Source organism: Dipteris shenzhenensis, chromosome 3, assembly GCF_047967505.1.
Source record: "Dipteris shenzhenensis isolate YYH24624 ecotype China chromosome 3, Dip_SZ_1.0, whole genome shotgun sequence".
NCBI lineage: Eukaryota > Viridiplantae > Streptophyta > Polypodiopsida > Gleicheniales > Dipteridaceae > Dipteris > Dipteris shenzhenensis.
Genome location: NC_141598.1, coordinates 28,097,535 through 28,241,713, shown reverse-complemented (window position 1 = coordinate 28,241,713; position 144,179 = coordinate 28,097,535). Strand labels below are relative to the sequence as shown.

General features: G+C 43.7%; 2 protein-coding genes and 1 non-coding gene across 8 annotated transcripts; 1 reads left to right on the top strand and 2 right to left on the bottom strand.

Moving 5' to 3' along the window:
- Window positions 1-14,825: 14,825 nt before the first annotated feature.
- Window positions 14,826-16,503, bottom strand: LOC147903606 (uncharacterized). Its single transcript, XM_087399256.1, has 5 exons — window positions 16,420-16,503; window positions 16,256-16,321; window positions 15,970-16,122; window positions 15,518-15,880; window positions 14,826-14,921 (listed from the first exon to the last, which is right to left on the bottom strand). The coding sequence occupies exons 1-4, from the start codon at window positions 16,481-16,483 to the stop codon at window positions 15,759-15,761; spliced, it is 405 nt and encodes a 134-aa protein (XP_087255382.1). The 5' UTR covers window positions 16,484-16,503; the 3' UTR covers window positions 14,826-14,921; window positions 15,518-15,758.
- Window positions 16,504-21,362: 4,859 nt separating this feature from the next.
- On the top strand, window positions 21,363-21,435 carry TRNAK-CUU (transfer RNA lysine (anticodon CUU)). The gene has a single exon. It is a non-coding gene; the product is annotated as a tRNA-Lys (tRNA).
- Window positions 21,436-37,783: 16,348 nt separating this feature from the next.
- LOC147903604 (uncharacterized) lies at window positions 37,784-136,755 on the bottom strand. Of its 6 annotated transcripts, XM_087372528.1 has the most exons (17): window positions 136,677-136,733; window positions 136,252-136,491; window positions 100,481-100,788; window positions 80,356-80,889; window positions 80,155-80,253; window positions 79,958-80,010; window positions 79,812-79,869; window positions 61,565-61,647; window positions 59,487-59,564; window positions 59,192-59,271; window positions 58,784-58,968; window positions 58,615-58,689; window positions 41,889-41,929; window positions 41,679-41,784; window positions 41,429-41,511; window positions 38,266-38,339; window positions 37,784-38,190 (listed from the first exon to the last, which is right to left on the bottom strand). In XM_087372528.1, exons 2-17 carry the CDS (start codon window positions 136,373-136,375, stop codon window positions 38,078-38,080), a joined length of 2,094 nt encoding a protein of 697 aa, XP_087228654.1. In that variant the 5' UTR covers window positions 136,376-136,491; window positions 136,677-136,733; the 3' UTR covers window positions 37,784-38,077. The 6 variants fall into 6 exon arrangements, 5 of the variants coding, with proteins under 5 accessions (XP_087228654.1, XP_087228657.1, XP_087228656.1 ...); XM_087372531.1 differs by lacking the exon at window positions 136,252-136,491 and having other exon boundaries at window positions 136,666-136,755; XM_087372530.1 differs by lacking the exon at window positions 136,252-136,491 and having other exon boundaries at window positions 136,677-136,740.
- Window positions 136,756-144,179: the final 7,424 nt, after the last annotated feature.

The following is a 144,179-nucleotide window of genomic DNA, read 5'->3' as shown; positions in this document are numbered from 1 at the left end:
GTGCCTTAAAGAACTTGCATATTTGTGTAAGCACTTGGATATTTTAAAAGTTATACTAATGATATTTGTGAAGGCCTCATCTTTAATTATGAATGGTTTACTCCAGTGGACCATTGTGTCATGCTTTGAAGCACATGTAGGTTTGCATAACTCAACCTATGAATCTTAAAGTTGTTTGCATTTCTATTATGTTTTCTTGATGCATCCTTATGATTATAAGCATTTTCTTGTCATTGTGAGATAACTTGTCAATGCTGTGGGTATGCTTGACATGCAAGCAATATTTAATATGATGTTTCTATTGTCTAACCTGAATATTCCAAGGCCTCTACTCTAACATATTTCAGATATTGCAAAGGAAGCTTGTTGCAACCATATTATGCTAATAAGTTTCTAGCAGTAAATTTTTGCTATGAAAGGAGCTTCTCAAATGTTTTGCAGGCTAGATTTTATGCTTCCACGTAGGAGTGTCTGCAAGAGTTCTCCACTTGCCATCGGTTGATCGATGGGAGGAATGCCATGACATGAGCTCTACAATGGATTTGCACTTGAACATACATTGGTGGATGTGAGGGATTATGGGAAAATGTCGCAGAACCTTACGAGGCACATCCAAAGTTTTGAGATCTGCTATATATCTTGCCTCTCCACAAGGAGGACACTCTCTTGCCTCCATATGTGGTCCACAAAATAGAACGCAATCATTGACGCACGCATGGATGCGCTTGTAATCCAATCCTCCAAGAGAGGTCACATGTTGCCTTGCCATATCTCTTGAGGTCGATAATTTATTCTCCCTTGGAAGCATTTTACACAGTAGCCTACACGTGAAGACCATAAATGAGTCACTTTGTATCATAGCAACCTAATCTCTCTTGAATACCATCTACTAAAATCACTAGCCTTTGATGCCTTTAAAGAGATACCAACAATCAAGCTAGCCAAAACATGTCAATACACTGCCACTAACACATTATGATGCTAGATTCACATAGAATCCTTTTTAACATTTATCAAACATAAAACCTCCACTCAAGGCTATGCTTTGATATTTGCGAACATAATTAGTGCTCTTAAATCAAGACTAAAATGCATAAGATCATATTAGCTGAAATTGATAGAACCAACCACATACATCATTGTATCTTTTGTGCATGTGTGAGAATGGCCAAATGCATTGAATCTTGGCCTTCACCTTTCTTGCAGCCTTCATTGTCACCATTTACTAATCGATGTCTGGGTTGGTAATTCACTGGCACCCATTCGAGTCATGATCATGTATACCATTTTAGAGACAAAAAGGTTCAGTATTCCTTACATGGCCATATCCCGATATGCTGTGAGCTTGTGTGTGTTCTACATTTATAATGACACCATACGTGATGCCAAATTCATCTCCGAGCTTTCATAGATCATTAATGATCACATGCTCCTTGAAAGCAAGAATTGTGGGACTGAACAAAATGTTGGAAGGTAAAAAAAATGTGCAAATGGGCCTCACAAGAGGCTGTGACATTATGGGCTCCTATGAGGCCCGTCTACTTTTTTTTCCCCTTGCAACATTGGATGAATGTCTCCCATAAGAGGGTCCTACAGTGAGAATGAGATTCCTATGGTCATGACACAAGGTCCCTATGATAAATATCTTACTTTGTCACAGACAAGGTTCCTACAGTGAGAAACTACGAGATGGTCTTGGCCCTACGTAATGGTAATGATCTACTTGATTTCCACCACTGGGAAGCTATTATCTCTAGCATTTGTGATTGTTCAAGATCTTTTGGAGAGTCATTCTCTTGTATCACTTGAACCCTTTTATGGGCAAACCATTGGTCATATTAAAGACAAAAAAACATGGCTGAGGGGGCTCAAAGGAGGTTGCAATATCGCAGCCTCCTATGATCCCCCTCTACCCTAATTTTTAATCTTTCACAAATCACAATCAATGCCCACTTCAAGGACCTTCTCTTCCCTTTAAAGTACCAACAATCTATTGGAGCCTTGTAGGACAAGCCTAGATATGGAGAGGCCACTTCAAGAAAAGCTCTTCCTAGAATGCACGTAAAACAAGAGCCCCGTGAAGGGCAAAAAAATGGGAGAAAGTGTCTCCCTTGAGACCGCGATATCGTGGCCTCTTTCCCTCAATTTTTTTTGCCTTTTAGAAGCTTGCAACTTGGGGGACTTGACTGACTTACTTGAGAACTGATGGCCTAGAGCTATTGTTAGGTGCCAAGAGGAGGAGAGGGAGCTACACTGGGAGCTGCTACCACTATAAGCCGATCATGTGGCTCCATGAGTCAAGAGAGGGAGTCAAGGGAGTCGAGCAGAGGGAGTCAAGGAGAGTAGTGGAGAGTAGTTGAGTGGTGAAGTAGTTGAGAGTGTGGAGTCAAGTAGCCGAGTAGTGGAGAGAGTAGTGAAGTAGTTGAGAGTAGTGGAGAATTGTCTTACATCTCTAAATTTAAAAAACTATTAACTAGTTCCGACTAGTGTCTAAGTACTAACTTAGTGACTAAAGTAACTAACTAACAATAAACTAAGTAGTGGACTAAAGTAACTACCTAACTAACTAAGTACTAAGTGGTGAACTAAAGTAGCTAACTGGCGAAGTACTAAGTAACTAAGTAACTAAGTAACTAAGTAGTGGAGAGGGGAGGGTAGTAACTAATTAAGTACTAAGTAGTGGACTAAAGTAGATGACTAACTAACTAAGTACTAAGTGACTTAAGTACTCCTACCCACCTACTTAGGAATGCTTGCCAATATTCCTCATGAGGTTAGTTGCAATGATAAGGAGTGTCATTGATGATATACTGATCCATATGATAAGCAGTGAAGGTGACTATCCGTGTCCACTACAAGTGTCCACTACAAGAGCACAACAAAAAAACATACACTATTTGATCTCTACGGCACCATAAATGCATTGAGTGGTGCCTTACTAAAACCTAATTCCTTCCATTTGGTCGCCATATCAATTTGGTTGCCATCATAGAATGCAACATTATTGTGAGATGTTACCATATCAGTACCTTTTCTTTTCTCCATTTCCTTTTTGTTGATTTTTCTCCTTGCCACCCTTACACTTTTTGTTGATGTTTATCCTTGCCACCCTTACCCTTTTGTTGCTCTTCTTCCCATTCCTCATCTGCTCATTGCTCATATGACAATGTTGTCCATTATGATCAAGCATGGTGCTTAGTCTTTCATCAGAGATGACACTACTTCGCAATCCCCTACTTTCAATTGCTTTGCTTCCCTTTTCCAATAGCCCTTCTCTTCCTCAACCACCAACGCCTTTCTATTGTTCTTTCTCATCAATTTCTCCTCCACCATCTCCATTCCACAAATCTTTCTTGTTGCCATCCTCACCTTTCTATTGCTCCTTCATCCTTTTTATAGAGCTCTTTTTTCCTCTCACAATGTCATCATGCATGGTTCAAAGTCATTAGATACTAGATATGATACTCCTTTTTGTGAGGGTTCTCTTGTAGAACTTACCAATGATTTCTTTGGTTTGCAAAATGACAACATTGTTCTCCATGTAAGGGCTGGACTTCAGGATGTTGGCATTGTTCATCATCCCTTGGATCTGGATGGAGGAGATCTCGGATTCAAGCTAGAGCCAACGTTGGGTTTGGTATTCTCCATCGTCATGACACAAAGGATTAAGATTTCTAAAATAACTTCAAACACTGTGTGATTGGCATTCTTGAAAAGCTACCGATTAATAGTGCTTTGCATGTTGCTTTCTTGAGTGTAACTATACAACAAGTTCCAGAGTTGCCACGATAGTATAATGGTTACATTTTTTTGACCTTCCACCACATCCTCAAGGGTCTAGAATGTTTGGGATGGATCAACTATGTGATGATAATGTATGGACCCTGTATTGAACAAGGTCTCTGGACTCTTTCCGTGGAATGGTTCGAATAAATAGATGTGCAAGCTGCTTGAGGTGGTATAATTTAGAGTGTCCTTACTTTGAGCGGACAAGACTAAATAATCAAATCATAATGGAAAGGAAAACTAAGAAAAGTATGTCTAGTGGGTTCAATTGAAAGAGAGAATGGTTCCATTGTATGCATCCATTGTGGCGAGGTACCTGTCTGTGTTACATAGTGCAATACATGTATAGATTACTACATTTCGCATGAACGTGGATATAGTACAAGATGTGCTATGCGTGTTAGATTTCATGAGCATCCACTTGAAGAGGAAACTTGTCGAGATAAAAATAAACAAGTTGATGAAATGGTTTCACAGCATGTTAGAGAGAATCATCATGTGTCATGCAAAAGCATTAAAGTTAATTTTGCAAAAGACATCGTTATGGATATGTTGATTGATGGCAAATGGCAGCCCATAGAAGAGCTGGATGAGCTTGGTTTTCAACAAGTGACACCATTATCAAAAAAAAAGAGGATTCAGAGAGCTGTGCAGTTAGCTAGGCATGGATTGAATGGGTTGGACAATGGAATTGATTCCTTACTAGATTTGAAATGCAGGTGCAAAGATCCATTTGTTCAAAGCATCCTTTTTCCAAGACAACTCTCTGATGCTCAACAACCTCATGTTTTTAATATGTCTACTATTGGTCCAGGTTTGGGGCTAGACTTAGTGAATAGGACAAACCTTGGTTGAACAATGGATTCACTTTGACCATGTCCACTAGGTTCAAGGGTGGGCTACCATGGGTGCCCATGTGTATGACCCTTTCATCAGAGAGCTATTAACAATTGCTACTTGTGAATTCAAGCTCGAAGACAATAGTGCATAGATAAAGTTTTGGGAGCTCATTAATGACCAAATGTTAAACAATGGATTTCCCTTACTAGAATTCAGAGGCTTTATGGTGGCAAATGAGGCAGGTGCAAACTAGCTTGCAATTCGATCAATCTATAATGATGGACCTAATAATGTCATGGAGGGTAAAGAGAAAGCATGTAGTTTCCATTGGTAGATGAGCATGAAAGAGCACACTAGGAAATTCATTAGGCCTCTCTTTCAAGAAGAGCATAAGCTCCTGTGCAGGAATTGGAGGAGAGCAACATTGGATGCCACTGTAGACATTTTTAAAGAGGTTCTTGAAACATGCTGGACAACCATTCATGTGAAAGATGGTGAGCTGCCTGCCTTGGAGACATGGTTGGCATGGTGGGATACACAGGTTTCTTAGTGGGGAGGACCATTCATGGAACAACATAAGGATGTTGATGGATTTGTTCCTTCTATAAATCTATTTGAAATTAAGCATTCCAGTATGAGGGTTGCTCATGGGTATGCTGAACACATAAGCCTATATGGGGCCACTGCAATAGATCTAACATTGACTATTCCTCAAAGTGCACACTACAATGCATTCATGGCCGACGGGCATTTAGGAAATGGACATAGTTAGAACAAACTACATGAGAGAATTTTGACTGATGGTTCTGGCAATGTATCAACAAAAAGGCTAGTCAATGTTGCACATAATGTTATAAAAGAAGATGGGCTTCAGACACTTGAAATGTAGAGACCATCAATGGAGCAATCTGTCCTGGCTGTGCCCAGTCATTCACACGTGGAGGGTGGAAGATTTCCGTTGAAACATCCATAAGAAAAAGAGTGGTTTTGCAAGAAGCTAGTTTTGTACTTGAGGAGGATGAAAGTTTACATGTCTAGAGACTAAACATGTAGAGGAATGTTGCGGTTATGAGTCATGTTCATCCTAGTCGAAGAGATGATCGAATAGCTATAATATACTTATCAATGGCTATGGCCATGCCACAATATATACACACATTTACATAGGTTATGGCCATAAAATAACTGACTATAGCCTTGCTATAACATACTTGTCAAGGGCTATGGCCATGCACCAACATATCATGCTTTCATAAGTTATGGCCATGCCATAATGCAGTATTCCCACTATTCATGGCCACATGATGGCAGCACATCATGATTGTACATACTTGCTATTGTATCCATATAAGAGGAGCTTGAGCAAAGACTTCAAGATAGGATTCAGAAGGCCCAGTGTCTTGAATGCAGAAGTGGTCCAAGAGAAAATAATAAGTGCTAATGAAATGCATATTTTTCATTTGCGTACTGATTTTCCATTTTTTGTTTTAGCGGATGTATACTGTAACTAAAACAATGCTTGCTAGTTTTGTAAAATAAATCAATCATGGATTACAATGAGAAAATGAACCAATGTCCTCACTCGAACACAATCACTCAAATTCTCGTAATCCCATATTTTATGAATCTCGCACACTCGTTCTTTGTAGCCTTACTCAATCAACCATATCACTAACCAAGTCTCATAGAAACCTGATGAATAGAGTGGATGAAGTGCATCATAGACTACATGTCGTAGGGCCAATGTTGTTGCTTTGCTTGTCTCATAGAAACTTGATGAATAGAGTGGATGAAGTGCATCAAAGACTAAGAGTCATAGTCTTGTAGTCCTAGGGGCTATGTTGTTGCTTTGCTTGTCTTTTGCTTTGTGTTGTGCAATAGTTAGGAGTCATTGTTGTAGCTTTCTGTTGTACTATGTAGATGTTCTTTTGTTTTGCTCCACTATTCGTTGTGTTATCAAAGTCATCCATCACTGTGTCAGTTGTTTTTGTGTTTACTAAGCCGTTGATTCCCTTCTTAGGTTAAAGTCTCTTAAGTCAAGTATTGCCCTCACCTTAATGAAGGTATATGCAATTAATATGCAAAAATTAATTTAAAAATGTTTTCTGGAATGGGAATTTTATACCCAAAAATTAAAAACAACTTGGCTTTGGTATCATGCTCATCAAAGTTCTAGATTGAAAGTTATAGGAAAGTAAGCCATTATGTTGGTTTACATGATATTTACAACTAAAGCAAGCAGCCACAACACTCAATGTATAGCAAGAGAGGCAATAACACTAGCCTAGCCAAAGAACTCAATAAGCTCATGCTAGCAATTTCTTATTCATGTGTTTGTTTGGCTGCAATTTCCAAAAAAAGCTATCTTTGTCCATCACGAATAATAAAAGCAGTACCCCAGCAAGTCCGATGGATGTTTTATCGCATCTCATCTCTAATTTTTTCCTAGTTCTTTTTCTACATTCTAGAATTATAATTCTAAGATTGTGTTTCAAAATAGGGATTATGTGCTCCATAATATAGGACATCCGATTCAATATGTGAATGTAGCAAGATGCAAGCCTATCAAGTAATACAAACAGATGAGTTTCTCATTACATGCTCCATAATAAAAAAGGATATAGAAGATTGGGTTTAGAATGATATCATTAAGAAGAAAAGCTCCATTCTTGGGGGTTCAAAAAGTGTAAATTAACTCGTCAAGGATGACATATTGACCACGATCACCATCGCAGTGGGGTAACACACCTAAGCCAAATGTAAACAGAGTACAGACAAGGCTAGTCATGTGCTACTAGCTTAATTTTTTGGACAAAGAAAAACTCTATAGAAGGGTGGTCAACCCACAATCGTGGCACAAGGCTTGAACAAAACAAACAAGGTGAATTATATTCACTGGGCCTGCCCTCATGCTTTTAATGTAAAATTAAAATGATGTGTAAACAATTGAGTGATCGGACCAATAGGCAATGTTTGTTCCATAGATAATGTTCTGTGTGTTATTATTTGTCCAAATATGGTCTATAGTGGATCCATATATAGTTGTTGTTGAACTGATTAATTGAGTCATATTTAATTGGTACATAAATTCTTTGAGCATTTTTATATGACTTGTTTGCTTATGAAAGTCTATGTTGAAGTCTCCAATGATGTATGTTTTGGTTTTGTATGTTATGTAGCTCTTGCAAGCATTTGATAATGTTTTTTGTTTGCGAATGTGGATGTTTGTAGACATTAATTATTCTTATTTTTTCATTTGTTGTTGTTTCAAAAATTGTCAATAAGCACTCAGCACCATCTTTTATTTTGTAATAAATTTCTTTTAATTCCAATTCTTTTTTGTAGTATGTTGCCATTCCATGTCCATCTTGTATATGAATATTCAAATTCTGGTAGTTGTAGTATGTGGTTTTTTGTTGTATGTGTTTCTTGAAGGCATAATATGGTTGTTGCCATGAGGCTGTTTGTTGATAATATATTTTCCTTATGTATTGCAAATGACGTTGTGTTTAGTGATTAGATATTTGCTTTTTTGTTTTTGAATGATTCCCAATTTATTTGTTTAATTTTCCATGCTGATTCTGTTTGTAGCCTTTCTATTTCTTGAAGTACATGAGTGTCGACTTTGATGTGTTTTTGTTCAATTTTGTTTAGTAAGTATAAGTTACTTGGGTCTCGCACCCTTGATAATGCAGTATACACCAATCCACGTGTTCATATGTTTGTTGGGTCAAATGCTAGGGAATCCAGTGTTAAGCCTTGCGATCGATGAATTATTCTAGCAGATGCTGGTTGTATTGGGAATTGTGTTATTGTCACTGTGTTTAGTTGATTTTTCCCCCTCTTAGAGGTCCCTTTGTATTTGTGTAATTGGTGTCCAAGTTGATGGTGTGCTTTCTTCATAAACATCTCTGTTGTTGTAGCATGTCCTTCTTCCAGTTTTGTAATCTCTAAAGAGTATCCAAAAAATAGGCTTTTTTATTGTGTTACTACATCCCATGAATAATCCATCTGCCCCATTTACTATTCCATCTAATATGTCCAGGTTACCTAAGCAAATTTCGACGATCATTCCCTCTTTCAGGCATATTTGGGAGTGAAGCCCTGCTGTGCATTTTGAATCACTTGGTATTTTTATTAATTTGTTGCATGTGTTATGTTTTATGTCTATTGCATTGAGTAAATGAGGTTTTCCTTGGAGAATGTTGAAAACTTCATTAGTGTGTTTATCTTTTAGTACATTTGTATAGTATAAGTGTGGAGTGTTTTGTTTGCTCTTTGGTTGCCGTCGTTGGTATTGGTCATTCAAAGTTGCAATATCTTGTAGTGTTTGTTTGCCCCTCCGTATTCAGTTTAGTATTTGAATGTATTCTTTATGTTCTTGTCTCATCGGTTTTCTGAGCTTGTAGTATTTGACGTGCTCTCTCCAAATGGTATTTGCTAGTGTTAACTCTCCTACTTTTTCCGAGAAAATCCAGCTATCATTGGTTGGGCTTGCCTGGCAAAGGTCCCCACAGAAGATGATGTCCATGCCTCCAAATGGCTCTGAATGGTTGTGTTTGATTTCACACATGTGCATGTCTATTGCCGTGAATGTGTTTTGCCCTACCAATGAAATCTCATCAATGACTAGTAGTTTAGTTATGGGTATAGTGTTGCTAGCACTTGCAGTTTTTCTGGAGACAAGCTTGTATACTTTATTTTATCAGTAAGGGCAGATGAAGTGCGGAGTGTATTGTAAAACCTCCAATGTTGTATGCCGCCTTGCCTGTGTATGCTAGCAATAGGCTTTGGGTTTGTCTATGTTATTTGCTTGTTTATGTGTGTAGTGTTGAAGTAGTATTTGTACTAGGAGCAATAGTACGTACATTTTTCCCGTTCCTGCGTTGCCTGAAAGAAATAGTTTGATTGGTTCTGTTGGCTTGTTATTTTCTTTAGTGCAATGTCATTAACAACTAAACGTTGTTGGCGGTTTAGTTTTCGAAATAGTTCATGGTAGTCCTTGTTTTCCATTATTTCATATGTTTTGCATGTTGTTGTAGCAGTTGTTTTCTTCTTTTGTGGTATTTGCATGTCTAATGCCAAATCGTACTGTTGGGGTGTTGGTTGTTGTATTGTTGATGATGATGATGTATCCGATTCATCCCTTGGTTTAATTCTTTCATTTAGTGGTAGTATGGTTTTGTTAAACTTTGCCTCGTTATTTTCTATTGTCGCCTTGTTTACCATGTACAAGTCCTGCTAGTTATCATCTGGTTTGCTTGGCTGGTGCTCTCTCGATGTGAATGGCAGGTACATCACACAAAGTTCTCTGTAGTGGTTTTTGGGGTCCTTATTTTGATTGTAGCTATTGAAACTTATTATCCTTGATTTTTTTTTGGTTGTCTTTTGTGTAGTCATTTTGTAGCTACTACAAAATTCTACCAAGCAGATTTCAGACATGGTGTATCGTTTGTTCTTATACTTTGCGATAATGTCATCGCAAAATACTTCGGTGTCATCTGGATTCATTTTCTCTAGTTATTTTCATCGTTTTAGTAGTAGAGTGCATTCATTGGATTCACTCGTGTTAATGTATGTGAACTCCCTTGTGCTACTTGTAAGTGGTAGGGAAAGTGCAATTTAAATTACTTGTTGTGCACTATGTGTTGTGTGTTAAGAATTGCATTTCCCATCCCTCGTACTCTTTCATTTGTAGGAGCTCCCATCTAGATGGATTGTGTCAAGGCATTGTTTACCGCAGTAGCTGTAGCCTTGTCAATTTTTGCCATGTATGACATACAATATGCTATAGCTCTGTGCAGGTTAAGTATGAATTGCACATCTGTATTTGCATTCCATAGTGTTAATATCTGTGGATTGAAGTTGTTTGTGTATATGTCTTTGGGGTGGTGGCATAAGTATACTATTGGCTATGTTATTTTACATCGCAATGTGCATATGTATTCATTCTCAATGAGCCCGAGTTGTTGTAAAAAAGCTTCGAAGTTTAGGTTTAATGTGTTAGGTTCTTGTAGAGCCTTTCCAAATTTTTAAAAGTTGGCCATGTGTTGAATATCATTGTCATCATTGGTGAGAGGTAGTAAGATATTGGTTTCTCTCATTGGTGGTTTTCGAAATCCAAAAAAGCATAGCTTATTTCTCTTTAGACATCCCTTCCTATGCCTGTGTTTTTGGATTTCCTTCTTTGGTAGATCTCGTAATGCAATATCAGTTGTTATATATGATTCTATAAGCTTTATAACTTATTCTATCGTGGAATTGGTTAAATATGGTGTGCCCCTTATCCATAACAATCCATGGTCACGTTGGCTTCCTCTATTTTGAAACTCTATTACGAAGAAGTAGTCCGTTACTTTGTCGATGATCGTGTCATCCTTTTGAAGGAGTTTTTTGAGTGCTTCAAACCGATGGACGTAGTACCATGTTGTGGTCACAGGGTTTGAGTGTATCAAGTCGCGTAACTGTGCTAGGTTTTCTAGAGTTTGCAATGTTGATATAGGGTTACGTAGATTTTTTAGGCACTCTATCAATGGATCCCATAACCTTTCTGCTGCTGACAATGTGACAAAGAATGTTGGCGCACCCAACTGACGTATCATTGTGAAGAGGTTTTTCTTCAACTTATTTTTGTAGTCCATTGATGTTCGCAAGCACACAAGGTCTTTGTACCCGATGTTTGATTGCAACATTCTCTCGATGTTTGTGTCAGCAATCGCATCTTTCATACATAGACTTCTCCCTTTTAGCTTTCCTTTTCACTTTCTCACCCATGTAGAGGACAATACTTGTCTTGTCATTATTTTCATTGCTTTAAAGAATAAGTTTTTGATTGATAGTGCAAATCTCCGGTCAATATTTTTTAATTCCCACTGTGCAATGCTTTGATATGATGTGCTCATCGAAATTTTGTATTTTCTAGGTTGTCCAAAAAACAAATTAGGAAATCCAAGCTCCTCGCAATATTTGTCTTTGAAAAAGCCCAGTGGGGAGTAACCCTTAGAAGGCACAACATTGATGACCTTATCTTCAAAATCGATTACTTGTTGGCTTGTGTGTATTCCATGGACCAAAGTGTCCGTGTCTATGTCTATGTTGGTTCATCTGCAACACCGTTGTTGTTGCTATTGGTATTTTCCCTGCTGAAATTCTTTTGCAAGTCAACAACGTGTTGCAGCCATCTTGAGTTCAACGTTACATTGTTTTTCTCATACAACGATGTCCATAATAGCTCATTCAATGCACGCATTGTTAACAACGGACATACTAGCCCGCATAGGTAGCTGTGATTGTATTCTAACTTCCGCTTTAACGAAACCATGACTATTGCGGTATCATCAATAAAATGTGGTAAAACTGTTTGTGCCCTATCAACATCCGCAAAGACATTTACAATACTTCCTTGCATTCCATACTGCCTCTCATATGATAGCTCTCATATTTGCGAGAATGGTATTCTGATTGATATAAGGCGAGCCTCAATGTTGTTTAATAATGATACATACTGAGTTTGCATGGACATACCCATGCTCGCACTATTAAATGTTGGAACTTGTTCTCTTCTAATTTGCTTCGAACAAAACTACACAAACAGTGCTTGCTATCTATTCTTACGTACGAGATGATTTGATGCAACTGTAGGAATTCCATTTTTTTGGCTATTAGTGATGTTAATTTTCTTTTGAAAGTCAGTGGGTTACAGGATACACATACATATTTGGGGTATTGTTAACTTTAATTTTATATAGCTCATTTGCGGAGTGTCTTTGCCTCAGTTTCTTTGCAGTTTCTCTCCCTTCTATGAGTGATTGTTTGGTCTGTGCTTATTCTTGACCTGATAGTAACACGTGCTTTTTCCTTTTGATTGGCCTATGCTCGGAATGTGGGTTGTTTGCATATAAATCAGCCACAATGCTTTTGAGCCTATAGATTTTATTCAGTATTGCAGCAACAGAATGGTTGGTTGATGTAGACATTGATAAGAACTTCAAAGCTATGTCCCTTGCTGAATTTTCCATGGAACTACGCACTAGTTGGTTTAAACATTGTTCATCCTCGGTCGTCCATAAGACATACTTTCTTTTCTTGCTTTTGTTAAAGAGAGGATAGATCATTGTAGGAGATACTGTTTCATCAAGTAAGATTACATGAGACTCCATGAGTGGTGACGCCCCAATCTTAAAAAGTGTCACTAGTTTTGTATCATTAGCTAGAAGTACTTCAAATTCAATTTGAAGTTTTTGTGAGAAATGAACAAGCGAATCATGAAGTAAAGAACGACAAGATGATGCAATAGTAACTAGAAAGGCAATATCATGTCGCGTAATTGAGTTGGGTTGTAGATCACGAAGAACTCTACTAAAGAGGAACCACGGAGACTTTGCCAATGTTGTTGATGTTGCAATCGATGTGCACAGGATGTCAAGCAATTATTCGTAGGTGTTGTTTGGAGCAAATTGTTGAATGCACTTAATGATGTCTTTGTTAAGTTCATTATGGTCATTAAACGTTTTAGTTTTATCAAGATCAAATCTATGCAGATGTGTTGCAAATGGTATACTCATAGTGAACGAGATATTGTGCTTGTAGATGCAATATTTTTAAAAGGAACACACCAAACACTTGGTGAAAATCAAGGGTCTTGACAAAGAAATTGTTTATGAAAGTCAATTTGAGGCACTCAAAACTTCTTTATTGCAATAACAAGGCAAAGATAAGTACATCAAAAGCTTTGCGGGTAATACAAAACAAAATGAGGGCGTGAACGCCTCCTCCACATAGTCAAAACTACCAAACTGAAAGCACAAATTTGTTTTCAATGCCGTCACTCAGCATCAAAAGCTATGATGTGTCCAGAACTATTTATGGTAAAGTAGCCGGTGGGCTTAAGCTCTAGAAGCATTGAACGGACGCATATGATGTCGTCGTCGTAGAGTGCTATGAATGGAACTTCTAGATATAGGACATCATCTCAACAGCCTCTGATTTTGTACTACAATATCTGAGCCGTCTTCCATAAGAATTCTGCCCTTCAGAGATGCTGTGCATAAAACTTCATGTGGTGAATCACATGTGAAGCAAAAAGGCCCAGCTGGATCCCTACTGACACGGCTTCCAGAGCATACAGAGCAAATATAATCTACTAGTTGGCGATTTAACGCAGTGAAATGTAAAATACCATGGACCTGGCAAGAAATTAATATGGATTAGAGTGTGAAGCAAAAGAATACATTGGTATTTAGAAAAATCAAACCAAATATTACCATTCGACCATATCCTAGTCCAGAGACTTGGTTGATGAAGACTTGTTGTAGTTCCTCCCCTTGATTGCCTTCGGGAACATCTCCCAAGATCGTGAAGTCAAAGACACATGATGAATCACGAGCATGCATATACGAGACGTTTCTGAGAGTGTGCATAGCTATGCCATTGTCATGGAATTCTTGAATAAGTTGTGCTTGAACACTCCTACGCTCGTTCACAAAGGTCAACTACTCAAAGAAACTATATTAGTGAAGTAAAGCAGCATTAATATCTTCAGGAGGAATGTAGCAAGAAAGTACACACAAGTGCCAATGAACAACTAGAAGTAGTTCAATGAACTTACGATTGCTTTATCTTCATTGTGAGGTCCATCCGCAATAATAATTTGATCATTGGAGCCATCCTTTGAGTCAACCTTGATCACAATGAATGCAATCATCCCAGCTACATTGGAAATATTGCCTGAACCAGACTTTATAGTCGATGAAGCCCAGGGGAAATATAATGCAATAGTGGTCTCCGAAAGAAAAGCAATACTACCCTCAAAAGGCTCCCCACGATCATTGTAGTGGTGGCATTGATGTGTAGAGAGTAGCTAGCTGTCCCACCCTCCCCAGTAGCACGATCGCTCCCTCAATGTGGTAGAAACAATCTAGCTCTAGGTAATCTCTATATTGTTCTATAAATGCATGAGGAACAACGAGAGTTATGGTGTCACAGTTGCAGCAATCAGTTAAATCAGCACGAATGCATACAAGGTAATTTGGGTTTCGTGCTCTGAATGTGCCATACTTAGCTAATAGCTTGCACTCAAAGGCAAAACGATGTCGTATGAACTTAGATAGAATGTCTATACATAGTGTGGGAAGTGAGTTTCCTTTCGCAACAAAGTTCTCACCTAAAGGCACAATGGGACCAGCACTAGATTGCCTACTATGTAGAGGAGATGTATTGGATAGCCTTTCTCTGATTGGTGGGGCTTGAAGTAATATCATCGTGCGTGTCTACTTTCATAGATGACCTTTTCGATGCTGGAAACACGCCAAAAAAAATACCGTAAGTAGTTGTTATCAAACTCTACTATGAAGATAATTTCTTTCAAATTGTATGATGCAATAATTAAAAAACATTTGAAGTAGTTGATTTATTTTTAAGATGGAAAAAAACAATTAAGCAACATAAGAAGAGAAATAATTACACAGCATAAAAAGTACTCGAAAGACAATTCAATAATGCAACCATTGCACAAGCGAACTTAAAGAAATGGATATTAAGTGTCACACATATTTGCTTTATTTCATAGTACTTGGAAATAGCAGTACATCATATGAGAACTACAGAAAATCGTGACTCCTTTAGGCTGTAAACCAGCATTGTATACTAAAGTTTGGTAAAGATGAGGGGTATCCTGAACGGATTACAATATTGTCAATACATGACAACAACCATTGTGCTTGGTACAGTAGGCAGATAAGCGATGATTTTTAAAAAAGTACCTGGCAGGTGGAACGTAAACTATGACTAGCCATATAAAATATTTAAAGAATAAAAGAATTGCTAGGGAAACGTGAAGAACAGAGACTTTAAGCGGACGAGCTAAAAATAAAATTAAAAGGACACCCAAAACCTTCTTCATACGCAAACTTAATAGCACTCTGGAACGATCTCTTTAATGTTTTCTTGTCCTTCTTGCTATTTCCTCACATGTGTAGACAAAGAAACTACAGTTTGGCGACCTCCAATCCCATTGACAGAGTGTGCAGTGGACGGAAGTAGTAGGGGAAGCAGTGGCAAACATGTAAATTAAAACGTAAAGTAGGTTGGGCAAGCTGTGTAAAACGCGAAGGGCTGCAAGATTTGCAACGCAACTAGGAAAAATAGAGACCTTCGATAGTTTGATTGCCACTAAAGCGAGCTCCTTCGTTGATTGGACACTTTCCCAACCACAGTTCCATACGTTTAGCCGTTGCAACAGGATCAAAGAAGGGCGCTGCATTAAATTCAATGAAATCACGACTGTGCTTCCAAGCAAAGAAATGCAAACAAACTGAGACGATCACGAGAACCAGAATAACTCACCACTATCATGAGTTTCTTGCATGACGTCGCTTAGCCTATTTCTGTTAGAGTCCTCACAATCACTGATGCAGAATTGGAAACCGTCGAATTCTTCCTTGACTGCAACCAAATTCTCGTCGACTTCTTCCTTCACTGCGACCAAGCTTGCTTCGTCTGGCAACTCAGTCACCTGAAAATCAGGATCCTCTACTTCCTGCTTCACTTCAACCAACAATTCTCCACCTGCACTTTGGACGAAATTCGTAATATTACTCGCTTGCAACTACACGGGTATCACAAATCCTACCAATTGTGTCTTCCACTTTTTCTTCACCAACCAGTATGTTACCACATTCCAAGAACTTCTCAAATTCTGCAAGCAAACAAACAGAAAGACATATCACACTCTGTATTCAAACGTTTACCTGAAGGAAGGAAGGAAGCAGAAGATGAAGTTGAAAGACAAAGTACCCTCTTCAAACTTCATGCTGTCACTGTCCATGGATTCTGAAGGGATAACTGGATCGAAGGCCATCAGAACGATACGCAACAGATTTGTGAGTAAGGGAGGCACTCCCTTTTATATCTCTGCTCGTGGAGAGGATCGTCAATTAGCTCTTCCCAAATCCAACGCACAAGTTCACCGCCATGTACCATCTGGAGTGACAAGTCATCCACGACCCTGGCACTAATGAAGTGCATATGGAGTGTTTACCAACCTATCTAGACGATGCAAGTGAAGCACATGAGCACTGATCCGTTTATAAAGGCACTGAACCTATGATTATGGAAGTCCACGTGATTGAAGACCTATAAGGTCGATTGTAACGTTGTAGTCTGTGTGCAATACATTTGATTCATTGCATTGTTGTGTCTCTGTTCTCTGATGTTCAGACTCTCTTAGTGTATCATTCTTGTCATTGGTATCAGAGCCAGGTTGCAAGCTTCAACCTACTAAGTAAAATGTCGGCCACCACGTCGAGTTCTGTGCATCGTCTAGTACCAGTTTTTGATGGAACTGGTTTCAACGCCTGGAAGCGGATGATGTCTCTGTACCTCAAGGGAGAAGGGTACTATGCTATCGTAGCTGGAACGGAGAAGAAGCCTGACGCTACAGCTGAAGCTAAAGCATGGCTGCAAGCAAGGGAGGACAAAGCCCCGGCAGCTATTGGTTTGAGCCTCAAGAAGGAAATAATTCTTGAGGCACCATGTGATACAAGCATGGATCTATGGAATTGGTTGATCCAGCGATATGAGAAGTACTCTGGAGTTGAGATTTTGCATATCTTCCACAAACTCCAGAATCTGCACTACACAGACGGTAAAGATTTACGTACCCACGTACGTACGATGAAGGAATTATTTGATCAGCTGGCGGGCTCTAGAGACGCTTACAAAGTTCCTATAGAGCAGCAAAAGCTCAAATTATATCAGTCACTTCTTGGCTCCTGCATAATGTTTGTAGCACTTTGATGACCAACAAGGATCTGACTTGGGAGCAAACTGCTGACGCACTATTCGAAATGGAGATGATGAGGATCGACATGGGCATCCAAGCGTCAAATCCGTCAAATGGGACTAGTGATCATGCGCTGATCTCTTATTCGCCACAAAGACCTGCAAATACACGTGGGCATGCTCATGATCAAGACTTGGTGTCTCACACTATGCAGAAAGCTCCAGCTGGTCATCGAACAAATTGACGCAAGGGCAAGTGCAGATACCGTGGCATCGAAGGGCATTTTGAATTTGAGTGCAAGAGGAAACTTGCTGATCTAGAGAAGCAAGTGAAAGAGCTCACAAACGGGTCATCTACACCAACAGACAAGCCTTGTATGCACAATGTTCAGGAAGTACAAGTCTCTTGCCTTCACTCTAAAGTTCAAGAAGTACAAGTCTCTTGCCTTCACTCTAAAGTTCGAATGGTGGATAATTTAATTCTTGACTCTGGAGCAAATCAACATATGACATTCCATTTTGAATGGTTTGTCTTATTCAAGCCTTGTTGTTCAAAGCAAACGGTTCAAATGGGAGATGATACTGAACATTCTATTGAAGGAGTGGGTGAAGTTCAATTTCAACTTGCTACTGGAGATGTCTTTCGTTTGTCTGGTGTGCTTTATGTACCAAATTTGAAGCGTGATCTTATCTCTATGGCCGCCAGACTAACTGATATGGGCATGAGCGTAGAATTCACAACTGAGGAATGTTTTATACGTCATGAACAAACAAAGGAGATCGTAGCCAAGGGAGTTCGCAGACAGTCTTTGTACATGTTGGCAGATGCAGTTGGGATAAAAAATGTCGTGCTTCTAGCGACCAGCGTTAGTAATGCTGATCTATGGCACAAACGCCTTGCCCACGTCAATTTCAAGGTAAAATACATGCATCATCACAATCTCGTACATGGTTTGAATTTGGTTAAGAATCCCAAGTTGGGCACGTGTGAGCCATGTGTTCTTGGCAAGCATGCACGCAGAAGTTTTCATAGGCAAGCTCCTCGTTCATCACAGCTTCTTGAATTGGTTCACTCCGACTTGTGTGGCCCAATGCCGATAGCTTCAAAGGGAGGAAGCAGATACTATATGACTTTTATTGATGATGCTAGTAGATGGACTGAGGTCTATTTCTTGTATAGAAAGTCAGAGGCCTTCCAGTGCTTTCGACAATATAAAAGTGCAGCAGAGCGGCAGGAAGGTCACAAAATGAAGGCATTGCGCTCAGATAATGGGGGAGAGTATTTGAGTCATGAGTTTCAGATGTATTGTCATGATGAAGGCATTCGGAGGCAACTTACTATTCCCTACACCCCGCAATTGAATGGAATAGCAGAAAGAAAGAACCAGACATCAAATAATGCAGCAAGAACAATGTTCGGTTCACACGGCCGTCTATGTTCAAAACCGATTGCCTACAGCTGCATTACCAGAGTCAACCCTGTATGAACAGTGGTATGGTAAAAAGCCTGATGTCTCCTTCTTGAGCTCATTGGAGAGCATGATCTGCCTGAGATCTCTGATTCACAAGATGATGATCTATCCTTACCGGCTGCATCAGAAAATGTTCCTCTAGTCCATAACAATGATAATTTGCCTGAAGAAAGTAATGAGAATTCATCTCATTCAAGTTCTACTGCCCCATCACTTGATGGTCCTGAAGGTTCTCAATGGAAGCAGGCCATGGATGAAGGATATGCCTCTTTGATTCAGAATTCTACATGGAAGCTCACTAAGTTGCCTCCTTCCCGATCACCTATTCCTTGTAAATGGGTATACAAGAGAAAATTTCATGCAGATGGTTCTTTATCTAAGTACAAGGCTCATCTCGTTGCAACAGGCTACTCTCAGATTTCTGGCCTATATTATTTTGAGACCTTCTCACCAGTTGTCAAGATAACAACTATTCGAGTTCTGCTCGCATATGCGACACAAGCTGATCTTGACATTCATCAAATGGATGTCAAAACCGCCTTCTTGCATGGAGAAATTCAAGAAGAAATTTATATGACTCAACCACCTAGCTATGAGGATTCAGCTCACCCACATCTTGTGTGTCACTTACTCAAGTCCATCTATGGTTTGAAGCAAGCATCTCGTTCGTGGTTTCAGGAAATTGACTCCTTCCTTCATGGTTATGGTTTTGTCTCCTCTACTGCAGACTCAAATCTTTATATCATGCGCTATTCAGCTGATATAATTATGCTTACATTATATGTTGATGACATTATTTTATTCGCCAATAATGTCCATGCAATGCATCAGGTGAGATCTGCCCTTAGCTCTACTTTTGACATGGTGGATCTAGGTGAGCTTGGTTACTGTTTGGGTATGGAAATACTCAGAGATCGTGTGGCAGGCACTCTTCATCTCTCACAACACAAATATGTTCGGGATTTGCTTTTCAAGTACAATATGATGGAATGCAAACCAGCAACTACTCCAATGGATCCCGGTTCCATTTCCCTTCTCTTCTCCTTCACCTGGATCTGAATCACCTTCTTTTCCTTATCGTAGTCTGGTGGGCAGCCTCATCTATACCATGGTCTGTTGCAGACCTGACATAGCTTTTCCAGTCATCTCTCTTTCACAATTCAGTTCCAAGCCATCTCCCGTTCATTGGCAGCTTCTGAAGAGTGTCACGATCTGTGACGTATTCCTTTCTCTATTTCTAGACTTATGGATGGTTTGATGAATGGACACTTGTGGAAGGGTATGCCCTTTCGACGGGACACTTCCTATGAGGCACAACTCTTGCCCTTTCGACGGGACACTTCCTATGAGGCACAACCCTTCACAAGAGACATTCTATTGAAGAGACATTCCTATTGTAATGTACTCTCTCATCAAGGGTCACACCCTTCACAAGGGGTACACACCTCTTCATGCACACACCCTTTGGAGTACACACCTTTTCATGTGTGACTCTTCACTCTCTATATAAGAGAGGCCCAATTGTATGGATGACACGACATCCACCCTACAGACATTCAAGCAATGCAATTATTCCTTGTTCTCTGCTATTTCAATCTCCTTTCTGTTCCTTAGCACATTTCTAAATATAGTAAATCTAGGATTTCTTACAGTGGTATCAGAGCAAAATTCGCTCCTGCTTCTAGGAAATGCCCTTTAATCTAGGAGCTTTGCACACTAGATCTCACAAAACTCGACAACCCAGCAAGCCTGTAAAACGTGAAGAGTAGTGTGGCAGTCTATGATGTTAGAGTCCCTTGCGAGGGGAGCCATTGATGCATTATCCAGGAGAGGAACTGGAAGCGACGGGAATGCCTTTTCATCTGAGAAAGGGCTGCCCGCAGGCTCTTCCCATACAAGTGGGTAGATGCTCTCCCGCCCTTTCAAAACACGATGCCTGCCATTGCAGGTCCTTCGATGGCTTAAGCGCTCACACACCACTGCAGGTTGTGTCCCCCCGTTGTGATACAAACAGCTTCTCAGCTGTAATCCCTGACCAAGGAATGTAGTAATAAGAAATATGAAGGCATTGCATATAAGAGATCACACAATTTATGTGTCCTATAGAGATTACACAGGCCGCATCTGCAAGAGAAAATGTTCTTCGGAACACGTGGGATAACCCACTCCACAAGAATTTCGCTCCATACCACAGATGAGCCAAAAGGAAACAGATGGCAGCTAGGTGAAAACTCTTGAGGACTGCTGTTATTGGTTGCTTCAATCAACACTTACAATCGTTGTTGGAGCCAAATCCAACTCTCTGAAATTCCGAGCTGACACTTTTGCTTGCTGCTAGTTCATCGCATAAAAGTTTAGAACACGAGCAACGGAAGAGCTGGCGCAGCAATTGGCGGTTTTGTGCCGCTAGGAAATGCTATAGCTACAAGTAGAAAGTGGAATTTAAAGAGTAAATAATTTTTTTAAGAATTTCATGTCAGTCCAGCCGGCCTAGCTCAGTTGGTAGAGCGCAAGGCTCTTAACCTTGTGGTCATGGGTTCGAGCCCCATGGCCGGCGATCTTTTAGAATTGCGAAGTTTAAAGTAGTTTTACCTTTGCGCAAGATCTTTGTAGATCTTGTCATGTCAAACTAGGTTGGGTTGGGCGCTTTTCGACTAGAGTAGTCATCAAACAGGTGAATGATAGATATAGGCCTGCTTGTATGGGTGAAATGCTAAAGAGAGCACATAAGGTCAAACAAGGTGAAAGGCTACATATTCTACGAGTGCTGCTTGTATGGGTGAAATGCTAAAGAGAGCACATAAGGTCAAACAAGGTGAAAGGCTACATATTCTACGAGTGCCAGGATGGCCTGGCCTGAGCCATTTGTATTTGACGGCACCTAGTTGAGCCTTTCTCTTTGGAGGAAGGTGAATGATAGATATAGGCATGAATGATAGGCCTGCTTGTATGGGTGAAATGCCAAAGAGAGCACATAAGGTCAAACAAGGCATCAAACAAGGTGAATCTATCATGGGTGAAATGCCAAAGAGAGCACATAAGGTCAAACAAGGCATCAAACAAGGTGAATGATAGATATAGGCATGCTTGTATGGGTTAAATGCCAAAGAGAGCGCTTAAAATTGGAGGCCAAAGGAACGGAGATTAAGAGTGCGCAAAGAGAGTAAATGAACGGACATAAGGTCAAACAAGGTGAAAGGCTACATATTCTACGAGTGCCAGGATGGCCTGGCCTGAGCCATTTGTATTTGACGGCACCTAGTTGAGCCTTTCTCTTTGGAGGAAGGTGAATGATAGATATAGGCATGAATGATAGGCCTGCTTGTATGGGTGAAATGCCAAAGAGAGCACATAAGGTCAAACAAGGCATCAAACAAGGTGAATCTATCATGGGTGAAATGCCAAAGAGAGCACATAAGGTCAAACAAGGCATCAAACAAGGTGAATGATAGATATAGGCATGCTTGTATGGGTTAAATGCCAAAGAGAGCGCTTAAAATTGGAGGCCAAAGGAACGGAGATTAAGAGTGCGCAAAGAGAGTAAATGAAAGGCTAGATATTCTACGAGTGGCAGGATGGCCCTAGGCCATTTGTATTTGACGGCACCTAGTTGAGCCTTGCTCTTTAGAGGAAGGTGGGCCATTTGTATTTGACGGCACCTAGTTGAGCCTTACTCTTTGGAGGAAGGTGAATGATAGATATAGGCATGAATGATAGGCCAAAGAGAGCACATAAGGTCAAACAAGGCATCAAACAAGGTGAATCTATCATGGGTGAAATGCCAAAGAGAAAACATAAGGTCAAACAAGGCATCAAACAAGGTGAATGATAGATATAGACATGCTTGTATGGGTGAAATGCCAAAGAGAGCGCATAAAATTGGAGGCCAAAGGGAAGGAGATTAAGAGTATGCAAAGAGAGTAAATGAGAATGGCGCCCAAAAGTCATACAACCCTACCCCAAGTCATCAATACTCTAAGGTGAATGGTAGATATAGGCTTTGCTTGTATGGGTGAAATGCCAAAGAGAGCGCATAAAATTGGAGGCCAAAGGGAAGGAGATTAAGAGTGTGCGAAGAGAGTAAATGAGAATGGCCCAAAAGTCATACAACCCTACCCCAAATCATCAATACTCTGCAAGTGCACCAACCACAAATTAACACCTAAGAGAGCATAAATAATAACAATAATTTTATTTTTCCCATCTGAAAACCGCAACCTTCACTACGGCTACCTATGACAGGCCAAAAAGCACAAACACAGAAAAAGCATAGACAATAACATGTTACAAAAAATAGAAGATCATGGCTCTTTAAATGGCTTTTTGAGTAATGGCTTTTGGAGTAGCACAATGCGCTGAGAGACGGTCACAAATTAAATATGCTTATCATCCCTTCCCTTGTTCGTCCTTGGCAACAATTAATAATAGCAACAATTGGCTTCACCACAAGAGCACAATCAATTCCAAATCTTCCCCCTGATTCCGTCACAAGATTTGGCCCAATGGGCATTGCGAAATTACTTTGTTTTATCAATTCCATTCTTCAGTTGTGTCCTCATGATTTATTGTAATTTGATTTTCTATGCATACTTTTGTGCGAATTGTGATACAAGTTGTAGGTCATAGGGCCCTCGTGGGTAGTTATCCAAAATTTTCTCTTTTGTAGCATTTTTTGCCCTCACCTTGTCAAAGTTTCTTCGATGGGCAGGGAGGGAGCGGTCCAGGTTGAGAGGGAGAGGAGAGGGAGAGGAAGGGGTGGGCTGAGAGGCAGGGAGGGGGCGGAGGAGCAGGCTGAGAGGGGGAGGAGAGGGAGCGAGGGCTGAAGGGAAGGGGGAGGAGAGGGAGAGGAGGGGGCGGGCTGAGAGGCAAGGAGGGGGCGGAGAGGCAGGGAGGGGGCGGAGGAGCAGGCAGGGAGGGGGCGAAGGAGCAGGCTGAGAGGGGGAGGAGAGGGAGCGGGCTGAAGGGGAGGAGGAGAAGGGAGGGAGGGGCTAAGGGAGAGGGAGGGGCTGAGGGCAAGGGAGAGAGGGACGGACAGGCTGAGGGAGAGGGTGCAGCAAGGGAGCGGGGAGGAGCAGCAGCTACGAGGGTTTGAGATTAGTAGCGCTCAATGGCTGCCATTCTGATGCATCTTTACGTTCGGGCGAGGATGATTTGGATGGGGGTAGCCAAGATTTTCAGTCACTTTGCCCTCTCCCTCTCCTCTCCTTGTCAGCCTGCCGCAGCCCCCTTCCTCCTTCTCCTCTCCCTCCTCTCCCTCTCCTCTCAGCCCGCCCCCTCCCTACCCCTCAGCCTGCCCCTTCCTGCCTCTCCTTCCTCTCCCTCTTCTCTCCCTAGCCTGCCCCCTCCCTCCCTCTCAGCCTGCCCCCTCCCCTTCAACCTCTCAGCCTCTCCCCTTCACCCCTCCCCTCCTCGCCCCTTCCCCCACTCCCTCCTCACCTCCCTTCCCTGTTTTCTACCCCCCATCTCCCACAGCATTTTTTGGAGTCGAAGGAGCCTCCAAATTGTTAGAGTCGGCCTCCTCACCTCGATTGGCAATGGATACTCCGTCAACCAATCCTACTCCACCTCCACCGGCTGCGAAAACTATTACCTTTTCTAAAGACGAGTTGCAGTAGCTCAAGAAGGATGTAGAGATTGAATGCTCTACCACCTTGCTAGCATGCATCTTCGGGTCTCACCCCTCCAGATCCCAAGCCAGAGACTAGATGCTTATGGCTCTCCCCCCAGACCTCACTCCACAATTGTTAGATGTTGGTCTTCTGGGACGAGGTTTTTTTTAGGTTGTTTTTGACACTCCAGAGGCTGCGAGCACTGTGCTCAAAGCTGAGTTTTTACACTGGGACACAGGAAGATCTTCTTTGAGGCCTTTAATATTGGTTTCGACCCAGTGGAGGCAGATAAGGAAATCTTTTCGCTCTTCATCAGATTTCTCGGGCTTCCCCAGGTTTACCATCGACTTCTTTCTATTATTGGGGAGCATTTTGGTGCAACTACTGAGATCCCACCCCTCCCTGGGTCGCCATTGACTGCAGCAGAGGCAACCAAGGTTGATGGGGTACCTAGAGTTAGGGTTCTCTATAAGGATCCTAACCTCAAGATGGATCATGTTATGATCCAGCGCCCAGATGGTTCCTTTTTTCGCCAGAGAGTAGAGATTTCAAGCAGACAGGACCAGTGCAGGATATGCAGGACCATTGGACACTTTGCCAGGGATTGCCCCAGGAAGAAGAAAAGGCCCAAGAAGCCCTCTGGTACAGCTACTGCCCCATGGCCTCGACAGGGGGGACAGGGGGTGGTACAGGTCCAGCACTTGCTCCTCGGCCTCGACAGAGGGGTGGTACAGGTCCAGCACCTACTCCTCGACCTTCGCATGGCGGTCCTCCTCAGGATGGTGGTGGTACAGGTCCAACACCTGCTCCTCAGCCTCGACAGGGAGGTGGTACAGGTCCATCACCGGCTCCTCGACCCCCACCTACCTCAAGGGCGCGCGATGCTCTCCAGTGGATTCCGGCACATGTGTAGATCTTTTCTTCAGTTCACGAGGGTACATTAGTGGACTCTGCTTCACCTCGAGCTGTCCCTCTAGTCTCACCTCGCACAGTCCGAGACACTGAAGCTTCGACCTCCTCCCCGGTTGTAGCTTCTTCCCTAGATCCAGCGGTGCCAGACGCTCTTCTTGAGGTAGTAGAGGTCTCCACGGCTGGGCAGACACAGGATAGATAGTAGGCCTCACTTCCTCCCTTGGATAGGGGGAAGGGGATGGTTTACACTATTGATCCTCTTCCCTCAGAAGGGATCCTTCGCACTCCGGTGTCTGGCTTGCTTCACAGGAACTCGTTTTCAGCCCTGGCAGATGGTTTAGATTTCCCAAAGGAGGAGTTTGTGCCCGCTACTTTTGGGGAGCCAGTGATTGGGTTTTCTGTTGACAGGGCTTCTTCTTCAAGTGACACGGTTCTTTCCCCTATTGATTTTCCACCACTTGGTTCCATTCCTCCCTCCTCGAGCAGGAGGTCTTCCCCTGTTGAGGGGTTTGTTTCCGCCACTAGGTCGGGTAAGGTGTTCCACTCTACATCCTCCCGTCGATGAGGATTATTAGTTGGAACATATAGGGCTTAGGTGGCATCCCACATCGCCACCATAGACAGCTGATCTAGGATCAGCTTCATCCAGGTGTTACTGGGGGTTCCATTGATATCTTATTTATTCAAGAGCACAAACTGGATTCTAGAGATTGTGCCAAGTCAGGCAAGTTGCTTTCTGGCCATACTTTTTGGTTGCCTACCTTGGGCACCAGCCTTGGGCACCAGGGGGGGCACTTCTATTTCAGTTTTGCAGTCAGTTCTCCCCTTAGTTGTTGGACACGAAGTCATTATTCCCTCTAGAGCTCAGTGGATTATTCTTTTGATTGGAGGGCGTAAGGTTGGTTTCCTTAACCTGTATGCCTCCAACATTAGAGGGGAACGTGTCCTTATGTGGAAGAATTTGCTCTCCTGGGCCCCCATTATGGATTCATGGGTGATTGGAGGTGACTTTAACATGGTCGAGTTACCGTCAGACAAAAAGGGGGGTAGAGAAGGCGGACTTCACTCTTTGGAGAGAGCAACTTGGGATGCCTTCCTTTTTCACTTCTGTGGTAGAGATACTTGGTGGGATGATGCCTTTCTTATTCAGCCACAGTCCCTCCTATTCTCTTGGTCGAACAGGAGGCAACAAATGCCTATTCATGCACGCATTGACAGATTCTATGTAGATGATTGGGCACTAGACAGAGGTGGATCGGTATGCATTGCTACTGGGGTTTCCACTTCAGACCACTTTCCTGTTGTGTTGGCTATCTCAGAGCCTCACTTGAGAGGCCGGTCTGCCAGCATCAGGATTCCAGATGCCTTTTACATAGAGGAGGACCTTACAGAGGCAGCCCTGCAGATATGGGTTTCTCATGTCCAGGGTGGGCAGCCATATCCATCACATGTAGCCGCTGCCCTTTCTGGTATTAGCGGCTTCTACTGCTCAGTTGCTTGTACCAGGAGACGAGATATTCTCAGACGTGAGATTGGTGTTCGCCAGCAGTTGGCAACTTTGCAGAGGGAAGAGCAGAAACGGCCTTCAGATGCTTGGATTTAGGAGCGCCTTGCTGCAACAAGGGCTCATCAGCAGTTATTGCTTGATCAGAGTGCTTGATCAGAGAGCAAAGTATGCCTTTCATGCATGGGAGTCCTTCTGGATTCAAATGGGTGGTAGAGTCAATAAACACTTTTTCTCTACTCTTGGCCCTAGACATAGTAGAGAGAGTGTTTTCTAGCTTATTGACTCACATGGGGTTTTACAGACAGAGCCTGATGATGTCTTATGCATAGCTTCAGATTTCTATGCCACCCTTCTTACTGTTGATCCTGAGACACATGATAGAGAGGATGCTAGACAGGCTATTTGGCAAAGCATCCCTATGTTGGTGAATCCGGGTATGCATGTTCTACTCGATGCACCTTTCACCAACACAAAGTTCAGGACTGCACTTTCAGCCCTTCACAAGGGCAAGTGCCCAGGTTCGGATGGCCTCACCCCGTCTTTTTTCATTGCATTTTGGGATATGATTGGAGACTATATTACTTCAGCCCTGCAGGCCATTTGGGACTCTGGCAAGATGCCTGGGTTGCTTACAAAGGGTCTCATCCACCTTATCCCAAAAGGAGGTTGCAGAAATTTAGTGTCCCAGTGGAGGCCTATCACACTTCTGGGGACTTGTTACAAGATTCTGGCCAAGGCTATCAGCCTCCGATTGCAGCCCCTTCTCCCTGATCTTATTCATGACACTCAGACGGGATTTGTGCATGGCAAAAGCATTTTTGATAACATTTTCTCTTTCTGGGAAGCTTCAGAGTGGGCCATGCAAAGTGGCCAAAATCTAGCCATTCTACTTATGGATTTTGAGAAAACTTATGACAGAGTAGATTGGGGTTTTTTGGAGGGCACCCTTCTATGCTTTGCCTTTACTGATGCTTGGATCAGAGGTGTTTCCTTTTTGTACAGATCAACCCACATCCAGGTACTTATTGGTGGGGTAAGGGGTGAGAGATTTCAGATTTCGAGATCAGTCCGTCAAGGATGCCCCCTTGCTCCTTTCCTTTTTTTGTTCGTGGCCGAAGCTATGAGTATCTATGAGATCTCAAGCTGACATCTTTGGGCTGAGACTTCCCATCAGAAGGGAAGAGAAGCTACTTAACAATGAGTTGGCAGATGACACAGCAGTTTACTTGGATGCCACTCCACAGATGCACTTCTTTTAGGACAGCATTGGATTTATTTTGCTTGGCGACAGGGGCGCAGATAAATTGGCATAAATCCAATGGCTTTTGGATCAGTGATGAGGACACTCTAGTTTGGGGGCTTGACATAGGATTCACTTGGGTTCAGAGGGGTGAGCCTATCAGGTATTTGGGCTGCCAGGTCGGCTTGGATATTTCTACCACGCAGCAGTTTGCTCCTGTTTTGGAGAGAATCAGGAGGAAGCTTCTTTTTTGGAGCTCAGCCAAGCTGGATCTTTCCTCTAGAGTTGTGGTGGTCAACTAGGTCCTCTTGGCCACGGCTTGCTTTGTTTGTTCATGCTGGTGCGGTTCTAGAGACTGCATCATTCAGCTCAGAAGACAGATCAGAAACTTTCTTTGGAGTGGGCTTGATGGCACAGCAGATGCCTTAGCCAGGGTGGCTTGGGAGACCCTCATCCTCCCTACACAGGAAGGGGGTCTCAATATTATTGATCCAGATTTACGGTGCAGAGCTTTACTTTGCAAGATGGTGGTGCGAGGACTTATGCCAAGGTAGGAACCGTGGAAGGACTTTCTTATTAGCAGCATACAGAAGTGCACACCTTCTTCAGGAGGAGACTGGATGAGAAGTGTTAGGTGGATCTTCACCACAGCACACCTCAGATCACCTTCATCCCCTCTCATGGTTGCCATTCTGAAAGCTTGGGCCAGTTTCAGAAGCACTCTTCGGAGGATTCCTCCTTCCTCTCGGGAAGAGATTGATAGGCAACCCATCATGTGGAATGACAGTATTTTAGATGATCATAACAAACCACTGGGTGCCTCACTCTACATGCAGTGGTCCAGGTGGGAGAGGGAACCTGCATCATCTATGGGGTCTTGGAAAGCTTTCCGCAGGCTTCTAGAGGAGACCAAATCAAGGTTGACAGGACATCTCAGAGGGAGTGCAGGGAGGATCTTGCAGATTGAGGCAGCCCTTCCAAAGGTTTGGGTAGACACAGATGATATGCCACTCACTTCCTCCACTTGGGTAGGTACTTTTACGAGAGGCGGTGTTCCGCTTGAGGTTTTGGCCTTTTGAGATACACAGGAGGATGCTTTAGTTTTTAGTGTCCAGGATGGTGGCAGATTGCTCAAGTCCACAGAGGACATCTTGCTTGAGTCTGCTTTTCAGCCTATCAGGGTTGTAAGTCTTTTGGTGCAGGGATCAGATTCAGAGTGGTTCCTAGACCCGGACCCCCAGCTACTCTCCACCAGGTCTTGGAGGCTCTGGCTCTATGGGGGAGTTCCCATTAGGTATTTGCAGTGGGCCCGAAGAGTGGGAGTGGATTGACGCAGGGCATCGAGAGAAGAGCATCCCCTTCTTTCGTTACACAGTCAATAATGCCAGGAGATATCAGCTCAGTAGTAGAGGTTGGAGACCTTCAAGAGCTCCTCATTGGGAGACATTTGATATCACTGCGAATCTGCAGAGGTGCTTCTGGAGGAGACTCTGGAAATCCCACAGGAATAGAAAGATCACTATCTTCTTTTGGCTTTCTATCCATGGTGGGATTGTAGTGAACCTTTGTAGGTCCAGGTTCGGAGCCGACCCTACTTGCCCTCGATGCCTCTCTGCTTCGGAGACTATTCAGCATTGCTTATGGGATTGCATACAGGCGAGGATGATTTGGATGGGGGTAGCCAGGATTTTCAATCACTTTGCCCACTCCCCATTTTTTATGACATGAGGCTCAGTGGCTTGGCTTTCTCTTACAGGGCCTCAGGTATTCTATGAGAGATTTGACTCCTCTCGGGCCATTTCGGTTCGACATTATCGAACTGAGTCCTGTTCGTTGGATGTGGTACCACACCTTTCTTTTACAGCTGTACATGCCTCTATGGATACTTCTTGGGAGATTCTAGTGAGCATAGCATCTTGGCATATCTAGAGAGCTAGATGCACAGAGGCTTTGGAGGGCACTCAGGTTCATCCCTCGCACACATTGGCTAGTATCTGGACAGACAGACACCGTACATACTTTGATGGCCGTATGAATGGGTATGCAGGGAGACTCCCATGCAGCCTTAGCTAGGAGGGCTTCTTTCTTTAGGGAATGGAAGGATTCTCCTTTCTTCTCTGAGACTACTACAGGGTTGAGGTGGCACTTTCAGCCTCAGCCTTGGTTGTTTTCCACCTCACTTTAAGGGGGTTTTTTATTTATCCTCATGATTTCATGATGTATTCCATTTTGAGCTTGCTCTCGCGGGTTTTTTCTCTTACTTAATAGAAGTCTCTTTCTTGAAAAAAAAAAAGTTTCTTCGATAGTTTCTCTTCCAAATGGGACACGCAATAAAGAAATCGATGAATACAATCTAGTTGGTTGTCCAAGGCAAGAGGTGAAGACCCTCCATCAACATGCTGTCAGTCGCCACATTAAATATAGTTCAGCTAGACTTTGCACCCTCTATGACCTGTGGTAAAACCAGTGCCATGGAATCAAGACTTTTTCAAATATTTCAGACATCAATTAGTGATCTAGATGCTTCAATTAACCTTTCTGCTTTAATAAGACCACCAATGACTAAATGATACATGTAAGAGCCACGATAACCACCACTGATTATTTTCATCCATCCCAAGAGTTTGTGTATTTGATGTTTCCTGCCTTGCACAAGCCAATGAAAGGTGTATGATACATAGATTAATCCATAAAAGATTCATGTCGAGTGAAGTGACGAAAAACCTTAGCTACATCTACCATGTTGTATTGCTAATAGAGAGCCACACACATTGCTAAAACTTATTGACTTTCATAAGCCATGGATCGAAGCAACATACATAGCCTTGGATGGTCAAGCTTCCCTCTTTTCAATTTCCTAAAAAATTTGTTGTGTTGATTTGCCAGCATTGCAAAGTTCCTTTGCAAGAGAAATGGTACTTAAGTGTTCTCTCCTTGCTAAGTTTCTTCCAAAGCATGAAAGCTATCCAAATTCACCCAACTCATAGAGCCTATGAATTACCCGGGTAAGTTGGGAGTGTAGCCCCTTCCTATAATATCCACCAAAACCTCATGAGTTGTTCGTTTTCCCTACCACAAATCAAAGGGCATTAATTGAAGCATTGCAAGGCGTGACACCTAGTTCAATCCCATGCTTCAAATTTTCTATAAAGAACTTCGAGAACTTTGCTAGGTCTGCCAAAAACAACTGGAGCCTATACATCTTAGCGGGATAGTAAAACCTTGGAGAGCTTGATGCTCCTCGATGATTGGGCAAAAGGCCATTGCACGGCAACACATTACCTAAATAGGAGACAAGGCTCTGGGTTCTGCACGAGGCATTTTCTTGGAACATCTATGTTGAAAGGCCCTGGCAAGCACTCATCTTGGCTTCTATAGATATCAACCAATTCTCTAACTTGACCAACAATTGCATGAATTGCCAGGGCCAATAAAAATAAAGCTGCTTGTCCATGCTCCCCTTCTCTCTCTCTCTCTCTCTCTCTCTCTCTCTCTCTCTCTCTCTCTCCATTTCGTCTTTCACCATTTTGTCTTTCATACCCAGTGCTCTCTCTCTCTCTTTCTGTCTCTCTCTCTCTCTCTCTCTCTCTCTCTCTCTCCATTTCGTCTTTCACCATTTCATCTTTCATACCTAGCATGACCTTTGCATTTATGTGCCTCTCTTTCATCTTGATAGTTCCCCATTTGCTAAATCATTCCTGAATCATTTTTCTTCAAGCGCTTCAGAGAGATCGGATCGATTGGATCTTGCATTAATCCACATAAACATCTTTCTCACAACTAAGCATTCATGTAAGATGCAAGAACAGTGCGATCAAGATTTGTCTTATTGATTATGACAAATTTGAAGTTGTAGGCTGACCGTCTAAAACTAGAGCTCCTAAACGAGCACGTAGGTAACCAAAAATAGGAGGTTCAAAAAACACAGCCATAATCTAACCAATAGGGCAATGATATCCACCTCAATAAACGAGTTGACAAACCACCAGCTCGCAACGATGTTGTAGTAAGTCATGATTGAGATGGAAGTTAAACGAATTAACTTTGCCATTCGAAAAGTCCATGGACCATGAGGTTCCTAGAGGCAAGTGAAGAGGTAGACGAAAAGGGGGTTATGTCAAGCACGGCGGTGTTGATAAAAATTGATTGAAATAGAAGTGGGAGGTAAGGCAAGAGCTTTTGTAGGGAGAGACGAGGAGGACTAATGTGACAAAAGCTAGAAATCTCTCTAAGGATAGAAATACATCATAAAATAAACACCTATGAAATCAAGTTTACAATTGTAACACGTGGCTCAATGAGAGCTCACAAAACAAAAACTTTCCTCTAGGCTGCCTACTGTAAAGACTAAGTCTTAATACTCAAACTTAATCATTGTAGTACAAATTGTACATTAGAAACACACCACATTGAAGACTTACTCTAGGTAGCTAAACTCAATCATTGTAGTACAAATTGTACATTGGAGACACATAACATTGAAGAGTTACTCTGGGTAGCTAGTTGTGGTATGGATTGTGTTGCTTGCCAAAAATATGATTGTGGAGATGTTTTTTTTTTCCCACAGAACTAGCTCACTTATATTATGGGGTGGTCAACCCCCAAAAACAAAACCAGCATACAAAGAAATGGCTAACTCAAAGGGACATTTCGCCCATTGCCTACAATGCAAAGTAGTAAAATTCGTGGCATCTATTTTGGGACTAGTGGTACGTGTATCTATCTTGATGCAGTACTTTCCCTTAAAGCTAATTCAAAATTGGCTTTACTTGGTGATGTGGCTAAGCTCCCATTTACTTTGACAGCATGTTGGCCCCTTCTTAGGGCCATGGTTTTGGTTTCAATCCGGTCTATCTGGAATAGGTTGGTGTTCTAAAACAAATTATCTTGGGATGCTTGCTCTACTGCATTGCTTGATGAGATCAAAGCTTCCTTGGTCCCCTCCATCCTTCATGCCACAGCTTCCCTTTGTCCTCTACTCCATTCTTCTTGCCTCTCCATGGTTGCTCACTTTGCCCCCACATCGTGGCACCTATGCTTCTCACCTCTCGCTCTCCTAACAACACCCTTGCCTCTTCTCATTCCTCGCACTTGTCTTCCTACTCACCTTTGCATCCCTTCCTTTGCTATCATCGACACTCAACAATATACCTTATCACCTTTGTCTCCCTCTCTCTCCTAGTAGCCACCCCCTCTACCTTTCTCTCTCTTAGTGATGCCTCCTACCTTCCTCTCCCTCACCTTCTCTCCCTCTGTTAGTCTCCTAGCCTCCCCCTTGTCTTGACACAATAAATTAAAAATGAAGGGGCAGCATGGAGGATGAACGAAATCAAAGGAGAAGTGATCGCATAGGAGAATAAAAGGGGGGAGCATGAAGCGAGCCACAAGGAGTGGGGGAGCAATCACACAAGCATCCAAAAGAAGCAAAATATTTGTTTGGCTCGGATCCAGAAGTAGCGAGAGATTTTTTCAATAGATTTTTTTCCACAAAAAGGTGCAGAAGCAGCGATAGATTTTTTCACAGAAGTAGTTTGATTTTAGGCATTAGCGTAGCTTAATTGGATCTGCTCCTCATACCTTAGCTTAATTTGTAATGCAGCCAAGTAGCTAATTAAATGAATTTTCCCCAAATGTTCTCTAGGGGGACATAACCGCTCAACTCAAATTTATTCTATTAATTTTGGCCCATGGAAGCTAATTAACCTATGTTTGTCCATGGCTTATTTTATTTATGCACAGGTTAATCTTTTAAGCCTATATCTAAGAGGGGTACATATTATGTGTGAAATTCAAGAAGGGATTTAAACCCTCTATGTTGACGGTCTGATTTGCTCACTATCCCTTTTGGTAACTTATGGATGCTTGGTGTTCTGTGCTTGTGAACCCTTAACCCAACCCTGTGTAGTGCTCGAATGAAGATGCTCACTCTTATAGTCTTTGGGTGAGCGATGCGTGCAAAGGTGCTTAGGTGTGATGCAAATAGATGTCAATAGAAATACCTTTAGAGGTCAGGGTTTCCATTGAAAGGGAAACCGTATGATGACGGGGGACTGAGCATATGAGATGAATAGAGAACAGATAATAATATAGACAAGATGGAAGTAAACCACACTTGTATTACATTAAAAAAAAACTCTATTACAATGAACCCAGCTCAACTGAACACTCAGCTAAGCAAGCTCCTAATCTAGCAAGCCAGAGAGAGGTCACACACTCATGAACAGCCAACACCTCCGCTCTGTTACATTGCCTCTACCAAGTAGTCTGACTGCAAAACCGGCTTCTATTACTAACACTTGTGGTTCGCTAGACCATTGGTCTACCACTTTTAGCATTAGGATTACTCATCGTCAAACTCTGGGTCTCTGCCTTAGCTATTTTTGTATGCTTGCCATCCACATCCCTAAAGAGAATTATAATACTATAAATGGTCCCTCCCCTCCCTCCCCCTTTGGGAAGTCCCTTTCTCTTTAATTCCCCCTTCATAAGTGGTCCCACTTCCCCCTCCCCAGTCTCACGTAGCTGCCTCTTTAATGCCCCCTACCCTCCATTGTTCTTAATTGAAATACTCCCCCCCCTTTATCCCTTAGTTTAATCATGGCCTTGCCCTCTTCCTTTTCATGCCTCTTCTTTTCTCCACAACTAATAAATAGGAATTTCCCATTTTTCAATAGGGGGAACATACTAGGAAGCAGTTTCACAAAATGTATTCTAGAGTAAAGATACATCTGTTCAATCATACTAGCATATATGTAGATCCTTCTAAATCATGAGCACTGATCTCGTGCACTGATCATGCCACTTATTTGACCACTGAAGTAGGTTACATAATTTTTGCCTTGAATTACTAAGAAATAAGACATTCCTAATACCTAATTGTAACATATTCACCCATAATTATTATTTCATTACTTTTATAGATGGTTTCACACGATTCACAATCCTCTCCTTTCTGAATGATAAAACATCTGAAATCATACTCAAAGCTTATCATTGACTTATTGAAAATCAACTAACTTTTAAGATTATGTCCCTTGAATTAAACAATGATGGGGAATACATCTCGAATTAGTTCAAAACCTACCATACTAATGCTAGCTTATATCAATGATTAACCATACCCAACAATCCTCCACAAAATGGGATTGTTGAATGACACATAGGGCCCTCATAAACCCGGCAAGGGGCATGCTCATTGATCAATCCCAAGACTTCCTCCCACATACTCGTATCCACAACCCTCTACATACAAATAGAGTATACTCATGTAGTATTCATGCCATCTCATATACTCTTTGGTTTCATAGCAAGCACCCAAGTTACTCAACCTTTCACATATTTGGATTGATTGTCTCCGCCTACATACCACCTTCTCATTTTCAAAAGAACACACATCGAAGTAAAGCTATCAAGCACTTGGCTAAAAATAGGCTTGATAGACGTTGTAACTCTTAAGAAAAGAGAAATTGCCTACTTTAAAAGAGAAAGACTCAATTCTCAATCAAGATGTAAAAGCCCACCACATAAATTGCATAACACAAAGCTCAGTCGAGCCACAACACCCACCTAGATGTAGACTAGTCTCCCTATCCCTCAAAGCATCTGTAACAAGATCAAATACGTAAAGATGACGTAATATTTGGCTTACTTGGTCCAATTGAATGAATGCTATGCAAGACAATTGAATGAATAGAGCCAATGCCATAGTCCATGACATCATGAGCAACTAATGCTAGAAAAAGCAAGCTAGGAGTACTAGAAGGAGATGAATTTGCTCACCCAACAAACAACCAAATGAGAGACCAAGGGGAAGGGAGGAAAATACGAAGCAAAATTTGCTCGACACTCATGCTACGGAAGACCTGGCAACCTGGCAAGTGTGGAGCAACTTCTGCAACAATTTACTAATACGACACCACCCAAGCTACAAACCATAGTTAAAGGCAGCGTCATTCAAAATCTTATGAATCTCTTGCAAACAACAAAACAAAACCTTCCCAAGGAAACAACCATAAAGGTGATGCCTCAAATAGCATGCTCTGCTTGCATATTTTGAAGCAGTGTTTATTTATATTGGGGTTGTTTTTAGATCCACGTTGGGCTTTTCTTATGTGAAATCTAACGGTTTAGAATGTTTCACCTGGCTTCATAGGATTTGAGAATTTCATAAAACGCTCTAGTGCTAGCCAAGTAAACATGTTCTTTTGATTCGAATTTCTCAACATTCACAATAGAATGAATAAGACAACATTCATAAATGTGGTGCTTATGGATGGTCTTCTCTAAAACGTCCTTTTAACATAATTTTTGGCCTATCTTAATCGAAAAATTATTCATCATAGCTTTAAATACTAATGAATCACACACATTGCAAGCAATGGAGTTTGATGAGGCATTGTTGTTTTCTCAAGCTAGGAAAAAAGTTCTTGGTAGGAGATGGTATTTATAACAAAATATCAATGTAAATATGATTATGTATAATCACAACAAAAGCTCAAAAACTCATGATTACCCTATATGGGACCTCTTGCTTCATCACGTCGCTTTTTGATTGTTTCGTATACAATTGAGAGAAGCTTTGAAAGTTGTGGTAATAAGAATCGAAGTTGGTCTACAAATTTTCAATACATATGTTGAAATCTCTCACCACCTAAGAAGGATTTTGCATTTGCAACAAAATATGAATGTGTTAGTGATTTTGGTTGGTGAGAGAAATTCAAAATACATTACGTATAATTTTTTGACTTTTTAATATTGACCTCAACTAGATCTTATGACATGGGAGGGAAAAGGGTCATTTTAAGGAATTCCTAAAAAACGCCCTTGCTTTGAAAATGTCAACATCTAAGGGTGGAAAAAGACCATGGAAAATGATCTACGCTTTACGTAAAAGGAAATGAATTTGATTGGTACTTAATTCTAGGATAGTGAATGTTAGAATGACTTAGTATTTCATGAAGAGTAGCATAAAAGTAGAATATAAGAAAGTAAACTTTGTACACATATATGGTTGTGTCCTCACAACTAAGGGTCTAACGACATGGGAGAGGAAGCTCAATTCATTCAAATTTATGAGAAGGAAATCTGATTCTTTACATTGTGCAAATCTTAAGGTAGCAATTATGGAAAGTTTTACACATTGCAATTTGCAACACTATTTGGATCCTTATAATAGAGGTTCAATTGCAACATCAAGAAATTAGTATGTTTGCATATGTGAGAGATTCTAGATCACATGAAAGGACCTTAAAGAAACATCATGTGTAAAGGATTTGCCACCTGTAAAGTTTTTGCATTCTTTTCACAATGTCAATGTGAATCTCATTCCTCTTATTGCTATGTCTTAACTATAGTACCATTAAGCCTTCTCAAAGTTGAGGCACACAACTTCATCATTTACTTGTGATGTTTTTCATAAAAGACATTGATTAGTGGAGGTTGGACAAGCTTTCTTACTTGTCTTTTTCTTTCCTAGCTTGAATTACTGCGGTTCTCATCCTTCACCAATGAAATTGATTGTAGCACCTCTAGAGTTGATACCTACTTTTCAATGGCTATGGGTTTGTTGAAGTTTGAAAACATCATTAATAAATGAAAGTTTCTTATAATGCATAAGAAGGAACAAGTTGATCACCGTCAATAACCCACCGATATATATTGTCTTTGTGTATAGACCAAAATCAATAAACTATGCCATATTTGCAAATGTGTACTCACAACCAAAACATATGGGTCTTTGGATGCCCAATATTTTCAAAGTCGTGACACGTTGGTTTGATCAAGCTATGAACGGTATATTTACAATGAATTCAATGCATCCAAATTTACTTGTTTCATCAAGATATAGGTGGTACGGCTACAAGAGGCACGATGGATAAATCACCTTCTAGGTGCATCTCCACATTGTTTGCAAGTGTGCTGTGCACATGCATCACCATTTAATCCGCACCGAATTGTAGAGTTTGACGTACTCTCCAGCTGATTTGTTCCAGCTGTTGTCAAGATTCATTACCCTAGAAACAAGTTCCATCCACCAGTCTGGCCCTGCATATATATGTTCAATCAGAATAGTTCTACAAAGAAAAGATCCAGTAGATTGCAAACAAAACTCAATCTCACTTTCTGAATAATAGTGGAAGGCACGTTCCAAAGCATTGTTGAGAGAGCTCTCATCTATCCCATGAAAGACAAATCTGTCACCATCAGGAAATAAAGGCAAATAAGGACCCTTTTCCACCTAATGTTATGTTATGCTAGTAAACTTACCAGAACGACTTCAGTTACATAAAAGTTAAGCATAACAACACAATTCCATTTCCATTCATAACCAGCTCTGTTCTGGATATTTACAGCCGTTTGTTGAGGGAGAAAAGGCAAAGTTCGCACCAAAGGGTAAGGCTGGGGGGTCTCAGGTGTACAGGGTAAGCGCAAACGCTGGGAAAGTGCAGGGCTGACAGATTTGTTTTCACTATTTTATTGTTTTTCAAAAAAAGAGAGGGGAATCGACTGGCAGGATTTGTGGTTCCTATTACAAATCCATGTCAACCCAGGAATCTTATAGAATCATCCATGTTTGTGACGCTACAATCGATGGATCTCTCTCCTTTATTTAAAGTTCATCTCCTTCGAGACCCCATGGATATTAGCACCTCCCTCCTTCCTACTTAATGAGAGGAAAATACCCTCTTTATTTTATGCATAAAGTGGTCCGAACAAGAAATTTCAGATCTTTTCTTATGTGTGCAAAATGGTAGATCTTTACACTATGATGTCCATTCTTTGAGCTTACAATCACAATGGCTTCAACTTTTCAAGGGCTTTCAAATGAGTACCCATAGTGTATAGTTTTGATTTAGTCTTGACCCTTTAAAAATACTAAACAAAAATCTTAAGTAGCATTCCCACTGTCCACCATTCAGTTAAACCCATATTTTATATATTTCCACTTATATCCTTTTACAAAAGCCCCTTAAAAGTACCTAAACTTTTCAACCCCTTAAAAGTACCTAAACTTTTCAAACATCTTTAATATGCAATTAAAAGATTTAACACGACCTCCTTGAATCCCAATCGAAATGCACATGTCCACTTAAATCCTTAACTAGTCCTTCTTAACTGGCAGTGGGAAGATGCTCTAATCTGTAATACTGGCAGCATGACTACCAGACAGGAATAATGAAAGAGGGTCTAACCTAAAGGCTGACAAAAACCCAGGATGAAACTTGATTCTTATTGCTTTTCAAGACATCTGGTGAATAATGGTGACGTTTTTTGTTAGCAATCATACAGTATCAGCAGCAATCATACCAGCATGAGAAACTATCTACCTTCGTAAAAGATCTGATATGTTATTGTTATTGTTATTGTTTTAAGAAAACACGTTAGTCAATGTGAAGGTGCCATATCACAGGTCATAAGCACAGGCTTGCACACGAGTGGTCATTACTGCTGTTAAATTAATGAAAAGCAGAAGCACCACCAACTATTCAGGTGTGCTCAGCTGTCTCTTTCAGATTTGGCCTGTGGGTTATGGCACATCCTCCCCATTTGCAGAGGTCTGTGCCTTCTCTTACTACTACTCATTCCCTCAACATTCTATCCTAATGCATCTCTCCTCTTGCCTTCTTGCGGTGTTCATCTCTCTACCCCCTATTCCAGAGCACCGCCTTATGACCTATTCCAAACCCATAGTGCTTTCAACCAAGTGCCAGCCTTTTTCTTCTCAAAGATTCTACCATAAAGTCTCTCTATTCTCCAACAATGGTTTTCTTCTCTCTTTCTCAGTGAGCAACATCCTCAATCACAGGGTATCGAAATCAACATGAGATGTGCCTATGAATGTATCTTTTGATTGCTGACCTGCTTTTTTCCTGTATATATGCAGAATGGGCTAGGTCTATATCCATAGTATGAATGTTTTTTATAGCATCTCCTTGAAGACACCAGATGACAACTCATACCACTTTCCCTTGTTTAAAATCAACCAGGCTAGTAGCATGTGGGCATGATATCCTCATGGAGATCTGCTTTCCTGAGGCAGCAAATGTTTCATGCCATCTTCCAGGATCGATCCTCAAGTTTCTAAGTCTATTTCATTGAGGGCATATTATAGGTTGAGCAAAGCTGCAATCTAGTCCCAGCCAGATACATAGCACACAGGTTTGTCTTATCATGGCCTCAGCTAAGGTTGCATTGTTTGGTTGATACTCCCCTTGTCCTCTCGTTCAGCACCAAACAGGAAGAACTCACAAAAGATTTACCTAGAGGGTTCTTCCTGGTCTTGCGCCATAGTGCATACTACAACAAAGGTCCTCAAGCTTACCTTCGGAAGCTTCATCTAATTCTAGCTCTTCTTAGCTGTTCAGGACTTGACCAGGAGTATGTCCTTTGAAGACTTATTGGTCTTTGGCAGCCACTTCTTTTACCTCCAAGATAGATTTCCATATCTTATCTCTATTGTCATAGGATTTAAGAGGGAGACAGTGCAGAGATCACAATCCAAAAGTCACTTGTAGCAGGTTCAGCCCAAGATTGGTGAGTTCCTGTATACTTTGCGTTTTTAGGTGTCGGGGGAAACTTCTTTCTTGTTTTCTAGTTTGGTTACTTACCATCAGAGGCTTCCATCTCCATGCCTAGTGTCCTAATCTTTACTACACCCAAGTATGACCTTAGAACTTTGGTTTCACCTTTAGGCATGCTATAAAAACATAAGGTAGGTTTTATTACCCAGCATCCTCCCTCCCATATATGTTTTTAATTCCTAGGATCCTTTTGGTATCTTTGCACCTTGTCTTTGGTCACCTTGTTTCTTGGAAGAGCGTTAAGGGGAAAAACTCGTTAACAAAGAAAAAAGCCGTCATATGTGGATTGGGCTTCAGTGAGATGCAGTGCACGCGAGTGGCATACACTATTGCAGGTGTCTGGAGTATGCAATGGGTTGTGATCATGATTCATGCATTTCATCTTCACTGAAAGTGAGTCAATTTGCTAGGACAGGATGTATGCTGCTGTTTGACAGAATCCTTAGGCACTCTCAGGCTTCACAGGATATTTATAATTTGAGACTGCTGTTTTCCTACCATCATATTCATCTTTGTCGAGAGAGAGTGCAATTATATAAATCAAGTATGGGAAATTCAGAAAGCATGAATCAAATTCTGCACTAAGGATGTGAAACAATCTTGACAAGCCAGAAAAGTGGTTGTTTCTGAAGCAATCCATCAATCAAAAAGAAAGTTTCATTATATTGTTCTCAGATACTGAAGCAGACTAGTTGACAGACCCATTAGCTTTTGTCCCATTTGAACTATCGTCGACATCATAGACAGTATCAGCCAATCCCCCTGTCTTCCTAACAAGTGGGATCTGTGAAAGAGGAACACAACGAAGAGTAGTTGTCAGATAAATACTGTTCGAGTCAGTAGGAGATCAACTCTTTGATTTCCTTGGACTTTTGACTTCCAAACCAAACTTCTGTGAGAGAACATAACACATAAATACATGCAAGCATTCAACTAGCAGTTTCACAGTACCGCTCCATAACGCATGCCAATCATTTGTGTTAGCCCACATGGCTCAAACATGGAAGGCACTAGAACAATATCTGCTGCGGCATAAAGCATATGAGCCAACTCTTCACTGCATCCAGCATCATTGGAATCAGCTTGATATGCGAGGAGATGTGCTATACATAAATCCTCTAAATAGGGCAGAATAGAGAATGTAAAGCAGAAGCAGAAGACCTGTACATAAGTAGCAGCCGAATATTCTTGCTTTCCTTGCACTGACAACAAAAAGAATAAATTAAAAACCAAACTACCCTTGTATGTTTAGAAATAGCATAATCACAATCTGTACATTCATGCATTGCAAACGAGCTATAAAATAAAGTGTAACCACACAAGCAGCAGTCAGAGAGGAGACAAACACTTGACAAGATCCATGCCTGTATCCGCCTCTATTATCTAGGCTTCTAATCATCCCAATAAATCACTCTTAGTCTATGGGCAAAGGAGACAAAGCACAAGAGTAACTTACGGAAGAGTAAAGGCAGCTAAGTCTGATATTCGTTAATAGCTCTGGATAATGCAGAATGCTGCATGCCAGTCTCTTCTCACTGAGCTCTAAAGCATCAATATTACTAACCTTTTATACCAATCCCTTCCACCTTTCCCTGGCCAACCATTTGGCACCCTTGGTGGGAATAATACACATATGCTGTGAGGAAACATGCCTCCCTCTATATCATGTCAACGAGAGAGCTGGGACACGCCCATAAGCAAGCATCAAAGAGAAAAGAAATACACCGTAAAACAAAACCACCTCCAGGTGAAAAAAAGGTTACAGTTCATCATGAGTAAATTTTTAATCATCCAGATTCCATATGCCATAATTAATTCAAAAATAGTCTATCTCATGTCTCCACACATATGATAATGATCTACACCTTTTACCAAAGGGAATTGATTACAAACTTCAAAAATGGTCATGGTGTTGAGTTGCAGTAAGTATTGCACATAGAATATTTATCTCGTTTTCCTCCCCCAACTAGCCACTTCAACCACGACACTGTGGCTACGTGGCTACATTAATACAATGGATGGATGTATTTGCAAATTGTGACCACCATGATCTTAGCTGCACCGTCTGCCATTCTCACCACATGATCTGACTGCACCACCTTCTAATCACCGTGAAATTATATCTGCAGGCCATGTGATCTATTCTCTGCTCATAGAGTTAGCATTTAAAAGAAACTGCATATTACAAAAACTGAGAGACTTTTTGATAAGCCAATGTAGCAAACAGCCAAGGCTTAAGGGCGCCCTGCAACAAGACATTCACTACTATGTAAAACCAAAGCTGTGGGTACATTGATTAATAGATCTTTGGCAAGATCATGGAGCAAATATCCTGGCTTCATGATAGCCCATGCAATAACAGATTCCTTATCATGTGAAATAAAGGTTAATGAATTGGATAGAACAATGAATTTTAAATCGAAGGAGAGGTTGTTCACAGCAAAGATGAGTGTCTATTGTCTTAATTGCTCATGACAAGCAATTGTTCACCGTAGCATTGACTTCACACATTTTGCAGGCATGTATGGACTACCTCACTAACCATCCCCACTATTGCCTAGGCACAAAATCACAGGCCCAAAAGGGGAACTTCGAACTAAAAAAATTTTTATCCAAGTATACAAAATAAGTCACATGCTTGTATCTAATCATTTCAATGTAAAGCAAAATGCAGCACTGCAAGCAGGAGAGCCGTGACTATATATATGAATACAGTGACAACTTGTAGACTAGGGAAAAGAAGCATCTTCCTTCCAATGACTTTGATCATTAGCTACACTGAGAAACAACATGATCTAGCCAACCTCCATTTGTATATGTTGGAGTAGAGTCATTCTAGGTCTCATGATCACTTGTATTATAAGAGCATAGACTAGAATGTGACTACCGTCTCCCTTCTCTTCTAGTCCTTCCATAAGGATCTACCCTTCCGAGAGAGAGAGAGAGAGAGAGAGAGAGAGATGATATGTTTGTATTAAAGTCCTCTCAAGACCCTTCAAGATCTATGGGATTGGTAACCACTGTCAAATGATAGTGTCACGGCCTCAAGCACAAGAGAGAAAGAAAGAAAGTCTATTGACGTTGATAGACTAAAATCTGTAATAAGTTTTTGAGCACTGTTTGTACTGGAGGGTAGGCACATATCTATGCACATAGCTAGTGGGTGGTAGTTTTGAGTTTATGGACACTCTCATCAAAAGACTCTATACTAATGTAAATATTTTTTTGAGATTGTAAATGCTTTTGCAGGGACTCTTGGGATATGATGAAAACACAGTGCGGTTGTACGAGGGTAATCCAGAGCATGGTATCCAATTTCGTATGTGTGGTGACAGGATGGCATGTGTTCCTAATTGCTGTCCTATTTCTCATGTTTGTAATGTTATGGGTGATGATCATGAGGGTCATATTTCCATGCATGTAATGGTTGGGGCATTTTCCAGCCCTTGTGTGAGCTTTTTTTTTTTTGCAAAAAGAGACTTCTATTAAGTATTAAAGAAAAACCGTTAGAGCAAGCTCCATACGGGATACATCATGCAATGCACGAAAAGCTCAAGAGCCAAAAAGAAAGGATTGAGGCTGATAGTGCCATCTCAATCCGGTAAAAACCTCCAAGAAAAAGGGAGAACCCCTCCAAACTTGAAGAAATATAGTCCTTCTAGAAGAGGCTGCCCGTGAAGAGCCCTGCATGCTAGCCCATATGGCTATCAAAGTGTGAACCGTGTCAGTCCAAATACCCGTGAACACCTGTGAGCATTGGATGAGGATATGTGAGTAAATTCATGTTAAAGTGTTGCATGAAGGCTTTGGCAAAGTTAGGTGCTAGTAGGTTCAAAGGGGGAAAAAGGACTTGGAGTAAATTCATGTTAAAGTGTTGCATGAAGGCTTTGGCAAAGTTAGGTGCTAGTAGGTTCAAAGGGGGAAAAAGGACTTGGCATTAAATGTTGAAATTCATTTGGAAGTAGAGGGCTAAGCAAAGCATCACATGGGTGATCATGGCAAATAGTAAGTCCAAAAGGAGCTGCATGCATGTGGATGAAATTGATAAATAAAGAATCTAGGATTCTCAGCTAATCGTGTCATGTAATGAAATCTTGAGGTGGCTGGATCGTTTGGGAAGTAACATGCCCATGCACTACTTGGCGTCGTGAGGCTGATCTGAGAACTTCTGGATGACGAGGTGGCCGCCGCTGGGAGCTGATTGATGGGAGCTTGCTGGAAGGATCGTTTGTTGCTCTTGACGAGGGGCTTCTTGAATTGGAGGGCTGAACGACTATGCGGGTTTAGAGGCTTCTAGGTCTTGAAGCTGGCATGGTTACGTGGGAGGAGGTGGCTGGAGAATTCTTGGGATGGCTACAGGTTGTAAAGCATGCGATGATTTCTGTGAGAGAACAGATCAGGAAAGAGATTGTGGAAGACACATAGAGAGGGACTAGCGTTGCTAATGCAGGCTGAAGCATTTCCTTGCCTGACGAGGTGACGAATGGAGCTTGTCTTTGTGAGACCAATGCTCCTCAACCATTGTTGAGGGGAAGGATGCTTGCTGCAGATCAGTGTGACGCTGCTTCTCTGAATAATTGTGAGAAGATGCTGTTTGTGAGAGTAAGATGAGGAGCTCTGAAATTAGTTTGTGGTAGGGTTCTCGAGCAAACAAGAAGTGTAACCATCACTGTGGGCTGTGAGTTTGTGGCAATACGTGGTTGACTTTTTTTACTGAACTGTGAAGAGGGTTTTTTGGTAGTGGTGCAGATCTGAAAATCATCAATGTCCTGTGCATCCTGAATCGTGGATTCTCTGGTTTTTTTTTTCCCTGTGTCTGATATCAGTCAATTTTGTGGGGAGTTTGTCTTTGAGTCTTGTTCTAGATACATGCTCTAGAGCCCGGTGCATAAGCTCATCACTTGGAGCCCACACTTTTTCTGATCCTACTTGTCCTAGCTTCAGTTTGTGTCTCATAAGTACTTTTTTTTTTTTGAAGTTGAATATGATTCTGTCTTTGGAGTTAGACTCGGAGGTGCTCGGAGTTCTTTTTGAAGGTTTCCATATTGAGGTATTGTTTAGTGAGGTTCATGGAAATTACTGGTCATTGCTTCTACGAGTAATAGAAGAAGAATGGGTAGGAATAACTCTGATTGATGAGGAGGATCTCCCTGAATGTATCTTGCATCTAGAGTTTTGTGAAGAGGAAGACTTCATGTGAATGGACATTGAATCTGTTGAAAAAAAACTAATAGTCTTCTTAGCTTTTCTTTCACCCTTTTTCTACTCTCTCTATTTCCCCCTCTTTTCTTTTATCAACGTCCAAGGAGACCAGATTGAGGTATTGTTTAGTGAGGTTCATGGAAATTATTGGTCGTTGCTTCTACAAGTAATAGAAGAAGAATGGGTAGGAATAATTCTGATTCATGAGGAGGATCTCCCTGAATGTATCTTGCATCTAGAGTTTTGTGGAGAGGAAGACTTCATGTGAATGGACATTGAATTTGTTGAAAAAAAACTCATAGTCTTATGAGCTTTTCTTTCACCCTTTTTCCACTCTCTCTATTTTCCTCTCTTTTCTTTTATCAACGTCCACAGGAGACCAAAAGGTCTATGGGACAATATAAAAACCATGTACTACAACAGCTTAAGGAGGGCACATGGCAACTCCCAAGGAGTGCATAAAGCAACTCCAGTTATTTAGGGTACCTAAATTATATCCTGGAAATACATATATAATTGACCATACATCACTTTAAGACTAAGAGTCTTTTGGTTTTGATTTACCTTCCTTAACGAGTGCTATTCCTCCACGGTACACTGCCCACTTTCCATTTTGCCTGGCAGCCTTAACCTTGGCTAATTCCATTGCTTTATCCTTCAGTTGAGCTCTTGTAAGTTCCTCAGCTATCCATAGCTTAGTTCCTTTCAGGTTGTAGGACTGTCGTGATCTTAAGTCTTAAATCACGTGAGTTGAATGTAATAACAGTATGACCTTTAAGATGACTAATACGGACAACTATAGCTTCACCATCATCCTCAGAGATATCGGGCTTGTCGTTCTCATCTATTGTCTAGTCAATGTTAGTCATGGCTGCCTTTACATGTGCTAAAGTATCACTAAATGAATCCTTCTCATTGTACCATCCATTTGGGAATCTCCCAATTCTGATTCTTAATTCATTATCCTCTCTGGCTTCATGGTCCGTAATCTCTTCTTGAATATCAGCTTTATTTACCTTTGCTCCAAACTCCACAATGTTCTCCTGCTTGGCTATCTGCATTTCAGTCCGAACCAAATACTTAACTATGGAGACTAACTGGGGGGTAGGTGGGGAAGCCTTGCAAGACTTTACAACATCAATTACCTCCTGCTTACCAGGTCCCTCAAGAACCTGGATTCTAGCTATAACATCTGTCAATTGTGTCCTCAGCTCTTTCACTTGATCTTGCAGGAACCGAATATGTTCATGGTATCTAATAATGAGGCATCCAAAAAGACCTCAGGAGGCCTCACGGCGTACAACAACTAGAAATAAAAACTCATACAAGCCACAAAGGGCTGAAGCAAAGGGCTCACTAAGGCCCTTGCTGAGTAATATGCTAAGCTAAACTATATGGCCCAAAAAATATCAAAAACAAAAACTTAAACTTAGTAGCCTGGTAGCTCTCCAGTGGGCTACAAAGATATCCCAAATGGCATCTGTTGGGCTCTCTCCTGCTGTGATGGAGGGCGTGGTCTCCTTGACCTTTGTATTCGAAGAGCGATATCAAGGGTCACACCTCGTCTTGTGCGATCTCCTCCAAGGAAGGCAATGATGGGTCGAACCTCGATCGAGCATGCTATGGTCGCTCTTTGTGTCATGCGTGGAGCTTTGCATCCCTCGCTCCATCGTGCTGTGTTGCCCCTCTCTGCTAATCCATGTTACTCACATGTCTACTAGCTCTCATCCTCCACTCCTCTGTGTCTCGGAGCCGACTCGAATGCATAGAAGTCCGCTACAATCGGTCTGCCTCAGCAACCTGTGGTGCTGCCAATGCATGCTACTGTCTGATTTGTCATAGTAGCATCTCTCTGTGTCATCACATCTCAATCATATAGAGTCCAATGCAGACCTGATCATGAAAATTGACCAATCAAGAGAGTGAGCCAAAGCCATGCCCCTCCTGAAAGAGGCAGTCGTAGCGTCCTTGGATCTCATAATAGGCTAGGTAGACACATAAGAAATGCTCCTCTGTCTCAATTGTCTTCAATGTGTATAATCTGTAGATCCGCTGCTCTCTAGGTATGCCTACGGCTTTCCCTTCCTCGATCCCCAGCTGATGTGACGAGACTCACATCTTACCAATAGCAATCCTAAGTGCATGTTGAAGAGATCTAGTAGCTAGCTAGGAACGGAATGGAAATGTGGAAAGCATAATGAAAAGCAAAATGGAAAGGAAAAGTGCTAGGCAATGATAACCAAAATACTCACATGATATAAAGCTTGATGTTGACTGATATCTTAGACAATAGACAAGTACAACACTTTATAGTGTGACACTAGACTCTAGAAAGCCATAGTGTATATGGGATAACTACCTGTTGGAGATAAGTGCACACTAAGTACTATTTCCTAGTCTACATATGTCTAAGTCTAAGTCTAGTCTTTAGTATGTGCCATGTGGCACTTCTACAATTATCCCATAAGCACTCTTGCTTTATGTCTTGTACTTTGGCCCATATATTCAATGGGTCACATCATTGTAATCAATCAGTCTAGCTTGTGTCTTGTCTACACTCTTCTCAAGGTATTTCTTATTTTTCAGTCTTGTCATCTCATTTCTAGTTTCTAGTTCTAGTTCTTTCTTCCATATTCCAACATGGTATCAGAGCATGTAGATCCTCTCTCCTCTCCTCTCACTCTGCTGTAGCCATAGCTTCGTCTTCTCCTTTCAGTTTACCTCTCCCTCCGGCATCTCTCTCTTCAGCCTCTCGTGGCACCTCTACCTCTGCACCGCCCTCCTCTACGCTTTTGCTGGCCGCCTCCTCCCAGATCTGCCCTCTTTCTGCCCCGCCATTGCGCTCAGATCTGCGCTCAGATCTGCGTGCTCCGCCTGTTCCGCCTGCTCCAAGTCTCTGCGCCAGATCTGCGCTTCAGATCTGTGCAGCTCAGCCACAGATCTGAGCGCCAGATCTGCTGTAGCGCCAGATCTGTGTAAATCTGTCGTCCGTACTCTGCGCCGTCATCCGTACTCTGCTCGCCGTCGTCCGTACGTCCATACTTTGCCGTACGTCATCCGTACAGTCCGTACGACTGTACGGAATCCGTACCTGCACAGGCTGATGACTTCTCCTGCTCCATCTTCACGGAGATCTACATCCTTTTTACACTTCTACTTCTGCCCGGAATTAAGGTATTGAGCTTTTGCCTCTTTCAGTTTGCTGAACAGTCTCTCCTTTTTTGCTGGTTCCTCCTGCTTCGATGGGCTGTCATATGCTATGGCCTTGACAAAGTGGTGAGAGAACCGGCTTCTGGGATCTCTTCCTCTCATTTATTTCTGCAAAATTGTAAGGGAATAGACACTGCCCTTGCATCCTAGCAAGAGGTAAGACCTTCCTACATGGCATCTTCCTCTCATTCTCTCATATCTATCGACAAATTCAATGGGTCCAACTTTCATACTTGGCAGATCAAAATCAAGTGCCATCTTATGAAAGAAGGCCTTTGGGACATTGTTCACCGTGATGCTCCCGAAGGTCCATCTGAGCAAGTTGTTGCTACCAAGAACGACAAAGCCTATGCTATCATATTGCTCGGCCTTGGAGATGATTACATTCATCACATCTCCGACATACAGTCTGCTCCTCAAGCATGGATCACTCTGGATACTCTTTTTGGAGCCCGATCTAAAAACTCTAAGATTGCACTTATGATCTCATTCTTTGATCTACATATGCAGGAAGGAGCTACTATAGCCTCTCATGTCAATTATCTTCGCAGTCTTATGGTTCAGCTTGCATCAGTCAAGTCTCCCATCTCCGAAGATATTGCTATCGCTGTGCTTCTCAAAAGCTTACCTGACTCCTATGATACTCTTGTCACTACCTTCAAGTATCATAATAATCCTTCTCTTGAGGGTATAATCAATGCTCTCCAAGAGGAAGAAAGAACTCAACAACGAAAGGTAACTGACACTACATTTTTAGCAAAGAAAGGAAGTTCTAAGGTAAGAAAGCCTTGCACCCATTGTGGCAAAACTAATCATGTGGAGAAGGACTGTTTCAAGGCTCATCCATGCACCATTTGTGGCCGTGATAATCACCGGGAGAAGGACTGCTACTCCAAAACCTCTACATCAGTTCCTGCGACTACCTCAGCCCATGTTGCTGCAACATCTCCATCAGCTGATCCTGCTGTTCCTTCCTCACATGATGAGAAGTGGGCTTTCTGATTACTTCTATGTTTTGTCTACCACCTTGACCACCGATGATGTAGGTCAAGGGGTTCTAGTGTCTTGGTCGTTCTATTTATCTACAGTCAGTCTTCTGTCTATCTAGTCTTGTCTGTCTGTCTATTTGTCTATCAATCTGACTGTGTTTTAGATCCATCTTGTCCTTACCCTTGTGGACCCATATGAGGATATCACTTGAGGAGGGGTGTCTTAGGATCATTTGTCTGTCATGTTTTCTACCTCTCAGTCTATCAAGTCTGTCTTCTAGTCTTGTCTTTCTGTCTTACTCCTAGTGTCCACTTAAGGAGGGTGTTGGAGATAAGTGCACACTAAGTACTATTTCCTAGTCTACATATGTCTAAGTCTAAGTCTAGTCTTTAGTATGTGCCATGTGGCACTTCTACAATTATCCCATAAGCACTCTTGCTTTATGTCTTGTACTTTGGCCCATATATTCAATGGGTCACATCATTGTAATCAATCAGTCTAGCTTGTGTCTTGTCTACACTCTTCTCAAGGTATTTCTTATTTTTCAGTCTTGTCATCTCATTTCTAGTTTCTAGTTCTAGTTCTTTCTTCCATATTCCAACACTACCAATATGACACGTGGCATGTCTAGGACTCACTAGACTATAAAACACACCTAGAACACTCATTTTAGACTCACTTTGGCTTCATATTCCAACACATGTGAGACTCCTCTATCCTTAAGGTACTGGGTTATGATGATGAGTCCATACTCCGATACTCTCAAGAAATGATCACGGTAGAATTGAATCTTGGTGGGGACCTCCTGGTCCCCTCCCCAAGTTTGAGATGTATAGAGCTAGAGGAGATCTAGCGGTATGATACGGTTAATCTCATGTATCAACCCTGCCCTCTGCTAGTCATATGGAAGACTCTAGTGCCAGCCTCGATAGTCCCCCATGAGGTAGGGCCCATACTCTATGGAGGTAAGTCACTATCTAGAAGATGGCATCAACCTGGAGAGGGGTCATGGCGAACTCTGCTTATACTATCTGATGTGGGACTGATGACTTACTATGAATCATCTTGGAACCCATAACCACTTGTAGCCACTCCAATCTCTTCCACTATGTTGCCAAGAGATCACTCCCTCAGAAAAGGTGCTGCGTACATGGTAGTCGACCTCACTAGGGTGTCGAAAAGCCAGCTCTTCGTCGGCGGGTCTTAAAAGTGAGCCTAAAAGCACTACCTCTCTAGTTGGGCCAAGGTTCCCTATCCACATGTGAGTTGTACTCTAGCTGCATGTGTCACCCTGTAAGCTTGCCCTGTGAAGACTGCCCCCAAGTATGTGTAGGACTGCACTATCTCTACTGGCTCGCCTTGGTAAGTGAAGCTATGTCGATGTAGCACAGCACATGAGGTGTTGAAGATCACGACCTTCGTCTTCTTAAGGTTGACTATCAAATCGCTCTCCCTACAAAACACCTCTAGTGCCTCTAGATGCTTATGCATCCCCTCTACTGAAGATGATATAAGGGCTATGTCACCAACATATAGCAATATATGTATCATCAAGTCGGCCTTTGCCTCCTAGGTGGTTAATAAAGGATGTGATCTCGTCAATGTAGAGCCCGAAGAAGGTCGGTGAAAGAGGGCATCCCTGCTTCACCCCAATGGTGCCCTCAATCCAGTCTGATAGACCCCCTAGGGCCCGAAATCCCCACTAATGGACTCGCACAGACTCATTGCTCCCCATATCAAGACCTCTGGGATCTCCATCTCCTGAAGCCCCTGATCATAAGAGCGAGAGAGAGAGAGAGAGAGAGCCTTAAGCAAGAGAGGCTAATGTCAGTGCTCCCACAGAGCAAATCTACAATAGCCTAGCAGCTTGTTTTGACCTTGGAGCATTGAGAGCAAGAGAGAGGGCACAAAAAGGCTAATGTCAATGCTCCCCAAGAGAAAATCTACAATAGTTCAAATGCTTTTACAACTTGTTTCCAATCTTGGAGAAGATTTTGGAGCATTGAGAGCAAGTGTTTAGATTTTTGAAAAAGATTGGAGCAGATTTTATGAAGCTCAACAGCCCATAGTGTGACCCACGTTGTCCTTCTCTTCGACTCTAAACGCAATTCATCAAAAACAGCTTTGGAAGTAGGCAAAAGTTTTCAATGGAGCCTTGAAGTAGTAGAATAATCTTCAAAGAGCGCCCTAGCTCTTAGGTTTGCAAGAAGAGAAAAGTAGTGCAAGTTTTAAAGCAGCCCACGAGTGTTTCTATAGGAGCCTGAGAAGTTCACAATGCAAGAGCTCGAGTTACTACTCAACATACCTCAGCCTAGAATTGGCATCAATACACATTTCAGCTTTTGGGTAGTGTTCTTTTTAAGAGGTAATAATCTGATAAATGTCATTGAGAAGCTTGTTCACACTCAACTATGCCAAATTGTCACTTCTTTAATCCTTGTTTAATTTTCAAAACATAAATTGATGCTGTAAAGAGCAAGGAAAGAAGCTTTTTCAAGCTTCATGGAGATTAAAAACTTCTCTTTTGAAGCTTACACAAATGCAAATAGCCAAGAAGCATAGTGCAGCAAACAAGTTTTGGGACAAGAGGCAATGTTGGAGAATATTAAGGGTTTCACACTCAAAAACTTTGTTTTCTGTCTCTTGGTTGTATGGCTTAAGGGGTGCATCGTAGATTACAAGTCTCATGTAAAACGATCGCATGGTGGGTTCATGCATACTTAAGAGGGCAGCCCAGTGTTGTCAATGCCAAGGAAAACAGCCCATATTACTCAGGTGTTCAAGAAGTCGCTTGTTTTTCAGCACTAAATTTCTTTGAATACTGACGGCGGTTCTTTGGGTGGTCAAAAAAATTTGAGCACATGGTAGATTTGTCAATCCCTTCAACATCAAGTGTCCAAGTACTAAATTTACCGAATGTCCGTATGGTGTTGTGGGTGAGCAGAAGTGCACACCCATTGTGACATGTGGAGTACAGAGAACAGTTGGAGAGGACGGGATAAAATGATTGAGCATATCCACTATTTTGAAGGTTATGGTGTCAATCTTGAGATGGAACCATGGACCAGCTCGTGGAGGAGGTCATGGAGGTGTGACAATGGGTGTAAAGGGGTATGAGGTGCAGAGATCCAAGAAGAAGCATATGATGTCGCATGGGGAAAGGGGAATGGTGGAGGGGAAGAGCAAGGAGGGGGGGATGATGTGGACAACATGACTAGAGGTGCATCACGAGAATTAGTGGTGGAGGAGAGTGGAGATCTTGTGATTGAAGAAACTTGGCATGGAGGTAGGAAGGGTTCTAGTGGACTGGAGCAAGGTCCTTCCGAAGCGAGGACCAGATGGAAGGGGGGCTTTCTGTGAGGTTCATTTGGCATTCTTTAGCATACAAGAAGCGAAGGATGGGATGATAAGTCATGAAAGGGTAGTGGAGGATGATGGAAGTAATGCAGACAAGGGAAGACGGATGGGGGGGGCTTCCGTGAGGTTGATTTGGCATTCTTTAGCATACAGGATGTGAAGGATGAGATGATAGGAGCATGGCAGAAGTGAAGTGGCAAAAGGAATGACAGGTGATGGAAGGGTAGTAGTTGATGGGATTGTGGAAGTACTAGGGGCTGTAATCAGAGGTGCCAAAGGTAGGGGGTGTGAGTGTGGAAGTATGGGGTGGAGTGGAGGGTGCACATGGGAGGTGGAGGAGTTGGTGAAGCTGAAGGAGAGCAGCAAGGAGAGGTCCCAAGTAGGTGTTTGTGCGTATGTGGCATATGCTCCACAAAAGGATATATCTTCTTGAGGGATAGGTACAGAAGAGCATCGTAAAGATTTTGGACTAAGAACTGAGCATTGGATTAGTATATGTGATAACTTGCTTCCAGCGTACTAAGGCAAAGCGGATTAAATGATCGGACTATTCCCTCCCTGAGAAATTCTAGAGAATAGTGACTTACGCCTTTCATGGTTGTCCCAAATCATTTTTGTATGAGGGCAATAGTTTTTTTGTTGAGGGCGTCTTGTAAATTTTCTAGTGTGTCGCGATTGGGCTGATACATGGATAGTTAGTAGGCAATTAGGTGCTAAGTGATTGTGGTATGCATTAGTGTACACATAGTCTTAAGTGTGGTGTGTTAATTGCTTGGTGTATGAATTTGGGGGGAAAAGCTTTGAGAGTGGTATAATGTCATTGTTGAGGTGGCTAAATGGAGCTGAGGTGGCCGAATTGATTTGGAAAGAAGGGTGTGCATGTGAACGTGATTACGTGAATCTCTTCTTAAGCTTTCTGGATGGCGAGGTGTTACGTGATGAGGAGATTGGCGTTTCTGGATCGCATGCAAGGTGGTGGCTTGCTGGAAGAAAAGACACAGGAGCAGGGAGCTTCTGGACGAAAAAATGATTGCGACTGCAGGCTTGGAAAGGACGGTGGGCGACGAGAGACCGGGGGGCTCTTGCAGGATGTGCTACAGAGAGGTTACTTGATAGAGGATGGTGTATGGAGGATGGGGAACCTAGGATGAGAAGGGTGTGTGCATCATGTCCAAAAGAGAAGACTCGGGCTGGAGTGCTTGGGGACGCAGGAAGCTGATCGTGGGCGGGCTTGCGGTCTTTTGGTAAGGAAGCTAATGAGAAGGAGGACTACGAGGGAGAAGGAGCTGGGGATAGAGGAGGAAGGCGTCTCGATATCCAGAGGCTAGAGTACCATGGACGTGGGGAGAGCATCTTGATCGTAGGAGGTGACATTACTGTGCAATAGGGAGTATCTTGGGCGACAGAGACTTCATGGGTGATCTTATGAGAAACTTGATGCTATTTTACTAGACAGTAGGAGCTAGTGGGCGGCAGACAGAATTGCAAATAGCTCACTGTTGTCCGTGATAGAAGCTAAAGCAAGAGGCGGCTCACCAGCAAATTGGGCTTGTAAAGAGTTGTGGCTTATTGTGTATATATGGTATATCAGTGATAGTAGTCGTGCTGGTTGCGCAGTCTCTTAGATGTTCCAAAGGAGTATCTCTACGTACATTGCATGGAAACAGCTCATTTGTAGCTCAAGGGAATACATTTGGGTAATTGTACGTCGAATTCATGGTGGATCTTTGCATTTAGGAGGAAGGTGTTGGGGAAGTTGTAGAGAGCATGGGCTTACAATAGTTGCGAAAAAGGCCTTAGCCAAGGGTGCCAGGAGTACATTTGGGTAATTGTACGTCGAATTCATGGTGGATCTTTGCATTTAGGAGGAAGGTATTGGGGAAGTTGTAGAGAGCATGGGCTTGCAATAGTTGCGAGTTGAAGGCAAAAAGGCCTTAGCCAAGGGTGCCGGGAGTTGGTCTTTAGCCCTGTCAATGACCTATGCTCCTCATAGTATAGGCCATGAACATAAGAGAAACTGAGTTTGTCTTGGGAGGTTTTGTTTACTTCAGAGGGTGGTGGTTTTGAGCATACAAGGCAGTTGATCACTTGATGACTAAGAAGCTAGGGGCAGCATGAACTAGTGCTTGCAGTCATTGTCTGACCAAAAAGTCTTCCAAACCAGGGAAGAACAAAAAGATTGTTAACATTGGTCTAAGTAGGAAAATGTTTTTGGTGTTTGAGATGAGTCATAGGGTATTATTGTACCATGACATGTGCAGTATGAAGTAATATACAATGAAGTTACAGAGGAGTGGTGGATTCTTATTCTACAGATAACAGATGAGGTAGCTGTAGAATTGGAGTTTCCCAGGAACCAGTGGCTGAGAGATTTGTTTTATGAGATAGATATGATACTAGAATATGAATTTTTCTAAGACTAGAGTGTAGATATCATATCAGAGTGATTTGAGTGTGGGATTTGATTCTGTAGATATTTTTGTGGAAGGAGATAGAGGGATACCAGTAGAGGAGTTACTGGAGGAAATTAAAAAAACAAGAATGTATTTTTGCTTAGAGGTAGAATCACAATATAATATAGTGTGCTTCAGCTGGAACTTTCGGTTTGAAGAAATCCTCAACTTTGAAGCACAAGGTGTGTGGCACTTACTATTGTATGTAAATGATGAAGAGTGGCAGGGTATTGTGTTACCAGCAATGGAAGACTTCCCAGAAGAAATTCTCTGGATGAGTCTTTGTACAGATGTTGAGTTTGATGAGTGGATATAAATACTAAAGAAAAAACAGGAAACTGTATATTCATGTACTTGATCTTGGAATTGGGTCTGTCTGTGCAGAGCATTGAATTTGGTAATGATGTACATGTAGAAATTTTATACTCTGAGTGGATTAATATGCCATTGCCATCAGTAGGACCTCTTTTGGATGATGTGTTTTGCTTTGAACTTGTTTGGGATGAAGACATCCAGGATTGAGGGAGTATATGGTGTCGGGTGTTTGGAGAAGGGGTGAGTATATGGAAGAGATTGCAGTAGTTATAAAGGCAGTATAGTGCTCTATCTTTTTTGCAATCACCGTCTCTACAATCCTACTTCACACAAGATTTTTATCAGCAGAGATGTTATCTTTTCAGAAAATTCAGCTCATACACAAGCTGAATTTAATGTCCCAGCTTCTTTCACGTCAAATGATGTTTTTGAGGGATTACTACCCATTGCTTTGGGTTCCGCATATGACATCCCCGCTGAAAATCAGCATTTACATGAAGCTCCTCCTGCTCCACATGCCCTGATTCAGCCACAGGCTGATTTAGTTCGTCTACAGGCAGTGGAAGATGCTATCAGGCAAGAGATTAAATCAGCCTGTGGCTGCTCCAAACTCTCAAGGAGAGTAGGCTTGATGCTCCTTTGCCTGGCAGAACTCGTAGTACATCAAGGCACGAAGGGGGGCTCTTTCTGTTGAATCAGCTTATGCACGTACTCTTCTCGATGAGGAAGAGCCTGATACTTTTGAAGAAGCGAAGGATAATGTGCATTGGATGCAAGCCATGCAAGATGAGTTGCAGTCCATTGAGAAAAATCAGGCCTGGAATCTTGTGGATTTGCCACCAGCAAAGAATGCCATAGGTACCAGATGTGTTTTCAAAGTAAAAAGGAAGTCAGACAGCTCAAGGTAAGCTGATTGCCTGTCACACAATCAGGTCCACAGTGCACATTAGCAGCCACAGACCAGCTTGAGCATAAGCACCAATAACATGTGACCAGCCACACACATGACAAGATCCCCCCCCCCCCCTTCTAGATAGGCCATCAATTCCCACAGTGCGTATCTGCACAATATGCCCCAAGTAAAGCATCTGCCATGCACTGCCATATCATGGGACATGCAGAGAAGCTTGCACGGCTAGATCGGCATATACACCACTGCCATCACCCAAAGCAGCTGCCACCTGTTGCAGCTCTGAGCTGACATCAGAGCACCACATTTTTGCACTCGGTGCAAGTCTCCCATAGCTCCTCATATCTTTGTACAGCTCCCCAAAACATCCACAAAGATGGCAGTGGGCTGGGAGGGTTCAATGACCATATATATATTTCGGCCCACTTATGCATGGGACTTCTAGAAGGCCCTTTCCATATGTCATGCGATCACCATAAGGTTCCCAATTATATATTACATAAACCTCTTCCAATAAGTCTTCATTAAGAAAATATGTTTTAATGTCAAACTGATGAACATTCCAATCAAAATTGTGCAGCCATAGCAATAACTGATCTGATAGTGGTCATCTTGGAAGTAGGAGAAAATGTCTCCTAATCAATGCCCTTCTTTTGAGCATAGCCTTCGCAACCAGCCCTGCCTTGTACCTATCAATGGACCCACCTGTGCTAACGTCAAATCGTGGATTTGGGGTGGTTCATGGGTAATCCAACTGCCTAGTACCATGTGGCAAAGCGGCTTCAAGAAGTTTTATATACAAATGGGCCTCGAGACTATGATAAATGGTGTGGTTGAATCCTCATGGTATCTCTTTGGGATCCACCACCTAGAGCAACCTTGTGCTGCAAGGTTTTACTCAGACAGATCTGACATTTCCATCAATTTCTCCCGTCCTCCTGTGTTAGTTCTAGAGCAATCTTCACGATGCAGCATTCCTACCCCTTCTTGTGGACCTACACCGCAGGGTTCACACTGATGATCCTACATGTAAACAAGAGGGGTGAGTGGGATGGCTACGGCAGAAAAAGGATACAAGTATGAGCAAGACATATGAAAATTGTGGGATTGACTTCACATAATTTCCTTTGGCATAGTTCAATTGATTCGCTTGCAGGTAACAAACACAGGAATAATAACAGTGAAAACACAAAAAATGCATCCTATGGATCTTTGTTGAATAAAACAGTGTGTGCATCTAAATATCATGGAAACTTGTTAAGGAAAAGAGGCTAGACTAAATCCCGAGGGAGAATGGTCAAATTGTCTTGAGATTGTAGAAAAATGTGTGGTTAGACATCAAGAGATAGAAAAGTAGCAGAAGCCTATACCCCTGGCCTATATTGAACATTCAAAACAATGGCCTGTAAAATAAGTAGTTTCCTTGACCCTGACAGGTCAGTGCTATCACCTGATTTGCTAGACTTTCAAACTCCCCTTGCACTCGCCAATCGGGAGCTGTACCTAGCAAAACAAATTGCCCTCCCTGGAAAAAACCATCTACCAAATCTATCAGAACAATTATCTCAATCAGATTTGAGAGTAGAAATGTGATGGGAAAATTTCAAGATGCAGCTCACCAGTTCCTGTATCCGATTCACTGCATAGCGTATTAGATGAATGCCCTTCTGAGGAACCAATCTTGTAATGCATACCACCAGAGGTGATGATTTACTTTTAGGGGAGGTTTGCAGAGAAGTGAAATCTAAACCAAGGCCCCTATGAACGTACTGCTTGCAAATTTGCTTTCCTCCGACCTCAGTTGCTAGGAAACAGTTTTGCAGGTCTTTTCAATACTCCATGAAGCACCAAACGGATGGAAGAAATGCTATCTCATTGATTAGTCATTGTTTGGAATAGAAGCAAGGAATCAGACTATGAAAGCTTCAACATAAAATGTTGCAAGTTATTAAAAGAATATTCCATGGAGCATAGCTTGAAGGATTGTGGAAAATGCAGTTCTTACAAAATGCAATGGGAAAATTAACCTTGAAAAGTGGCTGGTAAGTAAGGATCTGTTGAAGGATCCCATAACACAGTGTCAATACCATTCAAAACTCCAGAATACCTGTGTATGTAACATTGATCAATTTCTTATTGTGTTTAAGAGGTACAATTGCAAAAATATGTCTATCCAGACCAGTAACAGTTTACAGAACCAGCCAGAACTTCATAATCAGTTTCAACTATGCACTGATGAAGATGTTACACCTTTCAAGTCATCAAAATATTTATAGAAAATCACAAAATACCAGTATTTTCTAAAGGAAAGAACGAACTTACTTATCCCTGTGTCTTAACAGCGTGCTTGAGAGCCACCCCGAACATAGGGTTTCATTTGCATAGGTGGGAGAGACTGTCCTGTATACAATGTCATGGAGTTGAAGAAGACTTAGATGATACTTGCAGATGTCTGATAGAAGGAACATAGCAACTAAGACAGGACAAGATTACAAATTGTAAAAGTAATACAAATTGTTTACATTTTCCATTCATAAAGGAGGCACACACAAAAAAGGGTGTAGGTATAGTTCATGCACTTATAGCATGCCATAGAAAACAAAACAATGTTTATAAAACAAACATCCCTCCTTTTATTGCCTGCATGATTGCATGCCCTACATGCCTTGATAAATTTTTTTTCTAGCATCTAGCAAAAGTTGTCCAATAATTGTGATGCCAATTTTGCATTGCATTTTTAGGTTTCAAATGCCACAGCTCAATCCCCCTGGGTGGCCCTCTTCCCTCTGCTGTCTCCTACCCCCTCTCTCTGAACTGTGGCTACAAGCTTTCCTTCTGAGCCCGTGATGACATCTCCTTCCCCAATTATGACACATCTTTGTTCCAGCCCCGAAACCCTTTTTCCTGATTTTGCTTCCTTCCTCTCCATCTCATCACCCCTTTGCTGCTTCTCGTGAAGGCCCAGATCCAGGCTGCCAACCCTCTTTTGGATCTTGAAAAACTTCAATCCACTCAATGCTCCAGCACTGAAGTTCCCATGGCCCCTCTCCTTCAAGCCACTACTCCAAGTGGGTTCTTCAGTTTATGTCTGTTCTTATTAGATTACAGTTCTTTCTCTTTTAAGGTTTTCTATTATTTAACCTTTCAGTTTAAGTCTGTCTTCTAAGGGCCTTCAATTTTTTATTACTTCTTTTTTTCTCTTTATCATTCCTCTCTTTACAGATTTTTCCCTGCTTGTTTCATCAGTATTTCTTATTTTCTTTAGATACACATCGTTAGCATGCCAAGAGCGCAGGCATATGAGCAATTGTCCAGGAAGACTAGATCGATCCACATTGCAAAAACAGCCTAAGGAGCAACTTTCTGCACTGTTGCACCTAAGGGTAGCTAGTCATAAGGGTAGGGATAGCACTCAGCCATCTCAAAGGCTGGTGAAAGGGACTTTGAGCGGCCGCAAACCAATGGATCCCCCTCAATGGTCATAGAGGCATAAAAGCTCTTTATTCTCTAATACTGGCACTATTTGTTATAAAACTATCATTCATACATAACCTGTGGACCCATGAAAGCTATCTTTGCAAAATCATGGAATATCCTATGTCCCCAAAAATTTAAAGTCAGAAGATTGGGAGAGCAAAAGCAAGCCATAATGCCATATACATACACAATGTAGGAAGGTCTAGCTTCTAAAAGAACCCCTAAAAGACATAAAAATCAAAGCAATACATGAGGTCAGAGAGCAAATAATGGTGAGAACCCATGCCGATCCTATTCATGAGCAATATCTGAAAAAAAAAACAATTGGAGGGAAAAAGCATGAGAACAACTCCAAAGACAGCATCTCTTTAATCTTTGTCTCCTAAAGGCATGAAACCTCCTTGTTCTCTATACGCACACGAGCAAACCATGATGCCCTATACATGCACAATGTAGGAAGTCTTCCTTCTAAGAGAACTCAACTCCAAAAAGGCAGAAATTCAAAACAATACAGAAGGTTGGAGAGAAAATTATGGTAATTGCCCATTAATGAGCAATATTTCAAAATAACCAATTAGTTCTACCTTATGCATACTACAAGAAGCACGAGACAATCTCACACCTTGAGGAGCATCCCTAATCTATCGCCAGTGGCCTAGGAATCCCAATAATTTCTATCCACATGCGATTCCATAGGTTTGGACCAAATTATTAAAAATCTTCCCATCTCCATCCGTACACCTCTGATCATATTGAGTGCCATAATGTCACTAAAGAAATACATTGAAAGAATATTTCTCTGTTGGCAGCTCTTTAGCTTTGAGAAAGATTGAACACAAGTAGGCCCAAACAAATCTGGCTTAACCAAAGTAAATCTGAGGAGACAGTCTTTGATCATAGAAGGATGGTAGGTAGGCACTTACGTGACAATATTGCTGTATACAATTCCACCTTTCAATAAACTCAACCTCTCTGGATTGTGTCCAATTGTGCGGTCATCAACAGCCTGCATTATCGATAAAGTACAATCACTATCTTTGAGCACTTGTTGTGTAGGAAGAAGTCACCAGCTTCCCCACATATTCTCTAGACAATTACTGTAAGAATAGATAGTAATTAAAACGTTTTGGGTACACTTCAGTCAATTCAAGGCCAATTGAAAAGCAGCTCCAACTCATAATTATTCATCCAACTAAGGATGAGATCAATAATTTCTTTTTCTTTTTTGTTCCCAAGAAAATGAAGTTCTATTAAGTATACATGAAATCAGGATAAAATCCTATGAGAACCCTCAAATAAATCAAATAGACATGAAGTGTGGCTGCCAGAGCCAAATCGAAGAGTGAAAGTGCCATGGAGTCCTTGTAGGTGTGGATGTGAAAAATGAACCACAGTCCCACTGTCTCATGAAACCTGCCTGCCCAGTTGCTTGCATTCCCGCAATCTCAGTATGCTCACTGGTGTGTATCTCAAGAGTAGACCCATAAACCTTGGCTATCAAATGACCAGCTATGATAGTCTACTAGTTACCTGTGGATCCCCTGGCTCATGAATGCGTATGATGGTATTTGTGGTCCCGGCGGAAAGCCTTTACAGAATTCCTTAGTAAACAGCAAGGCTAGGACTGTGGAACACATATTCCCGACCCATTGGGTAGGAGTTTTACGTGGAGGCAATACTAATCTTTGGCTTTGCCATTTTGTAGCGTCTTTATGGCTCTTTTAGACGAGATGTGGAAGAATGTCAGGGTTGTGGGGCAAGGAATATGGTCTAGGTGGGCACACTTAAGTAGGACCTTTGCCTACTACATGTATCTCTAGATATGCACATATAATGCCAAAATTTGTGAAACCGTGAAGGAAAGGAGCCTATGCATTTGTCATACCCTTCGAAACAAAATAACAATGAGGCAAGCAAGTTTTACCTGACTACACTTTTCAGCCACTTCCCGTGGACTTCGGGCAACCGTGAAGCACGTTTTCCTTCCCCTCCTAAAGGCTAGCTTGGCATAACCTTATGTCTATGAAGGAAAGCAAAAAGCTGCGATGTATATATCCATGGATGGAGGGATCATGGATAATCTAATCAACTGCCCTGCCTAAGCTGCTCTAGCTAGCTCCGACCCTCCCCCCCCCCTGGTCCGCTGATCTTTGTGGCCCCACTATCCTTCCCTCCGTTTGCCTCTGTGCCTCCCTACTGCCTTCTATTTCCTCCCACCCCTTCTGCCCTTTCTGCCATGCCATTTGGGCCCTGCCCCGTTCTCCTTCCATCTCATCCCCTCCTCCGCCCGCTCCTTTTTCTGCTGGCGCACTGCTTGGCAATAGTTTCTTGGCTGGTTTCCTCATTGAAATCACCCTCCTTGGCTGGCCCTGTTATAGCCATTTGAAGGGTCTTTTCCCCCCTGTTCTGGCAGCATTGGTGTTCGGGGAGTTCCCTCAAATGTGGTGGTCTTGTTTCAGGCATTATTCTCGTAGTCCTGCTGGTTGGTTTCCAACTCGGCTCTCCCTCTTTTCTTTGGAGGTCTCCAGCAGGACATTCAGCCTGCCTCAGCCCCCGACTACCTCTTCCTTATTTCATCCCTTTTCCCCTCCGGCCTTCCTTTCAGTTTTGATGCTTTTGCTTTCTTGATTCCTGGGAATGCATTCTTGTTAGTGACCATTTGGTCTAGCAAGAGGGATTCACAAGGGAGAACCCTTGACTCCCCAAGCTGTGCAGATTGCATTTTCCCCAAAGGAAAAGCAGCAGGTGAAACCTGCCGTCCAGGCCCTTCTGAATGACGCCCTAGTGGACCGTATAGTAGGAGGCCTAATGCCCTCAAGGCATCATGTTCGAGTTGGATCCAAGCGAGCTTTGTGCTAGATCGTGATCACATCTAGTAGGTCAGCATCTATAAGAGAAAAGAGGGAGAAGGAGGGGGTGCTCTTCTCTAGTTGAGCTTCCCCGATGTCACCCCGGCCCTAGCGGAGCAAAGTACAACCTTCCTCGGTCCTCATCTAGTGTTCTTTATCCCTTAATATCATGGTTTCATAGTAGGGTGGTGTGTATGGCCAAGTGGCGCACCTGGATATACCATAGAGAATGGTATGTTGAAAAGAAATGGCAAGGTAGTAGTACCTACTCGAAATGTTTCATAATCAGTGGCCAAGACCCTTGGAGAGACGCGAGTTTTCCAGATTCTTGGCAATCTCTGTTTCTCCTTCCATCAAAGGTAGCATGACGGCCAGCTAGAGTAATTCGATAGGTTTTACGTTGGACATTGGGTGATCCATAGAGAGGGAGCCACGATATTTGGGCAGGTACAACGATGTCGGACCACTCCCTGATTGTGCTTTACCTAGAGCAAATGCATTGTGGACTCCCACAAAGAAGGGATCTGTATATCTAATGCTTTGTTATAGGATGAGGAGTTGCAAGAGGCCGTGTGATGGAGATTTGAAAGAAGTCAGGGAGACCGTGGGTGGGCATTGTGGAAAGCCAAGCAATCTAGAGGAGCAGTGAGGAGCTTTAGGCCCGGCCTCTTTAGTGATCTCACCCTTCAAGCACGAGAGCGAGAGCTAAGACGAGATTTACCTTCCATCAATTGGCTTAGAGAGCATGACCCAACCTCTTAGTGGTTCTCAAACCATTATGAGAGCACTAGGCTAGACCTTCAAGCCACGGAGATCCGTCAAGCCGAGTTCTTATCACTCCTCCAAGGCATGTTGAGTGCAACAGGGAGACACGATGACCATGCAATTTTTCAGACCACTGGCCCTCGCTCAATAGGTATGTATCTTCAGTAGCTGCGGGATGCGAGTGCTCAAGTGCACCCAAACCCGTAGGAGATTTGGGAGATGACAAAAGACTTCTATCGGCAATTGTTTGAGTCCAAGGAGGAGTCCCTCATATCCTAATAGCCAAGGAGGCAGTCTTGGTTCATATCCCGGCAGTGGTCTCTGAGAGTATGAGAAGGCAAGTAGAGGCCCCTTTCAATGATGAGGAGCTTTTTGGAGGGCCTCAAGGCCCTTTCTCCACAAAAGTTCCCGAGGGGGGATAAATTGACAACCCCCTTAGGCTAGCTTTTTAGCATATTTTCTACTCTAGCTCATTAACAACCCCCTTAGGCTAGCTTTTCATTAACAACCCCCTTAGGCTAGCTTCTCAGCAGATTTTCAACTCTAGCTCATTTCTCCAGCTATTGAGTTGAGCATGGGTTTGGTTGATACTAAAGGGGAGGATAGATCTGACATTCGACAATGGAGACCAATTACCTTGTGGGACACCACTTACAAGATCATAGCTAAGGTCTTGTGTTTGCAGTTTTGGACTCACCTATCTGACATCATCCATGGCATATGGACATGCTTTGTTTAGGAGTGGAGTATCCTCGACAATATCGTCACCTTTTGGGAGGCAGAAATTTTCGCTCATGAAAGAGTCTTAGCCTATCACAATACTTCTCTTAGATTTTGAGAAGGCTTATCAATGGTGGAGCGGTCTTTCATGGAGGGCATTATGCAAAGGTTGGCCGTCTCATATAGATGGATTTGGGGGGTTTCAGCCTTGTATGCAAGAAGCGCCAATCAGATTTATAGGAGGTAATACGAGGGAGGCCTTTGCACTTTCTCGTTCAATGTGTTGGGGCTGCCCCCACCTCCTTTCCTCTTTCTCTCTATGGCACAAACACCAGGTTATTATTTGTGTTCCTAGGCAGGGGGCTCTGATTGGGTTGAGGGGAGGGCATGGAAGCCAATCTAGAGGGAGTCAAGGGAGCCCTAGAGAGAGATTTTTTTGGCCTCCACGGTGAGGATCAATTGAACCAAATGAGTCAGCTTCTCACAGCAATGAATAAGGAGGTTCATGAGACCTTGGTTTGGGGGTCTATGTTATGCTTCGACTGGAGTCCACGAGGCCAGACAATTACCTAGGCTCTCAGCTCAGCATTGACATTTCAGCAGAGCAGCAGATCGCCCTGTTGGAAAGGTCACTCCCTATCTGTAAGCCCCCAAATGAGGAGAGCATTGATGAGGGAGATCTAGGGCAAGACCTGCCACATGAGCAAATGCCCAGAGAAAATAGAGAAAGGGGGCTGCCACATGGGCAGCACCTCACAGCAAATATGGTGGGGTTATCCCAGGGCAAATGCTGCAACAGATGGCGCCACTGTACAGAACAGATGGCAAGGTCTTTAGGGCCTGGATCTGGCCTGGCAGGAGGCAGATCTGGAGCAGCAAGCAGGCAGGGTAATCCCGGGTCAGAGGCACCTTGGTTGGACAGGTTTGTAGGCAGGTTCGTGGCCTGCAACAGGCCTGGAAACATGGTGCAAACATGGCGGGGGGAGCAGGAGCTGGGTCGGCCATGGACAGGGCTGGAAGGGCTGGTTGGAGCCAACCAAACAGGCTAGGTTATGGGCAGACCAAGGGGCTGGGCCCCGGCATGGTAGTAAGGGCCAGAAGGCCCGGTTTAATGAGTCCATTGGGGGGGGGGGGGGGGGGGGGGGTCTGCTGGGTCAGCTAGTAGACCCCTCATTGGGTCGGTTGAAGGGCTTGCCTGGGTCAGTTATTTTGGGGCAGGATTGCCTTATAAAAGGTAGGCCCCAAGGCCTCATTTCATCATCCACGAGGGCAGCCTTCAAGGAACAGATTTAGAGTAGCGGAGCAGCAGACTTGGGCCTACATCTAGGAGGACCAAGAGTGAATGTGTACTGCAGACAAAGCTTGAAGAAGGGATGCACACCTAGGCTGACACTCAGGGCAGCAAGGTGCTAGGGATCAGACATGGTGACTAAGGTCTACATAGGCTCATCAAGGAGCACGCGGACTCATGGATCTAGGAGTGTCTCAGAGGTTGTAAGACAGCATCTTTTGGTGAGGACAAAGGGCCACAGTTTGGTGGGGCTTTGGCCCTCTATTATATTGTGTCCATTGGACAAAAATATTTTGTTGGTCCTATATCTCTCTTGAGCATTGTCTATTTGCTGCACATACATGGGAAGCACATCAAGTAAGCAAGTTTGTGATTACACCCACACCACCACTATGTGAGCTCGTGGGCTATTCTATCAGTCTTCCACTGTGCGTACCCTCTGTTTGGTTAATTTCTAACATGGTAGCAGAGCCCAGATAGGAGGCTCACAAATGTGGGAGCTTAAAGGCAAGGACTTTGCTGAAGGACGACCTTGATTCAAATCTCTAGGGAATCGACTTCCACGATTGGAGGATTGTGCCCTTGCGAGAAGGAGGGTGACTCACATTCAATCAGGTGTGTAAAGAGTTGTCTACACACGGTGGTGTTAGTTTTCGAAGATGATGTGTGGTATAACAGCAGAGATGTCGATTTCAGAAGCAGAAGCCTCATCAACCACTACTCTTCCTTCCTCCTCCTCTAGTTGAGTTCCTTCTTCCACTATCCCTAACTTTGGAGAGTCCGAGAAACTGAATGGGACTAATTATCCTATCTTGAAGGTGAAGATCTGGAGTCATTTAGTGGCTCAAAAATTGTGAAAGCTGACAACGGTAACGGAGGCAAAGCTTGAGGATGTGCTAGATGACAAGGAGAGGATACTTGCACCGGTAGATATAGATGAGCTCGAAGCGTAGGAGGATAGAGATACCCAAGCCCTAGCCTTGATCGTAGGGACAACGGCGGACTCGATAATTCCTCATATCTAGATGACTAACACGTCAGTAGAGGCATGGTCCATTCTGAAGGATCTGTATGAGACAAATAATACATCCCGGATCGTGACTCTACAACATGGATATAGATAAGGGAGATTCGGTTCATGACCACTTGACGAAAGTCAAGGTGGTAAGAGATTAACTAACATTGGTTGGTCAGAAGATAGACTCAAGCCAGTTGGCCTTGATGGTACTTGGAATGCTACCACGTAGTTTCAAGAGCTTTGTTACCAAACCTCTAACCTTAGAGGAGTTGGTTCCCTTATTGCTGCAAGAAGAGGCTCGGAAGAAGCTCTATAAAAAAGACGACAACGACAAGGCAATGTTGGCAAAGGACAAAGCCGGCAAAGGATAAGACAAGCCTAGCAGTGGCAAGCCCAAGAAGGATAAATCTGGAGATGAAGAGGACACTTCGAAGAAGCAGAAGAAGAAGTGCTTCTATTGCGATCAGCTAGGCCATTTTGCGAAGGATTGCAGAATGAAGAAGGCAGATCAAAAGAATAAGGAGTCCAATTCGGATTCAAATGCTGAGCCAAAAGCTTTGGCTAATGTGGTAGTCTGAGAATTGTTCTTGGTAACATCTCCATGTGTTACTGAGATCATATATTTAGACCAAGAAGTCACAGTGAGAATGTTTGATATTGAGATGTGGGAAAACAAAGAGTCATCGACCTTTGTGAAGGTTAAGGACAGCAAGGACTGCTTGGGAGTGGATTCCATGGAGTGCCCGCAAGACCTGCCACATGGGCATCCGTCCCGAGAAAATAGAGAGAGGGGCCTGCCACATGGGCAGCACCTCACAAAATTAGGGCAAGGTCATCCCAGCAGGGCAAAGGCTGCAACAGATGGTACACCTGTACGGAACAGATGGTGAGGTCTTCAAGGCCTGGATCTGGTCCGGATCTGGAGCAGCAAGCAGGCAGGGTAATCCCGGGTCAGAGGCATCTTGGTTGGACACTTTTGTAGGCAGGTTCAGGGCCTGCAATAGGCCTAGAAACATGGCACAGACATGGCGGGGGGGTGCAGGAGTGGGTCGGCCATGGACAAGGTGTAAGAAATCCTAGTTCTACTATATTTAGAAATGTGTTAAGGAACAGAAAGGAGACTGAAATAGCAGAGAACAAGGAATATTTGTATTGCTTGAGTGTTTGTAGTATCTGTAGTCTGTCATCCATACAATTGGGCCTCTCTTATATAGAGAGTGAAGAGTCACACATGAAAAGGTGTGTAATCCAAAGTGTATGTGCATGAAGAGGTGTGTACCCCTTGTGAAGGGTGTGACCCTTGATGAGAGGGTACATTACAATAGAAGTGTCTCTTCCATAGAATGTCTCTTGTGAAGGGTTGTGCCTCATAGGAAGTGTCCCGTCGAAAGGGCATACCCTTCCACAAGTATCCATTCATCAAACCATCCATAAGTCTAGATATAGAGAAAGGAATACGTCACAAATCATGACATCCCCTCCCACTCAAAATAAGACCCTGGTGGAGATAATGAACTGATGCAGAAAATATCACGGTAAATTCTGAAAATACTGCTGTAAAATGTCAGGGTACTGCTGTAAGTCTTCATCAGATTGCCAAGTAGCGTCGGAGTCGTCCAGATCTCGCCAAAGAACAAGGAATTCTGTGATAAGTCGATGTCGAGTCTCTCGCTGTCGATGGTCCAAAATACGCTCAGGAATAAGGAGAACATAATCGTCTTCGATTTCTGGGACATAATCACCTGCAGGAGGAACTACTTCATCGCCTGGAATGTACATCTTTAGCCAAGAAATATGAAATGTCGAATGGATTTTACCCCATGATGGTGGTAATTCCAATTTGTAACTTAAAGGTGAATTTTTCTTGACGGAAAGGTCCATAGTATCTTGGTCGCAACTTAGGAAACACCGACTTAACCGTCTTATAGCGATGTGGGGCTACAAATAATAGCACCATGTCACCAGTATTAAATTCCAGGTGACGTCTATGTTTGTTGGCAGACCGTTGATACCACTCATTTGCTTTTCGCATATGATCCCTGACTTGGAGTAGAATGTCTTGCATTTCTTGAACCAGTTGATCAGCTAGGGCCACTCGATGTTGAAGTACAAAATTCGTTGGTACAATCGGAGTGTGTCCATAAGCTGCTTGGAATGGAGTCATGCTGATGGCACTATGGAAAGAGTTATTATAAGCAAACTCAAGGAGTGGTGGATACTCTTCCCAAGCTGCTAGGCATGACTAAATATAATGTCGAAGCATTTCTTCCAAAACTTGGTTGACTCTTTCAATCTGGCCATTTGATTCTGGGTAGTAGGCTGAACTGAACAGTAGAGTTGTACCCAAAGATTCGAACAGTGAAATCCAAAAGTGACTGGTAAACTTAGGATCTCTGTCGGATATGATATTCTTGGGCAATCCATGGTGTCGGAAGATGTGTTGTATGAAGAGTTTGGCGATGTCCAGAGCCTGTGCACTGCTTTTGCAAGCAACAAAGTGTGCCATTTTGGACAATCGATCAACAATTACCATAATTTGAGTGTTACCTCTGGAGGATCGTGGTAGTGTTGTAATGAAATCCATGGAAATACTTTCCCACCTTTCAGTTGGAACTGGAAGAGGCTGAAGAAGTCCTATTGGAAGTCGTCGGCTTGCTTTCATTTGTTGACAAGATAAGCAAGATGTAACCATTTTGATGACATCGCTTTTCATCTGAGGCCAGTAGTATGTTGCACTGAGTAACCTATAAGTCTTGTTGATGCCTGGATGGGCAGCATAAGGAACTACATGATGCTCTTTTAACAAAAGACGTCGAACATCCTTGTCATGTGGTACACAGACGCGATCTTGATAATACAGAAGGTCGTCCGTACCTCGACCTTCTTGGGATCCACAGAGATGCCTTGAGCTGAAATAACATGTCCCAAATATTCGAGTTGGGTCTTGAAGAACTCACTCTTCTCAATGTTGATGTAGAGAGAATTTGCGCAGAGAACTTCAAAAACTTGGTGAAGATGTTGTTTGTGCTCATGTAGGGATCTGCTGAAAACGAGGATGTCATCGAGGTAAACGATGACGAACTTATCGAGAAAAGGCCTGAAGATGTCGTTCATTAGTGTCATGAATGTGGCCGGGGCATTTTTTAACCCAAAAGGCATAACCAAACATTCATAGTGTCCATACTTTGTTCGAAAAGCTGTCTTGTACTCATCGCCTTCTCGTATGCAAATTTGATGATAACCTGAACGAAGATCAATCTTTGAGAATTGTGTTGCATGTAGAAGTTGATCGAAGAGGTCATCGATGCGAGGCAATGGATACTTGTTTTTTATAGTGAGCTTGTTAAGGGCTCGGTAGTCGATGCAGAGACGCATTGACTTATTCTTTTTTTCCATAAGTAGTACAGGAGATCCGAAAGGGCTGCAACTGGGCCAAATGTGACCTTTGTCGAGTAGTTCGGTCACCTGTCTTTGGATTTCTTCATTTTGAGTGTAAGAAACCCGATAGGGGGTTTCGATGGTGGATTACTGCCGGGAATAAGTTCGATTGGGTGATCCACTGGTCGTCGAGGTGGTAACTGCTTTGGCAATTCCTGTGGAAAAATATCCAAGTAGGGCTGGAAAAAAGGTTGGTTGAGGTATTCAAGAGGATCCTTTGTTGGTGTCTCCTCTACTGCCGTAACCAACAGAAGTGAAGTCTTTACTTGGCGTTTACGAACCCACTTCTTTACTTGTAGGGCAGAGGCAACTGGGGTTGAAGGAGAGTCCCTAGAACCAGTTAGCTCAATAAGTTTTTCCTGGTGGACAAACTGGATAGTATGGCTGCGAAAACTGATTGATGGATCATAGTCGTAGAGCCACTGTTGTCCGAGTATGACATCGTACCGAGAAAGAGGCATGATGTCAAAGTTCAACTTGTCCGTATAATGTTGGATGCAAAAAGACAAGTTTTTGATCCTGGTGTTACACAAGAAGGTAGTTCCATTTGCGAGTTTAATCTGATAGTCCACGAGACTAGGACTGGTGGTCAACCGAAGTTTGTCGACCATAGAACTAGCTAGGAAGTTATGAGAGCAGCCACTGTCGATGAGGATAGTGACCGTTGTTCCATGAATCGATCCTTGAACACAAAGTACTTGAGTGGCCAGGGAAGGTTCGGGGTTGCTGGCACGGCTCAGGTGGATGGTATTTGCCATTCGAACAGCTTTGCCTTTCTTGTCTTGTGCTGGGGTAGCATCTTCTGTTTGAGAAGTGCTAGGTTGCATATTGGAATTTTGCTTTGGTCGCTTGGGACAATCGAACCATCTATGGTCGCCTGTACAGATGGTACAAAGTCCTTTTGTGCTGGAGTTGTTCTTCTTGTCAGTGGCCGCACCTTTATGTTGGGGATGACGGTAATCACTTTGTGAAGAAGAAGAGGTGCAATCCTTGGAGGGGTGCTTCTGTTGGAATCCAGCATATGATTTCTGAGACTTCTGGGAATCTTGAGACTGTCGCTGACCTTGATTACCAAAGTTTTTTCTAAACCTGGGGTTATCTTGAGGGCGAGCACCTTTGGCCATAGTAGAGTTTTGTGTTCGATTAGCACTCTGCTTCCCTATGTTTTGGAAATCTATAATGCGCTCTGCGTAAGCAATAGCGCCAGCTATAGTGGTGATGTTTGCTTTAAGGACATCAATGCGTAACGAGGGATTTAGGCCTGAGATGAAAGCATGAAGGCGATCATCCTCAGTTAAACCATCAATCTCCAGCACCAATGTGGTGAACTAAGAGATGTAGGAAGATAGGGAGCCTATTTGCTCCAACTGTCAGAGTTTTGAACGTGCTTGGAAGTCCGCATTGGCAGGTATGAACTGCTTACGGAGCACGTGTTCAAAACGTTCCCATGTTAACACACTTTTGCCGTCCTTTAAGCGTCTTTGCCACCATAGAAAAGCTGTATCCTTAAGAAGGGAGGCTGCCAAGGCAATCTTTTTGCCTTCAGAGAGGTCAACAATATCAAAGTACATGCGCAATTTTGCGAGCCATTGGTCAACTATTTGGCGATTTCGTTGACCAGTGTAGGCTTCTGGAAGTTTAATGTCAAGTCTTTTAGTTTTGGAAGCTTGGAGTAAACGGTAGAGGGCACGGAGTTCAATGTTTTCTACCTTTGGTGGGAATGAGTCCACATAGTCGTCTGGTTGCGTCACGTCATCCTCTGTATGTGTGGTACTGCGAGAATCTTGGAGTTGTTGGACTTTCTGGACCAAGTCGGAGATGTTGTCCTGAAGCTGGGAAATTTGAAGTTGTAGTAGTGTTTCGCCTTGTATGTTGACTTTAGGGGTCTTTGCTCATTTCCGGAGAGGCTGCACGCGAGCGTTGCGACATATCTGAGGTCCCCGTGAGAAAAGCACGAACATGCACTCTAGTTTGTACCATTCCTGGAAAAAGATTCGGGCTGCTCTTGAGGTTGCTCATGTTGGAGGGGGTAGGCGAGGCAGCATGGAACCACCCGTGGAAATCTGGTAAAGAAGGTCCTGTCTGAGGTAACGCTGGTGATGCCGAAATGGGTGTTACCGCTCGTGAGAGTACATGAGTAGGTTGCAGAGTCCACGGATCTGAGAAAGAATAAGGAGCTGCTGTCGGGAGTGGAGGATATCCAAGAGAAGGAGTGCCTTCAGAGTGTAAATACTGTCTTGGGGAAGGTACAACCTGTATAGGAGGATATATGGGAGCTGAAGGAGGTGGAGAGTACCCTGGAGATGCTGAAGCTGAGGGGTAAAAATCGCTCCAAAGATGGACAGCAAACTCGTGAGAAATATCGGGTTCTGGGTATCTTCGTGTCTCGTGGAACATAACCTAGACTGTGCTGAGGAAGTAATGTAACTGAGGTGCCTCACGCAGAAGGTATAGGATGTGGTCCAGATTACTAGGAGGGCACGTGACACAGAAGACCCACGATGCCAAAGCTCCGAAATGGGCTGGTTGTGCATTTTGAACACGATATTGTGTGGTAGATGATGCCTGAGGTGTCCTTGAAATGCCGGGTGAATTACCAGGGGTTTCCATGCTTTAAGGGAGCGTCTTTCATTTGCTGTAATTGGATAATGACAAGAGAATCCTTAAAAGTCGAATGGAAAGAATCCACCTGGCATTGATTTAATCTGCCAATTTGTTGCGTAGAAAAGGCCTGCAGATCGCTGTCCAGAAGTCCATACTGCTGTCCTTGCAAATCCACGTGGCTGTGTGAACCAAAGATAGGTGCCAGGTAGACTTTCGAGGTAGACAGAGGCGTTGGCAGAGGCAGTTTTCCTGCGTTGATTTCAGAGAACCAATGCATGTGGGGTGCGAGGAACAGAGCTTGGACTGGTTGGACAGGACTGGAATGCAGCAACAGGGCGAATCTCAAAGGCTGTCTTCATCGTGATTGAAGGGCTGAACCGCTGCTGAACTGGCAGGTAAGGTGGCGAAACAAGGGGGGGGCAGGCTGTCAATGGCGAAACAGGCTGCAGGCTGAATCGCGATAAAAGGCTTCCAAGGCTGCAGGCTGGATCACGATAGAGGCTGGCGAAACCAGGCTGCAAGCTTCCAAGGCTGATTTGCGGCAGAAATGGCAGGCTGGCGCTGATCTAGCGCTGCAGGCTGGCAGGGAACCAGGACCGAAAACTGGCGAGGGCAGTGGCTGCATATGGCGAGGGGGGCAGGGCAGCAAACGGCGAGGGGGCAGGAGCAGCAAACCGGCGAGGGCAGGGGCTGCGTAGGGAGGCAAGCCACCTTGACGAAATCTGTACGGGCGTTGAAAATGGAGCGTCCCTTTTGTTTTTTGTTTGTGGCTGCCTATGGTGGCTGGTTGCCCAAAAAATTAAAGGGTGGGTTTATTTGACCCTCGGGTAATATAGGGTAGACCTAAGGTTTGGGGCTGGGTTTTCCTTTTTAACCCCTCTAGGTACCCTTTTTATAAGGTGCTTGGTTCCAAAAGGTGTGCCTATTTGAAGGGGTGTGACCCTTGGAATAGGTGCACCTTTTCATGAAGGGATGTGTCCCTGTTTTTAAAAGGGGTGTCCCCACATGAAGCGGTGTGTCATTTTTTCCACGATGGGGTGTGTCCCTTGGGTGAGGAGTCAAAACTCTTCATCAAAAGGTGTGTCCGATGGTGGAAAAGGTGCGTCCCTTGGTTTTGGGACAGCCCAAGCACATGAAAAGACACGATTTTTGTCGTGTCCATTCACATCAACTCGTGATGTGTGGGAGATGGAGAGGCCATTGATGACTTTAGGCAGGCTTGGCGCTAAAAATTTTTACGCTCATTCTCTCCATCTCTTCCATGCACAATGTGCACAGATATCCTTCTAGCGGAAAGAGATGTATCAGATAGGCGCTAGAAGGTGGGGGGCATTTCCTACAGGCAGGAGCGAAATTTGCTCTGATACCACTGTAAGAAATCCTAGTTTTACTATTTTTAGAAATGTGCTAAGGAACAGAAAAAAGACTGAAATAGCAGAGAACAAGGAATATTTGTATTGCTTGAGTGTCTGTAGTATCTGTAGTCTGTCATCCATACAATTGGGCCTCTCTTATATAGAGAGTAAAGAGTCACACATGAAAAGGTGTGTACTCCAAAGTGTATGTGCATGAAGAGATGTGTACCCCTTGTGAAGGGTGTGACCCTTGATGAGAGGGTACATTACAATAGAAGTGTCTCTTCCATAGAATGTCTCTTGTGAAGGGTTGTGCCTCATAGGAAGTGTCCTGTCAAAAGGGCATACCCTTCCACAAGTGTCCATTCATCAAACCATCCATAAGTCTAGATATAGAGAAAGGAATACATCACAGATCGTGACACAGGGCTGAAAGGGCTGGTTGGAGCAGCTAACCAGGCCAGGTTATGGGCAGACCAAGGGGCTGCGCCCTGCATGGAAGTAAGGATCAGAAGGCACGGTTTTATGAGCCCATGTGGGGGGCTGCTGGGTCAGCCAGTAGACCCCTCATTGGGTCGGTTGAAGGGCCTACCTGGGTTGGCCAAACAGGCTGCCTGGGTCGGTTATTTTGGGGCAGGATTGCCCTATAAAAGGGAGGCCCCAAGGCCTCATTTCATCATCCACCAGGGCAGCCTTCAAGGAACAGATCGGAGCACAGAAGCAGCAGACTTGGGGCCTACATCCAAGATGGCCAAGGGTGACTGTGTGTTGCAGACAAAGCTTGAAGAAGGGCTGCACATCTAGGATGACAGTCAGGGCAGCAAGGTGCGGGGGATCAGTATAGAGACTAAGGTCTACGTATGCTCATCAAGGAGCACACAGACTCAAGGATCTAGGAGTGTCTCGGAGGTAGTAAGACAGCATCTTTTGGTGAGGACAAAGGACCACTGTTGGGTGGGACTTTGGCCCTCCATTGTATTGTGTCCATTGGAAGGAAATATTTTGTTGGTCCTGTATCTCTCTTGAGCATTGTCTATTTGCTTATCTGCACATACATGGGAAGCATATTAAGTAAGGAAAGTTGTGATTCCACCCACACTACCACTGTGTGGGCTATTCTATCAGTCTTCCGCTGTGCGTACCCTCTGTTTGGTTAATTTCTAACATGCCCCTGTGCTCGAGAGTGTGTGGTGAAAGATGTTGTATTTGGAGCTTGGCCAAACTCTCTTGCATGCATTGCCTTGGTGGCCAACCAGGTCCTCCTGGCTACATCTTGATACATAGTGCCTCATGTTGATGTTTTCAAAAGAGGTTGCATGAGATAGCTCAGGTGCTTAATGCGCAACTTCCTGTGTGCAGGGTCGGATGGCACACGGAATACTAGAGTTAGGGTCACTTGCTAGACGGTGATCCCTCCTCAGGAGGAGGGAGGACTCGGCATCATTGACATAGAGAGCCGAGCAGAGCCCTTTTGGGGAAGCTAGTGCCTCAAGGTCTCACTGCAAGCTCGGAGCCCTAGAAGCCTTAATGCAGAGCCTTCTAGGAGCCCTAGAAGCCCTAATGCAGAGCCTTCACAGATTAAAGAAGTGTTTTCCTAGAGGTCTTGTTCGGGCCAGCCCGCAACGTCGGGAGGAGTTGGAGCGGTGGCCCTTCATGTGGCATCCGGGTGTCCGTGATCACGAGGGTCTCACGCTAGGACAGTGGACTCACATTGGATGGGCATAGTCGGATAGTGGACTAGTCATTTCCTTTGGGGCATGGAGCCACTTCCTTGCCAAGGCAAAGGCACAAGTGCAAGCCCTCCCTCACCTAAAGCAAGTTAATGGAGGTTGACTCTTCGACCCCAAAGTCATGGTGGGAGGGTTTGCACACAACCTTGGTCCCATATTGGTATGGCCAATTCTCTAGGAGCAAGGCACCTTTCAGGATCTGTTTTTTGCATATATACCATACAATAACAGTGAGGCATGGAGGCCTTCTCCAGCCCGACATAGGTGGAGACCCAAAGCTGGGACCTTGGATTTGCTCGAGTGGCAGAGGATCAAGGTAACAGGCTGCTTGGGCAAAGACTGGACCATCAACCAGTTCTAGTCTCAACAAGACAGGAGGGGACGAATTGGTGGCTTTGGTTATGGGAGGGCTGCCCTCTGTATGGATCCTAGAGAGTGGTTTTGGCGCTGACATGTACGGAACCACCTGGATAGGGTGGAGGAGGTGCCCTTTTTTATACATGACACGCATTGGTTGGCGCATGCAAGTGGAGGTTCAATGGTACATACACTTCTTCTCTACTCTTAGCCCGAGACAAGGTAGAGAAAGTGTTTCTTCGCTACTTGTGACGGGGCTTTACAAGACAAATCTTGATGCCATCATACGAATTGCCTCCCTTCTATTTGCAGCTCCTAACACGCCTACCAGAGATAATGCCAAATAGAGAGTTTGGCAGGCTATTCCAGAATTGATGAAACTAGACATGAGAGCCTTACTTGATGCAACTGTTACCAATCTAGAATTTAGGACTGCACTTTTTTGCCCTTCACAAGGGCAAGTGTCTTGGCTCAGATGGGTTGAACCCCTCCATTTCTTCTTGGGACATGATTGGGGACCATGTCACTTCAACCCTGTAGGGCGTTTGGGACTCTAGTGCTATGCCTGATTCACTTAAGTTCTCATTCATCTTATCCCGTTTCTAGGCATGCAAGCCACGAACCTAGAGTTGCATTGGACATTTGACTCTTTTGACTCGAGCGGGAGGATAATAGGTTCTAGACCATGTCAAACAAAGCAAAGCCTCAAGCTCATTATTAGAGGCTCAAGATCCATTACTCCATCCCAATCCATGGAAGTGATCGGAAGGGTGGAACTCATTGGCTTTTCTCACTCATCCTTGATCTCCTTTCATTAGTTTATTGATCTAGATTTAGGAGGAGATTGGGTCTAGTTCTGGACTTGATAGATAAAGAAAAGCTAGCCAAGTAGCACAGCTCTTGTGTTCAAGTGGATGGACACCCAATTCAGGAAAATTGTGAACCATGTGGACCCATTAGAACATACATGTGGCTACTTTGATCAACACATGCTATCAACTTGCTGATCTTCTCGAGAGTTTAAAATGGGAAACTTACTACTCAGATGATGTAATCATAGAGAGATTCATCACCAACACGTACCGTGAGTTAGATAGGTTGGTGGTCGCATATGGATATTTCTATCCGAGAATCACACACTTTGTAATCCATTCTTTCCAAGACATCTTCTGATCTTGCACAAAGATAGAGGTCAGAATCTCCTCTCTTGTGAGTCTGTTGATGTGGATTTGTTTGCATGGCTAAGGATAAAAGTGGTTGGACACTTGCATAAGTTCACAATTGATCGTAAGTTCATGACCATCGATCCATCTTTAGAGCCAAATCAAAAGATTGCTTCACACAATTCACATTGGAGATAATGGATCTTTCACCCACTCTCTTAGGTTCATCGGGAAGAGTGGAGATGGTAGGAGTTAACCCCTCCCGCCACCCCCACCCCCCAGCCCCCTGGTCCATAAATCTATACAATTTTTTCAACATACTATTAAAACCACCATAAAATGTTATAAGGAGCCCACCAGCATATACCAATCAGTTCAGGCTATTTGATTGCTTCAGGTTTTTCAAATGGGATACGAGACACTCATTGGCAAAACCAATGGTCAATCGACAAAGAGTTTGTCAGCTTTGCTGAGAGTGCAAAGCATTGGTGAAGTTCTTACATAACAGTGGCCATTTCACTCTACTTCTCTATCACATGGGTGGAACTTGTTAGGGCCCAACAATCGGTTAGCTATTAATTTATGAGACTTCATACACTGGATAAACCTTTAGATGTCCTGGCCATGATCCTTCTCACTTCTTTACTAACATACTCCATACAACAAAGCCATCCAACACCACAGTCGAGTCCTCCCCACAGGGCGCATGGTGCGAGATCATCTTGGGTATCATGTCCTGAAGGATTTGTTGTGCAAGCTGCAGTGTGAACATTGGAGCAACCTTGATGGAGGACAAGGAGATTTCATCACAGATTTGGATGGAGATCCATATACTATTCCACGCCAGTGGATAAGTGCTGTGAGGACTCACAGAATAGAGAGATCATGTAGGGAGGTCTTACTCAGGACATTGTTGGCACACATGCTCTGAGGACTCATGCGCTAAGAGAGACCATCGGGGAGGTTTTGCCAGAGCATGGGACTCTACTGTGTTTCATAGAGCATGACATAAGGTGGATCTATTCAGACCCTCCTTGGCTTCGCTTAGCTCTTGCTCAAGACGTTGTTGGGCCCTTTTGATGTATTTTTTCCATAGTTTTTTTGTCTTTCAGGTTTGACCTGATTGGACGGTTAAAGTGTTGGGGGGTTGGGTAACCTGTATTGCATATCTTGCCATTAGTTGGCAGTGTGCTATCGTGTCCGCAAGTTGTATTCTATTTTTAAGCACTATATACTTGTTATTTTGTATAAAAGTAGAAATTCTTGGAAGGACTGGTTTCTTTTGCTTTTTTTCCAGATAAACAACTGGTTTCTTGAGTGCAAACATTAGAAGGTGCATTCGAGCTTGATGTGCACAACATTCTTGAGATTCCAAGGGTGTGTGGTAGTTAGCATGCACAATGGGAGGTCAACAGAGAATTCTGGTAGGGTCATTGAGTCGATAAAGACTGACTTGTCTCATTCTTTTAAAAGCACACTACAGTACAGTAAGAGAATTTGTTAATTTTATCTAGTCAAAGAAAGAAAATAGACAATCTCTATCACGAGAAGTCGAAAAAATGGGACCCCAATTCCAGTCAAACTGTCAAAAAGAATCATCATGGGGTACAGCAACTTAAAGCACAGTGTCTATATGTGTAAGTTCTCCTCAGGTTACAAAAGCTATTCCCAGATGTCCAAGGAGAACTGTTGGGCAGGATAATAATGCAATTAAATATGAAAATATGCATTTAATCCTTTGTTGAGCGTATGTCAAGCTTATATCCTTGTGGGACTTGCCGTTGAAATAACCCCCATCTTCAAAATTGTCCAAAATTAAAGAGGAAAATTGACAAATGTCATATTGGTTGAATAACAGCCAACAGAGAGCATAAGCTTGCCTTATCAATTGTGCCATATGATGGTCCATCTAATCCACACATGCTCAGCTGCTCCATCCTGAATGCAAAGTTTAAAACACTTGAGTTACCTGGAATTTTTATTTGTAACTATCAACAGACATCCAATATGGGAACAATGATCTTGCCTGCACTCGCCATAATGTTCCATATTATGGATGGTGAGGACAATCCTAGGTTTCTGCAAAAGCAAAATGTCAACCATGGGATCAAAGAACTAATCATACAAAGCCTTGATATTTTATCCTCAACAAAAATGTCAAAAGTAAAATCATGATAATAATAAGATGACACCCAACATGTTAACTAGGTGATTGAAACCAACCTTTACCGATAGATGATGGTACATATCCCAGTAAAGCAAAGGCAAAGCACCGATTTGCCACTCATGTACATGTATAATGTCCGGCTGGGTGCCAGTAACCTAACACCAATATAGGTATGAAAAAATCAACAAAAATCAAAGTTTAGAGCGACGAACTATTGTCTTGCTTATAAAATTTTCAATGTGGTATAGATGTAAAACCTGCATCCATTCTAGACATGCACGGCTGAAGAAAATGTATGCCTCTAATTCATCATAGCTTCCCCCATAGATTTTTGACCCCTTGAAAAAGTGATTTTCTGGCTGGATTAATAGCACTGGTATTCCAGAAACTTTGCCTCTATACAACTGGACAGTTATCCAGTCTCCCCTGTGAAATGAAGTGAAAGTCTCAGCCACAGCCAGCTCTGTTACCTGCTGTTCTGGAATACACTCATAGAAAGGAAGCATAACTTCTGCCTTGTGGCCCCTGTCCAAACAAGCTCTAGCAAGGCCAGTAACAACATCTGCCAAACCACCAACTTTTGCTATAGGTGCCATTTCAGCAGTTACATGGACAACATACATGGGATCCGGGTCTGAATCAATAGATTTCCCAGAATTTACTGCAACATAATGGGGTTCTTTCAATTTGGTAGTAAAGTCGTGTTTCCAAAATGGTACTTCATCATTAGGAGAAGGCCAAATAATATCTTTTAAATGTTGTACCTTTGTTGAATCACTTGCACTAGAAACCTGCTTGTTGAAAACACAAGAAAATTAATAAGCCTGTATCTCCAATCCATTCAAGAAGACCCTTGGAGGGTTCTACTAACAACGTTAACACATTTGAAAGTATTAGATTGAAGTTAACCCTTCGGAAGTCACTGAGGTGAATTAATAAAATTCCTGAGACAGCTAATAAGTTGGCAACAGCTCCTCATGGCTCAGTTTTCTTTCTTCAATTTTACTTCAGACAGTGACTATTACAAGGAGACGAAGGTCAATGCTTGGATCAGGATATTTTCCTGTTATATGTTTAATGTTACACAGAAGGGGCAAAATTATAACAACATAAAGGCAAGATAGACCAGGAGCAAGACATAAGGATTTAAGAAAACAACCAACTGCATGTGCATTGCAGTCTCCTTTCAAGATTGTACACTTTTACTTATCCTTGTCAAGCTGAAACCTGATCATTGAGTATCATTATCAAGGATTTGGTGCAATCCACATAGGGGAGATGGTCATCAGCAGAGCCTACTGAAACTGTCCAGCTCTTTAGTATACCTGAAGGTCGTAATGCTCAATTATTTACAGACCAGCAGATATCAGCTCATAACTTAATGATTTGAACTTTTATGTAGCATTCTATGTTTCCCTTCTAGAAGGTGGCCCATGAGGGTTTGCCCAACGGTCCATGACTGGAGTAAATGCTTGTACATGGTAGATACCACCACTGCCCGGATAGAGATTTAGAGGCGATCCTGCATTGTCTTCGGAGCTGCCCCACAGCACAGAGGATTTGGATGGAGGCCCTCTGGATTGTTGCCACGACACAGAGGATGAGCAGGACTTCACTTGGGGGATGATGGCTTGGCTGACGGAGGGGGGTCACACCTTCTCCATCAATCCAGCCTCTCCAACTTACAGGATCCAGGGTTAGCCGGTCTTTCGGATAGAGCTACAAGCCGCAATGCCTCGTACCCAACAGCGCCCTGTGCCATCGCTAGAGGATACTTTATGTGAGACGGTGTCTAGCATCATTGCTTGGGACATCTGGATTGCCCAGTGCAGTTTTGTGATGAGAGGCCACCAAGTTCCCCCGACAACCACCCTAGTGGCCATATGGCAAGACATCATCTACATCTTGTGTGTAATATGGGAGCGTGGGACGTCAAGAACTCGGACGACCATTGTTCTTCTGTTCAACAAAGAGACAATTTGTGATAATTCTTACATTGAAATAGATATGAACTTGAAGCTCCCATGCTGCTGCTCCCCGCTCCTCCTCCTGCCCTCCTTCCTGCTCCCCTCCTTGCTGCCCCCTCCATCCCCTCCTTGCTTCTCCTCCCTCCCCTCCCCCCTACCTACTGCTCCCCCCGCCTCCCCCCCCGACTCCCCTCCCTTGCTGCTGCAGCCCCCCCTGCCCCCGCTCTCTGCCTCCTCCCCCGCACGCTGCCTCCTCCCTCCCCTCCCCCCTACCTGCTGCTCCCCCCGCCTCCTCCCTCCCCTCCCCCCTACTTGCTCCCGCCCCCCCCGTTCTTTCTTTGCTTCCCCCCCCCCCCCCCTCTCCTCCACTCCTCTCCTCTATCCTCCCCTCCTCTCCCTTCCTCCTCTCCTCTTGCTGCCCCCCCTCTCTCTTTGCTGACTCCTCCTCTCCTTGCCCATTCCTCTCTCTCCCACCTTCCTTTTACCCTCTCCCTTCATTTGGAGTACCCTATTCTCCTTTAGGGGTCTCCTGGGCTTCAAGAAAGCGGACAGAGTTCTTCTTTGTGTTTGAATCGGCCTTTCCCACCTCGATTGACGAATGGGTTCCCATTTAGTCAATCCGTTACCACCCACACCGGCCGCGAGAACTGTCACTTTCTCAAAAGACGACGAGCTGCAGTAGTTGGAAAAGGATTTGGAGCATGAGTGTTTCACGACTCTCTTCACACGCATCCATGGCTCCCACCCCTCCAAGTCACAAGCTAGAGATTGGATGCTTGCGGCGCTTCCCCAGGACCTCGCCCCCCACCTTAAGGATGTTCGTTTGTTGGGACGAAGTTTCTTTCAGGTGTGCCTTGATTCCCCGGACGTCACGAGAGACTTGCTACAGGCCGGGTTTCTATTTCTAGGCTACAGGAGGATTTTTTTGTTTCCCTTTCAACTCGGCTTTGACCCAGTTGAAGAGGTTAAGTAGGGAGTTTCTGTTTTCATCAGGTTCCCTGGTCTCCCCTCAGTTTATCACCAGCTTCTTTCAGTTATTGGTGAGAGGTTTGGTGTGGTAGCAGAGATCCCCCCTCTTCTTGGCGAGCCCTCTTCGGTTGCTGAGGCGGTCAAGATGGATGGGGTACCCAGGGTTAGGGTCATTGTCCAGGACCCTAATATTTCAGATGACCACATCATGCTACAGCAACCCGATGGGTCTTTCTTCCGCCAGAGATTTGAGGTTGTAGGTCGTCAGAACCAATGCAAGATTTGCAGATCCTCGAGGCACTTCGCCAGAGATTGACCAAAGAAGAAAAAGAGGCCCAAAAAGCAACCAGCTCGTACTAGCTTACGACAGAGAGCAGGAGTAGGACCTACTGCTCCACAGGCACCGCCTCAGACTCGGGCTCCCCCCCCTCCTAGGGCTACTCGAGTCCCTCCTGCACCCCGCGCCACCTCTGGCCCATGGTGGCTTCCGGTCGCGGTTAGGCCCTCTACTTCAGATCACACCTCCACCGCTTCGGAGGCTTGCCCCTTGGAGCCTCGAGAGGAGACTAGTGTTCAGGAGCCTTATTTGACTCCACCCCAGGATCAGGCTATACCTTCCTCAGCAGCCCAAGTTGTTGGCACCTCATCCGCAGCACTTCTTGATCATGACTCAATACAGGTGTCTCTTTCTATGGATAGAGGAAGGGGGTCTTACATTCTCTCCTTGCTTCGGTAGGAATCCTTCATACCCCCTCCCTAGGATTGGCTTAGCGGAACTCCTTTTTCGCTCTGGAGGACCTCTCTGACCTCCCAGATGATGATTTTGTACCTTCCACTTTCGGAGAGCCAGTTATCGACATCCCTTTTGAGAGATCCTTCTTTGTCTCACCTGTGGACTTTCCTCCCCTTGGACCTCGTGTGTATGGCAGGAGGTCAGATGGAGGGTTCTTTCTCCGCCACAAGGTCGGGTAAGGTATTCCAACCCGCTTCCTCCCACCGATGAGGATAGCCAGTTGGAATATACAGGGATTGGGCGGCATCCCTCATCGCCGTCGCAGACAGCTGATCAGGAATCAGCTCCATCCATGAAGGATTGCTTAGGAGAGAGAGAGTACAGGTAGCAAAAGAGTCGATGATAAACGCCTTAGCTGTCACGTCAAAGTTGGATAATCAAAAACAAAGGAGTACAGGGTACAAGTACCTAGACCTAGGACTAAGTGTCCTAGGTGTCACATAGGACTAAGTGTCCTATGTGGCCTAAAAGACACTAACACTATAAGTGTCGTTATTTATGCCTACAAGGCTCATACCATGGCCTATAGGGCATCACTAGAACCACCAGAGGATGGCCTACAAACCCCCCTCCATGGGATGGGCTGAAGTACTCTGGAAACGTCTTAGAATACCTGGTATTTTCTGGTCATGGTGGCACATGTTCATCCAAAAGGATATAGCCACCTATGAATGTACAAGGAATGTCAGATCATGTAACAAAGGGAACCATGTGTAAAGCCTATCGAAAGACTTCGAACTTGGGACGACGAAGTGCCTTTGTAAACATATCTGCTATGTTGTCCTCTGTGGGAAGATAGGACAACTCTATGTCTCCTGCTGACAACCGCTCCCGAACATAATGATAGTGAACTTCAACATGCTTGGTACGCGCATGAAACACTGGGTTACACGCAATGGCCAAAGCACTCTGGCTGTCAGTGTAGACAATAGTGAAGGATGTCTGGCGAATATCAAGATCTGTAAGTAACTGTCGAAGCCAAACACACTCTACTGTAGCGATGAAAGCTGCCCTGTACTCAGCCTCACAGCTAGATGTGGCAACTGTTGGTTGCTTCTTGCTGAGCCAAGAGATACATGAATTGCCAATATGTGACACTCTGGTGTCGGAACATCCTGCCCAATCACTATCCATGTAAGCATGCATGGTAAGTGAACCATGATCACCATAGAAGAGGGCTAAATTTTGAGTGCCTCTGAGGTATCTGAAGACTCTCTTCACTGCCCGCCAATGCTGTGAACTGGGCATGTGCATGAATCTGCTCAGCTGAGATACTGCACACTGTAAGTCAGGTCTGGTGTGACATAAATAAATAAGGCATCTAACAGCCTGCTGATAAAGAGTGATATCACATGGTGGGCTCCCATCATGAGCTGAGAATTTGAAGCCAGGGTCCATTGGAGTAGAGATTGGCTTGCAATCCTCAAACTGAAAACGATCAAGGAGCTGTCCAATATACTTGGACTAAGACATCATGATACCCCCCTCAACATGAGCAAACTGAATGCCCAAATAATAATGGAGCTGTCCCATGTCTGACATGTCAAAAATCTGCTGCAAATCAGCCTTGAAAGCTGCAATTTGCTGAGTATCTAGGCCCGTGATGATTATATCATCCACATATAAAATCAGCATTAAAAAATTAGATCCACTCCCGTGGACATAAAGAGTGGGTTCTGAGGGACTATTCTAAAAACCAAGGGATAGTAAGTGTGCATGAATTTGGGCATACCATGCCTTGGGTGCCTGCTTCAAACCATAAAGGGCTTTTCTAAGCTGGCATACCTTATTTTCAGAATTAACAACCTCAAAGCCAGGAGGTTGTGTGACATAGACTTCTTCCTGCAGATCACCATGAAGAAAAGCAGTCTTGATGTCAAGTTGGTGTACTTGCCAATGATGATGGGCTGCAATGGAAATGACACATCTAATGGTAGTAATCCTGGATGTGGGAGCAAATGTCTCCTCAAAGTCAATGCCTCGTTGTTGGGCATACCCTTTTGCAACAAGACGGGCTTTGTATCGATCTATGCTGCCATCAGATTTCCTTTTTAATTTGTAGACCCACCTTGTTCCAATGGCATGCTTGCCTGGAGGGAGATCTACTAATTCCCATGTGTCATTTTTAGCAATGGAATGTAACTCAGCTCTCATTGCATCCATCCACTCTTTGCTGTCAAAAGCATCTTTATGGCACAGAGGCTCTTCATTGCAAGCTGTAGCAAGGAGTGCAAACTCAAGAAAGTGACCATGCTGTCTATTCCCTGATCTTGTCTGGGCGGCAAAAGGCTGATCTTGTTTGCTGTCCCTCAATGTATCAAGAAGCCATCTGGGAACTTGCCTTTGCTGTCTATTGACAGCTCTTTCTTCAATGACTGCATCATGAATAGTGGGATCATTTTGTGCCAGAACAGAAACCTGCGAATCAGCATGAGGTAGTGGCTGATTATTGCTTGGTGGAGGGCTTGTAGGAGGTTCATGTTGCTGGTCAAAGTCCTCTTCTGAGGATGGCAGAGGTAACCAAGATTCAAAGGCATCAACCATGTCAACATCTGGCTTAGTTTTGCAGTCCACAAGAGGAGAAGTTGAATGTTCAGCAAAGATTACATCTCTACTGACTTAGCTCTACTTTGTTCTTCCTTCAAAAGCAAAGTAACTAGCTGATCAAAGAATAGTGGTCTGGATTACCCATGGCCACTAATCAAAGGGTTGTAGCAAACCCTTGATATGTATCTGGCAATCCATTCAATGTGGTACTGACAAGCTGTGAATTTGGCACCACCTCATCAATGTTGGCAAGCTGTTCCATGAGGTCCTTGACCTTTGTCAGGTATGCATCCATAGAGTCACCTTCATTCATACTGACTTCCTATAATTGCCTTCTCAAATATGCAACACGAGCTTCATTGCGAATCTGATAGAGAGAAGCCAATTTATCCCAAGCATCCTTTGCTGTCCTGCAAGACCGGATGTGTGGAATAATGATTCTCTTGCATGATAAAGCAATGCATGAATGTGCATTTGCATCTCTTGCATCCCATCTTGACTGTTCTTGAGTTGGAAGAGCAGCAGTAGGAGTGCTAGAGGAAGAGGCATCAGAAGGAGTACACCCTGCAGAGGGACCAGCAGTAGAGGCAACCACTGTAGCATTGGCTGGCCTCAGATCAGCCCCAGAAACAATATTCCACAAATGCTTTGCAACAAGAATATGTTTCATAGACCACATCGGATAGTTGGTGCCATCCAACTTATCATCTTCACGAAGAACTCCAAATAAATCTTGATTGTTCCCAGCCATAGCAAATGTGATACCCTAAAAAAGACCTGAAAACCCAAAAGCCTCAAGGCTATCACTGCAAAAAGCTGGCTGTCCAAAAATGACAGCAAATATCTGCATCAAAGGGCAAATGCAGATCTGACCCAAATGTGACTGTGGCAGGCAATGTTCACTGTAAAAACAGCAAATCTGGCAAAAGCCCCAAATTTATTGAGGGCAAATAGGCCAAAAAGAGGGCAAATGCAGAAAAGCCCCAAATTTTGCTGAAATTTTTGCAAATGTGAATCAATGTATGCAAATGTAGCTCAATGTCCAATGTCCTAAATGTGACCGTGTACGTGGAACACCTGTACAAAGACCTTGAAAGAAGTACTAGCTGTATGGACAGCGTAGGTACAAAGTACAGCGAAGATAATGAGAAGGTACGGTATACTGTACGGATGTAGGTTGGTACAAATGTACGGTACAGTGTACGGATCACATGTACGGCAATGCACATACTGTTGTACGGAATAAGTATGATACCTGTACTGGCAAGTACGGAGTGTTGGTACAGATCTGTACGGATGTATAGCAACGCAGATACGTGACTGTACGTCGCAGATACAATACGTACCATTGTACGGCACAGGTACAGCCTTGTACAACGAGTGTACGAACCAGTTACAGCACCTTCCGTATGCAGGTACGTACGTACGATGACGCAGGTACAATCCTATATGGGTGAAGGTACGGACGTACGATGGCGCAGGTACTGTTGTACGGCGTCAAATGTACGGACAGATGTATGGAAGAAATACGGATAGTTGCAGCAGGAAGACCGGAAGTAGGAAGATGAGTCAAGCCCCAGCTCTGATACCACTAAAGGATCGCTTAGGAGAGAGAGAGTGCAGGTAGCAAAAGAGTCGATGATAAACGCCTTAGCCGTCACGTCAAAGTTGGATAATCAAAAACAAAGGAGTACAAGGTACAAGTACCTAGACCTAGGACTAAGTGTCCTAGGTGTCACATAGGACTAAGTGTGTCCTATGTGGCCTAAAAGACACTAACACTATAAGTGTCGTTATTTATGCCTACAAGGCTCATACCATGGCCTATAGGGCATCACTAGAACCACCAGAGGATGGCCTACAATCCAGGTGTTTCAGGTGGTTCCCTAGACATTCTTTTTCTTCAGGAACACAAACTGGATGTCAGAGATTGCTGCAAGTCAGGTAAGCTGCTTTCAGGCCGGACTTTTTGGCCTCCTGCCTTGGGAACCAAAGGAGGTACATGCATATCACTTTCAGATTCCATTCTCCCTTTGATCATTGGACACGGTACCATAACCCCCTCCAGGGCCCAATGGGTTTTACTTCTTATTGATGGACATAAGGTTGGTTTCCTCAACCTCTATGCTCCGAACAATAGAGGGGACCGTGTTCTGTTTTGGAAAGAGTTGCTCTCGTGCGCTGACATTGCAGATTCGTGGATTATTGGAGGTGACTTCAACATGGTTGAGGCACCTTCTGATAAGCAAGGAGGTAGAGAAGGTGGTATTCATTCCCTCGAGAGAGCAGCTTGGGATGCCTTCTTGTTCAGGTTCAGTGGCAAAGATGTTTGGTCAAATGATGCATTTCATGTTTAGTCTCAGTCACTTTTGTTTTCATGGTCGAACCATAGGGTGCAGATGCCTATCCATGCCCGGGTTGACAGATTCTATGTGGATGATTGGGCTCTTGATAGAGGGGGGACAGTTTGCATTGCACCTGGGGTTTCCACTTCCGACTATTTTCTGGTAGTTTTGTCCATCTTAGAGCCCCATCTAAGAGGACGGTCTCACGATGCCTTATACATGGATGAGACTCTCACAGAGGCAGTCTTGGAGATCTGGGTTTCTCACATCCAGGGGGGGGGTGGTCCTTCACATGTGGCCACAGCACTTTCCAGTATCAGCGACTTTTATCACTCCGTTGCTAGTGCTCGGCGAGGTGAGGTACTCAAGCGGGAGGTTGGTATCCGCCGGCAGTTGACAACCTTGCAGAGGGAGGAGCAAAAACGACCATCAAATGCTTGGGTATAGGAGCGCCTTGCTATGGCAAGGGCTCACTTGCAGACATTGCTTGATTAGAGAGCTGAGTATGCCTTCCATGCATGGGAGTCCTTCTGGATACAGATGGGAGGAAGAGTCAATAAACACTTTTTCTCTACACTTGGTCCCAGACATAGTAGAGAGAGTGTCAGGCAGCTTATTGACTCTGACGGCGTTTTGCAGTCACATCCGGATATCGTCATGCACTTAGCGATAGATTTCTATGCCTCCCTTCTTTCCGCAGATCCTAACACACAGGCCAGAGATGTGGCTAGAGATGAAATTTGGCAGAGTTTACCTATGTTGGTCACACCAGAGATGATATGCTCACTTCATGCACGCTTTACCAACACAGAGTCCAAGACTGCTCTCTCCGCCATTCGTAAGGGCAAATGCCCTGGTTCTGATGGTCTTACTCCTTTTTTTACAGCCTTTTGGAATATGATAGGTGACCATATTACTTCAGCTCTACAGGGCATTTGGGACTCGGGTGAGATGTCTGACTCACTGATTGAGGGACTCATACACCTTATCCCGAAAGGTGGCAACAGGAATTTTGTATCCCATTGGAGACCCATCACTCTTTTGGGCACTCTATACAAAATCCTTGCCCAGGCAATCAGCATCCGATTGCAGCCCCTTCTTTCAGACCTCATCCATGATACTCAGACAGGCTTTGTGCATGGCAGGAGCATATTTGATAATATCTTTTCCTTTTGGGAAGCCACAGAGTGGGCTATGCAGAGCGGGCAGAGGGAGCGGGCAGAGGCTGGCAGTTCTACTCCTGGACTTTGAGAAAGCCTATGACAGAGTAGATTGGGGTTTTCTTGAGGGCACTCTTCTACGATTTGGATTTTCAGATGCATGGATTAGAGGGGTGGCCTCCCTTTACAAATCAGCCCACAACCAAGTTTTGATTGGAGGGGTAAGGGGTGACAGGTTTCAGATTTCCAGATTAGTTCATCAGGGATGCCCTTTAGCCCCATTCCTCTTTCTTTTTGTGGCAGAAGCTATGAGTATCTTCCTTAGATCTTAGGCTGAGCTTTATGGGTTGAGATTGCCCTTGAGACAGGAGCAGGAGCTTCTTGACTGTGAGTTGGCTGATCACACTGCTATTTTTATTGAGGCCTCTTCGCAGTCACTTGCTTCTTTCCGGACAGCCTTGGATATTTTTTGCTCAGCTGCAGGGGCACACATTAACTAGCATAAATCCTTTGGCTTTTGGATAAGTGATGAGGACACTCCAGGATGGGGAGTTGACATTGGCTTTTCCTGGATTCAGAGGGGTGTTCTTGTCAGATATTTGGGATGCCAGGTAGGATTGGGCATCTCTCTAGCACAGCAATTTACCCTACTACTAGAAAGTATAAGAAAAAAGCTCCTTTTTTGGAGCTCAGCCAAACTCGACCTTACCTCTATAGTTGTGGTAGTGAACCAAGTTCTCTTGGCTGGTTTGTGTGTTCTTGCTGGTGCCGGTCTAGGGATTGCATCACTCAGCTAATTAGACCAGTCATGAATTTTTTATGGAGTGGACTTGATGGCATGGCAGATGTTGCAGCGAGGGTGGCTTGGGAGACCATTATTCTCCCTACATGGGAAGGGGACCTTAATATCATTGACCTGGACTTGCAGTGCAGGGCATTGCTTTGTAAGGTGGTGGTGAGGGGACTCATGCCTAGGCAGGAACCTCGGAAGAATTTCTTTTTTAGACGCATTCAGGCTTGCACACCTACCTTGAGATGATTGGATGGACAGCCCTTGCTGGATTTTTAATTCTGCCTCTCTCAAGTCTCCTGCCTCTCCTCTCATGACTGCCATCCTAAAAGCTTGGGGGAGCTTCAGGAACACTCTTCGAAAGGTTCCGCCCTCTACCCTTGAAGAGATTGATAGGTAGCCGATCATTTGGAACAATAGTATACTTGATGAGCATGGCAGACCACTGGGCACTTCCCATTATATGCAGTGGTCTAGATGGGAGAGAGGCCCACAGTAGGCACTTGGAAGGCTTTTATCAGGCTTCCTGAGGATCAGAGGCTACAGTCCGTGAGTCACCTCAGAGGGGTAGCACGCAGGATTCAGCAGATAGATGCAGCCATCCCGGTGGAATGGACAGTTGAGATGCCTATTACTTCCACCACTTGGATGGGAGCTTTTTCGAGGATAGTAATTCCTCTACAGGTGATCGCTCTTCGAGATCTCGGGAAAGATGCTCTAGTCTTTGACGTTGGGGATGAGGTATACTCTCTAGATCCACGGATGATATTCTTCTAGAGGTTGCCTTTCAGCTTGTCACGATTGCTGGTTTTGTGGACCATGGAGCGGGCTTGCAGTGGTACTTAGACCCCGACCCTCTGCTCTTGGCCCTAGGATCCTAGAGGTTGTGGTTATATGGAGGTGCACCTATCAGGTGCTTGCAGTGGGACCCAGGAGAGTGGGAGTGGATAGATCACGGGCACCGAGAGAGGGGGATTCCCTTTTTTCGTTTCACGGTTGGAAATGCCAGGAGATTTTGGCTGAGCAGTAGAGGGTGGATTCCCTCCAGAGCCCCCCATTGGGATAGCTTCTTCATCACCGCAGATTTGCGTAGGAATTTCTGGAGGAGGCTCTAGAAATCCCTCAGAAATAGAAAGATCACTCTTTTTTTTGTTGCTTTCTATTCATGGAGGGATTGCAGTGAACCTGTGGAGATCACGATTTGGGGCTGATCCCACTTGCCCTCGTTGTCATTCTGCAGAGGAGTCAGTGCGACATTGCCTTTGGGACTGCAATCAAGCGAGAATTGTTTGAAAAGGAGTTGCTCGGATACTCAGCATTTTTCATACTTCCCCTTTCTTCATGACTTGGGGCTCCGTCGCATGGTTATCCCTTACCACGCCCCAGGTGTTTTATGAGAGTGAGCCTTCTTCTTGGGCACTCTCGATCCGCCGACAAGTGATAGAGCCCTGCTCTCTTCAGGATGTACCACATATTCCTTTCAGAGCTTCACATGTTTCAATGAACACCTCTTGGGTGATTTTGGCTAGCATTTCCTCTTGGCACATTTGGAGAGCCAGATGCACAGAGGCCTTGGATGACACCCAGATACACCCATCACAGGTGTTCACGGGTATTTGGAGTGACACGGTTCACACTTTGATAGCCATATGGGCTAGCATGCAGGGCCTTTCACGGGCAACCTCTTCTAGGAGGACTGTATTTCTTCGAGTTTGGAGGGGTTCTCCCTTTTTCTCGGAGGTTGCTACCGGATTGAGATGGCACTATCAGCCCCAATCCTTTCTTTTTGGCTCTTGAGCTTTTCATGCATTGCATGGTGTATTCCGTATTCCCGTATGGAGCTTGCTCTAACGGTTTTCTTTAATACTTAATATAAGTCTCTTTTTTGCAAAAAAAAAGAACTCGAACGACCGTTGAGATGCGGGTGTGTTTCTACAAGGCTTGTCCTTCAAATGTATTCTATGTATTTACGGAGCAAGGCATTTTCTGGATGTATAGTCCTCCACCTTGGTTGCTAGCTCCTATTTCAGAGCTTTCTCCGACTTAAAAAAAAGAACTCGGACGACCGTTGAGATGCGGGTGTGTTTCTACAAGACTTGGCCTTCAAATGTATTCTATGTATTTACGGAGCAAGGCATTTTCTGGATGTATAGTCCTCCACCTTGGTTGCTAGCTCCTATTTCAGAGCTTTCTCCGACTTACTCAGCAGTGTGAATACCAGATACATGGTTACAAAGAGGTAGACCTTCAAATTTTCAGGCTGAAATTAAAATACCAAAGAGTGCAAGGCATTGTCTATAGTCGTGCATCATCATATTTGGGTTGATTTCAGACCAATCATTATCACGGTGGGCAGTTCTATATTGGGTTGCATAGGCATGGACAATTATTGCTCATTGAGGTGGAGTAGTTTGTTAGAATTATTATTATAATTCAGCAGTGACCAATATAATGTAATAAGTAGGTTAGGGGCACTTTTCCCTCATTTAGAGGTTTTTCCCCCTAACCACAGTTAGTTCACTAACTACGGTTAGTGATGGATAAGGTTTTGTCATTTAGACAAAACCCATCCCACTTCTTGTAACAGTTACTTCTTCTATTGCAAACACTACGTTCAGCTCTCTTACTTCCTGCTCTCTCACTCTCTTGGTTTCTAACATTTGGTATCAGAGCAGCAAGACCCTGCTCCTAGCTTCCTACCCAGCTACCCTGCTCCCTGCTCGTCGTCCGTACAGTTCATCGTCAGCAGCTCGTCGTCCGTACAGTCCATCTGTACAATCTGTACGGACTGATTCCGTACAGCCCATACACTCTGCCATACAACATGCGCTCCTCTACCGTACAGTCTTCCGCTACATCGCGTCGCATCGTCCGTACTGTGCCAATCTGTACCTACTTCCGTACAACAGATCTGCGCCTAGTCGTATGCACAGCCTGCTGGCTGCTAGGTAGTACACACCTTCAAAGCTGTTCGACGTACTACCTTCCATACGTGCCCGTACTACGCAAGAAGCTTGAGCCGTACATCCGTACAGCAGCAGTCCATACAAACAGCTGCCGTACAATCCATACTGTTGCTGCAAATCCATACAGTTGGGCATCAGTTGTCCGTACAGTTGGGCCCTTGTACCTTTCGTTGGCGTTGTACCTTGTGCAGGATTTCCTTGCAAGATTTTCTTGCAGGATTACTTTGCAGGTTTTTGCTTTACAGGTTCTTTTCTTTGTAGAAAATTTGGAGCATTTTGTATTCGTGGGCAGACATTTGCAGTTGGTTGTTTGGCAGACATTTTTGTGCATTAGAGCCATTGTTTGGCCTGCATTTTGGGAGCAAATTTGGGGCTTCTAGTTCATTGCGCCTTTCAGGTGCAATTTCTTGCAGAAATTTAGAGCTTTTGCAGGCAAAGTGCAATTTGTGCAACATTTGGGGCTTTCAGACCATTTGCCCTCTTTTGTATGCAATTTCCCACAAGAAATTGGGGCTTTTGCATTTGGGTTGCAATTTTGCAGGTAAAAGGGTAGTTTGGAAGTTTGCAGACAGTTTTGGACTCAGTACGAGTCAAATTGCAGACTTTTGCCACCTTTTCCAGATTCTATTTGCAGATTTTTGGGCATTGAGCAGAGCATTGTGGTGCATTTTGAGCCTTTGACAGGCTGTGACAGTATTTGTCACTGTGGGCATATTTTTCTTTGCAGATTTTACTTGTGCATCTTACATCCCAGGAAGGAATTTTACTTGTTCAGTTTGCTGTATTTCTGAGTTTATCTGGCAAAAATGGCACAGAACAACTCAAATGAGGTGTTCGGGGTTCTCACACAGGAGGATAAGTTGGATGGCACCAACTACTCCTTGTGGAGTTTCATGGTTCGAAATATCTTAGTTGGCAGAAATCTTTGGGATTATGTCAATGGAGATGAAGAAAGACCGGATACAACGCTTGTACCTGTCACTCCTACAGCTGGAGGCAGGGGTAGAGGTACAAATACAGCACAGGTAATTGGAGCAGCCGCTCCAGGAGCTCACACAGCAGAGCAGAAAAGATGGGACCCTAGAGATGCACAAGCTCTTTCAGTAATTTCTCTTTTTGTCAAGAGGTTCATTATACCTCATATTCGGTCATGCAAGACATCTATAGCAGCTTGGGTAATACTGGAGAGTATGTTTGCAGCAAGAAACGATGCCAGAGTTTCCTTTCTGAAGCGAGAACTTTCCAATACACATATGGAGGAGGGAGATTCCATGAATTCTCACCTCACGAAGCTTCAGGATCTCAGGGAACAATTGTTGAACATTGATTTTAGAGGTGATCTCCACCACTCTGAACTCTCTTCCTGAGTCCTATCTTGGTTTCCACACCTTGCTGAATTTGTCATTGAGGGGGGGCAGCAATCCTCTCTCCTTTCACGAGTTGGTAGGACTTCTGTTGCAGGAGGAACAAACACGCAAGAATATGGCAACCCGGGCTGGCGAGCATGCTATGCTCTCTAAGTTCAAGCCCAAGGGTAAAGGGCAGCATAAGCCACATGCCCATCAGCCCACATATCAGCATAAAGCTGATTCTGGACAGCCTTCTTATAAGGCACAGGGTGATACAAACAAGCACAAAAAGAAGGGCATCTGTAAAAGCCAGGTCATTATATTGGAGAGTGCAAGAAGCACATAGCCAAAGAAAAGAAAAGGGATTCCGGTATGGCTGTATTAGATGCATCAGGTCCACATTGCCATGATGGAGGAGATGTTGCAGCCAACTTGGTTGAAGAGCACTATGCCTTTTTGACTTGCACTTCAGATTTTTTAGTGGGTAGTTCAGATACTACAGCCACTAATAATGATGACCCATACGCTTTTTTGACTTGCAGTTACGATCCTTCAAAGGATGAATGCTCTTCAGTGTTGGTGAGACATTACATACTTGGTATTTTGATAGTGGTGCTTCAAAGCACATCACGTCCAAGAAATATCAGTTTGTAACTTTGCATTCTTCACCCACCAAGAAGAAGGTAACTTGTGCAAATAATTGTTCTCATTCAGTGTGTGGAGTGGGAGAAATTATTCTCACATCCACTTATGGCACAGATTTCAGAATATCAGATGTACTCTATGTGCCAGGTATAAAGAAGAATTTGCTTTCAGTGTCCTCATTCAATAGAGGAGGATTTAAGGTTGTTTTTTACGATGACAAGTGTGCAATCAAAGACAAAGAAAATGAATATGCTTTAAGGTTGTCTCGCACTTTGTATCGGGGTCTTTTTTAGCTTGATTTATATGAAAAAAGATCCCATCTTGCATTATCAGTTAGCACTCCCACTGCTGCAATGCACAATGCGGAGTTATGGCATGTCAGGTATGGGCACATGAGCTATGGCAGCTGAATGACACTTCAAAGGCATGATATGGTTGATGCATTACCTCCTTTGGAGTCGCCTCCTCCTCATGCATGTGAAGGTTGCATTCTTGGCAAAATGCATAGGCTTCCCTTCAAGAAGGATGGTGCAGTGAAAGCTACAAGAAAATTGCAGCTTATTCACAGTGATGTCTGCGGTCCCATGAGGACACCTGCTTTTGGGGGTTATCTCTATTTTGTTACATTCATAGATGACTTTACCAACTACACTTGGGTCTATGGTCTCAAGGCAAAATCAGAAGTGTTTATGCATTTCAAACACTTTGTGGCTATGGTTGAAAATGAGACAGGACTTAAGGTGCAGATACTTCGCACAGATCGAGGGGGGGAATACATGTCTCATGAATTTGAGACATTTCTGAAAGAAAAAGGCATTATGCATCAGTTACAGTGAGGCTTACACCTCAACAGAATGGCAAAGCTGAGCGGAAGAATCGCACCACCATGGAAATGGATAGATGCATGCTCACAAGTAAGAAGTTGCCTCACAGGTTTTGGTTGGAAGGCCTCATGTGTGCCAACTATATTTTAAATCTGGCTCCTACAAAGGCTTTGAAGACAATCACTCCCTATGAGGCATGGCATGGGAGAAAGCCTTCAGTGGACCACTTCAGAGTTTTTGGTTGTGTTGCATATGCCCACGTGCCTGTGGAGTTTAAACACAAGTTGTCAGATAAGGCACTAAAATGCATTTTTGTGGGATATAGTTCACAAAGCAAAGGCTATCGTCTCTACAATCCTGCTACACGCAAGATTTTTGTCAGTAGAGATGTCATATTCTCTGAAAATTCTGCACATACAAATGCTGAATTTCAGATTCCGGCCTCTTCAGATGATGTGTTTGAGGGGATGCTTCCTATAGCATTTGGTTCCCCCGCTGAAAATCAGAATTTACAGCAACCTCCCCCAGCTCCACCAGTACAGATTCAGCCCCCAGCTGAATTGGTACAACCTCAAGGTGTGGATGAAGTTGTCAGGCAAGAAATTCAAGAGATAGACGCAGCCAAAACAGTCCCGCATTGGTTGCTTCAGACTCTCAGGGAGAGTAGGCTTGAAGCTCCATTGCCTGGCAGAACTCGTAGTGCAGTAAGGCACATGGAGGGAGCTCATTCAGTTGAATCAGCTTATGCAGGTACTCTTCTTGATGAGGAGGAGCCTAAGACATTTGAAGGAGCAAAAGATAATGTGCATTGGATGAATGCCATGCACGATGAGTTGCAGTCCATTAATAAAAATCAGACTTGGGATGTTGTGGATTTGCCACCATGTAAAAATGCCATAGGTACACGGTGGGTTTTCAAAGTCAAAAGAAAGCCAGATGGGTCTGTTGATCGGTACAAGGCAAGGCTGGTTGCAAAAGGATATGCTCAGAAAAAGGGCATAGATTATGAGAAGACTTTTGCTCCTACATCTAGGATGACAACCATCAGGTCAGTTATAGCCATGGCTTCAAATTTTGAATGGAATGTTCATCAGTTGGACATTAAAACAGCTTTCCTTAATGGAGACTTGTTGGAAGAGGTTTATGTCAAACAACCTCCGGGCTTTCAAATTTCAGAAAATGCACTACAGGTATGCAAGCTGAATAAAGCTTTGTATGGGCTGAAACAAGCCCCACGTGCATGGTATGCCAAAACTGATGCCTTTCTGACCAGCAAGGGGCTGCACAATAGTCCAACTGAGAGCACCCTCTACATCAAGAAGGATGGGGGGGATATTCTGGTCATCATTCTTTATGTAGATGACATGCTGCTCACCGGATCAAATGAGGGAGTAATTGCAGATTTCAAGGCCCAATTGAAAGCTACATTTGATATGTCAGCTCTTGGACAGATTCAACATGCATGATTGCAAGCCTATGTCCACTCCCATGGAGCCGGGGCTAAAGCTTACAACGCATGATGCGGGTGAATCAATTGATGTCACACTCTATAGTCAGGCTGTTGGATGCCTCATTTATCTCTACAATACACGACCTGATATTCAGTTTTCAGTTTCTCAGGTGAGCAGGTATATGCACAGCCCAAAGATTATGCATTGGCAGGCTGTAAAACGCATCTTCCGTTACTTGCAAGGTACAAAGTCTTTTGGCTTGATGTTTCCCAGGGGGGGTGACTTGCAGATGCATGCTTACAGTGACTCAGATTGGGCTGGAGACTATGATACTAGGCAGTCCACCAGTGGAAATTGTTTCTTTCTATAACATGCTTGCATTTCTTGGTTGAGCAAGAAATAGTCTACAGTGGCTACCTCCTCATGTGAAGCTGAGTACAGGGCAGCTTTCACAGCGACAGCTGAATGTGTTTGGCTGCGTCGTTTATTTGCTGATCTTCATCTTTCATTGGAGGGTCCTTCTCCGATTCTCACTGATAGTCAGAGTGCTATAGCAGTGGCAAAGAATCCTGTGTTTCATGCTCGCACGAAGCACATTGAGGTTCACTATCACTACGTCAGAGAGAAGTTGCATGCATGAGAGATCAGTATGATCTATGTGTCAACACATGACAATGTTGTAGACATCTTCACCAAACCACTTCCACGTGAAAAGTTTGAGGCATTTCGTAGTGCCATGTAATAAGTAGGTTAGGGGCACTTTTCCCTCATTTAGAGGTTTTTCCCCCTAACCACAATTAGTTCACTAACTACGGTTAGTGAAGGATAGAGTTTTGTCACTTAGACAAAACCCATCCCACTTCTTGTAACAGTTACTTCTTCTATTGCAAACACTACGTTCAGCTCTCTTGCTTCCTGCTCTCTCACTCTCTTGGTTTCTAACATAGTTAGACTTCACATTTTCAACCCTTGGTCATGTTAGAGCACTACTTTCCTGTTTCACTGACATCCTACGGATTTCCATTCTTGTAGGTTTATCCTAGGCTGCCTCTGTGCATGGTTCTTCATGGGACATTATTTCTAGAATTTGTAGAGGATGTGTTGTGCCCATTTTAGAATATCATTAGAGCAGAGTTGACGGAGGATATCCAATAGTTAGAGGTTTAGATGCTCAAGACTCTCATACAGCTTGCGACAGTAGATACTTTCTTTAGATTTGGGAATAGTGGCAATTTTTTTAAACTTCAATGGGTGTGAGGTGCCATTATATTCCTCTATACGAGCATCTTTAAGATCATGGATCTAAGAGATCAGTTGGCCAGCATTGATGAGGGTGGGGTGTGGATTACACTCAATAGGTTTTACCAACCCATAATCCTCTTGCTCCCCATAGTGTTTAGGTCGCCTTGTTGGGTATCACGCTCAAAGGGCGGCCCATCTCTTTTGTAAAAATTACCATGGTTGTTTAGCATCACTAGGAAGAATAGAAAAACATGATGTTCATTATTGATGATCACTAGATGCGTAGCAGGACATGGTTAAAAGGTACAACTCCATCTTGCAAAATGGTACTTGGGAATCAGGTGATCTTCTATGTGAAAAAAATATTGTGGGAACCAAGTGGGTCTACAAATTGAAGTACCATGCACAAAAGACAACTATGAAGTGCAGGATTGTTGTCTTGTGTCTAAGCGGTATGCCCAAAAAGAGGCATCAAGAGATGATGAGGCATTTGCTCCAATAGCAGCTCAAGTATTCTGGGTCACATGATAAGAGCAAAAGGTGTGCAGGCTCAAGAACTGATTTCAAGGTCTGAAGTGGCTTATGATGTTGGAAACCCAAAGATACATGCATTTTTATTGTCCAAAAGACTTCTTATCCTTCCACAAAAGCAAATCCGTATGGACCTAAAAAGCAAGAACTGAAAGAACGTTGAGAGGGAGGTCTGCTGCAAACAATCTGTGAAAAACAGTAGTGGCAGCAGAGTTCAATGTAGACAAAGGAAGAAAGAGGGAGGCCAGGGCCGTAGAGGGGTGACTGCAGTGAGCAGAGGAAAGATGAAATGGTTGGAGCGGCCAGCAAACGGGAGATTCAACAACTGAATGGGAAATGAAAAATGAGAGATGAAACACACATCAAGGAAGAGGCAGTGGGAAGAATAGACATGGGAGATGCACCATGAGAGGCAGGCAGAAGAGCCTGGGAGTCAAAAAGGAGTTGCCCCCTATATTGCTCACTGTATGTGGCTGCATATGAACATCTGTTGTGATATGGACACAAGACTTTCAAGCATAAAGGCATGCGATCATAGCAACATAGAGGATGATGCAGCAAATCACAAGTCTGCCTTTCCAGTCATAAGTGCACTGGCAGTAAAAGTTCAATAAATACTCTTAGCGAGGTCTTAATCACAGGGAAACATCATATATGTAGCTTTTCTTATCGGATGGAAGTTATCATAGCATCTGGGAAATAGATTTGATCTAAAGCCTGCATGTACTCTATTTCGCAGTTATGTCAAGCACCCAGATAATGTGGATCTTTTTCTATGCCCCCATAAAAGTAAGAGAGAGAACCTGTTCTCGTGTAGTTCCTTGGCTGCTGACATTTTGTATTGACTGTACCACAAACAGAGGATCGGATTTATAACCAAATATTGATGGGCACTGTTTGATCAAGATACTCTTTGTTTGTATACATGATGGTGTACAGAACACTTTGTTTTGTATATGACAACAGAGGTCCCATTTTTTCAAACAGGACCTGTGTATCAGAATAACACAACCTTGCTTTCCTGTCCTATGGAATCGCAAGGGTTCATCTTGACATGTAGCCCTCAAACCAAGACCGTGAGTGATATTCGTAATCCAATGCTCCATCGTGCCTGCAAGAAATATGTCAACTTTAGGTAATAGAGCAGTAGCAGCAAACCCTCAAATGCAAAATATATTGTATACCATCATAAATCAAAGTATGACTAGGGCAGGGAATGTACTACCTTGCACCAAATGCTCAATAGATTACAAAACACCATAATTGGAAGCATAAATAGACAGAGAACATAACTTTTTTAGCCTTACCATCAATGAACTATACAAACAGGAAGCTAGAACACATTTATCCAAATAGCACAGACAACCCAGCTTAAAAAAATATGTTCCCAATTCAAAAAAATCATTTGTTAAAATACTGACCATACAAGTCTATTAACTTGGCACAGAATTACTTATTTCAATGACAGGCTGAGAAACAAAGAAACAGAATGCATCCTAAATGTGTGGGTTAAAAAATTAGTTGACAAAAACAAGTAACACTCATAATAGCCACCAGTGGAGCCCCGAGAAAACTCCTTAAACAAAGAAGCACTTGCCTCCCAACCATCTGTTTTTTTTTACTAACAATATTTGAGGTAAACCATCATCATAACGAGTATGGCATGAGGTTCCAGACATGAAATGGAAAATATTTGACTTTATATTGAATCCCTGACACGAAAATCTGATGTTTCGCTTCTTGCTTTCTATTTTGAAGCCACTATGTGTATAACCAAGGTCTTGGTTAGCAAACGTTACTGTATAGGAGCTGGCATTTATTGTATACTCTTAGAGAGATTTCTTTCAAACAGAATCACTCTATTCTTCATTTTATCTTTTGCTTTATGTGTGGATTTATCCCGATTTATCCCAGGGAAATGGTTACTGATGGCTTTGAATTCATGTAAGTCTTCTACTCCATTCCAAGGACAGGACATCTTCAGCATCTCCAGAACTTGCATTTCATATAGAATAATATAGGGGCAGTTGTGACAATTTCTGTTGGTATGCTTTTTTTCAGTTTTCAAAAAAGTTGTGACAATTTCTATTGGTGTGTGGATAAAATTGTAAATATGTTTCTCACTTGTTGCATGCTGATGGGTAGGTGCATAGCTATGTACATAGCTAGTGGGTGGTGGCTTTGAGTTATGGACACTCTCATAAGAACTCTATACTCATGTAGATATCTTCTTGAGATTGTAGATACTTTTGCAGGCACTCTCACGATATGATGATAGAGCAGTGTGGGTGCATCAGGCACTCCAGAGCATTTAGTGTGGGATGACATGCCTTTCATTGTTGTCTTGCCATGAGTGGTTCCCGATTGTAAGACACGTGAGTATTCATATCATGGGTTGTGGGCTTCATGAATGTGTGGACACGTGTGGCAATCAAGCACCCAAGGTTTTGCTTGAAGGTTGTGAATAAGGATGTGCTTAAAGCCTAAGGTTTGGGATTAATGGACCTAAGGTTTAAGAAAACCTTTGAGAGGGGTAAAATAGCATGGGATGACGTGTTTTTTTTTAATAAAGCAGATAAGCCATGCATGCAAACTGGCTACGTGATGATCTAGATTGAAAAAGCACGTACAGAGGAAGGCGACGGAAAGATGGTCTTGGACGGAGGAGGGCGTCTCTACTTCATGTGGGCGGAGAGCTTCTTGAGGGAAGAGGGTGAGTCGATTGCTTAGGCGGGGGAGCTTTCGGAGGTAGTATGGACTATGGAGGCGGGATGAGTACCTTGGATGTGAGAAGACCATAGGCAAGCTACTCGATAAGGCAATCCAAGCAATTGGCTATTAGGGTTTATGGCAGTGTGTGAGCTTGTAAGAGACAGGCTGACGGATCGGGCTGGAGATGGAGGATTGTGGGCGACAGAAGGCCATGAGCTCCGGGTACTTGTGTGTAGAAGTGCAGCTGCAATGGCTCGTCAAACCTGTAGGAAGAATAATTGAATAGCTCAAGCTGGGAGCTGCTGGAAGGAAAGATTGTTGCACTAAGGCTATGGAATCTCTACAGTAGGAGACGGCTTGATAGACGACTATGCTTGCTGGGAAGATCTCAGACGACGGAAGTCCATGAGCTCCATGAGCTTTGTGATAACGAGTGAAGCTGCGTTGCTGGTTATCTTCATGTGAAGGAGAGGGCACGGTTGACAGATGATATGCCTTTTTTTGGTCGTCGTCTACTCCATATTAACAGTGCTTATTTGCTTCATCAACAATTTCAGAATATAGTGAGAGTGGCTGTCCGCCCCCTCCTCTTACATGCTCAAGAGGATATGGATTTTTCTTGGATCAGCAGTCTTACACATCGCCTGCAGGCTGTTATTCAAGATTATGGACGGAGTCACATGGAGAACCTCCGGCTTAAGCTGAAATGGGCTCAATCTCACAAGCAACAAATGGATGTAATCACCTCTCATAGGCAGCTCACTTCCTCTGAACAGGATTCTTGGGCTTATGTGGTGCATATCATCCATCAAAATGATCTTCGCAAATTAAAGAAGTGGCAAATCCGAGCTCGCATGAAACCTTTTGGATAAGGGTTGCTCCTCCAAGGCCTTCTTTAAAAGTTTGCATGTGGATCGGTGAAAGGAGGATATTTGCAGGATCAGGCAGGATGATGGCACCTGGACCACCTCCAAATCAGAATTGGAATCGCAATGCTCTAGTCATTTTCAGCATCTCTTTTCTCCTCAGCCTGATTATTCGATGCAAGTGAATGCAACTAGGTCTCAATTTCTTATGCATGTTCGGTCTATATTGTCTTGGGAACAGGCTCATGCATTGGAGCAGCCATTTATGCTTAATGAACTGGATGATGCTTTGAGTCATTTATGTAAAGGCAGCTCCCCTGGTTGGGATGGATTGACTGTTGAATTTTTCCTTGCATTTTGGGATGATCTCAAGGACACTCTTCTTCTTATGATCAATCATGCTTGGACAAAACAATCTCTTCCTCCTTCTTGGAAGCATGGCCTTGTCAAATTGATTTTTAAAAAAAGGTTGTGTGAGACAATGGCTCATTGGCCGCCCATATCTCTTATGCCAGTCATTTACAAACTCATTGCCAAGATGATTGTCCTTAGGGTTCGATTTACCTTGCAGGCAGGACTTCATCCTAGGCAGTATGGGTTTGTTCTCAGAAGGTAGATTACTGACAATATCTCCAATGTTTTGCTTGCAATTGAGTATGCCAAATATTCTAAACAAGATGTTCTCATTCTGCAAGTGGACATTGCGAAAGCATTTGATACTGTCCATTGGGATTTTATTTCTCAGACTATGCATAAATTGGGATTTGGCCCTCGGCTGGTTCATGTTATTTACTGGTTGTATTCTCAAGCCACTGCGCAGTGTCTGCTTGGCAGTGGGTTGTCAAGGACATGGACTATGACCCGCTCAGCGAGACAGGGATGCCCTCTTAGTGCGCTACTGTATGCCATTGCTACTCATCCGTTATTGTTGCATGTGGACCATCTTGCAGATACTGGGCAGCTTCATGGCTTGCGAATTCCAGGTGCACAGCCGTTTCTTGCACAGGCATATGCTGATGATTCATATTTTATGCCCAGGAATTCTCAACGTGACCTCTCTCATTTGATGCATACTTTGGATGATTTTGGCATAGTTGCTGGCCTGCATATCAACTTTCAGAAATCGAATCTTCTAGCTTTGAAAGAAGCTGATTGGCATGCACTTCTGTGGCCAGGCCACATTATTTCTTCCCATACCATTGTGAGGCATTTAGGGTATCCCATTGGCTGGAATATTACCCCTCAACAATAGCTTAAACGGGTGCTTCAAAAGATTAACAAGGAGCTGGAATATTGGCACTTGTCAACTTGGCCTTTACATGTACTTCGGATAGTGCAGTCTATCATTATGGCATATGTGCAATTTTATTTGCCTCTTCTTCACTGGTCTTTTAAGCACTTGGCTTCCTATATGTCCCAGACTATGGAGATATTTTGGAAAAGTAAATCTCACAAGAAGGCTTTGCGACTACTTCCCATGCAGTCTGTTTGTTCTCCTAAGACTCATGGGGGACTGAATATTCTCAATCTTCGGTTTCATATGTTGGCAAGAAAGAGCACTATGATTGCTGATTTTTTTCAGCAAAAACAGCCATGGGCTATTATGTTAGCAGCTATGTGTGGAAACATCAAGTCTCACGCATATGGGCATTGGCTATTATGTTAGCAGCTATGTGTGGAAACATCAAGTCTCACGCATATGGGCATTGGATTACAGATCACTGGGAAGCAGTAATGACTACATTTCAGGGGAAAATTCCTGGCTGTCCTGTTTCTACTGCTTTTATTCATGATTGGAAGAGAATTCTCTCTTATGCTAAATGGTCAGGTGCTTCCCCCCATCATGGTAATTCTCTTCGTTTGGAAAGTATCCATTGGAGCAAGGTGTTTGATTCGCCACTTGCTTTACAGGCACCTATTAAAGCATATAATCTTATGAAATTGGGCATAAGATTTGTCGGAGATGTGGTGGATCAACATGGTTATGTGCTTTCATTTCCACAAGCTTGCAGGACATTCCCCTTCGGTCTGCATCATAGGCCCATTTGGAGGCTACTTACATCTATGTTGCAACCTTTTGTTCCTGTTCCTCCATTGTTTGTACAGGACAGATTACTGGACTGGAATCTGACTTTCTTGTCTCCTACTACCAATTCACTTTCAATGCATAATTTGACATCTTCGATGATCTACAGATTTCTTCTTCCACTGCCATGGATTGATAAGCATGCCAACACTCTTTGGAATTTGGATAGGCCTTTATCTTGGTGGCAATCAAAACTCAAGCCATTCCACTCATCCTCTCAATCCCATACAATATCATAGAAAATAGAAATAAGTGAGAGCCGCTAGGCTATCACTTGATACTCAAACTCTTATCAAACATAGAGGAAAAACAATACCAATGCCAAATTAAAAATATCAATTTTTGGCGTCACTGTGGCAATGTGCACAAAGAAGGTTGGACACAGGTTGGGGAAAATACTATCAATTTGAAAATGATTGCAAGCACACTGACACCCGGAACTGGAAGATCTGGAATATGTTGTTTGATGCATATGTGGTCCAAACAATGCTCTACGGAGTAGAAGTATGGGGAGGCAGCATCTCTCAATCTACATGGAATGAGATTGAAAAAATGCAAAAAGCATTTCTACGATGACATCTAGGAGTCAAGACTACTACCCCGTACTCTGTGCTCCTTTTGGAAACCGGTAGGAGGCCAATTGAATTTCATGCATTGATCAGAGTGATGCAATATCTAGTGGACGTGCAACAAATGCCAACAGACAGATTACCACACAGAGCATGGACAGCAAGTATGAAACTTCAAAAGAACCATAAAAGCAAGATCATATGTACAGGATGGGGGACAGACATAAGGAAATGGTTCAGCATATGGAAAGTGGAACCATACTTAACTATGCCACCTGAAAAGGTCAAACTACAGGAATTCCAGGTTGTCCTTACTATGCACCCTACAGGCTCAATGGCTAACAGTAGAAAGAAAGACCAAGTTAGAATACTACCAAGATCAAAATAAATCCTCTATTCTGGTCATCATTCATGAAATCAGATGCCTCTGTTCAGCCATACATCGGCACTTCCATCCCTCTTCTCTATCGCAGGAATATTGCCAGATTCCTCACACGATCACATACCTTGGCCATAGAGAAAGGAGCTTGGCTGAATTTGCCACGACATGCTAGAGTTTGCAAATTTTGTGATTCACAAACAATCGAGACAGAGGCACATGTAGCCCTACAGTGCCCTAGATATGCACATATCAAGGATGATTACCAGCAGATACTGGTAGACACCACACATCTCTCATCTGTTCTCTCCACTGCCTCTCTGGTAGCGTTGGGGTCTTTTGTCACTCGTCTTTTTCGTACCGTCAAGAACTTGAAAACTCTTGACCCCTCCACATCGGAGGAATTGTTTGTACTGAGGATTAGGTCCCATGGGTCATTTTTGCCCCCCCAAGGACAATAATAACTTGAAAACTCTTGACCCCTCCACATGGAGGAATTTTTTATACTGAGGATTAGGTCCCATGGGTCATTTTTGGCCCCCCGAGGACGATAATAAATTCTACTTCTACACCTCTGTGTGTGTGTGTGTGTGTGTGTGTGTGTGTGTGTGTAGAGAGGCTCCAGAGACACCTTGACGCACTACAGTCCTTTTGTGAGTCCCACGACTTGAAGATCAACCTGGGTAAAACCAAGGTTATGATCTTCAACACATCTCGAGCCGTCATAAGTCAGGAGCGGTTCACATTTGATAGGTCACCTGTTGAGATAATTCTATCATACACGTATCTTGGGGTTGTCTTCTCCGGACTCATCTTCACTATGAGACCCGCGACGCATGCCCGTTTGAGCAGAGGATACGCTTCATTAGCCAGACTAGAGACGCAGTGCTTCCGCTCGCACTTTCAAGATCCACAGACCAAGGGGTTGCTTTTTGACTCCTTGGTCTGCCCAACAGGGATGTATGGCAGCCCATGCTAGGGGCCAGACTTGTCGGATATAGAGTGGGCTCGTGTGGAGCGACTACAGATTCTCATGCTATCACGGATGATCTGCGGTAAGCAATCCGTTCCGCACCAGATCATTCAGGCTGAGTTTGGGTCATCTCCATTACAACTAGATGCTGCATTTTAGGTCATGACGTATCTGTATCAGGTCAGGGAGTATGGGGATTACACTTCTGGAGCAGCAGGCTACCATGGTTAGAACTTAGCATTGTACTCTTCTATGGCTCTCTCAACAGGAGGGGACCAAAGGTGCTGGCATGCATGCACAAAGAGATGGTTTGAGAGACTAGGGCTCCATATGGATAGACTCCCTCCCTTCCAGTACAGTATGGACGCTCCGTTTTCTCCCCTCAAGCCACATGAGATCAACCAGGTCATTCGCGAGGATCTCTTACAACTACACACATTCCGGCGGACCTAGGTGGGACCAAGTGAGCTTCCAATGAAGCTCAGCTTCTACAGGGATCACTGCTTACATATTACAGAGGAGGGGTTCATTGACCCACCAAGATACACGCAGATCCACTTACCCCACTCACTGAGGATCTCTATTGGGCACTTTCGAGTCTCTTTACATAGACTTCGTATCGAGAGCGGCAGAGCACAGGGCCTACCCAGGGAGAGGCGCATATACACATTGTGTGACACACAGGAGGTTGAGACGGAGGAGTATTTCATCTTCAGGTGCCCTATTTACTATGAGGTTCGAGGACGCTTTTACTGCCTCTTCAGAGATAGCACTGGGGTTTTGTCTCGTTTCCTCTCCTATCCAAACCAGAGATGCCTGGTGGCTTTCATTCATGAGGCAGTCAAGAGACAGGACCAGACCTCTCCCTTGACAGACCCCTCTCAGAGCTCCATCACGGAGTTCTTCCTGCCAGATCACAAGGACCCCCCCAGGGTGAGACCTCTACATGATCGTGACCTAGAGCCAACGACTCGATAGCTCAGATAGAGGGTTGACACGCAGATTACACTTGAGGATATCCCCTCCCTATTTAGAGTCGGAGCCGGTCGACAGGGGTTACTGTAGCCCTTGTTAGACGCAGAGTTATAACCAAGAGACGTCACAGGGCTACACCTATGAGCGGTCGACAACACCCTATCGCCACGTTCATGCCTCCACTGCCTCGCCTGCCTTGATGTCCTTATGATAATTATGATGATGATGATATTGATGATGATGATGATGATGATGATGAGATTGATATGTAGTCGACCATTGACATGACTATGTTGTACTTAGTACTTAGTACTACCATTTTGCATTTTTTGCATTCTGCATTGGTGTGGATGCTCGTTTAGTAGCTCCACCCTCACAGCTCATTTGTACCAGGGTTTTCACAGTCTCTCGGTCTTCCGAAGACTTTAATAAACTCTCTCTCTCTCTCTCTCACACACACATACATACTTTTTTTTTTTTTGGGTGAAATCTTTGATTGTTTATATTATATGAGTAGCAACCTCAAAACAAGGTGCTACAATTTTATCAACTGAAAATTTCAGTATATGCCAAAAAGACCTCATGCTCTATGCAGCGGATCTGCAAGCAATCAAAGAAAGATTGCTGCAGAGAACGCCTGAAAAAGCCAAACAAAGAGAAAGTAGGATCACCAAAGACTTTATAATTCCTATATGTTCATAAAGTCTATAGTGCCTAGTAGCGAATCCAAATGAAGAAAAGATGAAACTCCGATCTGGATGGATGAAACCCAAATAGAACTTCCCAAACGGAACAGATGGGAATCTCGCTCGTAGGCACTGTCGAAGCAAATCAAAAAGTTCACAAGAGCACGGACAATGCCAAAACAAGTGAGACACAATCTCCGATGAAGCAGAACATCTGTGGCAAAGTACAGGAGCAATGTGTCGGGAGCTAATAGCTGTCCCGATGGAAACACTCCCAAAAGAACTTGCCAAAAGAAAACCCATTGCAAAAGCGGTACTTTATAGGCCCAAAGTTGCTGTCAGAAATTGCAGCAACATTTTCCCCCTATGGGCAAGAATATGCACATGAATATCCGTGATGTTCAATCCACCATGCATCTTGGGAGAACAAATGTGATGCATCGAAAGCAGCTTGAGACTTTTTTTGCCATGTTTGGATCGTCAAAAGATTTCCATAAAGACAGACATGAAAGATGTAAGATATGCCTTAGTGAACATGATCAATGGCAAGTAAAATTGAATATATGCCACGAGGATGGACTACACTATTCGAAGACGAACGTGCAAAGGCCAAGTTGCCAGTTTTCAATACTCAAGCTTTTTCCGAAGCTTAGCCAAAACCCAATCAGTTTATTGTCGGCAAGTGAGTTCCCACCCCAAAGGGTAATCAAGATGACAAACAAACTGAGTGGGTGGAATGATATCCCCGGGCCATAATAGACTATGCCAGTCTTTGCAATGCAAAGTGAGCAGCTTAGATTTCTGAAAATTAACATGAAGACTAGCTGTCAAACCATAAACAGAGAGGGCATGCATCAAGGCACCACGATCATGGGGCGTATTCTTCGGGGTAAAGAAATAATCATCAGCATAAGCTTGAGCAACCATGCTGCGATTAGCATCCAATTGCAAGCCATGAAGTGATCCTGTAGCCAAAAGATGATCAATATATTATAGCATAGGACGAGTAGCAATGGCATACAATAAAGCACTGAGAGGGCATCCCTGGCGGACCGAACAACAAAGAGTCCACTCATCAGAGATATCCCCAAAAAGAATGCAAGCTGCATTGCTATCTCTGTAAAGCCAGTAAATAACCTGCTGCATTTTTTGTCCAAACCCCAAAGCTCGCATAGTTTGCGAGATGAAATCCCATTGAACTGTGTCAAAGGCTTTTGCAATATCTACCTGCAAGAGTAGAACATCCTGCTGCATGTATTTGGCATATTCAATCCCAATATAAGCATTGGCAATGTTCTCTGTGATATGGCCATGTGGAACAAAGCCATATTGGGAGGGATGCAACTCTCTCTCTCTCTCACACACACACACGAGTTTGTTTGTATCAAGATTCTCACAGTCTCAAGACCCATCGGTCTTCCGAAGACTTTAATAAACTCTCTCTCTCTCTCTCTCTCTCTCTCTCTCTCTCTCTCTCTCTCTCTCTTACTATGCACACATTAGGAAAAGGTTCAGCTCTCTTCTTGAGGGACATAACAGACTGGCTGATTTGCTACATAAGGCGTCATCCTCAGCTTTAGTAACATTTGTATGTAAGCTTTTCAAGCACAGAAACTCACCTAGACATAAAGGTAGTTTCTCTTATTACCCTCCCCTTTGAGGGAGGAGTCTTTATGTATGTAAGGTTTTGTATTGTTTCAGGTCCCATAGGCCGATTTTTGGTCTTCAGAGGACGATAATACATTCTTCTTCTTCTTCTTCTTCTCTCTGTGTGTGTGTGTGTGTGTGTGTATCTCTGAAAGGAACTAAGATATGGATAGCTGAACAACTTACACGAGATCAATTGAAAAATAAGGCAGCGGAATCAGCTAGGATCAAGGCTGCAAGGAATGATGGAAAATGGGCAGTGTACCGTGAGGGCATAGCACTCAATCCAAGCCAAAAGACTCTCAGTCTTAAACTGATGTATGGCCGATTATGTTTCTTTCCAAGTCATAATGTAGGTACTCTAAATAAATGGAGCTACTTTATGAACTCCCTAGGAGCTACCCTCCCTAAGCTGATGTACTAATTGGTTTTCATGATGTCCCATAGACTTCTTGGTCTTCCGTGGACGTTAATAGACTTTCTTTCTCTCTCTCTCTCTCTCTCTCTCTCTCTCTCTCTCTCTCTCTCTCTCAGTATCTCGAGGACAGGAGAGTCTCACATGCACTGAGGGTCGCTATCGGTCAATTGCGAGTCTCATCACAACAACTGCAAATTGAGGCAGGGAGAGCTACAGGCATACCCAAAGAGCGGAGGACTTGCACACTATGCTAGATGGAGGAGATCGAGACGGAGGAGCATTTTCTATGTATTTGCCCTGTCTATTATGGGATCCGAGGACGATATCGCTGCCTCTTTCAGGAGGGGCACTTACACGGCTGATCCATTTTCACGATCAGGTTTTGTTGGGCTCTATTTGATTGAGATGCGACGATGGAGAGACACATTGATGCGACAGACCAGAGAGCAGTAGGGAGTGATGCCACAGGTCACCAAGATCGACAAATCACAAACATTTGTTACAGACTTCTATGCATCTGAGTCGACTGCCGATGAGGCTGAGGGAGAGGAGCTTGATAAGATAAGAGCATCATGGATTAGCAGTGGTGCCAAACGAGGGACACACACTCCACGTGCGACACGGAGAGGGACCAGAGCATGCACAATCAAGGTTCGTTCTATCTCAGCTCTCCTCAAATGTGACCGCCAGAGACGAGGCATCATCCTTGACGTAGTCCACCGGATCCAAAGATCGAGACCACGCCCTCCCCCACGTCGAGAGACAGACAGACACAAATGCGAGAGCTCCTCACATCTCATCAAAGAGCCACTAGGTTACTTGGATATACGGGACATTAGCATGTACTAGGAGTGTGTGAACCAGACTTTTCGAGAATGCGCTTGTTTCTATTTCGACCTACATGCAAGGTGGGAGAGAGATGGCGGATGAATGCAAGGTGGATGAAGAATGCTACGTGAGAGTCACAATGAAAGGGTGATACCCTTTCATTAATGTCCCTTAAGATCACTCAAGTTTCATCTTCCCATTTACACCTACCCTTATCCTATGACCCATGCATCTACCATTCCATGCACCTTGATGCACCCTTCCCTTCCTATTACCCCTAGGACCTAGACACGTGTGTGCAAAGTTTTATTAATAAAATAGGTATCACATGTCCAAATTCGATGCCATCTGAAGCAGTGGCTCCAGTTCGATTAGTCCTATCTACTAAGATGATCCACCGCCATAACAAATCGATCGGTGTCCATCATAAATACATATACATGTTATACCATTGGCGTATAATATTTAATAATGTTTTAATGTCTACTAATCACGATTTGGTGATTTCTTTGGTCATGACACAGTGCTAGCTCTGAGCACCTGATACTTCTCTGTTATTTTGTTTTTGCTACTCTAGTATTTTGACACCTGATTCACTAGTTTAGCACTTTAGCTTTCAGCAAGGGTCTTAGTGAACCCGTTGCTTTAGCTCTCAGTGGCTTGTATGAGTTACTTTTTGGCTTGTACTTTGTCTCATAGGCCCGCGAGGCCTCTTGCAGACGTTAATACATCTTTCTTTCTTTTTTCTTTCTCTCCTCATGCTCGCTCCTGCTGCCCCTCCCACTCCTGCTCAACCCTCCCGCACTTGCTCGCCCCTCCCGCTCTGCCTCGGCTGCCCGTTCCACTCCTCCTGCTACCCTGCTCGTTGCTCTTGCTGCCCACTCCGCCCCTCCTGCTCGCTCTCCCACCCGCTACTCTGCTCCTCCTACTCACCCCTCTCGTCTGTTGCCTTCCGCCTGGCTCCCCGCCTTTAGCCTCTCCACTCCCCGTTCCTAGCCTCTCTGCCCCCCACCTCAACTCTCCCCGTTCCTAACCTCACCACCGCCTCAGCCCTCCTACCCCCTGCCTTCAACCTCTTGCTCTCTCAGCCTCTCCCGCCTAGCCTAGCCTACCTTCTCTAGTCAACAGCTCCAATCCCTCGCTTTCAATGATGATGCGTGCATGGGTTGATGGGCCCGCATGAGGGGCTGCGGAGTTGACCCAGTTTGCACAAGAGTAGGCGATTGTTATTCAGCAACAGGCCAGTCTCATCCACATCATGGAGCTCAGGAAGGAGTTTTCTTCCTTGAGCTGGCCTCGGGGAGTACACCTACAGCAGCCGTGGGGACTCAGATAGCCATGCAGTCAGCTTAGCAGAGACTTCAAAGGGGTAGATGTGGTGAAGCGGGAACCTGCAAAGGCAACTGTTTCGGCTACCCTTTTGGAGCAGCAGCAGAGGGCCACCAAGGCTCTCAATATCAGAGTTCGAGGGATTCCACAGACAGAGACTGTACCGATGGACCACGTGACCACCTTTGTGGCGACCACAATAGGGGTTCCGGACCATGCTATTGTGGGAGCATGGCAAGTGGGGAGAGATCCCAACAAAGAGAAGCCTCTTGTTATACGTTTTAGGGACACTTAGGCACGCCTGGCAGCTTTGCGTTGTAGATCTCGGCTCTACGTGATCACCCCATTATATCTATGGATGAGGACCTGACTCCTCTATAGATAGAGGAGAGACCTGCTCTTTTGCAGCTGCGTGATGCAGCTCGCAAAGAGGGGAAGTGGGCAATAGTGTGGGATGGAAGTCTCATCACCGAACCTTGCCGACCACCTGATTGCTCCTCCACATAGGGGGGCGGGGTCTATGAGAATTGGGATATTGAGACCCTTGCTTGCACCATTTGGAATTGTAACAATACCGCCCGTGGGACTTCCTCGAAGTCATGCACAGAACGAGACATAGTCTTCTACACAGAGACGCATCAGAGCCTCGCATCAGAGCCTAGAGCACCCCTTACTGGTGGTCAGTGGATACACTTCAGAGTCAGCCTACAGAGAGGAGACGAGGGAGACAAGTGGACTACGAGGATCAAGAGGAGCAGCAGTCTTATATAGATCATCTGTTATTGGGGCAATTTTAGTGGAGCGGAGAGATCCACATTCTAGGTTTCTTTGGATCCGACTACAATGCACCACCAACTGTGATCTCTTCCCATCGATCTGCTAATTCCCACCAGAGACCTCACATTTTGCCAAGGTGGTATGAGAGGAGGCTGAGACATCACCATATACACCTCTCTACCATGATATCATGGATTTCTTGAGCCGCGGAGATGTTCTTCTAGTGGGGGAACTTCAACGCGAGGACAAGAGCACGCTAGGTGCCACTACTAGATTTTCGAGAGGATGTTGTTTTACTTCCCGACATAGATCTTGTTGACACTGGCATATCACGAGTGTCTGTTGATAGACGGGGCCCTATCACTTCTTACAAACATGCACTACTAGATCTAGGTATGGCACACGATCTCATTATCTATAACGGTCTTGAGCGATGGCCCTCCTCCAACGGCGTCACCTGCTTTTCGCATGGAGGGGGGGGCTAGCGTAGTTGATTATATCTTGGGATCCCCTGCCTTCACATCACACATCATAGAATTCTCCATTTCACCACCACCACTTGGGGCTGATCACACATATCTCCTCTTCAATATCACCACTCCCTGCCTTGCTCTACCACTCACCACACCACCCACCTACACTACCTATCACGACATACGCTTTGACCACAGCCTCTCACCCGTATACTCTACACGGCTCTACACTCTACTCACCTATATTGACCACATACCCCCTCCTAGAGGACCGGGCCGCATTGATTAGCCGATCACTGCACGAGCTTGTTGGCCACTCGCTAGATGCTAGCATAGGATCTGTAGCTATGCCTTGCCCAAAGTGCCACAGGGGCATCATGGGAGCCCTCCACCAACATAGGAGCCTCCAAGCTATCACAGGAGACACGGAACAGAAACCCCGGCTGCCGGTGTGCTCTTGTGTGAGCCCCAAGGCTCCATAGCCGCCCCGTGGGCTGTTCAACTGCGCCATAAGGGGTCCCGAGGCCCATAGCAGCTGTTTGCTGCTTGTGAAGCAGCCTTGGGCTGCAAAACACCAAGGCTGAGCTTGGTAGCCAGCCTCCTCAGCCCTCGCAATCTACACCAAACCTGTACCTGCTAGAAGACTATCAGATCAAGAAAGGCTGCCACTATGGGGATAAAGGAGAGCTCACCCGACCAAAAAACAAGGGGTGCTAAGGATCGGAAGTATAGGCTCATCTGGACGAAAGCAGAGAAAAGAGAAGACCCAAGCGCCAAGGCTTACATATCAGCACTCAAGGAAATATGTAAGATGCAAGACAGAGAAATTAAAGGCCTACGCAAGAAGCTGAGAGAGATTAGAGAAGATGAGCTCTCAAACCTCCGATCCCAAATGCAAGATGAAATGAAGAAATGGCAAAAGGAGATGCAAAACAAATGGACATGTGAGAAAGGTAAATGCAGGACATGACTTGTGCTCTAGATGAAAAAAACAGTAATTTGACCTCAAAAATTGACACATTCGGAGCCCATGTTGCTGCCCTCCAAAGTGAGAATGACAAACTGAAGGCAAGTGCACATTGGGAAGAAGGGGAGTTTCAGCCACCTTTTAACGAGGAGCTGAACACCATTAAAGAGCAAATGCAGCAGCTCAAAAACGCAAAGGGGACATCAGAGGAAGGGTGCAAGATCATTGATATGCTGAAATCAGACAATGAACAACTCAAAAAGGAGATGGCAGCTTTGCAAACAACGGTACAAGGGAAACATGCCGAGTTTGTTAGATATCAATGCTCCACTCTCTTGTAACTACGCGGGAACCAGCTAACTCTACTTGTAAGCCCCCCATATGAGGAGAAGGCATTCGAGAAGCTCGGTTATCCGGTAGGTCCTGGTTTAGACACCAGATGGGGGCCATGTGTGGCCTGATGGTTGGACGGCTTCAGATAGATTTGGCACACCGCCAACTAGGCTACATGCAAGTGCGGGAAGGCATCCCTTGACTGACCGCACTGAGGGTAGACGGAGCATTTCCCGGGGCAGCCCACTCTCGGGTTGCGGGGCCCGTTTGGAGCCTCAGATGATCCCGGATGGCTCTGGGCCGAACGGCAAACGTAGGTTAGTTGCTCTGTTTTGCGCACCGGTTCTATCGTATGGTCGATGGCCTATTTTGGGATCGACCCCCAGTCAACCGTTTTGGGCAGACCGGGTTGGCCACCCAATTGAGCCTAACCGACTACGACTGGTGGCTATATAAGAGCAAGCCCGTGAAGCCCATTTCATCACTGGCTACAGCAACCCTGATTCCTTAGCATTCAGCCTCAGTCTTCTACTGTTTCCAGCACGCCATCGAAGCTTCTTTCACAGGAGTGCACGGTTGGGAGGCAACGCCATCTATTGTATCAATTCTACAGTAATCAAATTTTTGATTCTCCATACTATCTTGTTTTTCTCTCTTGCGTACGAGATCCTGTTATCTGTTGAGCACAAACGTTGTATTATTTTCTTACATGGTATCAGAACCTGACTCTAGCAAGAAGATTTGGTAGTGTGTTTCTGTTTGCGAGCAGATTGTGAGAGATGGCCCAGCCCGCAAGACTGTGAATTCCACCGTTCGGCGAAAGTGGAAAGTTGGACGGCTCTAACTATCCACTCTGAAAGTTCAAGATGAAGACCATCCTAAGCGCATACGAGCTTTGGGACACTGCTACTGGGGTGGACGTGAGGCCGGTTGCGAGACCGGATCCAGCCAATGCAGGACAACAGATAGTACCAACTGCGGATGAGATTCTCACGTGGACAAGAAGAAATGCAGATGCGCTGTGTTCTATTGTCTGTAGTGTTAGTGATTCCGTCATGGCGTTAATTCAACATGTCACCACAGCGGAGGAGGCATGGACGGTCTTGAAAAATCAGTGCAAGACCACGAATCAAACGCGGATTCAGAACCTGGAGACTCAACTCGCGAACGAGAAGTTGTCTGAGTCTGAAGCGGCAGAGAAGTTCATCACCAGGATGAAGAATCTGCGCGATCAGATGACTGCGATTGGCATCATCATCACCAGCCAGAATCTAGCACGAAGGTGCATATGGATTCTCCCACCAAAGTATGACGGTCTTGTTACGGCGCTGAATACGCAGAACAGAAATCCACCCCTCAACTTTGAGGATTTCAGCGCGATGCTTTTGGAGGAGGAGATGCGTCAAAAGACGAGGACTGGAGAAGATTCGGCTTTCTGGACCGGATCAAAGAAAGGTAAGGGTAAGGACTCTGGTAACCCAGCGGATTTCTGTTCTGCGTATTCAACGCCGTAACAAGACCATCGTACTTTAGTGGGAGAATCCGTATGCAAAGCACTCCACCCTGGATCACATTTTCACCCTGAGGGCTATTATTGAGGAGGCGAAGTCAAGGCATCATAAAGTCTACACTTGCTTCGTAGATTTTCGTAAGGCATTTGACACTGTCCCACACTCTCGCCTAATCAGGAGGTTACAGGAGCTACAGCTCCCAGATATCATGATTTGGGGTATCATGAGTCTAGATGAGTCTGTTAGAGGGAGGATACGCGCCCCAGGAAGCTTATCAGACTGGACTGAGAGCACGATCGGAGTAAAGCAAGGCTGCCCCCTATCACCAACTCTCTTCGAGCTCTATATCGACGACATCACTTCTTTTGTTGATCGACTAGGTGGAGAGGGTTCACTCCTGGCTGACCTAATGGTGCAGATATTGATGTATGCTGATGACATAGTCCTCATATCATCCTCAGCAGAGGGGCTGCAGAAACATCTAGAGGCTTTGGAGATGTTCTGCAAGGAGAGAGACTTGACAGTTAACCTTGGGAAGACCAAGGTTATGATCTTCAACACCTCGTGAGCAATGTCCCGTCACCATAGTTTCACATACCGTGGCGAGCCTGCGGAGATAGTGCAGTCCTACACATATTTGGGGATAGTGTTCACTGGACTAGGTTTCACAATGATCCATGCGGGTACGGCATGACTCACACGAGGACGGGGTGCTCTAGTCCGACTAGAGAGGCGATGCTTCTAGGCACACTTCTAGGTGACCATGGGATCCAAGATGATGTGAGAGACTACAGGTGACCATGGGATCCACAATGATTTGGAGTAAACCCTCAATCCCCCATCAGATTATACAGGCAGAGTTCGCCATGACCCCTCTCCTAGTTGATGCCATCTTTCAAACAGTGACGTTCCTCCACAGAGTTTGGGCCTTACCCTAGAGGAGACTACCGAGGTTATCATTAGTCCTCCAGGCGACTAGCAAAGAGTGGTGTTGATACGGCATGGTACGCACGGATATCCGCATGGTTTGGTAGTCACAGCATTCAAATGGACAGACTTCCCCCATTTCACTACAGTCTGGACGCACCACCTGAGATGATCTCACGAGATGAGATCAACCGTATCATACGGTTGGACCTCCTCCAAATCCATACATCTAGGGCTTGGGGGAGAGAGGAGCTCTCCACCAAGATCCAGTTCTACCCCGTGATTAGTCCCTGAGGATCTCAAAGCACGGTCTTGTCATTAGACCTCAGTATCTTGAGGACACTAGAGTTTCACATGCACTAAGGATCGCTATTGGACAGTTACGAGTCTCATCACATCAGCTGCGGATTGAGGCAGGGAGAGATACAAGCATACCCAAAGAGCAGAGGACTTGCACACTATGCCAGATGGGGGAGATATAACGGAGGAGCATTTTCTATGTGTCTGCCCAGTCTACTATGAGATCTGAGGACGATATCACTGCCTCTTTCAGGAGGGACATGGCTTTGGCCCACTCACACGACTGATACATTTTCACAATCAGGTCTGTGTTGGGCTCTACCTGCTTGAGATGTGCCGACAGAGAGACACATTGATGCGACAGGGCCAGAGAGCTGCAGCATGGACTGATGCCACAGGTCACCATCGACAAATCACAGACTTTTGTTACAGACTTCTATGCATCTGAGTCAGCTGCCAGTGTAGCTGAGGGAGAGAAGCTTGATGAGATGAAAGCATCGTGGATTAATAGTAGGAGTGTCCACCACAATGCGGCCAGATGAGGGACACACACTCCACGTGCAACACGGAGAAGACCAGAGTACGCACGATCGAGGTCCGGTCTATCTCATCCCTTCTCAGAGGCGACTGCCAGAGACGAGGCATCACCCTTGACGTAGCCCACCGGATCCAGAGATCGAGGAGACCACGCCCTCCCCCACGTCATGAGACAGCTTGACAGACACAGATACGAGAGCTTCTCACATTTCATCAAAGTGCCACCAGGTTACCTGGATATATGGAACCTGAGCATGTACTAGGAGTGCTAGCCCTGAGCGCCTGACACGCTTCTGTTACTTTGCTACTCTAGTATTTTGTTCACTAGCTGAGCATGTTAGCATTTTAGCTTTTGCTTTCAGTTTTCAGTTCTCAGTTCTCAGTTCTCAGCAAGGGTCTTAGTGAAGCCTTTGCTTCAACCCTTAGTGGCTTGTATGAGGTACTTCTTGGATTCGCACTTTGTCTCATAGGCCCACGAGGCCTCTTGCAGACATGAATATATCTGATGGAGGAAGAGACTTAGAACAGCTACGCATGGCTGTATGGAACTGCAATGGCACGCTTTGGTCCGATCCAGGGGGGTTCCTAGAGACATATGTTGACCCAGATGTTATTTTTTACACAGAGACACATGAGAGCCCAGAGAGAGGGCTGCCCGATGTGGTGGGCTACACATGGGAGTCGACCCATAGGAAAGAAACCCAGAGAGGGAACGGAGTCTGTGGATCAGGAGGGGTAGCTGTCCTATTCAGAGCACATATGAGACCATGCATATCCGTAGTACAGAGAGAGGAGCATGCACGATACATGTGGATACGATTACAGCCACTAGGGGCCCGTGCACTTTACATAGCAGTATGTTACTTTCCCCCAGATGGTTCCCCTTATGCAGTTGAGGTCACGACGACAGGCACATATGAGACCATGCATATCCGTAGTACAGACAGAGGAGCATGCACGATACATGTGGATAAGATTACAGCCACTAGGGGCCCGTGCACTTTACATAGCAGTATGTTACTTTCCCCCAGATGGTTCCCCTTATGCAGTTGAGGTCACGACGACAGACAGACATAACCCATTTGAGACGATCCATGGCCACATCATTGAACTCTCTAGAATTGGGGACATTCTCCTTCTAGGGGACTTCAATGCACGTATAGGGGATCTATAGGTAGGGCTACTAGATTTCACACATGAGAGGGACCCTCACATGATTCCAGAGCTAGATGCCACCGAAATGGGGATACTGAGACATTCCGCACATGCCTCGAATGTGACCGAACACGGGAGACTGTTACTTGATCTAGGCGCGATACATGATTTGATCATATATAACGGTCTCCAGCGATGGCCATCATCAAGAGGACTCACATGCTTTCCACACGGAGGGGGGACAAGTACAGTAGACTATCTCCTCGGCTCACTAGCCTTCACATCGAGAATATCTGACTTCACGGTGCCTCCACCCCCACTTGGAGCCGATCACACATATTTGGCATTCAGTATATCAGCTGGTATACCTCACATGGATCGGCGCCCCAGAGACAGCCATGCACCCAGGTTCATTTTAATCGAGCCCTCGATCCGGTCTACACCAGTCATTTGGCTAGAGAGCTCTCTGACTTACTCGGAGATGGCGGAGACTTGGATCTAACTCAGGCCTCAGACACACTTGTTATCGTTATACAAGATGCTACCAGTATATCCTTCCCCATGACCCAACCCAAATAGGCACGTGAGGGGAAGATGCCACAGAACTCGTGGTTTAATGATGAGTGCAGGGCGGCCAGAGCACACCTCACACGGGAACATGCATTAGGTCACATGCCTAAACATGAGGCATAGAGGATCTTCCGACGACTGACACGCCATAAGAGGCGAGCTTTCCTTTCACACAAAATGCAGGATATCATCAACTCATTTCGAGGGGATGACCCCACTACTGGATGGGGGTTCCTGATAGAGAGGAAGCTGCCTATCCCTATCACGGACCCATCTACGTGGCACACTTATGCATGCTCCCTATATGATGTCCCCGATCAGGCTCAGCCCGATATGTCATCTATGCCGAGGCCCACGCATTGTTATGTATTCACTACACGGAATATACAGGATGCACTGCAACGGCTGAATAATCGAAAGGCACAAGATCATGAGGGACTACGGATGGAACACTTTGCACATGGCCATGAGGTTTTAGCCCCGATCCTAGCACGGATGTTTAATCACGCAGTATGCCACGGCTTCCCACATTCTTGGTGCACCACCACCATAGTCCCGATACACAAAGCACGGGATCCTATGGACACGGGGAACTATCGCACTCTCATGATTGGCCACACATTGGCAGCGAGTACTAGGGCAGGTAGGTTTCCGGAGACAGCACTCCACCTTGGATCATATCTTTACTTTGTGGACCATCATCGAGGAAGCCAAAGCCCGACACCGGAAAGTCTACGCTTGTTTTGTAGACTTTCGGAAGGCCTTCAACACTGTCCCATGAGCCCGTCTCATCACGAGATTGCGCGAGCTACAGAGCCCAGAGACGTTGATTTGGGGGGTTATGAGCCTATATGAGTTGGTCAGAGGAAGAGTCCGAGCCCCATGAGGTATACTAGATTGGGTTGAGAGCACGATTGGGGTGAAGCAGGGTTGCCCCCTCTCATCGACCCTCTTTGGACTCTACATCGATGAGATCACATCCTTCCTACAACGACTAGGCGGAGAGGGCTCACCATTGGCTGACCTCCTGATTCAGATATTACTATATGCCAACGACATAGTTCTTCTATCTTCATCGGCTAAAAGATTACAGAAGCATCTGGACGCCCTTGAGGTGTTCTGCAGAGGGACTTGAATGTCAGCCTTGGCAAGACCAAGGTCATGATTTTTAATACCTCACGTCCAGCGCTTCTTCGACACTTCACATACAGAGGGGAGCTAGTGGAGATAGTACAATCCTATACATATTTGGGCATGGTCTTCGCAAGACCCATTTTCTCGATGACCCAGGCTGCCAGGGCACGACTCACACAAGGCCGAAGCACTCTGGCCCGACTAGAGAGACAATGCTCCTAGGCACACTTCCAGGATCCTTCGACGAAGAGCTGGCTCTTCGACACTCTAGTACGGCCGACCGCCATGTATGCAGCGCCCTTCTGGGCGAGTGACATTCCAGCAGTAGATTGGAGGAAGTTTGAGAGGCTATAGGTCTCAATGGGATCCAAGATGATACGGAGTAAGCCCTCAGTTCCACATGAGATCATACAAGCAGAGTCTGCCATGACGCCACTATATGTCGATGCTATCTTCCAAACAGTGACTTTCATTCACAAGGTAGGGGCTCTGCCTCATTGGAGACTACCGAGGGTAGCTTTGGAATCATCTCAATGCCTAGCAGGTGAGGAAGCAACCACCTGGTATGCACGCACAGACACATGGCTGACTAGCCATGGCATTCAAATGGACAGACTACCCGCATTTCAGTATAGCATGGATGCCCCTTTTGAGCAACTTCCGCGCGATGAGATTAACCGTATCATACGATTAGACCTCCTCCAACTCACACATCCCAGACTTGGTTGAGGGACTAGCCGCTCCCCACCAAAATGCACTTCTATCGTGATCACTTCCTCAGAGTCTCTGATGATGGTTTCATTATCCGACCTCCTTATCTAGAGGACAAAGGAGTCTCACATGCACTCCGGATTGCCATTGGCCAGATGCGAGTTTCCTCCCATCAGCTTAGGATTGAGGCGGGCCAAGCTGCAGGTCTACCCAGAGAACATAGGATCTGCACACTATGCGACATGGATATCGTTGAGACTGAGGAGCACTTCCTATGTAGTTGCCCGGTTTACTATGAGATACGAGGGCGATATCACTGCCTTTATCAGGAGGGGACCGGCTTTGGCCCGCTCTCTCGGCTGATACACTTCTAGGACCGGGTCTGTGTAGGGTTGTACTTGATGGAGATGCGCCGACACCGAGAGGCAATACTGAGACAGGCCAAAGCACTATCAGCACTGGACAGACTACAAGATACAGAGCCGGACCCAGCTTTGAGACAGGTTACAAACTTCTATGCCTTCGAGACGGCTCTTGGACACAGTGGAGTTGAGGATGAGGAGATTGTCGACATGAGAGCAACCTGGATCAGCAATCGGTCACACCAGACTCTTCGAACTACTAGAGCGTGCACCACCAAAGCGCACACCATTGAGGTTCGTCCCATCACAATACTACTTGTAGGGGACCGCCAAAGCCAGAGATGAGGGATCACGATCGACGTAGCCCGACGAGTACTAAGATCGAGGCGACCACGGCCACCACCTAGAAGTGAGACAGCCCGACAGTTACAGATACGCGACATCTTCATGGCCCAGCGGAGAGACCTGACCTGACTTGATCTGGACACTCCTAACTCTTGATTCAGATTCTGATTTTGTCTCTATTCTATTCTATTTAGACACTAGATTAGTACTTGGCAAGGGCTTTAGCTCACCCCTTGTCCCAGCCCACAGAGGCTTGTATGAGATCTTTTTTGATGTTGTATCACTCTATCCCATAGACCCGCGAGGTCTTCCGAGGACTTCTCTCTCTCTCTCTCTCTCTCTCTCTCTCTCTCTCTTTCCTTCCGTACAGCCTCCGTAACCCTTCCTGTATACCTCACCGTACAGCTCCCCATAACCCTCCGTACAGCTCCTCGTACACCTCCGTCCAGCTCCCCGTAGCCCTTCCATAACTCTTACTGTACCCCTCCGTACAGCTATTGCTACTCCTGCGTCAGATCTAGCTTGCAGCAGCTCCCTTCTCTGTCCCCTAACCCCGTGCTGGGTTTGAAGCCCCAACCCAACCCAGGGGTTAGCTTCAACCAGGGGGTAGTAGTAGAATGGCCAAGATGGAGTGGTCTATCCTCTGCTCCAAATCCCCCTCTGCCCCACCCCAAAAACAACTATTCCTGCCAGCAGCAGCAGACCCCCCTACTCTTTAGTTGCTAGGACACTCTCTCCATATGCACGGACATATTACCGAGGTGGTTTTGACCGACCCACTATTGGGCAACATGAACAAATTTATTTCTTACAGCAAGAAGTGAGGAAGTAGAAGATATTACTAAAAGAGGTGACAGCTAGACTTGGGTCCCTGTGGGGCCTGAACAACAATCAGTTATAGATGAAGCTGTAAAGGCTTGTAAGGCTTCTCCCACTACCCCCCAATTGGTCTTCACAATCAAGGATTTAGTGCATACAGAAGTTCAAACGATTAAGAAGGATGTACATGTGGAAGTGGACACAAAAGCAAGTAAGACTGATATTCAAGGAAAGATTAAAGAACATGAATCTAGATTGGGACAACGTGCTGAAGATTAGAATAGGGGAACTCCCAAAAGACTGGTACAAAGAGGAGGACACATTTTGTGAAACATTGGCAAAGGTCAAAGCAACCTTGCTCAACATTGAATGGATGGATGGTGATGAAGAGGAAGTTGACGACTCCATACTAGCTTCTATTAGACAATCTAAAGGTCATGCCATCCTTACATTAAAATCAAAAGATTTTCAGATCAAGGTCCTCCGACAATCTTGTAAGCTGAAGGGTACCAAAGTATGGATAGCTGAGGAGATTACACAAGCTCAACTCAAAACAAGGCAACGGAATTAGCAAAGGTCAAGGCTGCCAGGAAAGATGGGAAATGGGCAGTAACCATTAAGGAGTAGCACTTATTAAAGAGTTCAAATCAAAACCAAAAGACTCTCAGTCTTAAACTGATGTATGGCCAACTATATATGTGTACAATTTATCTAGGTTATCAAGTAGGTACTTTAAATAAAATGGAGCTGCCTCTACACTGAGAGTGGGAGCTGCCCTGTGCCCTCCTTAAGCTGATGTACTAGATGGTTTTCATTTGTCCCATAGACCTCTTGGTCTCTTGTGGATGTTAATAGACTTTCTTTCTTTCTTTCAGCTACGAAAATTCATGTCCAGCATCACCCTTTTGCTTTGCCTTGTTATCCTCCTGGATCAAAAGGAAACAAACCCTTCCTTCCATACTGGTCACAGCCTTGAGCCATCTACATCCAAGTATATTTGAGTCTCTTGGCCATGTGTCTTCAAAGTCTGTAGCCCATGTTTAACCTCTCCAATATGCATGCCATCTTTAAATTCAATTCTTCAATTGATTTCTCAAAGCCCCAATCAAGAACCTCCCGATTGTCAGTGGTTTGTGCATACCATCCCTATTTGGGAACTCTCCATAAGATGCATCATGCATTGAGTCACGTGGTAAAACATCATGTGCTACCTTTACCTGGTCATCCAAGACTCCTTCATTGCACATGAAGACCCAAGCATCTTTTACTGGTTTTGCTTCATATAAATCTCCGCACCCAAATGACATCAACATCACCAAAGTTCTCGTCAAAGCTTCTTTTTAGTGAGTGCATTCAAAGGTCGGTGAAGTTCAGAGTTGTCCTACTGCCAACAAGGGATATTTCATCAAACACAAATAATTGGACTTGCTTGTATAGATTCATCAGAGTATCCAATTTTTCTGATGGGAGGGATGCAAGGTTTTTGCTATGAATGAGCAAGTACAATGCGGAATGGATGGTGGTTCCATTTATGTTGTATGATGCAGCCTTGCCAGTGTAGGCAAGCATTAGGACTATTGGCAAGCTTGTTTCAAGGTTGTTTATGATTTGCTTGTAATACCCAGGCCTTAGACGATAAGTAGCAAGAGATATGTCTTCCCCATATTTCTGTCAAAGGCATCCAACTCATTGCATTTGCAATACATCGATTGCAAGAGTTGCTACAACAGGCTTGTTCCCCGGCTCTTCATTATCATCCTCAATGTCCTCACATGTTGTTTGCATGGGCAATACCTCTTCATCAATATGAGGTTGATACGGCTTATGCCCATTCTCTTGTCTACCTTTAGTTTGTGCGGAGACCTCTTCTTGTAAATTGTCCATCATTGTCTCTGTCTCATAAACTAGCTGCATAATCCCAAGCATGTACCTCTCATCATGCTGAGCATCTATCACTATAACAATCTTCTTTACGGTTGGAAATATAAATCACTTGCTTCTCTTCTTTAGCATAAACATCCATCTCATTTTCAGCATGCATGCTCGGTTCTTCTTCAAGAGCTCTTGGATCCTCTTCTAAAGGAGCCTTATACCCATGAGAGCTCTCCGCTTCTTCTTCATCACTCCCTTCAAGCATATCTGGCTCTACTTCATTGGCCTCTGCTAAATATGATTCCTCATCTATGATCTGAGAGTCCAAAGTGTCATCAAGCATTCCTTCACCACCTTCTATACACGACTCTGCAGCACCTATCATTGGCGATGGCAAAAACTCTTTGTCACATTCCATCACATCATTGGTCTCCTATGATTTCATTACGTTGTATCCAATTGCATCGTTGACATTACTAGCATGCGGAAGTGATAAATCGGAAAGAAACCCACTAATTGGCATATAAGGAAACACGGACACATCCAAAGAAGGCTTTACAAGCTTTGATGCATAAGACCACTTCCCTTATGAACTGGACACATGCGTGCCAAGCGGTGAAAATTACACGTACTAAGCAATGGAAAAACTTTTGGAGAAGGCACATAAAAACTTTTGGAGGAGGCTCTGGAAATCCCTCAAGAATAGAAAGATCACTCTCTTCTTTTGGCTTTCTATTCATGGAGGGATTGCAGTGAGCCCATGGAGATCCAGGTTCAGGGCTGACCCTACTTGTCCTCAATAGAGCAGCCATACCAGCAGAGTGGATAGATACAAATGACATGTTGATCACATAGTCCACTTGGTTAGGAGCTTTCACGGGGACGGGTATTCCTTTACAGGTTATTGCCTTGCGGGATGCACATGAGGAGACCCTTGTCTTTGATGTTCAATCGGGAGGCAGACTTCTCAAATCTTCAAATGATATTCTTATGGAGGTTACATGGAGTGGGGCACGGGCTCACAGTGGTATCTTGATCCTGACCCTGTTCTCCTAGCACTTGGGTCTTGGAGACATCGCCATTTTGGGTTCTCAAAACACCTTGAAAACAACTCTGAAACCATATCTTTGCTTCACCTTGTAGACAATAGCCTAGGATTTGCAAAAGAATTATAGGTCTATCTTTGCCTTTTAGCAGCACCGTGAACTCCAGATCTTTGAAGAACTGAGAAGCGCCTCATTAGGCAGCCCAAGAAACTTAGAGAAATCTTGGGCCATCTCGCTCTAGCAACAATCGCTAGATATGTGACGTTAGTACTTCTCCTCAGTCACCGGAAAATTCCTGAGGAAACGCCTCTCGCCGAAGGCTCCAAAACAATGATGAGAGGAATCAGAGGACCAATACTTTTAATTTCCGCTTCTGCAAACTAGAACAACAATCAAAGGAATCTCTCATACATGAGGAAGACTCTAGTATGGCACAAAGTAGGAGCACCTCCATTATTCAAATCCCAAGACACTCACAAACGTCCTCTGCTTCTCAAAAACATCAACTTGCATACACCTTTCACAACAAAAACAGGTCGCCTATCGTATTCTGAGTTTTCGACCCTCTCTCCTACTGAGTTAGACCTCGAATTCTTCTAAAAAGTCGTAGATCTCGATCTCAGCTTCGCAATGATCACAAAAACTCCTAAATCCGAGTTACATATCAAAATTTCTCGCAAAAACAGTGACTGTTTTTTTTTTTGGGAGGTGTAACTACTTTTTTTATGTGCATGCTCTTTACCCACACCTCCATCTACCAATAGTTCCACAATTAATAATCAGGTCCTATCTTCATGCAAATAAACTGCTAGTTCTAGCATGCAAAACATGACCTAAAATATACAATAGTATCAGTTTCACCTAGTTCATATCACTAGCAATTCAAAATTAGGGTCCTCGAAATCTTTCTAGCATGGGTTAGGATGCTCGTTTAGTAGCTCCACCCTTTTTGTTCATTGTATCAGGTTTTCTAGACCCATTGGTCTTTAGTACACTTTAATAAACTTTCTTTCTTTCTTTCTTTCTATCACTGTCCCAATGACACCACATTGCGAAACTATCTCTCTCCCCATGGGTTCAGATATTCAGTATTCGTGTTCTTGGAAAATGGAGCGAGGGTTCGAGGAGAACACAAGCAAGAGTAACCTGTATTGAGAATTTAGCAACACACAATGAGAGATTACACTAGGGTTGTCATAGAGACAAATTTCTAGAATGGACCCTAACTAGTATCAACACACATGTAGTGACTAACTCACCTACAAACTCAAGTACTAACTATTATTAGGGAGGAAAAACCGTATAAAGGGAAAACGTGCCTCGTAACCCTTATTACATAGGTCATTAAATTAGAGATTAATATTTCTAACACCCCCCTTGCAGTGACAATGTCAAATGTGTTGGTAACTGAAAAGAAAGCATGGAGTGAACACAAACTCAGAATTCTTACTTATGGAATGAAGAAAGGTGAGGTCCTTAAGTAGGCACCTCTTACATGATCACTGACATCACTGATGACCTCTGAGCTCCACAATCATCTCCTCAATCTGCTCCTAGATTCTCTCAATCATCCTATGTGGCTTCTATCACCGCCTAACTGTGCTTATGGACACCTAATTGTGTCTCTAGCACACACACATAGAAACCAAGGTGTGCCTGAGGCATACACCTTGAGATATCCCAACAAAACCCCCCTCTCAAGGGAATGCCTCAGGCTATGTCAAGGATACAGCTAGCACAAGGTGTCACATGCCATCTCATGGTGGTCATGGATCTATCAATGGCTAGGATCTCAAGCTAGCAAGGGTTCCCATGGATGTAAGGTAAACAAAAGGGATACAAAAGACCTTCCAATGGTTATCTCCCCTGCATGTACATGCACACAATGTCTGCAGGAGGTACCATGGAGCAAAAACACATACACATGGCCTACATCATATGGTGACCAGAGGTGTTTACAAAACACAATAGTTTATTTCATTCATTTTGGAGGACTATCCAGGCTGAGTACCTTGACTCAATAAAAGAGAGAGATCTGGAGCATATATGGAGATGATTCAAAAAGCATAATCTTCAAAGGATGCCTCATCTTGTGGAGGCACATCAACTGAAAGTAGATTGGCATTTTCTGTCTTTGAAGTTGCCTCCTTTTTTGCTCTACAAAACTTTTCATGATGATTGTTTTTGCCACAGTGCATGGATTGATCTTGAAGCAGTCTTTTGAGAGGTGATTAGTCTTCCCACAATGATTGCGAGGAGAAAACTTGCCCTTCTTGATTTTTATGGCATAGGCTGTGTCATTGCCTCTCCGGAGTTCCATGTGCCTTTCTTCTTCTTGAAGAGCAGAGATAAGACCTTCAAGATTAGGATTAGGAAGATTTTTCAAAGTGGTAACAACATGATCATAATCTTCTGGCATACTCTTGAGCAATACTGCCATAGCATCATCTGTAGTAATAGGAGAGTTGATAGAAGCAAGTTGAGTCATGAGACTCCGCATGTAATTGACATGGGCAGCCAAAGGAGTGCCATTAACCATCCTCAATTCAAAGAAAGCAATCTTAAGTGATAATTTTGAGATGTGAGAGCTAGCACCAAAAATAATGTCAAGCTTCTGCCAAGCTTCTGAAGGAGACTCTAAGTCAGAGATGTGATGAATATAGTCATCTCCTAAAGCAAGAGCAATGATGCCATATGCTTTCTCCTCTCTAGCAGGATCTCTTGCCGGGCGTGTCGGAGCTGAGGATTCTCCAGCATTGGAGGCTGTTAAAGAAGAAGCGAGATTTCCATGGATAGATGCCCAGGCAAGGATGGTTTGACTCCACTCTTTTTTAGGACTTTGTGGGATATCATTGGACCTCATCTCTTATCCACATTCTCATAGGCCATTGAGCTAGGATCTTTGGGCGAGCCTTTGCGTACTGGTCCCATTTGTCTCATCCTAAAAGGAGGAGACAAGGTAGTTCTCAAGAATTGGAGAACCATTACACGTCTTGGGACTCGGACTGCCTGTAAGATCTTAGCGAAGGCTTTGGCTTTGCATCTTAGTACCCTACTCCCTGATATCTTTAGAGCTACATAAACAGGCTTTGTTCAGGATCAGAGTACCCTGGATAACGTGTTTACTTTTTCAGAGGCTACTTGGATGTGAGCTAGCTGATGATACTAATGTTTTTGGATACCAATGCAATTCATAGAATGGCTGCAACAAGAGCAAACAAACCATGCCATGGCCAGGAATACTTGGTTGACCACCATCACCCTGGAAGCATGGTTGAGCTCCAAAAAATGAGTTTCCTCCTCATGCTCTCCAAGACTAAGGCAAATTGTTATGAAGGAGAGATGCCATACCAACCTCGCAGCCCAAATATCTAACCTGGAGTGTCATGGTCACTAATCCAAAAACCACTAAATTTATTCCACTAAACATGTGCACCTACTGCTGCCAAACAAAATAAATCCAAGGCTGCCCTTAAAGAAGGGAGGTTCTGTGGAGTGGTCAGCTCAAAAGGCTGACAAGGAACTTTCTATGGAGTGATCTATATGGTTCAATAGACACCAGAGCTAGGGTGCCTTGGGAGACTTTGACTCTACCCGCGTGGGAAGGAGGCCTCAATAAGAGAAGAGCTTTAGTATGCAAGATTTTAGAGGATTCTTGCCAGAAAAGGAACCCTACAAGGAATTTTTATTAGATGCATACTATCCCATACAAAAGGAACCCTATATGGCTGCTACCCTAAAAGCTTGGGCCAGCTTCAAAAGTTGGGGAATTCCCCCTTCCTCTTTGGAAGAGATTGATAACATCCTAACAGCCTAAAACGTGCAACAAAACCCACGAGAGCAAGCTCAAGGTGGAAATATAACACGCAGTGCATGAAATAAGGCCTCAAGGTAGCCAAAAATGCTCCTCAAAAGGAGGTAGAAAAAATTTGAGGTTGAGGCTGAAAATGCCACAGCAACCCTATAGAGGACTCCGAGAAGAAAGGGGAGCCTCTCCATTCCCTAGGGAAAGAAGCCCTCCTAGCAGAGGCCGTTCATGCCCCAAACCTGAACCTCCACACGGTAACTGCAATCCCACCATGGATAGAAAGCCAAACGAATTAGAGTAGTTTTTCTATTCATATGGGATTTCCAGAGTCTTCTCCAAAACACTTTTTGCAAATCAGCAGCAACCTGCAGCCTCTGCAACTGATTTGAAACCTCCTGGCATTACTTCGAATATAACGAAAGAAGGGGACGGCCTTCTCTGAATGCCCTTCATCAATCCAATCCCACTCCCCTAGGTCCCACTGCAAATACTTTATTGGGGTCCCCACCATAGAGCCACAATCTCCATGAACCCAAGGCTAAGATCTAGGTATCACTGAGAATCCGAGCCAAACTCTATAAAACCAATGAGCTTGATAAGCTGGAATGCAGTCTCTAAAAGAACATCATCTGAAGATCTAGACAGCCTGCCTCCCATCTAGACATCAAAACCAAAGGCATCCTCATGTGGACGTAGCAAAGAAATAACCTGAAGTGGAAAGCCCAAACCTGAGAATGCTCCAATCCAAAAGGAATAAGAAATAGGCATATCATCCGCCTTAGTCCAATCCACTGGAATGGCTGCATCAATCTATTGAATCCTCCTTGCACTTCCTCTAAGATGACTTACTACTTGCATTCTATGGTCCTCTACAAGCTTTTTGAAAGCTTTCTAGGATCCTACAGAGGAGGTAGGGCCTCTCTCCTATCTCAACCATTACATATAATGTGAGTGGTCTAGTGGTCTACCATGCTCATCGAATATGCTGTCATTCCACATGACTGGCTGCCTATGAATCTCTTCTAGAAAAACTGGGGAAATTCTCCGAATAGTATTTTTAAAGCTGCTCCAAGCTTTCAGAATGGCCGCCATAAGAGGAGAGGAAGGAGACCTAAGAGGGGCTGAAGTAAAAATCCACATGGTGCTAGCCAAGGGACACATGCATGTATGCTTCGAATAAAGAAATCCTTCCAAGGCTCTTGCCCAGGCAAAAATCCCCTTACCACAAACTTACAAAGTAATGCCTTGCACTACAAGTTTGGGTCTATGATATTGAGACCTTTTATGGGAAGGATCAACATCTCCCAAGCCACCCTAGCCACACTACCTGTAGTGCCATCTAGTCCATTCCACAAAAAGTTCATTATAGGTCTCTCGAGCTGAGTAATGCAATCTCTGGAGCCGCACCACCAACAACAAACATACCATGCCGTGGCCAGCAGAACGTAGTTGACAACCACCACCTTGGAAGCCAGGTTCAATTTGGCTGAACTCCAAAAGAAGAGTTTCCTCCTGATGCTCTCCAACACTGGAGAAAATTATTGTGAAGAAGAGATAGCCATACCAACATGGCACCCTAGAGATCTGATGGGAACACCCTTCTAAATCGATGTAAACCAAAATCAGCTCCCAATCAGGAGTGTCCTTGCACTCATCCAAAAGCCATTGGATTTGTGCCAATTAATGTGTGCACCAGCTGTGTGCACCAGCTGCAGTACAAAACAAATCCAAGGCTGCCCTGAACGAAATGAGTCTTTGAGGAGTGGCATCCAAAAAAACAGCAATGTCATCTGCCAACTCATAGTCTATGAGTTTCTCTTTATGTCTTAGGGGAAGCTTGACCCCAAAAATATCAGCTTGCAATCTGAGAAAAATGCTCATAGCTTTAGTCACAAAGAGAAAAGAAAAGGAGCGAGAGGGCATCCTTGAGGGACTGATCTAGAAATTTGAAATCTCTCTCTCCTTGTTCCTCTAATAAGTACCTGGCTGTGGGCTGATCTTTACAAAGACGAGACCCCTCTAATCCATGCATCTGAGAATCCAAAACGATGAAGGGTTCCCTCTAGCAAATCCCAATCTACTTTGTCATAGGTTTTCTCAAAATCCAAGAGTAAAATGGCTAATTTCTGGACACTTTGCATAGCCCAATCCGAAGCCTTTGAAAAAGAAAAGATATTATTAAAAATGTTCCTTCCATGCACAAAGCCTATCTGCATGTCATGGATGAGGTCCAAAAGAAAGGGCTACAATCGTAGTCTAATAATTTTTGCCAAATTTTTATATAAGGTGTAACCCCCCTTTGGAATGAGATGGATAATACCCTATGTAAGTAATCCAAGCAGAGTACCAAAGTCCCAAAGACATTGCACGGCTGAGGTGATGTGATCCCCGATCTCATCCCAACAGGCAATAAAGAAAGATGGGGAGAGTCCATTTGAACCGGGGCACTTGTCCTTATGAAGAGCTACAAGAGCAATCCTGAATTCCATATTGGTGAAAGGTGCATCTAGTAGAATCCTCATATCATGTTTCACCAATAGTGAAATATGTGGCCAAATCTAAACCTTGGCATCATCTTTGACCGGTATGCCAGAACCTACTACAAGAAGGGAGGCATAAAAATCAGTAGCTATCCAGATGACGGCATCTGGATTAGACTGGAAAACCCGGTCTTAGTCAATGAGCTGAGTGACACTCTCTATACTATGTCTTGGGCCATGAGCAGAGAAGAAATGCTTTATTGACTCTGCCATGCATCTGCGTCTAAAAGGACTCTCGTGCATGAAAGGCATACTTTGCTCTCTGATATAGCAATGTCTACTGTAGAGCCCTTGCTGCAGCAATGCGCTCTTGAATCCAAGCATTTGTAGGCCGTTTCTACTCTTCCCTCTGAAGGTCTGCCAACTGCCGGCGGAGACCAAGTTCCTGTCTGAGAATCTCTTACCGAATGATAAAAGTCACTAATATCCGAGAGGGTTGCTTATGTGTGAAGGAGATGACACTCCACCCTGCATATCAGAAACCCAAATCTGTAAAGCTACCTCGGTGAGGTCCTCCTCTACATATAAGGCATCTGGAATCTTGAGACTAATAGAGTGACCTATCCTATGAGGCTCGACAACCATCAACACCACTGGAAAGCGGTATGAAGTAGAGACCCCGAGAGTAATGCATATCGAACCACCTCTATCCAAAGCCCAATCGTCAGCATAGAATCTATCAATGCATGCATGGATGGACATGTGAAATCTCGTGCTCGACCATGAGAAAAGTCACTAATATCCGAGAGGGTTGCTTATGTGTGAAGGAGATGACACTCCGCCTTGCATATCAGAAACCCAAATCTGTAAAGCTACCTCGGTGAGGTCCTCCTCTGCATATAAGGCATCTGGAATCTTGAGACTGCTGACAGAGTGACCTCTCCTATGAGGCTCGACAACCATCAACACCACTGGAAAGCGGTATGAAGTAGAGACCCCAAGAGTAATGCATATCGAACCACCTCTATCTAAAGCCCAATCGTCAGCATAGAATCTGTCAATGCATGCATGGATGGGCATGTGAAATCTTGTGCTTGACCATGAGAACTGGAGAGACTGTGACAGAGTGTGAAGAGCATCATCCAACCAAACGTCTCTGCCGCCACGGAACTGAAATAAAAAGGCATCCCAAGCTACTCTCTTCAAGGAGTGGATACCTCCTTCTCTACCCCCCTTCTTGTTAGAAGGCAATTCCACCATATTGAAGTCACCTCCTATGACCCATGAATCTACAATGGGGACCCAAGAAAGAAGTCCTTCCATAAGACATGGTCCCCTCAATTATTAGGGGCATAAAGGTTGAGAGGACCAACCTTATGTCTCCCAATCAAAAGAATGATCCACTGAGCTCTGGAGGGAATAATGATACCGTGTTCAACCGCTAGGGGAAGAAAAGAACCTGAAACTGAAATGCATGTCCCACCCCTAGTACCCAAAGGCAGGTGACCAAAACGTGTGACCTGAAAGCAATTTACCTGACTAAGCACAATCTCTCGCATCCAACTTGTGCTCCTGAATGAAAAGAATGTCAATGAAGCCTCATGTAACACTTGGATGGAGCTGAGTACGAAGAAGCTGCCTACAACAGGATGAGGTATACCACAGACGCCCTATATGTTCTGGCTAACAATCCTATCGGCGGGAGGAAGTAGCATGGAAGGCCTTACCCGGCCTAATGGCGGAAACAAACCCCTCGATGGGGGAAGACTTCTTACTCAAAGAACCGGTCCACCTGAAGAGGAAGCCAACCTGGGATGGAAAGGAATGCCCACCATAGCCTCACCAAAGGTGGAAGGCACGAATTTCTCATCGGGAAAGTCCACTAGATCTGCCAGGGCCGAAAATGAGTTTCTGAAGTTCAGACTTGGAGTAGGGTACGTAAAATGCCTACAGTCGAAACTAGAGAGACAATGGGTGCAACCTATTTTTCTCTGTCTAGAAGGGAAGACACGGACGAAGGATGAGCCTGCTCGGAGGAGCCATGATCACAAAAATCTGTGGCTATGGCAGGGCAGTTGCCTCCAAACAATCCCCCTATTACTAGTGGCTCATAGGGGTTAGGTAAGTGGCCACTTGTTGCAAACATCAGAGATGGTGCAACCAACCAACAATGGCAAAAGGGTCTAGACTCTCTAGGAAGCCACACTTGTCTACAAGGAGGGGTTACGGTTTTTAATGCTTTGTATATCAGGACCCAAGGACAATATAATGAGCTTTGAAGCCAAGGCTGTCTCTCCTGTACTTTCTCATTTTCTTTTTTGTTGCCCTCAACTTTTTAACTGACTCTCAAGCTACAAAACGAGAAAGTTCTCCTTCCACGATATTCCAATTTACAGAACGGCTGTGAGAGAGCTATATCAGGCCAAGCCCACCAATATAAATATGTAGAATGACTAAGGGATAATATGGAATTAGCATCTACAGGTTGCAAACCTCTGGCACTCGTCCTTCGAGTAGTTCCAATAAACCTTTTGTACATTCCAAGAGACGCTCTTTTACATACATGCATGCATGCATGCATATATATATATATATATATATATATTTACATATAGAGAGAGAGAGAGAGAGTTTATTAAAGTCTTTGAAAGACCGAAGGGTCTATGAGACTAGAGAGAGAGAGAGAGAGAGAGAGAGAGAGAGAGAGTTTATTAAAGTCTTTGAAAGACCGAAGGATCTATGAGACTGAAAAAAACATATACAATGAGCTGAATGGGTGGAGCCTCTAAGCGAACATCTTCACCACAGAGAGAGAGAGAGAGAGAGAGAGAGAGAGAGAGAGAGAGCATTTCTATTTTACATCAGTGTATTCAGCACTAATAAATGAATTACTCAAATTGTAAAAATGAATTAATGGTTATTGACGTGTGAGAAAACAATTACAAATGCGCTATAAGATCCTATCGGGGATGGATTCACAACGCTTGACAGAGATGCCGTGTGAAGGATCTGTAATCAACGCGACAAATAGGAACGAGGCACCGCTGGGCGGCCTTGATTGATTAGAAGATTGATGGCACAAGTGGAAGAGAATCGTATGCATTGGGATTTGATAGCTGCCACAACAATGCCTCAAACCCTGTGGCTGACAATCGATATGCAATGATGGCCACCAAGACCGCCAGCACTACATGTGCCAACGATAATGCATCCCAGCAACTGCAACATGATCCGAACGTCTTCAAAACCAAAATTGAGCTCGACTCCCACGACCCACATGAATGAAATAAGCAGATGCGTGAAAGCACGCATTTTCCAAACTAACAGCTGAGGATCGAGATGCAAAATCCATTGCAACAAACTACGCAGTGTGGTAAAAGGACGTGAGCGTACAGGAAGCTAACCTCAAGGCCCGAATAAATCGGGCCAGAAGTTTGGATTTTGGACAGATTCCTGACCCTCGTATCTATGGGCTTTCTTTCTGACGTGTGGACCATATATGGGCTTTCTTTCTCTATGTTCCGTATCTATGGGCACGTGTGGACGAGACACAACTTTCCTCCTCTTATTATTATTTTTAGTCTTTCGAATCTTTCCTTCACACGTGTGGGACCTACAAGATTGTGACCCTATTTCATATTACAAATTGTTTCCAACAATGAATTGTATGCCATTTATAAGTATGCAAGCTGTACAAAATGTTTCTTCCAAGTGCATATGGCTTCCTAGTATTGGTGAAATTGTAATTTTGATATCGTTATGTTTCTCGCGTCAAACAAAACTTGCTAAAAACAACCCTAGCTCCTAAGGGGCTCCTAAAAGGAACTTACCGATCATAAGGTTCGCAAGAATAGTTCCCAAACTATTTTTGCAGAAGCAATGCCCAGCATTTATCACGAGAATTTTTGCACTGTGTGTACATCAAGAGGAGATTATAAGAGATTGTATGCAATGGATTTACAAATTTGTTTGTAACCATCACTACTAAATATTAGTGCCATCAGACATGCTCTATCTTGCTTTATCTTTTGTTGAGAATTTTGACAACATTTTGTGATTTAGATTCTAATTTTTGTGGAACGAAGATGGATTGTGCTGTTATGTATGGCTATGTTATCGTCGCAGTGTTTGCATTATAAAAATGCCACGCATCGTGAAAATAATAATGTTGCTAACGATGGTGATGGTAGTGTATAACATTGCCAAAATGAACTTAGTTTAGGGAGACTTTATTGGGACTTATGTTTTGATTCTTGTAATAAAAATGATCATTCCTTGAAGAATCTATCTTGGAACATTGTAAAGCGAGGGGAACTCAAGTTTGTTAACAAAATCAGCAGCGTATCAATAGCCTATGCGGTGAGGTTTTTTTGGGGGGTTATTGCTTCATTAAAGTTTTTTTTGTGTTGAAAGTGTTAAGTGGTTTTCGTTGTGCTAATAGTGTTTAAGTGGTTTGCATAGAAGAGCTATGGCTAGACCTCTTCAAGGGCATTTTGTGTCTTCATTACTAGCTACTATAATAAGGCTCAATTTAAAAAGTATCCATTGAAGGTTGGAATCCATATATCTAGGTGTCGTAGTCTTAGTAGCTCTCAAAAGTGTGATTAAAGCTCTACTATGAACATGGCCATTGCAATTGATGTGCTAAGTGATCCCTATCATGATGGAGAAAAATTGAGAGAGTTCTATGATAGAAGTGTTCATACTTACCTAAGAGTGTTGGTGGTGTTTCTCAACCTAATGTTTCTAGTGATGATTGCATTGAGGTTGGGTCTGTTGAAGCGAAGTCTATTCCTAGTTCAACTTTTGGCTCTTGTGAGGCTCTTGTAGAGTCCTTGGTGGTAGTATCAGCTATGTGGAAGCTATGTGTTGAGTTGATATTGTTATGGTGCAAGGTGCTATGAATAAAGAGAATATCTTCACTATTTCTTCTATGTGGGTATCTTTTATTTTATCAATATGTTGCTTCTTTTTGTGTTTTAATTTTGGTGGTTGTGAGTAAGAATTGTTGATTTGTTATGTGTGCACATGGTGGTGTAAAAGTTATATTATTGGTGGCGATGTTTCTTCTTCATGTAATAATTCTACAAGCATGTATACATATTCTTTACTGTTTGGTTATTTTACATCCATGTATGTATGTATGTATGCATGCATATATATATATATATATAGGCTTTTCAAACCTCCCTAGTGGCTCCCACACCTAATTCTTTCATTAGTTTGCTCATCTGTACTTTCCATTAGTTTTGCAAGCATGCATACATATTCCTATATTGTTCGGTTATTTTACATTCATATACTATATAAGGCTCTTCATACCCCCTAAGGGCTCCCACCTAGTTTTTCCATTAGTGATGATTAGTTTGCTCATATATACATAGTTGATTAGTTATGCGTGTACATGTTGGTGATGGAAGTTCTACTATTGGTGATGTTTCTTCTTTAGATAATAAGTTTGCAAGCATGTACATACTCTTATATGGTTTGGTTATTTTACATTCATATTATATATATAGAGGCTCATCTTACCTCCCTATTGCCTCCCACCTAATTCTTCCACTAGTTTGCTCATCGATACATTGTTCATTAGTTATGTGTGCACATGTTGGTGATGGAAGTTCTACCATTGGTGATGTTTCTTCTTCAGGATATATTTTGCAACAAGCTGGCATACACATTCTTATATTGAGATGTCTGGTGGGTGTAAGTGCGTCACACAATAAAGTGGGCTCTCAAAACAAAACAAGAATTTGCTCATCCATACTTTCCATCTTCCTATTCTAAAGGCCCTTGATCTCAACAAATTATTCCATACATACAACTTAAGCTAAGGAGAAAGGTAGTTGAAAAGGCCTTTATTATTCAATGGAGAAATTCAATTGATTTCTTACGTGAAAAGCTAGAGTATTCCAACTAAGCTAATGTTAAAGAACTGCTACAAAACTTCATGCAAAGGTGGAACTTGAACTCATGACATCCACTTTGGACTTTCAAGGCTTACAATAGACTAAATGAAGATGTTGTGAAAGAAGTAGGGTATAAGTATGATGAGAGAGCAGGGGGTCCTCCCCTCATAAATAGAGGGACTTACTCATTAATCACTCTCCTCTTTATCCCTCCCCTCCCTTTCCACCCCTCCCCTCCTCCTTTTCCACTAATTAATACATTTTGAATTCTTTTCAAATTGGGGGACTTATTTTGACTAACCTACAAACATGTACACCTCATCTCTAACTTGAACTAATAATTCCTTCCCCCCTTAACTGAATTGCTCCTATCCTCCTTTTTTACCCCTCGTCTCTTCCAAATTCAATCCAATTTTGTAGTTGTTTGGCCACATTGCCATCCCTATTAGGGGGACATGGATATTGGTTGCTTTTATGTGAAATTCCTTATAGTCAAAGTTCAACGTGGTTAGCATTTTGGATCAAAGGTGATGTAGGGATTAGTTTAGTGATAATATATTGTGATTTATATTAAATTTAGGGGTTTAAAACGTTTGGTGGGCCGACCCTAATCAATGAGGCCCGCCCCCCTTACTTTATCCCCCCCCCCTTTTACCCCTCTATTCTCTATTTCCCCTTACCTTAATTGCCCCCTCTTTTCACCCTACTTCCCTATTCTGTATTGCCCCCTCTTTTTACCCTACTTCCCTATTCCCTTTTCACCCGTCTTCCCTACTCCCTTTTCATCCCTCTCCTCTTTAGCCTTCACTTCCTTTTTACCATTCTTCTCTCCTCTCCTCTCCTCTCTTCTCCTCTTTCACCTTCACTTTCGTTTTATCACTCTCCTCTCCTGCCCTCTCCTGCCTTGTTACCACTTTTTGAAATTCTTATATCCTCCAATCCGCTTCTCTTCCCCTTTAACAAAATGATAGAGGACTTATTTGCCATTATAGGCAACTAATGGATAGTGACTAGCGACCTTTAGACGTCAAAGATCAAAACTTAGTGTGCTCCTATTGGAATGGGATGAGCCTTATTATAATGGGGAATAAAAAATCACATTTTATTGGAAAGTGGCAACATGTGGGGTACCATTAGAAGCACAATGGTGCAAAGACAACACGATTAATTGATGGAAAGAACATCATGTTATCTCTCAAGGCTTTTGTTGCTATAGACCATTTGGTGACATAGTTGGTTTCCACCATGCTTTATTTATTGCCTCCCAAGTGTTCGGCAGCCTTGAATGGACCTATGAAGTCTATAACCAACCATTTTAAGGGAGTTTCCATGGGTATGTGGGTTGAAATGGCATCTAGTCTTCAAAACTTGGCCGACCTACTCACTAGCATATGTCACACCTTTTGCAATGCCTTGTTACATCCATACCACAACCCAATATTCAATATCTTTATGATTGTAGAATCAATCAAGAAATGACGTCCCACCACTCCTTGGTGTGCTTTGACCATAACTATCACCCTCTCATGTTAAGATTGAGGCATTGTCATGATAATGGGATAGCTCATTCTTGAAGGTCTGAATGGGAACAAATTGCAAAACCTAATGGATGGCATAAAGATCAAGGAGTTTTGTCCAAACACACAATTTGTTCTAGTGAAGGAGGGACCCATGGTAATTAACCGAACGGGCACAATTGGTACTTAGCCATTAGACATCACATCAAAATTTATGGCATGAAGGCATTTGATCATGGAAGAGGAAGGCACTAAATCTTGCAAAGATTCTTTTAAAGCTAGAGGCATTAAAAGCTCATGATGCTATGAAAGGAAAGAATCCCATGATTAAAAAAAACACCATAAGTTTAAGAGGCAATGAGTTAGCAATGAAGGAGGCAATATCATGGATGAGGAACCTAAACTCTCCACAAGATCACCGCATCAGCATGCATCCTTCTTCACAATCAAATAGAAGAATGCTCATTCGCACTTGCTCTTGCATTTAGCACTTTTTTAGCTCATTTGAGACTTGCAAAATATAACCCTATAGGAAAAAAAAAGCACCATGGCAAAGATCCTATCTAAACCAAAGATGGCCAACAAAGAGAGGGAGACATCATAAGCTCAAAAGAAGGAAAAGAGCCCAAAGGTATGGGCATGTATCCTTTTCCAAAATGAGAAGCTATCCAGAGTCGCAATTGAATGGCTAGAACAAATCATCCTATAAGCATTCAAAGGCTTACCACAAAAGCAAGTCTTTGATCATACTGAGGAAAAGAAGTAGCTAAGAGATATATTCATGTGAAACAAGTCTAGGCGTCAACAACCTTCAAAGCCTCAAACAAAGATGATGACTCACCATAAAAAGCAAGATGAGAGTAAGATGAACCATTTCTCAATGGAGCTTAGCTATAAGGCTAAGTTTAGTCACAAGCAAAGACAAAGAACCAAATGCAAGCAATTTCTTTTGGTTCTTGCAGAGCACATCTAGCTAAAAGCATTGGGTACTTGTGTACCAAAGTAGCTCATCCAAAAGCAATTAAGGTGTCAGGTGGAGCAAACATCAACTAGGTGAAGCTCCTCACAACAAATATTAGTGGCTAGATGGAAAAGCTGCAAGCCGACAAGTAGAAGGCATGTTGAGTTAGGGGGCACCTATACCTTCTTTCAAGAGAGGAGACCAAAATCAAGCATGCACCCACCATAACTAATGTCTTAGATGACCTATTCAAAAAAACAACCCCAATTCTTACAGAGCAAGAGCCAATATGGGAAACATCAACGTAGTCATTCCAGTGAAAGAAGTGACCAAAGAGCCACAATAGCTGCTAGAACAACAATAAGAAGCAATAAAAATGGGAATAAAATAATCACTTTGTATAGCATCTTAGGGAGACTTGACAAGGCTGCCTATATCTCCTACATCCCCTCCTCTCCCACACCCTCAATTCTCTCTATAAGAGGGATGTAAAGATTTAGTGGCCATGTAGAGAGGTAAACATCTAGGAGGCTACCTTCCATCTCCTCCATCAACTCCTCTCCACACACTCTCAAATCTCTCCACAAGAGAAGGTACCCATAGCATTGGCCTCTCCTTAGGTTTAAAGATATAATAATGTTTCATTTCAGTGGCCTATTGAGTGGTAATGACATAGCATGAATTATGTGACTCAAGGTAGATGAATATAGAATAAGATGACTGCTTATGTGCAAATAAGACAATTGATGCACACTAGGCAACTTAACAGGTTTGGAATTTTGAATAACTTACAACAAGTATCACTTTAGGGAACCCCTCAACATCATCAAAGGAGAGAGAAGAGAAGGTTAATAGCAAGAGAATAATTAGAAATCAAAAGAATGAGGATTTGTGAAAGATGACCAAAGTGGTCAAGATCCCCTACAAACATGAAATGTTGCATGGCACAACCTCCATTCAAAACTTATTAAAACGTGTACAATAGAAACACCGAGTCATAAAAAACGATATGCAAATGACAAGTCAACTCCATTTTTGGAAAAAAGACAAAAAAATGTGCATTTTTTCAAAATTAGAGGGACAAAATATACACTTCATGTCAAACATTTTAAAAAACTAGTACTTTTATAAAAAAAGAATGCATAAAATATTACTTACATTTTACTCCAAAACCTAGAAATGTCTAGTATTATCAATTGAAAAAAGTGTTGTCTTCTTTAAATTTGAAAAACACGACAAATTACAAAGGAGAAGAAACAACTTCATTCAACTAAGAGAGTCTTTAGAGATTTTGCTTTAAACTACCAGTTGTTTTTCATGCAAGTGCCCATATATTTTTAACTCAAATCCATATACAAGGATTTCTACATCGTACATGTCCACACATCGATGAATTCATTTTTTTAAAGAAATCGCATTGTTTAAGCACCTCTAGATGATATGTTCCCTTAAGTCCATTGGTTGAAAGATTTTTTATAAATTGACTTCCATATAAGTAAGAACATTGCCCTCATGGATACGTATACATTTCTAGAATACTTGTCGTAAATAGCATACTATCCACAAATTGATAATTCGTAAATGATGAAACACTTTTAGTGCATTGTCTAACAAAACAGCTTTCCCTTCTTATACACAATTGATCAAATGGTTGAATTTTAATATATTTTGACATTAAGATGGGTAGGTATATATGGAGTCCATGACATAGAAGAGGTTTATTCAAAGCAAGCATGTCTCTAGATTTAGATAGAAGCCCAACAACTCAAATGGTCAAATTGTAAATGGTCGTGATTAGTACAATTTATCATTAACTCTGTTTTGGTCTATTGGTTCAATGGAGAGCTGAAAAAATATAGCTTTTAGTTCAAGAAGGCTAGATTTGGAAGAATGAGTATGTTAGCAATTGTATTTTTGAAAAATTCATAAAATTTTGGATTGTAGAATCCACTTTGTTGACAAACATGAACATAATGAATTTTTTGTCTGAAAATAAGAAAAGTTTTGTCAATAGAATAAATTTTTTATATGAAAAAACATGAATTTCGATTTATGAATGAACAAAAATATCAGGCAAAAAACTTCGTCACGTAAAACTTTCATTAACGAAAAATTTCCAATGATGGATTTTTTTCTCCATCGACGGAATTTTGTTCCGTCGATGAAATTTGGGATTCCAAAATCTCACTTGAAATTTTCATCGATGGAAGAAATTTTCCATCAATGGAAAATTTTCGTCGATGAAGGTTTTACGTGACGAAATGTTTTGCCTTCTAATGGAATGACATGTGCATTCTTTCATGTTAGAAATTTCCCTTTTTTTGGATGAAAAGTTTGTTTCATTGATGGAAATTTTTATCCGTTCAACTTTATCACAAGAAAGTGGATTCCAAAATCTAGATTTACATTAATTTTAAAAAGGACAATTGTTTTCATAGGGTTTTCACCTTCATGATTCATAATTAGATCAAAATAAAGTAAACCATTAAATTGTGCTCTCACAATCGTCTAAAATTTGAC

What these genes read in the sequence shown, in the direction of transcription:
- LOC147903606 (XM_087399256.1), bottom strand. Translation starts at nt 16,483, where the DNA reads ATGGCCTTCGATCCAGTTATCCCTTCAGAATCCATGGACAGTGACAGC. An exon ending in CAGCATGAAGTTTGAAGAGG is followed by an intron (nt 16,322 to 16,419) that starts GTACTTTGTCTT and finishes GTTTGCTTGCAG; the next exon opens with AATTTGAGAAGTTCTTGGAA. An exon ending in GCAAGAAACTCATGATAGTG is followed by an intron (nt 15,881 to 15,969) that starts GTGAGTTATTCT and finishes AATTTAATGCAG; the next exon opens with CGCCCTTCTTTGATCCTGTT.
- LOC147903604 (XM_087372528.1), bottom strand. Translation starts at nt 136,375, where the DNA reads ATGCATACGATTCTCTTCCACTTGTGCCATCAATCTTCTAATCAATCA. An exon ending in CTGTTAAGACACAGGGATAA is followed by an intron (nt 59,272 to 59,486) that starts GTAAGTTCGTTC and finishes TTACATACACAG; the next exon opens with GTATTCTGGAGTTTTGAATG. An exon ending in CTTCCACTATTATTCAGAAA is followed by an intron (nt 38,191 to 38,265) that starts GTGAGATTGAGT and finishes ATATATATGCAG; the next exon opens with GGCCAGACTGGTGGATGGAA.